Source organism: Puma concolor, chromosome E4 (genome assembly GCF_028749965.1).
Source record: "Puma concolor isolate L17-30 chromosome E4, mPumCon1.1.hap2, whole genome shotgun sequence".
NCBI classification, from domain to species: domain Eukaryota; kingdom Metazoa; phylum Chordata; class Mammalia; order Carnivora; family Felidae; genus Puma; species Puma concolor.
The window spans coordinates 30,686,244-30,809,070 of NC_141683.1; the positions used below are offsets into that span (position 1 = coordinate 30,686,244).

Genomic DNA, 122,827 nt, shown 5'->3' on the forward strand with positions numbered 1-122,827 from the left:
ACCACTATTAACATTTTCGTGAAAATTCTTTCACCTTTTTCCTGGAAACATACCACAAATGATCATGTTTTTTTTGTATGGACTGCTTTTTTTATTGAATATATTGCGATCATATTTTCAAGTTGTTAACTAATCTTCTACGGTATTTCAAGCAATTCAGTAGTATCTGTTGTACCTACTTTAAATTGCATTATTTCACTAATATCCCATTCTTGGTGCCGGGGATTCGCAGATGAGTAAGACACAGATATTGTCCATTAGGAGTCTTTGGTCTAGTAGAGGGAACACATATGTAAAAAAGTATAACACGACTTAACTTAAGAATTACTGGAAAGAATGCCTTGTTTTGTTATCTTGGCAAATCCAGATCTGCAGAATGTCCCTTGACTTGGCTTTGTTTCCTCGTGAGTAGATTCAGATCATGCATTTCTGTTGAAAATTTACGCAGGTGAGTTTGCATCTTCTCAGTGCATTTCTTCAGATGAGGTCAGTGCAAGGCCTGATCACTTGGTTCAGAAGCGTTCCACCAGGTTTCTTTACTGCAAAGGTAGCTGTCCCCTTGACAATTAACAAGTAATCTGTTGGAGGATACATAGAGTTTGTGTGCGTATCCTTTCTTCCAGTGGCCTTTCACCCCCTTGTTTTAGCCAGAATCCATTGTTTCAGTGATGGCTGCAAACTGGTGGTTTTCCAGTAGATCATTATGTCTACATTGACTTGTTAGCAGGCTGTGATTTCATATAGCCAAGTAAAGTTAATTTGGGAATCTTCTGAACCTGCCAAATATTACCTTACTTGGAAAAAAGATCTTTGCTGATACAGGTAAGGATCTTGAGATGAGGAGATTACTCAGGTGGGCCCTAAATTTAGTGACAAGTGTCTTTGGCAGAGGGAGACTTAAGACAGGAGAAGACACAGAGAAGGAGGCAATGTGTCCACCGAGGCAGAGACGGGACCGAAGCAGTCATTAGGCAAGAAATGCCAAGAAATGCTGACAGCTGCCAGAGCTGCAAGAGGCAAAAGTTGGATTCTCCCCGAAGCTTCTGTAGAAAGTACTGCCTGCTGACACCTTGATTTTGGACTTCCGGCCTCCAGAACTACATTTCTGTTGTTTAAGCCACTTGATTTGTGACATTGTGTTATGGCAGCTACAGGAAACTAATACAAAGATAAAAAGGGTTGTCTTTGCCTCTCTGAAATGGTCTAACTTCATTATCCTGTTCATTTCCTGTATATCAAGCACCCAGCCTGAAATGATCTTGTTTATTACTTGGATCTCCTGCTTAGAACATGTGCTTCCTAAGGGCAGGGATTTTGCTTTTTCCCTTCCCTGTTGTATCCTCAGCAGCACTTAGCACAGTCTCTGGCAGACAGTAGATAGTCAAGAAATATTTTGTTGTCTCCCTACTTCCTCATCTACTTGTCTCTTACATTTCCAAAAGTCGGGGTTGTCAAAGTAGTTCAAGGGTCAAATCCAGCTGTCACCTGTTTTTATAGGATTTGTGAATGAAGAATGATGTTTATATTTTTAAATGGTTGAAAAGTATGGGGCACCTGGGTGGCTCAGTCAGTTGAGCGTCCAACTCTTGATTTCAGCTCAGGTCATGATCTTGTCGTGGTCTGTGAGTTCGAGCCCGGCATCAGGCTCTGCGGTGACACAGCAGAGCCTGCTTGGGATTCTGTCTCTCTCTCTCTCTGCCCCTCTCCTGCTTGCTCTCTCTCTCTCTCTCTCAAAATACATAAAAATAAAAACTCTAACTGGGTGAACAATTAAAAGGGGCAAATTGTGACATGCAAATTATACATACTTCAGATTTCTGTGTATGAATATTAAGCTTATTGGAACACGGCCATGTCGATTCCTTTACATCTTATCTACGGCTGCTTTCAAACTATACTACGGAGTTGAGTAGTTGCAATAGAGTTTATGTAGATTGAAAAGCCTAACATATTTACTATCTGGCTCTTCACAGGAAGGGTTTGCCCAACCCTGTCCTAAAGGATGAACAGAAATTGTATGAATACTGATAGTCTCTCTGCCTCTTTACCTTCAATTATTTAAAAAAAATTTTTTTAGTGTTTATTTATTGTTGAGACAGAGAGAGAGAGACAGAACATGAGTTGGGGAGGAGCAGGAAGAGGAGGAGACACAGAATCTGAAGCAGCGTTGAGGCTCTGAGCTGTCAGCACAGAGCCCATCGCGGGGCTCAAACTCATAAACCATGAGATCATGACCCGAGCCGAAGTCAGACGCTTAACCGACTGAGCCACCCAGGCGCCCCTCTTTACCCTCAATTATTAATGTGCATGTTTAACTCTCTTTCACTCAAACCTTTCACTCAAGGCCCCAGTGGTAGTGCTGAATTTGTGTTAATCCATAGGCTCTGTACCTCTCTATCAAGGTGCATATGGTGACTGTCAAACAGGAGGAAACCCCACGCATCTCATGGAGCTTGAACCCAAGCCTCTGACATAATCTGTATGGAAGGCAGTAGGTGTTGAAGTGTAAGCAGGCTCTCATAAATGGATATCTGTTCCTTAGGTCAGTATTTTCTAATCCTTTTCTTGGGACTTGCCTATTACTTTGCTAGGCTCAGAGGCTCTGGTCTCCGCATTTGTATCTCCGTCCTCTCCACCTCATAGTGTAAGTACATCGAAAATATTCGCAGGTGCCCTTTTCCTTTTCTACCATTTCCACTCCTCTGTCCTAGCTATTACAACTACATAGCTAAGGAAGAGGGTCAGAGGAAGGAGAAATAATAGCAGTCAACGTTTATTAAGTGCACAGAACAAGGATTCTTCGTGTTTTTGTATGCATTGTCATTTTTAATCTTTTCGTTAAGATCTTTTCTTTAAAAGGTCGGTACTTTTGTTGTTCTTCCATCTTACAGATGAAAAACTGAGGCTTGGAGAGGCAAAGCAATTTGCCCAAGGTAGCACTGTTGTAAAACAGTGGAGGCTGAAATTTGAACCCAGGCAGTTTGATCCTCAGTCAAGCTCTTCCCTATTATGGTAATAGCACATGCACACTGGCATCTAGCAAGAAAGCAGGGTGGGTAGGAAATGTGGGTGCCTTCCTGTTTTGGTAGTGGCATTTTGTTAACTCCCTCAGGTCAAAAACCGGGTCCCCGGCATCGCAGATGGACCCTTTTGTATCAAAGGGACTCGAGAGCCCTAAGCGACCAGAAATGGGATAAAGGACAAAAAGACTGATGAATGTGTTTTGTGCGGGTGTGGGGATAGCATTCCTTTGCAAAATTCAAACATCTTGATAAACCAGGACGTTTCTTGACTCAAACCATGATTGTCCAGAATATCAGGGGCCATAAATTCAGCAGAACTGACCAGACCAGCAGGGCCTGAGGCGTCTGTGGAATGTTAATCATGTTACTGGGAAAACAGGAGTGGTCAAATAAGTAGGGGGAATGTTGAGTTAAACAAAGTGGAGCAGGATTCTTGATAGCAGATTTCTGTGACTCTCCAAGCAGGGGATATCGTACAAAGCAGCGACTGGACTTAGGTTACAGGCAGATGCCCACCTCATGGGACAGGTGTTCTGGGGAACTTGTTCGGGTAATCGTGCTTTAGGCCTTGCCTTTTCCCCTGTCCAGTTTAGAAAGCAATCCCGACACTTTGAGAGGCTGCAGGAAACTCTGTGTCGTGTGTCCGTTTACTGCTACTTCTCAACTAGGAAAGAGAAAGGAAAACACCATGTTTCCAGCTACTGGAAAAACTTTGAAGGGATGTTGGAATTAATAATACAAAATCAGATTAAATGGTTTTTGAGAGGCTTTCAGTTATTCAACAGCGACGTCTCTCAGTTACAATTAAAGTAAATCCGAACCTTCCTCAAGGGTTAATGTTTTACATATTTCAGTTTGCCCAAACCTTTATATATTTCTTAACCACTGAGCGAGACTTCAGAACATAAAGCACGCTTAGTTTCAAATGATAAATGCAATTCACATTTATGTGACTAAGATGTAGGAATGGTACCTTTGTGCTCTGGTAAGGTCACCATGGAAATATGTGGAGTTTTCTTGTAGTTTTCAGGAAATAAGGTGTCATTGTTAGGATAGTTTCCTGTCATAAAATATTCTCTAATTTGGTTTAAAAATAGCAGCCTTAGATGTTGTTTTTGACTCAGAAATCCATAGGAAATCTAAAATTGAATGTTGTTTGCGTGTATGTGTGTGTGTGTATAAAAGAATTTTCCATAATTTCCACAGACAAGAAATGAGACGTTTCTATTCCTGGTCGTGCACAATTGTAATGACATAAGTATTTACAACATGCACATGTGAGGGTGAATGGACACTGAAAGTAGGGAAACTCTGTGTTGACTTTGGCGATGGGCTACGTGTGCAGAGAACCATTCTTCATTTGCCGCCATTTCCACAATGCCCGGTTCTGAGAGTTGGTCACCCCAGCCAGCTTAAGGCTGTCATCTGTGGCTGTCAAACATTTATTTGTTTACTTGAAGCTTCTTTGGCTCCAACCTTGTTACGAGCTTCCACTTAAAAACAGCTGAAACATTTCTGGTTGGATGGAACAAGGACTTATTTTTATATGCAAAACTAGTTTGTCCCTAGTTCCTTCATGTAAAGTATCAGGAAAAGTCTTTCCAGTGTGATTAAAGAAGTTAAATATTGAGGACTAAAAACCTAATTAGAGAGTTCTTGGGGGAAAAAAGCATAAACACCCAGAGTGCCAGCTGGGGAACCCGTGTCCTCAGGATCTCACAGCCCAGTTGTCTTTTCCTCTCTCTTCCTCCTTCCTTCCTTCCTTATTTATTTTAAAAATTATTTTTAAGTTTATTTATTTTGGGGGGAGAGGGGCAGAGACAGAGGGAGAGAGAGAATCCTAAGCAGGCTCCGGGCTGTCAGCACAGAGCTCAACGTGGGGCTCGATCCCACGAACCAAGATCACGACCAGACTTGAAATCAAAAGTCAGATGCTTAACTGACTGAGCCACCCAAGCGCCCGCCTCTTTTCTTTTTTTTATTTTATTAAAAAAAATTTTTTTTTAACGTTTATTTATTTTTGAGAGACAGAGCACCAGCGGGGAGGGAGTAGAGACAGAGGGAGACACAGAATCCAAAACAGGCTCCAGGCTCGGAGCTGTCAGCTCAGAGGCTGATGTCTCTCTTCTTTTATAAATTGTGGTACGGTATCTATGACAAAATTCATCAATTTAACCATTTTAAAGTGTACAATTCAGTGATATTTAGTATATTCGCAATGCTGCGCAATCACCGCCATTATCTCATCCCAGGGCCTTTTTATGACCCCAGAGGCACCCTGTCTCCCCATTCTCTCCTTCCCACAGCCCCTGCTTCCTGTCTCTACAGACGTGCCTGTTCTGGGCACTTCATAAAAATGGAATCACGCAATACGTGGCTTTTTGTGTCTGGCTTCTTTCACTCAGCATAATGTTTTGTTTGTCCACATCGTAGCAGAGGTCAACACTTCGTTCCTTTTTATGGATGGATAATATTCCATTGTATGAATGTGCCACATCTTAGTTAGTTAGCCGTTCATCCACTGATGGGCATTTAAATTGTTTCTGCCCATTGGCTATCGTGTTGCTGCTCCTGCTATCACAGCATGCTGCTGTGAACATTTATGTACAAGTTACTAATTGAAAACTCGTTTTCAGTTCTTTTAGGTATATACCTATGAGTAAAGTTGCCAGATCGCATGGCAATTCTATGTTTAACTTATTGAGAAACTGTCAAACTGTTTTTTTCTTGTCTTCTAAATGCTTCTCTAAAAAACAAAAATTCACCACAAAATTGATATGCCAAACTCAATTCTTGCACCGTTTAAAGAATGACTATGTTTCTAGACTGAATATTAAAAGCCTGAGAATTTTCTTTGAGGATAAAATTGCTTCAGAATAGTTTGCTAAATGAGCAAGCAAGCACAAGCCACTTCTATTTATTTACTTCCTGCCATAGTTGGCGATTTCCTCAAACATTCGGCCTTTTACAAAATTCAGTATCTCTTAAGAGGATGGTTATAAATAGATTATACTGTCATTGTCCACTTTGGTTTTATACTTTTTTTTCTGGGTCAAATGGAAGCTCTCTAATCTCTTTTGTGATTTGGTTAAATGTAGGGTAATCCAAGGGCAAATCCGAGTTAGCTACTCATTTTTTTTTAAATGTTTACTTTCGCTTAAATTTCATGGTTGCCTAGAGCAGGATAAAAAAGAAATAAAATGATTACAGATAATGCTGATAATTTCTCAACATCAAATTGGCTGGTGACTATCCTTGTCCCAGCATCAAGCGAACCTAATGAAGAATGGGGTGTTAGGCTGCCACGGGCAAAGTGAACTCTAGCCCATTCCAGGCTCCTTGGCCCTCAACTGCTCCCTAGTGGCCCAGGCTTCCCCAAATATTTAACAATCAATATGGCACCGGTATCAACCAGTCTGCACAGAGGACACGGACCATAATGTGATGCAGGAGGTTATGGAATCCCCCTATGGGTCAAATGCAATGCTGTGGTTGCTGGAACTTGAGACGGTCTCTGGATACAGGTGCTGGGGTTTAGAGGCAGTGGGCCTGGAAAGGAGTTAGGGTAGTGACTATTTACCGACTGATATAGAAACGTTTTACTATTTTAATAACCAGTCTGGGTATACTGCTAACTGAAGATTCTGTTATCAGAAACTGTGATTATATTCCTTCTTCCCTACCATCCTTTACCAGAAATCTCTCTTACCCTACTGTCTGCACAAGAAATGGTTACCACTGCAAGAGAAATGGTTACCTAAGCGCTGTTGTGCTTACTTACCTCAGCTACTGATGACGAGGAGACAACCATTCTACCCCAATCAGTCTAGGAAGGTTACTGTCTTGACCAGCAATCCCTTGTACTTCGAGGCATTTCCTGTTGGATCTGTTTTACTTAGTATGGCCAGTCTTTTTTCCTAAACTTTCAGTTGCACTCGGCCTTTGTTTTGTTCAATGATGAACCTTTTTTAGGCATTTTTCAATGCCTAAAAATAATCACACACACCCCCACCCCCACCGAGGGAAAAAACCACACACACACACACACACACACACACACACACACACAGTCTTAGAGTGGCGTTCTAGGCCCCAGTCTCATTTCTAACTTCTTTTTCAATTACAATTTCTTTTACGTAGCCTTCTTGCATCTACAGAAACATGTCTTCTCCCCTCAATGTACCCTTTCCTTCACTGTCTCCAGTGATGCTGTGGAAGGGGTATGTGACCTAAACTGAGCAGTCAGCCTTTTCTCAGGATCGATATAGGTGCCTTAAGGCTGCCTGAGCCTGGAGCTGTCATGGCCATGGAAAGACCTATCTGAGAAAAACTCAACATGGCAGCAGGGCTGAGAGAGCAAGGCGATGGGAGATTGTGGCCTGACAGGCATTGGTTGAGCCTAGGGCTCACTGCTTGGACTTCCTTGGTGCTGGGACAATACATTCCCTTTTTTGCCTAATCTGTCACTTGTGAGAGTGAGACAGCATGTCTTTCAAGGCACAGGTCATACGCCAACTCCTTTATGCTCCTCCTCAGTTCAAATAATCACCTGACTCCCCTGCCTCCTCTCTCCCCTGGCCCTTTATTTGTGCTGTTTGACACTGCCTGGGGGGTGTGCTTCATCCTGCTAGAAAGTTAGGGCCCTCAGGAGCCCCTGGAGGATCAAGACCAGACTACGTGGCCTTAATTAGGGGGAGTGGGTGGTGAGGCACTGAGCACTGGTTGCTCTTTTGTGAGACTCGGCAGGGAGAGAGAGGAAAGGCTGATAGGAAAAAGGGGTAGGGTACTAGGCTCGAAAGGTCTTAAGAAAGCTCAGGGAAGCTCAAGAAGAAAAAAACCCAGGCCTGGCTATGAGCGTTCGTGTTTATAAATGACAGGAGCCAGGGAAGAGGGAGGAAGAGCATATCAGAGCAAGAGGGCCAATTGCACAGGACCCGCAGGAGGGCCAGAATGAAGAATGAGAAGGAAGGTATTTATTCAGAGGCACAAGCAGGAGAGAATCGAATGTATTAAGATACGGTGACATTTTAATACAGAGAGTTGAAGGAACGCATACTTGATGATTTTAATCTCAGCAAGGCAGCAAAGCATCAATTTACTGGACAAATTGCTTACTTAACATTTTTTAATTTTAGATTATTTTTCCTTAAAGCTGCCTTGAGGATTAAAGAGCCGTGTCTTTATTTTTCTTCTAAGGGAGGGTCACCTCTCCCTAACTTCCAAAAGGGCCTCCGTGTCATACTTTCTTTCTACACCCATCTGTGCTTTCTCCAGGGTCCAGCACGCAAAGTGCCAATGGTATCTCGTCCCTTCATTTCTTGAAACAGTGCAAATGCTTCCCGGAAACTCTAGAATGAACTTTCTAGTCCTTAGCTTAGCACCAAAGCCCTAATATTCTGTCATAGCCCAGCCCCTGGGGATGTATGTGACACATAAGCTCTGCCTACCTATTCAGACCATCTTCAAACACTTCTTACCTGCCCTCCCAACCCCCTTGTCCCTGACTCCCACTGCACACTTCCACGAGGCTGAAGGTACTTGGCATTTTCTGCCAAAACTCTTTCAGCCCTCGAGATCTTTCTACATAGCGCTTCAGTGTAATTCAGTTAACATTGATTGAGCACAAAAGAGATGCCTGATGCTGTGGTAAGACTGCAATAAGCTTACTCCAACTGGTTGACCAGGCAAACTCCTCTTCTGAACATCCTCTCAAGCCCCTCTTCTCTGGGGGTTTTTCTGGAACCCTTTAGAGAGGAACTAAGGAGCATTGATTATACAGTACGATCACATCATATGTGAATATGACTTAATTTACTTATGTAATTCAGCTCTGCACTTTTCCTACAACAAGGACTCAAAATATGAGCTAATTACCTCATCTGGGAGTCAACTATAAAATATGTTACATACTCTTGTTTGTTTTCCCTTTTTTTTGAAAGTAAACTCCACCTCCAACTTGAGGCTCAAACTCACGACCCTGAGATCAAGAGTCACATGCTCTCCCAATTGAGCCAGCCAGGTGCCTGCCCCAACATACTGTTTTTTGATACTTTGGACATTACTCTATACACTCATATTGTTGTATAGGGTGATATGTATCAACATTGTATGTTATGGGCAATTCAAGGGATTTTCCAGGGAGTAATTTTGAGTATACTTGATTTTAGGCCTTACACCTTCCTAAGGCTGAGTTATGGTATGAGGTGAAAATTGCATAAATTATACTTGAAAAGGTTTTAAGAAGGCATTGGGTTGGGGAGTGACTTTCAAGTCCAAGAATGATAGCTTTTTCTCCAGTGCTTTAGTTGAACACGAGATGAAGTTCTTGGCTTGTGTTCGGGGCCCAGAGTGTCTTGAAACACTAGACTCTGGCTGGTGTTCACCATCGCAGAGGCATTTATGGAATGAGATGCCCAAGAAAACCACAGAGTAATGTTCACTACAGGCCAGGCCCTCATTTTGTGGAATGGCCTAGGCTATTTATAATGTTTTATTTCTCTCTTAAATATTTTTTAATGTTTTATTTATTTTTGAGAGAGAGAGAGAGAGCACGGGTGAGGGAGGGGCAGAGAGAGACACACACACAGAATAGGAAACAGGCTCCAGACTCTGAGCTGTCAGCACAGACCCTAATGCAGGGTGCAAACCCACGAACCATGAGATCATGTCCTGAGCCGAAGTTAGATGCTTCACGACTGAACCACCCAGGTGGCCCTATTTCTCTCTTAAAAAAAAAACGTACTGAATGAGTATACCTGAATTCACTTAAGTCAAATACTGATATGATGTGACCCCACTGTACTGGTCTGAGTTCATGAGAGAATTCTAGTCCGGGAATGTGTTGGGGGAATTATCAGTGTGGTTGAAGCTATGAGTCTGGAACTGTTGACCAAGGGGAGCTTATGTCAGAAGTAAGAGTGGGGTGCCTGGTTGGCTCAGTTGGTTAAGCATCCAACTCTTTTTTTTTTTTTTTTTTAATTTTTTTTTTTTCAATGTTTATTTATTTTTGGGACAGAGAGAGACAGAGCATGAACGGGGGAGGGGCACAGAGAGAGGGAGACACAGAATCGGAAACAGGCTCCAGGCTCCGAGCCATCAGCCCAGAGCCCGACGCGGGGCTCGAACTCACGGACCGCGAGATCGTGACCTGGCTGAAGTCGGATGCTTAACCAACTGCGCCACCCAGGCGCCCCAGCATCCAACTCTTGATCTCAGCTCAGGTCATGATCCCAGGGTTGTAGGACTGAGCCCTGTGTAGGGCTCTGTAATGACAGCAGGGAGCCTACTGGGGATCCTCCTTCCCTTTCTCTCTGCCCCTCCCCAACTCACACTCTCAATCTCTCTCTCTAAATTAAAAAAAAAAAAAAAAAGAAGAGGAAGAAGAAGTAAGAGTGGACAGCCAAGGGTCTAGCCAAGGTGAATGCTGATACTTATGGGGCAGGAGGAGGGGTGTCCAAAAAGGAATCTAGAAAGGTATGAGCCTGGACAGTGACTTGGAGGCCAAGGAAAAGAGCTTTAAGAAAAAGATAGTGGTGAGAAATGTCTGATGCTATAGAAGGGGGCATTCCCCTATCTTAATTAAGTCAGATAAGGCTACAGGGCGTAAGTCCTTTGGATGTAACAACTTCTCCAAAGTGCTCTTTGCTATTACACAGTTGAGAGGCTCAGTGAGGGTAGACATCAGATGGCAGGGCAGGGAGGTAGGAATGGGACACTCACTTTTTCAGTCACGTTGACTTGAAGGGTTGAGGGCAAGTGTGGAAGGTTACTGGAGAGGAGTGAGGGCTAAGAGAATGCTTTAAAATTAAACAGAATGGACATTCTTGAGCCTGTTTTTATGCTGCAGAGGAGAGGCAGTTGAAAAGGAGATTAGAGATACAAGGGCATGGCAGGGGGATGATTAACAGAACACGGCCCTGGAGGATTTGGGAGGGGATGCTCTGAAGGCCAGATCCAATATTTGACCTTGGACAAGAGAAGGGGGAGGAAAAAAGAAAGCAAGCTCTCTGCCAGCCAGGAATGGGCCTAACTTGTGTCCATGTCCCGTGCACACGGTGCCTGGCACACAGCAAGGTGCGAGGTGGGGGAGGTAGGAGGATGCAGATAACGCTGGGCTGCAGGGTGGTGGGTTGGAAGGGTGGGACTGAGAGTTGAGAATCCTGGTCCTTACCTGGTTCCCAAGAGAAGGAGACGGCAAGACCATCTGTTGAAGGTGTCAGAAAAAGTGGTGGTATTTGAAAAGAAGGTATGGGTTGGGAGGACCCACTGGAGCAGCTGGAAAAGGAGAAGGAAGAAGCCGCCGTGGTGCAGGAGAGGCTCACGGAGGTCAGGGACCATGAAATTAGAGGCCAAATCTGTGGGATCGTGGAGTCTTCTCCAGCAACGTGCAGCTACACACAGGTAGGAGCCAAGAAGGCTGGGCTGATCGCAGTAAGTAATCCAGGTGGCAAGAGGGTAAGGGATTCCTCTCTGTTTCCTTGCACTGGCTTTCCGTTTCTCCACCTAAAAGCTCGGCCCCTGCCCAGTCCTCGGACACAGAAGGGCAGTCAGTAACCGGGTCGAATCACAGCCAACCCCTGAACAAGCCTCAGGGATCCAAGTTCCTGACCCCTGGGCTTCTGGGCGTCTGTAGTGCCTAGCTGAACTTCATCCCTACTCTGCCTGGGCCTTATCTTGGGGGCCCTGAGCCCCTTACAGCTGCACAGGTGGACCTTTGATCTTATTTCTAAGTTTCTGTTCCAGCAACCTCAGCCCTTCTGAGATCCGGGGCCCTGCCTTTTATGTATATGTGTGTGATAACATTTACCTTTTCTCTTCTTTCTTTTTCCAGATGATAAAAGTAATACATGCTCATTGTAGAAAACTTGGAAAATGCAGGAGGAACTAAAAAATCACCCATAACCCTGCCTCCCAGGGGTAACAACTATTAACATAGAGAATTGTTCCAGTCTGTGTATTTTTTGAATAAAATAAGATAATATTCTTTAAGTAACTCTGCCTTTAATATTAAATTGTGAATATTTTTACATGCCATTAACCATCTGTTGAAAGCACAGTTACGGCATCATTGCATTTTATGGCTGTAGAGTGACGTCTTTAATCATATTCTCTTCTCTGCTTTGCTCTAGTTTGTCCCCTCCCCTTGGGTTCACACCACTCCCTGAAGTGTAGTTTGGGCTTTGGGACCCTCCACGCATGGGCTTCCTGGTGTCAGTCTGGATTCCTTCCTTCTCTAGATTGAGGGGGGACTAGATTTGTCTGGAACACCCTTCCTTCTCCTTCCCCTTCCTGTTCAGGCTCACACCAAGATGCTCCTGAACGTGGGATGGCAACCTTCTCCTCTGTTTACTTCCACAGTTTGTCTTGCCCCCTCCCCATTCATCCTGCTGAATGTGATAGACAGCACTGTCTAATGTCCTGGGGCAGGACCTCTGAGTACATAACAGTAGCTTAAATTAGGAGGAGAATAAAGAAACAGCAATCCTACTCCCAAAAGATAATCAATGTTACAAGTTTGGTGTATTTCTTTCCTGTTTTTAATATATGTGTATGGGCTTGCATATATGTGTACACATATGAGCTGATATAGTTAGGAGATGAATATATATTTTACATATATTAATAAATATTATATATAAATAGTAATAAATTAACAAAATCAATAAATCCTATATGTATTCCAGTTATTTTCTCTTTTATTTTCACCTTCCCGTCCTTCTTGAAAAATTACCTTTGAGTTGATATATGTAATAATTCATGTCCATGTAATATCTAGGGTTGCCAGAGAGGAAAGAAGGCTCTCTCCTTCAAACGTCTATATTAATAGAAGTAATAAATACTTCTGGGTATTTATGTAGATTGTATCTGATTGGCCATAATGAGGCTGGTGGTTACATGCTTATTTTTACCTTTAAAAGTTCATCAAACTTAAAAATACATCAAGTGGATTTATGATTTGTGATACATATACATATTTATATTTATATAGGTATATATAAATATATATAAATATATATAGGTATATATAAATAAATAAATAAATATATATATATATATATATATGTATATAGATATACCTGTATATAAATTGGAACTCTTATTCCTTAAAATATTGTGTTTTACTGGAACAAGTCAACATGTACTCTAATAATACAGATTACTTTTAATAATATATGAATTATTTAATTAGTTTAAAATTTTATTATGGTATGTCCTTTTCCATTTTCTTTCTTTTCAGTTAATCTTATTGAACCATAAAATACTGATTGCAGTTTTTTTAAATTTTTTTTTTAAATTTATTTTTGAGTGCTCGCTTCGGCAGCACATATACTAAATTTATTTTTGAGAGAGAGAGAGAGAGAGAGAGAGACATCATGAGCTGGGGAGGGGCAGAGAGAGAGGGAGACACAGGATTCAAAGCAGGCTCCAGGGTCTGAGCTGTCAGCACAGAGCTTGATGTGGGGCTCAAACTCACAAACCATGAGCTCATTACCTGAGCCAAAGTCAGATGTTCAACCGACTGAGCCACCTGGATGCCCCTGATTGCAATCAGTTTTAACTGCAGACAGTTATTAGATGGCCACTATAATTTTGCTGGGATGAGTGGTTGGAAATCAAAGATTATTTTTTCCCAGATTTATTGAGGTACAGTTGACAATTGAAAATTGTATGTATTTAAGGTAAATATTTGGGTTATTTCCTAACAAGTGTTTTTGATTATAAAATATAATGGTTAAGTAAATTTATTTTCTAATAACCTACAACACAAATAATTTGCTATTTATGCTCTGTTGAGGGAAACAGCAAACAGAAATACCAAATATTTAGTCATTATTTGTAATCATGCTGGACATTGTTGTTTTTGTCATCCAACATCCCTTCCCCATTTCTGTGACACAGTGCTCTATTTTTACTTTTGTGGATACATTAGTTATCTATTGCTGCATGACAATATTACCGCAAACTTAGTGTCTCAGAAAACATGTCTCACAGTTTCTGTGGGTTAAGAGTCCAGGCCCAGCTTAGCTGGATTCTGCAAAAGGCTGCAAAGTGTGGGCTGGGGCTGTGTTCTCATCTGAGACTTGACTGGGAAAGTATCTGCTTTCAAATTAGCATGGTTGTTGGCAGAATGTAGTTCCTTGCAGGTTGTTGATTATTGTCTGAGGCCAGCCCCAGTTCCTAGGGGCCAAAATTCTTGCCAGTTGCTGGACCGAGGGTCTGGTTTTCTTGTCAGTTATTATTTGGAAACTAGCCTCAGTTTCTAACAGTTTGTGAGATTGTGATTTATAATAACAAATACATATTTGGTTTTAATCCCTGTTCTTGGCATAGAGTTCCTACAAACATTGAAATTTCCTAAGTGATGAAAGCCATAAAGATGTCTATTGTTGTGAAGTGACTATTATTATTATTATTATTTAGAGAGAACACAAGCAGGGGAGAGGCAAAGGGAGAGGGAGAGAGAGAATCTTAAGCAGACTCTGCACCCAGCATGGAGCCCAATGTGGGTCTCAATCTCATGACCGTGAAATCATGACCTGAGCCGAAATCAAGAGTCAGACACTTAACCAACTGTGCCCCTGAGGTGATTTTTAGACTACACCTAAGGATGGGGCTGATTTCCAGGGGACCCAGATGTGTGATTAGAGTTTTGAAACCTTTAGTCCCAACCTCTGACCTCCTAGGAAAGGAGAGGGGCTGGAGCTTGAATCCATCAATTGCCAATGGCCAATGATTTAATTAGTCATGACTCTTTAATGAAGCTTCCACAAAAACTCAAAAGGATGGGGATCAGAGAGCTTTCAAGTTGGTGAATATGTGGAGATTCAGGAGGGTAGCATGCTGGGAGAGAGGATGGAGGCTCCACCCCTTTTCCCATAGTCTCTTCCATCTGGCCATTCCTAAATTATATCCTTTTATAATAAATATAGTAAGTAAAATATTCTCTGAGTTCTGTGAGCCACTCTAGCAAATTAATTAAATGCAAAGAGAAGGTTATCAAAACCTCCCATCTATAGCTTGTTAGTGACAAGTGACAAGTGACAACCTGGACTTGCAATTGGTATCTAAAGTGGGGGGTAGGGAGCAATTTTGTAGGACAGAGCCCTTAACCTATGGGATCTGACACTATCTCCAGATATGCAGTGTCAGAATTGAGCTGAATTGTAGGACACCCAGCTGATTGAAGAATTGCTTAGTGTGGGGGAAAAAAACCTACACATTGTAATTGGAGTCAGAATCCTATGGTCACTATCAATTCCTTGCCAGACAGGCCCTCATCCTGGCTGCTAGCTCTATCAAGCCATCAAGGGAGAGAAAAGACTTCAGCAAGACAGGTGCTACTATCTTATCAGCCATAGTTATGGATGCCCTGTCACCTTTACCATGTTCTGTTGGTTAGAAGCAAGTCACAAGTTGTGCTTTTCTCAAAGGGAAGGTATTATGCATGACACCAAAAGATGGACCCATGGTGACCACCTTCAGAGTCTATCTGATATAGTGGGAATGGTCAGCTACCCTTCCCATGTTGAAGAGACTCTACTCTGAACTTGGCTAAGCCAGTCTTTCACATGCCATTTCCTGGCCACAGTGATTGGATCAAGGTTGAGCACTCAAACTAGGTCAAGCCAGTTGGGGAATATGTGATGCAGGTGTGTGGTAAATGGAATGTTTAACCATCACTGAAGCTGACTCACCCTTCCACTGAACAGGGAGTGGAGGGTTCCTGGAAAGGAGCCAATTCAGAAACAGTAGAGCAGGGCAATAACTGTGCATTCTGGTTTGCCCAGGACAGCCCCAGTTTAGACTGTATAATTATTACTAGCACTCCACTTTTGCTCTCTATAGTGTCAGGTTTGGAGAATAAATTATGGGATTACCCAGGCTTTGAAGCATCTTTCAGATTCACTTGGAAAGCCTTGGGGAAGCCTATCTCTAAGAAATAACCTGTCATCTCCTGAAACTGAAGCTCAGAGGGACAGCTGACTGGGAGAGATGTGTACCATGCATAATTATTAAGATCCTATGTGTAGAAAAAGCAGGGATTCTGACTTAATATGCACCCAATTTCATAATAAAAGAATGATAGGCATTGACTTGCAGTTTGGCTCTTTTCACATGGGCACTACACCTTGTGTTCTTGGAACAGAAACAGCAGGGATTCAAGTACTGATGAATTCACTGGTTTAGTTGAGAACTCTAGCTCTGCTAGGTGGTGAGAAAAGGGTTGGGGTAATTCGAATGTAGAGAACCTGTTCAGAAACAACAGACAGAAGAAAGCTATGAATGGCAAGCGGAGAGCAAGCATTAGGTGCAAGCGCCTGGACGTGGGATCTGGAGGGAGGTGTGTAAACATCTTGGGTGTCCTTCAGACTCTTCCTTCCTCACCTTTAGAACTTGGACTGAAAATTGCATGAGAAGGGAGGAGAGACGAGGAGTGGTATAGTTTTGGGTCTTGTCAGCACCAGCTCTGGAGACAAATTACCTGGATTTGAATATTGGCTCTGACCATTGATAGTTGTATGTGCTTGGACAAGTTTCTGTGCCTCAGTTTCACCATCCAAAAGTGCTCAGATTGTACTGAGAATTAAATGATCTATGCATGTGATGTGACTAGTGTACTCCCTGAACATTAATGTGCTCTGTCACTAGCTTCCATTAATAACATTTGTTGGGCTCCTGTCTATCATTACCCCATTTCATGCAATGGATGAGACGTGTCCTTCATTTTATAACAGGACACTGAGGCTCAGAGATTATATCATTTGTTTTGTTGGCTAGTGAGAGGTAAAGCACGATTTATGTTCACATAGGCCTGGTGGTAGTTGATGCTGTATTTGATGTATTTCGTCCACTGCACCAGGCTGCTTGGTCTGTACCATTGCTGTATCCCCAGAGCCTAGAACACTGCCTGGCACACAAGTGCCCAGTAAATATGTGCTGGCTGACTGTGTGAATGCCTTATGTCTCCTCACCGTGACGGTCCCTTTGTTTGGCTTGTTGGGCAGTGGAGTATTTGGCTCGCCTTGTACTACACATCACTCATTAGTATGCTGCTTCTTGTCTTTAAGCCTTTGTTTGTATGTTGCCAATCCCCTGGCCAGACAGGGAATTTTCAGAAGGTCAGGGTTGCCTTGTATTCGCTAATGCAGGAACTAAGCTCCAGCGTGTTAGAGCCCGCTAGCACTTCACAGAAAGATTGTTTTGAACATCCAAGGATGGAGCCTCCTGACTTTTTTTTCCTTTTAAAGATTCATGTATCAAATGCATACTTGGCTAGCTGGCCCGTCTTAAATAAGATCAACTGTATGAAACTCTTCTCACATTGGCGGCTCAGCCAAAAATGAATATTTGGCATGCTTGAACCACTGTTGCTACTTTTGTTTTTGGAGGCTGTGTGGTTCAAAGGAAAGAGCACTGGACTTGGGTTTGTGTCACCTAACTTTTTGGGCCTCTGCTTTCTCACGTATAAAACTGGAATGATAATGCATGCCCCCACCTACCGCAGAGCTTGGTAAATTCGGAAGAGACAACATGTCTTAGAGGCATTATTACTGTAGAGAACCGGTAAAAGAAAAAGGACCATCTATAGAGTTTATTAGTGAAAAACAGGAATTGGTACAGAGCCAGAGTTGCCAATTTTAATATGCAGAGTTTCATAGTTTTCTTTTCTTTTTTTTTTAATGTTTATTTATTTTTGAGAGAACGAGAGAGAGAATGCGAGTAGGGAAGGGGTAGAGAGAGGTGGGGACAGAGGATCCAAAGTGGGCTCTGTACTGACAGCAAAGAACCCGATGCGGGGCTTGAACTCACGCACTATGAGATCATGACCTGAGCCAAAGTCGGACACTTAACCGACTGAGCCACCAAGGTGCCCTAATATACAGAGTTTCAAAAGAACACGTACAATAAAATTATAGTTTTGTTAATTCTGGGTGATGAGCGTCTGGATAATTTGGTTTTCTCGGTTTTCCCTATCTGCATTTCCCAGTTTTGCTATTATGAACTTTTTCTATTTTGGGCTTGGATGAGTTGTTTAAAAAAAAAATCATTAAAGATATCCAATAAAAAGGTTGGAACTTGCACTTTGACATTTAGTTGATACTTGAGGATCATAATTGAAAATATCTGATATTGTACAATTGATGTATCTAAATGACAGTGTAGTTAATAGAAGATAACGTGATTATTATCATTGATTTTTTTAAGGGCTATAGTTTTCCTGTCACAGTCCAATAGGTGGTTTGGTCACTCCTACAGCCTGGCTTCTAAAATGGTTCATGATGCAACATCAATCCAGCAGGAAACTGAGGTCCCATGAGCTCTACCCTTTCTCCAGACTCCTAAGTTTGTATCAAGAGAGATGATTATAATAAAATAAATTTGTGAGTTCACTTTAAACACACATAAATATGTTACACAGAACTATGACAGATTAAAAAAAACAATGTGATCTGTGACCTTTTGGTCTTAATATCTTCTGAATTTGGCCTTCTCTATTTGTGCTTATTATTTAGAAGATGTGACTTCAAAATTACTGAAGAATAACACACATTCATTCTTATTTCTGCTTCTTTTAAACCAGTGGTTTACAGTCACCACGCTCAAATGTGATACTGACACTGCCTTTGTGACAGTCCGGTTCCAGGTCTTCAGATTCCGTGGGTCCCAGTCATCCCAGCAGACGAGGTGGAGAGACGAGCCCCAGCTGAGGTTTTATCTGCTTGCACCACAATTGCCATGAATGCTTTTATTTCTATTTAACTCAATGACCTTGAAATGTGTTTGCCCGTATATACTTCTAAAACCAATTTTGCATGATTTTTAGTGGACACCTAACATTTTCCATCATAAGTTTAAATATTAAATTTTGAAAATGTAGGATAAGTCTCTTATATCCCTTGGGTAAGTGTTCTCCACCAGGAGCAATTTTGCACCCCCAGGAGACACTCGGGCAATGGGCACAACTCTGTGTGTGTGTGTGTGTGTGTGTGTGTGTGTGTGTGTGTGTGTGTAGGCTAGGGATACTGCTCAACATCATAACAAAGAATTATCTCGCCCAAAATGTCAACAGTGCTAAGGTTGAGAAACTTTGGTTTAAATGTATCCAAATGAATATGAATATCATACGATGATTTTATACTCACTAGCATCCATTTATTTTTTTCAAATGTTTATTTATTTTTGAGAGAGAGAGAGCACAAACAGGGGAGAGGCAGAGAGAGAGGGAGACGTAGAATCCAAAGCAGGCTCTGAGCTCTGAGCTGTCAGCACAGAGCCCAATGCGGGGCTCAAACTCATGCACAGAGAGAGCATGACCTGGGCCGAAGTCGGACGCTTGACCAGGTGTCCCAAACTAGCATACATTTAAAATATACATAAACCCCTCTATAAAATTGTTTTTTCCTTCTCGAAATTGTATTTCTGTCTCTTTCTCCCAAAGAATTTTATCCTGATGGAATACCTTTATGTTTGAAAGCCTTAAAATTGCCATACAATTTTCTGCTATAAAACTGAGCATATGAGGGTGCCTGGGTAGCTCAGCTGGGTTAAGCATCCAACTCTTCATTTCAGCTAAGGTCATGATCTCCTGCTTTGTGGGTTTGAGCCCCACATCGGGCTCTGTGCTGACAATGTGGAGCCTGCTTGAGATTCTCTCTCTCTTTCTCTCCCTCTCTCTCTCCCCTCCCCCTGCTCACTTTCTCTCTCTCTCTCTCTCTCTCTCAAAATAAATAAAGTTAAAAAGAAAGACTATATATGTGAATTGAATTTTTTTTCAAACATCCTGTGACTATAGGTTTCTAAAGGTTAACATTTTCCTCCGTGAATATTGAGGTAGCATTAGAAATTGATCAGACACCATAAATATGTTATATTTGGTAGCTGAGTTTTAGACACAGAAACCTTTTGGTCGAAATGCATTTTTTCACCGGGTGATTTGGGGAGAAAACTTCAGGGCCCTGACAGTTTTTGGTTGCTTGGGGATTTCTCCCTGAGGGGGAGGGGGACAGAGTGAGAGTCTAAGGTGGGAGAGAGGTGACCTTTAAGTGAGGTTGGAGAGATGCAGTTGTGAATGGTGGTAGAAACTTAGATTTGACATGATCTGTTCTTGGGCGGATCAATTTTAGGAAGGAAAACATATGGACACTGAGGATTTTGAAATAGATTTCCTTCAAATTATCTATGCTCACATACCCTCTAGAAGGTCTTTATACAAACACAGAGGTATTTGTATATCAGTTGGATTTAACTCACTCTGGCTCTCCAAGTGACTTAGCAACTCTTTTAATGATTCAGGCTGTTTTCACATACAGCCAATGCATGTTAAAGAAAGCCAAGCCAGTGTATATTATAAATACTTTATAAGTGAAGCGAGTACAATTTCTCACAGGAGGCATAATTATAGTGGAGGTAGCTGAGAGTGCCAGTTCTAGAATCAGACCCAATGTTTGTTCCTATTCTCCATCATCAGCAGCTGTGTAACCTGGGGGCAAATTGTTACTAGCTGTGGTCCACAGCTTTCTCACCTGTGAAGTGAGGCTAAAATAGATTTCTCATTGGGTTGTTGTGAGATATAAATGAGATCATGCGTGCAAAGGGCTTAGCACAGTGCCCTGGAGATTCGGAGCCCTGGGTAACCACCAGTGTTTGTTATCTTTAGATATTAGAGTGTTTGCCTCAAGGAATGAGCTCTACAAAGGCAATGAGGTCATCATTTCGGTCTTACTTCTTAGGTCAGGGTGCTTTTGCACACAAGTTATTGTACCCAACCATCGTGATTCTGTGGACAGCATCAGATCTCCAAGATCCCAGTGGGCCTTGAGTCCTGGAAGCCCAAGGCTCTGGGGCTGCAGCCAGTCTGCCCACACCCGCAGTGCCCTTGTGTTCTGGTCGGCCTCCCGAAGACAAACACCTACTGGCAGGGTGGCCCTTTGAATGCCTGAAGTTATTTTTAATATTCTCAGAACACTGTCTAGGAGCTGCACGATGTAGATGGACGACATTCAGAGTCCCCTACAGGGTCACTTACCAAAAAAACATACGTAAAGCTGCGACTCCAGGTAACAATACCAAAGTACCTTAATCCTGGTATTGACAACTGTTCTATTGGGTTACACAGTTTTAATCCCAGAGGAGTTGTCTCTTGACATTAAACTGTCCAAACAGTATTTATATCTGCGGCTGACCTGCAAGATCACTTAACCCTGCACAGCCGTTTAAAAGTAGTTAATGACAGAACTGGCATGACGTGCCCCTTATGAATGATCACGTAAGTTCGACCTGGGCTGCCATGGTTTATGGAGGAAGGCAGTTTGTCCATAGCCTGCTTCAACCACAGCAGGTAATTTGAAATGAAATGAGACAGTTTCTACAAGCAGATTGATTTGGGAATCTTGCCTGTTCTTCCCTTTGACCCTTGACAAGTTGACACTACAAAGATTGTGACTTTAAAAAATGATTGGGTGCAAATACATTTAGGTAGATGATTTACCGTGTGCCGCAGCAAGGACAGTGCATTTCGGGTGATGCTGTGAGGAAAGGTAATTGTCAATTTTAACAACTCACGGTTTATGTTTCTGTAGCTTATTAATTATCCTACCAGAAAACCTACTAATAACCCTTAATCAAGTACTTTAGATTCCTGGCGACAGCCTAGGTACCCAATCTCAAGATGAAGAGATACAGTATGCACGATAAACTTATTAAAAGTACTGATTCAGTTTGTTATTTTGGTGGAAAACCACAGCTTGCACGTAAGAGTAAGAAATCGCGTTCTCTTTCGTGGATTTCACTTCTTTCTTCCTTTTTGTAAATACGGTTAATCGTATATAGGAGGAAACACTGTGATTAAAGGGCTGATAGGTTTCATAGCTGATAATGGAAGAGTTATCAGAAACATCGGAAAAGAAAACCCCAGCTAGGCATTAACAAATGCCTTTTTCCCCTAAATCCTTTGTAGTCATATAAGATTTTCACACCAAATATTATGTAATAATTAAACACATATTCTCCTTATTGTTTTGACTCTCTTCTTGTGAAGCGGTTTTTCCTCTCAGATGTGAGGTAGTTAGACACGGAACTGGAAAATCAACTGTCTTTCAAAACAACAGTAAGAGCGACCATTGGAAAGATTACTTCCGAAAATAATTTCACATGAGTTCACAATTATGTGCCGTTTATGCCTAGATTATTGTAAATGAACTTGCAATAGAACTGTGGATTTATTAACGTTTGGATTTGCATTGAAGTATCCACGCTTCTTAGCAATTTGCCATAGAACTTGGGCTTTTCTCTGCAGCTTTTGTGTTTTTCTCTATTGTAACCACTTTGTTTGAAATATAATTTTGAAGATGCTAGTAAAAAGTATAACAAATTCCCTACTGGTCTCTGTTTAAATTATTTACTACCCTTTTGAGCCATATCTTCATTGAACTATGTTAAAAGTATTTTGCTGGAATGTTTCTTTATGTTGTCCATCGGGTTTAATAGACGTGCCATTTAATAAGCTCTCCACCTGTAAGGATAGACTATTTGACCTCTGTGCCCTGCCACTGGTAGACATAGTATAAGATTGCTTTGTGAAATAAAGCTGTCGGTAACATCAACAAAATAAAAAATGATCGTATTCCAATACTCTCTGCTGAGTACTATGACAGCGCTGAAATATGGAATAAAATTGAAAGTAGATTAGTTTTGGGTCTTAAGTCATGTTTTGACAAGAAATAAGAGAGGAGAACATATCTTTGAACTTTTAGTTTTAAAGTTTTTTAATGAAAATATTTATCATTTTGTAAGGTTCCTTCTTTCTTGATCACATCCAGGCCGTATAGCCTTAAAACAATCCGTTCTCTTATTGCGAGGGATATAAATACTGTTCTGTCTTTATATTAAATACCATAAAGGGGACTCGCACGGCGTGAGATGGTTTGACACTTGTCAGTTAGGGAATGTCATGCTAATAAAAAAGCTTATTGAGGAGGTTGGAAAATCAGTCATTAATAAGCTACATATTTTCAAGGTATGTAAAGCATGTAAATACTGCAGACAAGCCGGCTGCTTTTGCTGTATTTTTTGTTCACCTTTTGGAATGGCTCGAATCTGAAGAGGAAGAATAAATATGTCAGAGTGCCGAAAGCCTGGCTGGTGATTGCTTTTGACCTACAGGAATTTGAAAATTGAGGCGACATGCAGATTGTGAAATTATTTCTTTCACCTCTGTGGTTATGCATGAATTACATGAAATCACAACTAATAAATGGTGTGGATCGGCAGCAGAGGGTGTGGGTTGAGTACAGTAACCCTCCCCTCCCGGAATTTGCAAACATCCTGTGTCGCCAGATGGGAGATTGTGAAGCTCTTAAAAGCGCCGTGCCTACTTGCCCTTCGTTCCAAATCCAGAAGAATTGCAAAGAGGGCAGGTTAACTAGAGCTTCCTGCTCATCTCAGAATAAACTTTTCACTTTTCACATTCTTGCCCTTTAAAAACACAGGATGCAAATGCGTGACAAGGGGCTGGGGCTGTCTTGCCTCCTCCTCAGGGCGGGCAGGTGTGCACAGCAGGACCAAGTCAGGGCCAGGCTCACGTCAGCGAACCTTCTAACCACCGCTTCTTTTAAAAAAGGTCTAAGTGAACTCTTTTCCCCCGACAAATGCGAATTACGTGATAGCATAGGGCTACAACGGGTAGACTCTTGTGGGATTCTGTTTTTAGTCATGAGAAAGGTTGTATTCCCAGTCTTACTTTCTACAGTCAGAAATGTCAAAAGTAAATAGAAAAAGTAAAGATTGTATGGGCTAAAAGTTCTGAAGAAGTTTTCACAAGGTTTCAAGCAGTCGCTCCTGAGATATTTTAAAGATGCAACAAAGAAAAACCCTTTTTTTTTAGATGAATATGACATAGAGAGATGTCTGTTAGTAGTTGTGGTATATATACACCAAGTCTTATGGAGGTGCTCTAATATCACCCCTTCATTTGTTCCATTACCTGGTTTTAACCTTGACTTGGCTAAATAATATCTTTAAACAGGACAGTGAATTACTGTGGTCATTACGTTGGTGTCATTTATCATCATCGCTGTGAGCTCAGCTCTGGAGTATGAAGGTTGTTAAGTAATCACTATACAGGTACCAGCAATCCAAACCCAAGTTCTAACGTGTGTTTTATCCATGGTTTTTATGTTAAATGTCAAGATCCAAGAGGGGCCCTGAACATCCTGGGAAGGGTCAGAGAGCGCACCGCGGATTTCCAGAGGGCTGGGGTAGCCCCAGCCTGGAAAACGTGTCCTTGGCTGGGAGAGGTCACCAGAAAGAGAACGAGGCTAGGAAAGAAGGTGACTGTGCGTCAGGTAACAAAAATTAGAAGTGAGATCAATTTAGCATTCTAGAAGATAAGAGAGAAGGGAAGTGTGGATAGAAAATGAACAGTAATTACAGCATACAGTAGGTAAGGGATTTGGAAGTCATTCCATTGTGAAGAACTACCTTTTGGAGCAGAGGTGGGGACAGAGTCTCCACAGGGCCATTTCTCTATTATGAAGAAATATGCATTTGAATGTCAGCCTGGGGTTCAGATATTAATTCTGCCAGAGAACAGCTGTACCTTTAGTACCTTTAGTAAAAGATGTGGACCTTCTTGGGGCACCTGGGTGGCTCATTCGGTTGAGTGTCCGACTCTTGATTTCGGCTCAGGTCATGATCTTACACTGTGAGACTGATCCCCGCCCCCCTCCCCCCCCATGGGGTTCTGTGCTGACAGTGCAGAGCCTGCTTGGGATTCTCTCTCTCCCTCTTTCTCTCTCTCTGTGTCCCGCCCCCACGTCCTCACTCTCTCTTTCAAAATAAATAAAAATAAACTTAAAAAAATATGTGAACCTTCTTAACATCATTTTTAATCTGTCACATGAAGGTAAGACTGAGGTGGCTGGGCTAGTGTGTGAATTAGATGAAATAACCTGCTCGCAAATGTCTAGCATGGCGGCTGGCTGACACCCAGCCACTGCCCAATAAATACCGGTGGCCTCCTTTTCTGTCTTCCTGATTCTGAAATAAGGATGTCCACCTGTTTTTCCCTTAAGATTTCATGAGCCTGATGAGGTCCATTCCATTTCTGTGAGTGGAAATGTTCTAGAAGTTTATTCACCTTCAGTAAACCAAAAATTTTTTTATTGCAATTTCAATTACCCCCATAATTTAGTTTAAAAAGTCTGGACTGGAACCTTAATGTTGTTGACTTTCAGAGACGATCTGCACTGGGGATTTGTAACATTATTAAGCATTTCATGACCTAGAAGGGCAGAAACAGCCAGCAAGTTTAAAGTTCTAGTAAGGAAAGGCAGATGATTCTGATGAAAATAAAAGGAGAAATACATTTTTTAAATGGTGGACAAGGATTTTGTTGGAAAGGAGTTTCCAATCAAAGAATGTAAGTGTTTCCAGTGTGGAGAGGGAGGCATGATTTGAGTTTCACATAATCTTCTTGCTGCGACATGGAAGATGGGTTTGAGATCTTCATGTGGATGTGGGGATCATGGCAGAGCCCCGGGTAAGACGTGACACAGCTCAAACCAGGGTGTGACAGTGGTGTGGGAAGAAGTGAACAGACTCAACAGATACTTAGGAAGCAACATCGGCAAAGCTTGGTATCGGATTAGAAAGGACACAATGAATGACCCCTGGGTCTTGGTTTTTGGAGCTAGATGATGGTGGGGCCATCCCCTGTGATAGGAACATTCACAGAACACCATGGTGGTTTCATTCTGGACAAGTTGAGTTTGGAGTTTTTGTTACCGCCATTTTCAGTGATGCGAAGAATAAAGCCAAAAGGTAAATGTCTTTGGATGAAATTTTACAAGAACTGATGCCATGTCCAACATGACAACTGTTCTCTTATGAAACTGAGTTTTTTATGAATGCGTTCATTTTATTCCTTGTATAGTACCACTTTATGAACAAATGCATTTAAAATCATCTTTTGGAACAAAGCCTATTACTAAAGAGAGGACTACTCTGCTATGAGTATAATTGCTTCTAAAATGTCTACTTGTAGACAGACTTGTACAAGCCATCATTAATTCTTTGTGTAATTAATGTATAAAATACAGAGTTTCTATTAATGGAAAAGAAACTCAAGCATCACACTGATAATACCAATAACATGCATTTGTAATTACATACTGTAGATAACTGTAAAAGCTACATTTTATTACATTAATAAAACGTAAAAACTCCTGAAGCAACCCAGAACTGGGTAGCAGTAACACTATTAGCCTCACTGCTTCATCAGTTAGGAGTCTGTCAAATTGCTGTTAGCTGGTTACTAACACTTGCAGTGCACTGGGGAAACTTTTTCCCCCATAAAATAATGAGCATTTATTCTTCAAGATAAAAAATTGCGTGTTGGTGGAATAATATACTATACGAGAGTAGCAATGCAAAGATAAAAATCAAACTCAATGAGAACAAAAAGCTGAATGGGAGAACTTCTTGTTCCTCTAGGTGGACTGAGAGATCAGGTTCCTCTAGGTGGACTGAGAGATCAGGTTCTGTCACTAGAGATGTGAAAAATTGCTTACCCCCTAAGTGTGCCGCAGAGGCAAGCGGAACTCATAAAGGGAGTGTTGATTTCATGGAGGGAAAGTGTACAGGGTTCCAAACGCTCCTGGGTTAATACCTTGGTCACACTGATGGGTAAAAAAGCCAGTGTGTTGGACTGACTGACCCAATCAATATCTCTTTAGGTGTCTGCCAATCACCCCATTAGGGAGCAAGACCGAGTGGATTAGTTCAAGCAGCTTCTCAGATGCTCGGCCAGTCTCTCTTCCTTAGGTAGGAAATGGGAGGAATGGCTTCATTTGGAGAAGGGCCGGGGAGGCCTCCAGATCTGGAGAGCACTGAGATATGTTCAGAACAACTCAGAGGCAGCTGACTACTCCATGCAACTCGTGCTGCAGAAATATTCGTAGAAACACAGAACACATTTCTAGAAACTAAACAAATAGACAGACTATGCGTACCTGACCACCTATCTGACCCCAAACTCAGCTGGGGGAAGATTTAAGATATCAACTATGGAGGTGTCCGGATGCTTGGGTGGCTCAGTTGGTTGGTTAAGGGTCGGACTCTCGGTTTCAGCCCAGGTCATGATCTCTAGGTGGTGAGATTGAACCCTGTGTCTGCTCTGCCTGCTTGGGTTTCTCTCTCTCACCCTCTCTCTGCCCTTCCCTCATTCATGCTCTCTCTCTCTCTCTCTCTGAAAAGAAATAAAACACACACATACACACACAATGGAGGAGTCAAAAGCATAAGGTTTCTTTTGGATTCCCACCCTCCCCTCCCAGAATTCCCAGAGAGTACTTCCCATTGATTAACTTTTTTTTTAATGTATTTATTTATTTATTTATTTATTTATTTATTTATTATTTATTTATTTTGAAGGAGAGAGAGAGAGAGACAGAGCATGAGCGGGGGAAGAGCAGAGAGAGAGGGAGACACAGAATCTGAAGCAGGCTCCAGACTCTGAGCTGTCAGCACAGAGCCTGACACGGGGCTCGAACTCATGAACTGTGAGATCATGACCTGAGCCGAAGTTGGAGGGTCAACAGACTGACCCATCCAGGTGCCCCACTACTTACCAATTTTGAACTAAAAATAATTTGATGTCAAAATTCTTCCTCTGAATCTCGCATTCGAATCATCCTCTCAGTGTGTTCACTTTCTCCCATTTCACAGAATTTTTGTCATGGCTCAAGAAAATGAGGTTGCTCTACTGAATCTGTAGTCTAGAAAGGGATACATGGATGGGCCTCACGTTGTCCAGATTTGTCTACAGCAGTTTTTTGTGTATGGACTTTTTCCAGAGAAAGGGCCCAGGGATTGTGTAATGTTCTCTAAAGGGTCTGTGAGTTCTTCTCCCCACATTTAAGAAGGATTGACTGACCCTAATGTAAATGCGAACATGAAGGCAACAAAGCAACAGTCCTTCCTTCCTCTCCTTGTGATGTATTTCCTCATAAAGCCAAGAGGTGGCAGCATAAACACCACCCTGTAGCTGTCCCATTTTCCTGACCAAAGAACTTTCAAAGGTAAAACGTGTAATGTGAAAGCCAATCAGTAACCTTGCTTTGGTTTGGATAGAGTGTGGGCATGTGTCCCATCAAACCACCTTAAAATACTCCTGGAGGAGTAGACCAAGATGGAATGAGCAGTCCTGGATTCTAAGGTCACATAACACTGACAGACAACGTTTGGGGGGGTGCCTGGTTGGCTCCGTTGGTTAACCCTGCAACTTCAGCTGAAGTCATGATCTCATGGCTGGTGGTTGGTGCCCCGCATCAGGTTCTCCACTCTCAGTGCAGAGCCTGCTTGGGATCCTCCGTCTCCCTCTCTCTATGCCCCTCCTCCTCTTGTTCTCTCTCTCTCTCTGTCTCTCTGTCTCTCTCTCAAATAAATAAACGTTTGAAAAAAAGACCATAGTAAAAAAGAAAGACAACCTTTGGTACACTTTTGTTAGAGAGTACCATGCCAGAAAGGCACACAGCTTGATTATTGATTGAATCAAAAGCACATACTTTAAATAGAATCTAATCTCCCAAACTGTGATTAGTATTTTATTTTATACGTTGTGTCGTTGTTTATATACTGTATAAACTACCTTAAGAAATTACTTATTCTGAACAGAAAAATACTTTAGTTTCTTTGAACCAACACCAAAAAGGTCTCTTTCAGTTCTACTCCTTGGGGGATTGAACATAACAAAAAAAGGGGAAGTTATTTGACACATGTAGATTCAGAAGATTTTATTTTGATAATTAAGTATCACTTTCATTTTCTGTGTAAGTATGAGAAGCAGGGATCTTTGCTACAAATTCTTAACCAGATGCACACTGGATAGTTTTTCTACTTTAAACATATCTAGTCAACTCAGACATAAGCATTTTAAGCAGCAGATTCTGGGTGTTAATAATTTCTCAGGATAGACCCATGGGTTTAATGGTATATGTTATGCGATCCTCGTAATTTTTAGTGATGAGATTAAGCATGGGCTTTTATCTTAAACAAGTCAAGCATCAGACCTGAAAAAGCAATCATTTGGTGGGCTTAGATGAAATGTGTTTTGCCTATCATTCCTATTCCCTTGAAAAGTCTCCATAAAATTCATAATTATTGGGTAGCAGAGAGCAGATACACCTAGTTTCAGACTGTTCTGTGGGAGAGAGGATGATAGAAAGGGCCTGGTGGCATTTGACAAATATCAACAGACATAATGCAAATTTTGTGGGTGGAATAGAATGTAAGAAATACTTGCCAGTCTGTTTTGGTTCATTTTTCATAGGCCAGTTTAAACTGTGAGGCTCCTTTGAAATAGAAAATAATCTCCTGGGGTAAAACAGGAACAAAGTGTTCAGAGTATAAGTCCAGCTTCTCTTGGATAATAAGAACTTTGCAAGAGTGATTAATTGATCAATTAATTAATCAATTGATTAGTATTTATGGAGCATCTTTTTTTTTTTTTTTTTGCCTAGCTTTCTGCTGAGTGTTGTGAGGACTAGGAGACAAATGTGATGCATATTTTCTTAGTTACATTCCCAATACCTCTTGTGCCTTAATATGTGAATGTGGGGGATTCAGAGTTTACAGGTGGGTAGGGGTACATAAGAGCACTCTGTTAAGTTCTTTAATGTAAACGATTCTCTTTCACTTTCTGAAAGACTATCTGATTGGGAAGGACTAGATGCAACTCATTTCCTTTGTTTGCTCCCCACTTCCTATTAGCCCAGGTGCTTGACGCACCTGGAGTCCCTTTTATAAAATGTTTTCATTGAATACAAACTGGTCCAGATGGGCCACAGTTTGAGCGGCCTTTAGGCTGCTAGTTTGACTGTCTCGTTCTCCAGGGTGATGTTTGCGCTTGTGTTTTTGTCTGATGGCTCTGCCACAAGGGAAAGAAAGTGCACAAAAGGCTTGTCGACCATGCAGATCTTCCGGTAGCATAGAGCCTATGGGGGTGCGTGGTTACCTTTTGGGGGTAAAGGTGGGGCTCAAGCAGTAGAACAGGTTTGGGCTGGATGACCCTTTCTTCTGGATTCATTCCTAAGAACACTGTAGGAATCTATAACTAGGGGACTATTTTTAAATACTCCCAGTGTGTTGGGACTGATGGAGAGGCTGACTCAACAAATATGGAATCTACCACACGTTGGATTATAGTTCCCATGGGATAAAAGGGATATTTCTGGAACCTTCTTATTCTGTGTAGTTTCAGGGTTCTCACACAGCCTCTAATTACCTATGTATTTAAGGCGTTATTACTTTTTGTTTTTTTAACGCTGTGGATTTATGAAATTCACAAATAGCAATTAAGGCCAGGTTCCTCTTAAAAAAAAATTTCTTATGCCGCAGCTTGACTTATCTCAGTTTTATCTGACCTATAATTATCCCATATATCAGATGGTCTTAATCACTAATTCCCAATGTGTGATCCTCGAAATGAAAATTCCGCAGCATATTAATAAGTCTTGTTTGGAAAAGGGTTCCACATGCAAATGAATTTGAGACATGCTGGTCTAAACCAAGGTCAGCAGGTTTCTCGACCATGAGACTTTATGTGATTTGTCAGCCTTGGAGGCTGGGAATGTGCAGCCCTTCGCAAATGCTCTGGTCAACAACTTCCTTTCCAGAGAGGGTCTTGCAGGACCCATGTTCTAAGAACTGCACTTTGGGAAGTACTTGTTTGTAGATTTGTTCGTGTTTGAAAAGACTTTATCAGAGGAAAAGTGGACAAGTTTTATGAAGGAAAAGTAGACATAGGGGAGGCAGAAGATCGCAAAGGGGTTTTTTTTGAAAATTAAAAAAAAATTAATATCCTAAGACCAAAAAGGCAACAGGCAGGTCTTTGGTAGTCTTATAATGTTATAAGAAAATACATTTTGCAATAATTAAAACAAAATCTTTTTTAATGTTTATTTACTTTTGAGAGACAGAGCACGAGCAGGGGAGGGACAGAGAGAGAGAGAGAGAGACAGAATCCAAAGCAGGCTCCGGGCTCGGAGCTGTCAGCACAGAGCCCTAAGTGGGGTTCAAACTCACAGAACCATGAGATCATGACCTGAGCCGAAGTCGGAGGCTTAACCAACTGAGCCACCCAGGGGCCCCTACAATAATTTTTAAAAAGTGCATTGCAGATTACAAATTGGTGAAAATATAAAGACGCATCTAAAATACTGCCGTTCTCAGGCACAATTTAGTGTAAGAATCTCATTAAGATTCATGTTCTGAAAATGTTTCATTTCTAAAATAAGCTTGGTAAGCTTGGTACAGCTTGGGCCTTTTATGTATAATTTAACAACGGAAACCATAACAACAATAATGTATGGATAGGAAGAGTTTACCCTCTTGAATGAACAAATTAGGTCATCGTCAAGCAGTTTGATTTAATGGGAATCCCCGCGAGGTACTCACATAGTGAGAAACGGCTCTTCTCCTGTTAGAAAAGAATGCTGAAAAGAACGTTCTCCCGTTTCACACAAGAATGGGACTGTGCCACAAGAATTGGTTACGTGTTAATTCCCCCGTAGTGCTGTTGGCATGCATCATCCAAACCAGTTGCCAGCATCTAGCCCTTGCTCCCAGCCAGGCTGGATCTACCTCTCCATTCTGCAGCCTGTTTTGGAAGGAAAGACAGACACCTCTCGCCTGCTCCCGGCTCTGCTGGTCCAGCTGGATGAGTCTGGGAGACCTCCAGCACGTCTTTGATTTTGGACTTTTTAATAGGCATCCATAATAAGATCATTGATCAAAAAGCATAAACCCTAAGTGTGCCTAAATGTAAGAATTCTTATTGATGAGGGTAATAATACAAAGGAAACTGAAGTTCTAATTTCGATTCCCCATGAATGATGGACGTCTGGTCTTAAAATATGCCTCCTGCAGAAGGCTAGACTCTTGGTGCTGGGAGCGACCTTGCAGACCCACCTCAAACATGTTTCTCTTTCTCAGCAAGCTTGGGTCTGAAGCAAGGAGTGGGGGCTTTGTTGGTGATGGGTTTCTAGAGCACCAGAGGGAAATCCTGACTTGACCTTCCTTTGGAGAGACCGTAACCTTTCTAACAGGCACCATCATCAGGATAGTAATTCTTTAATGTTCCCTTTATTTTTGAGAGAGAGAGAGAGAGAGGGAGAGAGAGAGAGAGAGCACGAGCGGAGGAAGGGACAGAGAGAGAGGGAGACACAGAATCCGAAGCAGGCTCCAGGCTCTGAGCCCAAGGCGGGCTCGAACTCCCGAAACCGTGAGATCATGCCCTGAGCCGAGGTTGGAGGCTTCACCGACTTAGCCACCCAGGCGCCCCTGGATAGTAATTCTTTAAATGTGTAAATACAAGTCGCGCTAAAGCGAGCAGTGCCGGCCGGACGGTGTACCTAATGGATTTCTGCAGCATGACAGCGATTCTTCCGGGCAACAGCGTGTCCGATCGGCATCTGCTCGTTTTCGGTTTTCCTTTTGCAAGAGCTCGCCCCCCAGGGGGAGCCAACCCTCCCAGCGGGGCCGGCGGGGCGCGGCGGCTCCGGTCTCACTCCGGGGCGGGCGCCGCGAGGACCCTGCAGCCGGGAGAGCGCGTGGCTGCGCGGGCCCCGGAACTGCGCCGCGTAGGGGTTTCATCTAATATTAATTGTTTTAAACTCTAGTGGTTTCAGCGGTTTTATTGGCAGGAAGATGCAGGCGGTAGCGCACTGGGGGCTAAGGCTTCGGATTGCGCTCACAGGGGAAACAATGGGCTGGAATTTGAGAAAACAAACCCAAGATGTTAATTAGCCGCTGAGGCACTCGGGGCACTTTGCAAATGTTAACATAGCCTACTTGTAAACTCCCGAGGGCTGGGACTTCGTTGTTTGGTACGTTTTTTGTTTTTTTTTTTTTTAATTTATAATGCATCGTGGTGTCATTTTGAGTATTAAATAATTTCTCGAGGAAGTGTTTGGGGAAAAGGGCGATCAATAGAAAGGAAATTCTTTTTCCCCTCATCTCACTGTGTACTTTTCTTCTGCATTTTGCAGTCTTCCGTGGACCTCCAAGAAAGCCATCTATTTTAAAGAGGAACAAGGTTGATCCACTGTAAGTGATAAGAAAAATGGCAGAGACCAACCGAGGGAAGGGTTACCTCTGATAGCTGTCATTGGCTGAATGTTTATTGTGTTGTAGACTCCGCGTTCTTTATTTTCAGTTTAATCCTTTCCACCCCCTGGTGAGGTAGGTGGGCCGAGGACGTGGTTTTCCCTGTTTGCTGACTGCAGAGGGGCGTTCGGACTCCTCTCTGGCTGGGGCCTGGCTCTGCTCCTGACACAGCCTCGGGGGAGCCTGTGGCCATCGGTGCCCTGAAGCATGGATGCCTTTGAAACCCTGGGCTTGTGCGACTCTGACCAGATTATTTCTCCCGGCTCAGTTTTCAGTTTATACCTGGCTCCTGGGTTTGCTGGAAGACTTAAAGCAGCTCACCCAGAGCCAGGCAAGAGTGGGGGCTCCGGGAGTCTAAGGCATGCATAAAGCATGAGCTTCTTTCTCTCTCAGTGGGTGGTGATTTATGCCCCACGACCTGCTGTAAAAGCTGTGCAGTAAACAGGTAGTTGAATTTCGTCGCTGAGTTTGGATCGGGAAAAGGTTCAAATCCTAGTTCTGCCCTGCTGGCTGTGGGACACTGGGCCAGTTAATTAACTGCAGTGCCCCCTCAGTTTCCTCTTGGGTAAAATGGAGGTAATAGGGTGGTTATGAGAACAGGGGGTGCTTGGGAAGCACTTTACATGGAGGTGTATACTTAGCACCTGGTAAGGGCAAAATAATTGTCTAGTATGATTATTTTTTCCTGCAGACCCCAAAATGGAGCACTTGCTCTTCCCGATTCATATGCTAATGGTTCCTGAAGAGAACCCTTGGATTTCTGTCTTACTATTCTGGCTGTTCACACCTTGATTTCTTTTCCCACAGTATTTGCTTTTACTTAAGCATTGACACTATTTCACATTTTTTTCTTACTGGGTCCCAGATATTGTTCTGTAGTGTCCTTTTGTCTCTTTTTTTGACCGAGGGAGACACGGCCACTGACTCCCATTGCATTCACTGACCATTATAGTAGGCTGGGTACTCTGGGGGTGTGTGGGGTGGGGTGGGATGCAAGGATCTAGACACCATAAAGAAGCTGTGCTTGTCCTTAAGGAGCTCCGAAAGAAAGATGGAAAGACAAGGAATAAGTATGAGAAATCCAAGGCAGAATGAGGGGAGTGCTGGTGAGGAGCTGGCCATGTGGGCTGGTCTAGGAGGTGTCAGGAATGTGGTAGGACCTGGGGTGGCTAGAATTCCTGGAAGTATGGATTGGAGACAGAGACAAGGGAACAGCAGCCTGAGCAAAACCGTGGAGGAGTGGGGAGAGCAAAAGGAGGCTTGAGAAGCATATTATCCTTACAGAGATGGTTGAAAGCGTAATGTTGAGGAACTGTAAAGGACGGGGCCAGGTCCCGCGCTGGGTGAAGGGAACCGGGGGTGGGCGGGGTGACCATGGAGAGGGTGAGATTTCCCAGGGTCTGACAGGGCGAAGAACGATTTTATTAATGTTTTGGTCAAGTGTCAGAGGTGAAAGGTGAGGAGACTGTGGCTGCGTGGGCTCTGGGTGGGGACTAAAGTTCCAAAGCTCCCCCCCACACCCCCAGCCTGCTGGGGGGCTGCTGCCCCTGGGCTGTGGCCTGTGGGGTGGTGATAAAGGGATGGAGCAGGGAGAAAGTGAAGAGGGACTTGCATTTGCATTGCTTCTGGGCTTCCTGTGGCCTGGAACCTTCATAGAAACTGTCCTAGACAATGTGTCCATGTTCTAAAGTGAACTCATAAAACCCATTTAATCCACAGTGTTTCACATTGTATCATAGTCCATAAAGCCTATTAATCCACAGTGTGTCATAGCATACCACAGTGCAATTGGTTTGAATTACTAAGACCATGTCTCAGAATTTCATGTCTGTGGGAAAATTCACTGCAAATTCCAAGTACCCGGCCAGGAACCTGATGGTCAGCTGGGAACTGTCTGATATGAAATGGTTACACTGTGTGCCTGGGGAATGTTTACCTGGAGAAACATGTGTTCTGTTGCAAACGACCAGATATCATTTGGGTTGGCAAATGAGAAAAGACATTTCTTTGTAGTAGCTTATGTTTTATGATTCTTAACATTTTTTTAGCATTTTTATTAATTTTTGAGAGACAGAGAGAGAGAGAGCGTGAGTGGAGGAGGGGCAGAGAGAGAGGGAGACACAGAACCTGAAGTGGGCTCCAGGCTCTGCACAGACACCACCCCCCTCCCTCCTGACCTGAGCTGAGTAGGATACTTACCGGACTGAGCCACCCAGGAGCCCCTTATTTATTTATTTTTTTTAAGGTGTAGAGTTTAAAAGACACAACAAATGTTATTCTTCTGTTACATTTGTAGATAATAAATTTTTATCCTTATATCTGAAGAGAGAACATACTTTGTGGACAGCATTTGTTGTCAATGGCAGTTGTTGTTCATCAGCCTTTTAAACTGGTCCTGGTATTGTTTCCCTGTCCTGGGATTCTAGAACCAATGACTAGATGGTTAAGAGAGGGCACTCTTCGACATTTCCCTAGATGATAGCTCAGTCATGGGGTATTTTATTTTATTTTATTTTATTTTTTAACGTTTATTTTTGAGACAAAGAGAGAGACAGAGCATGAACGGGGGAGGGGCAGAGAGAGAGGGAGACACAGAATCGGAAGCAGGCTCCATGCTCTGGGCCATGAGCCCAGAGCCCGACGCGGGGCTCGAACCCACGGACCTCGAGATCGTGACCCGAGCTGAAGTCGGATGCCCAACCGACTGAGCCATCCAGGCGCCCCAGTCATGGGTATTTTAAAAGCAAATCCTTTTAAATAGATAGGACATATTCTTTCTTTTTTTTTTTTTTTAAGTTTATTTATTCATTTTGAGAGAGGGAGAGCACGTGAGTAGTGGAGGGATAGAAAGGGAGAGAGAGAATCCCAAGCAGACTCTGCACTGTCGGTGCAGAGCCTGATGTGGGGCTCGAACCCACAAACCATGAGGTCATGACCTGAGCTGAAGTCAGCCGCTTAACTGACTGAGCCGTCCAGGTGCCCCAGGACATATTATTTCTTACATTACTGTCATCTTTGTGGTTGTCATTATAATCAGCAGTAACATCACACCTGGCATTTATTGAATAATTACTATGTGCCCATAACACTTTTTGAGGAGCTCTATCTTAGAGCATTTTTTACAGCAAAACCTAGTTTCTGTCTAACGATGCCTGGGAGAATTGCATTAGCCATTATCCAAGATTTTTTTTTTTGTCAGTCAACAAACATGAAGCACCCTTCATGTGCCAAATACTGTGCTAGACCCTGGGGAATCAGTTCTGATTAAAATGAATCCCTGTTGTCATAGAACTTAAAATGGGAAAGCGAATAATTAGTAAGTCATTCCAGGTATACAGACTGCTTGCTATGCAGGGCTAATGCAGGGTACAGAAGCATATAGTCGGGGATCTGTTCTTAGGGGAGGGTGGCCAAGGAGAACTTTTACACACAAGATGGACAAGCAAATAAGCCTTGTGGAGGCTGTGTTAGCCAGGTGAAAAGAAAGCGAATGGGCTCACAGAGGGAGTAGAGTGTATGGAGGTTGAGAGGTGGGTGAGAGCCTGGTGTTTGAGGAACTGAGAGGGGTCAGATAACAGTTGGAGGTGAGAAGCTGACTGAGAACCTGCTGAAGAAGAGGCTGGAGAGATGACAGGAGTTAGATCATTCTAAGGCTTGGGCTCCCCTAAGGAGTTGGATCTTTATGTCAAGGACACGAGGAAGTCATTAAAGACTTTGGAGCTGAGAATAATCAGATTTGTATTGTATGATCAGATTTGTATTGTAAAAACTGTCGCTTTGGCAGTGGGGAATGGATTGGAGGATTCAAGAATAAAGGGGACAAGGTAGATGTGTCCAAGGTGAGGTAGAGGAGGGTCTGGACTAGGGTGGTGAAATCGGGATCAGAAGGAACTGAGATTCATCATATCCCGTGTTACACCGATTCTGAAATGTATACGTGTCATATTTTCCTCTCTGAAATTGTGATAAGGCTTAGATTTAGCAATCGTTTTTTGTTTCTTTTTCTTGGAGGTGCACAAGACAGTGGTGCATCCAGTAATCAGTGGCCTCTTTTATTAGGTGAAATATGGCGTGCAGGAGGTAAAACCTACAGTGCTTGGTGGTGTCATGGAGCTCAGGGGACCGGGGCACTGAGCAGTCAGTTGAATGGCGGGGTTGCAGTTCCAGCATGGAAAAAACTTTATGGGGACAGTTTTATTCTTCAGATTTTTTATTTTCAATTTGGCGAAGTCCAAACTAGAAAAGCCATTGACTGCTATATACCAGCAGTTGAGTTGCTCATTTTAAAGATTGTGAAGTAGGATATCTAGGTTTTAATTGTTGATATTAAATTGTTTTTGTTGGGGCATCGGGGTGGCTCGGTCGGTTAAGCCTCCGACTCTGGGTTTTGGTTCAGGTCATGATCTCACTGTTCATGGGATCAAGCCCCACATGGGGCTCTGTGCTGACGGCACAGAGCCTGCTTGAGATTCTCTTCCACACACACACTCTCTCTCTCTCTCAAAATAAATAAATAAACTTAAAAAATGGTTTTCATTAATTTTATTAAATGGTGTTTTATTAATTGCCGATATTACACTGGTTTCATGTGTAGATGCACCATTTCCCAACTTGATCTCTCTTGATCTCCCTTTAAGGCAGTATATTTACATTTCTTGCTGGTATTTAGCATTCTTGTCTATCAGTTTTACTATCTGTCCCTAGAAGAATGAATAACTTTAATTTGTACATGACAGACCACATGGTGATACCAAATATTTGTCATGTTGGTGCCTTTATGGCTCAGTTGTTCTGGAATGTCCTTTCACTGCCTCTTAGCAAAGCAACCACATTCAATATAATATACATGAGATATAAGGAGTCATTGCAGGTAAATATTGAGAAGATTTAGTTGTTTTCCAGTTTATCCAGCTTGGAGGACCTTTTTAGCTGAACAGTAACAGGCCTATAGGTAACAGTTGCTAGTAACCTGACTAGGGGGTTTAGAAATTTTGGAGGTCCCAGGGGTGCCTGGATGGCTCAGTCAGTTAAGCGTCCAAGTTTGGCTCAGGTCATGATCTCATGGTTCATGGGTTTGAGCTGAACCCTGTGTATGGGGCTCTGTGCTGACAGCTCAGAGCCTGGAGCCTGCTTCAGATTCTGTGTCTCCCTCTCTCTCTGCCCCTCCCCCATTTGCTCTCTCTCTCTCTCTCTCTCTCTCTCTCTCTCTCTTTCTCTCTATCTCTCAAAAATAAGTAAACATTAAAAAAAAAGAAAAGAAAGGAAGAAAATTCTGGAGGTCCTGTCCTAGACTTGCCTATGGGAAAATTTAAAACATTGATGGCTAACGTGTTCTCTTCTCTATCATGCACACGAAACTGATGATGGTTTAGAAGCATTATACTGTACCTCTGACCAAACAATTTTAATTTAATGATTAGATAAATTTCTAATACTGCTGTTTTGAAGATGATCTTACATATTTACTTTCTAAATGCATGTGACATTTGAACAGTTTCCAAGTGCTTTCCTTTGCTATGGGATTGGCCTCACAGCTGACCTGGGAGGTTAATTTATAACTATGGTAGGCATCTGCGAAAGTAGATTCTTCTGATCTGTGGCTCCTATTTTGGGAGGATCATTAGATAAGTCCCTTACATTGTCATTTACTTTTGGGGAATGGAACTTTGGAATTGCAGCTGCATGTTCCCTGGTCTTATCCTGCTCAGGGGGCAAAGCGATCCATGGAAGAGGATGGAGTAAGGGGTGCTGTACTTGGGGGGAATGCTCTAGCTGAGTGAACAGGGCTCATTTGTCTCACTTGGCTGGAAATACAGTGACTGGAGTCTGACTTAGCTAATTCAAGTGCATAGTTGAAGCTCCCTGGCTACTGGAGGAGAGAAACCAGGAATGTTAAAAAGTAAAACAGTATGAGCTTCTGATGGTGGTGAAAGCATGGAATATGTCTCCTCTGATATGGCTCTTTTGCCCCTGGCTATCAATAATACTTTAGCAAATCCTGTCTTTGTTTACGTGCACACCGGTGTATGTTCTTTATTTTTAATGTTTATTTACTTATTTTGAGAGAGAGCGAGCATGAGTGGGGGCAGAGAGAGAGAGAGATTGAGAGACAGAGAGAGAGATCGAGAGACGGAGAGAGAGAGAATCCCAAGCAGACTGTGCTGTCAGAGAGGAGTCCGACTTGGGGCTCGAGCTCATGAACTGTGAGACCATGACCGGATCCAAAATCGAGAGCCGGATGCTTAACCAACTGAGCCACCAGACACCCCCACCAGTATATATTCTTAAGGGGAACAGCCAGGATTAATTTATTTAGTATGCAAAGAGTGATTTTATTAGATGATAATGTTTATCTCATGAAACAAAACAAAGGTCAATCAGGTCCGTTCCTAGATTCACTGGGAAGGATTACAACATTGCATCGCACCTCACTCTTTTTATCTGTAGCTTTAACACATAATATTATCGCACTAGGAATTCTTGTGTGCTGTGACAGGCACAGTGCCTAGGGAATAAGCCTTCCCGTGATCTGCTTTGGCACCTACTTTTAGGATCTAGAAGTGTGGGACCTATTGGCCTATGGTACATTATCAAACTTTCTGATTGTGAACATTAATAATAAACATCTTAGATTTTTATTGGATAATTAAAAAATAAATAAGTACTTGAATATTGAATCTTTATCTTGGCTGTTTCTTGAGAATACTTATCTTATTGTTGGTGATTCATGTTTATTATTAACTGAGTAATAAAAAATTAAAAGCATTTATAATAATGAATACATTATTTTTAATGAATGTATAAAAGGGAATGATGTTTTCAGTAGACAGTGAATTATGGCTTGGTGTGGTGTGCAGGTGAGGGAAAATGGTCCCAGGATGAATGAAGTTAGGATGCCGGGGTGTATTCTATCTCTGTTGGGGGTTTCTTGGTGCCATTATCAAAATGGTCCTCTTCTAGCCTCTGGTCTGTCAATCACAAAACAGATTTTGAACAACTTTGGTGGATAAATAAAGCATTTACTAGCTCAGGCATGTATAAGAAACTTCATGAAAATGGTACTAAGATTCCTCGTTTAAAGCCAAGAAAAGGGTGGGGCGCCTGGGAGGCTCAGTCGGCTAAGTGTCTGACTTTGGCTCAGCTCATGATCTCATGGTTCGTGAGTTCAAGCCCCACGTTTGGCTCTGTGCTGACAGCCCAGAGCCTGGAGCCTGCTTCAGATTCTGTGTCTCCCTCTCTCTCTGCCCCTCCCCCGATCATGCTCTGTCTCTCTCTGTCTCAAAAATAAATACAAATATTTTTAAAAGTTTTTAAAGCCAAGAAAAGGGCAAGCAAGCTGGAAGTCTGCTACAAATATGGTGCCTCTGAGTGATGTAGACAAGGAGGTTCTAGGTACACACAGCTCTTCATGCCTAGGTTGGTGGACAGGCTCAGACTTTGTGCTAATTAGGAATAGAAGCCCTTTCTATTGGCCTGACTCCCATCACGTGACACAAGAGCTCACAGAGAGCTCTGGCTGCGTTTCAGCTGCCACTCTCCTCCTGCCCAATGTACTTTGCATTTTTAGACACAGTCAAGTTGCTGAACTATTTTATAACCAAGGCTCACTATCCGCAGTGAGACCTGGGCAGGGAGTGTTAAAGGTGTGCAAACCTATCATTTTTCCTGGTAAACACACATGGCTGCTATTATAGACCTTAAATGAGAAAGCTTAGAATAATAAGGTGAAATCATGTAAAAGCTTGGACTAATTGCAATTCTTTTTCTAAACAATTAGGTGGTTATCCAAATGTCTACTCAATGCTTGAAATCACTTTTTTTTTTTTTTTTTTTTTTTTTTTTAGTATAGCTGACACACAATATTACATTAGTTTCAGGTGTACAACTCAGAGATTTGACAAGTTTATACATATGTTCACCACAAGTTTTGCTACCACCTGTCCTGATGCATTGCTATTATAATATCATTGACATTCCTTATGCTCTGCTTTTATTCCCCTGACTTAGTCATTCCATAACTGGAAGCTTCTATCTCCCTCTCCCCTTCTGTTTGGCCTCACGGAAAGCACCTTCTTGACATTAGTGGTTTATAAAGTTGTTTTAAAGCAGACATCCAGCATGGTTTCACGTATACACTTTGCCGTTAATTAAAACCCACATTTCTTAACCTGATATTCAGGTACCTTTTTCCTTTGGTCTTAACTTACCTTCCTAACCTTTTCCTCAGCTACTCCTTTATGCGATGTGTGCCACACTCCCACCAAAAGGCACTTGTTGAAGTTCTCTACATCCTGTGGTTTATGTTCAAACAGTGCGAAGTGTTTCCTCTCCGTACCTTCCTTTCCAAATGGCCCAGTGCAAGCACTACTTTCTTTCCAAAACCTCTTATGCCTTCAACCCTCTGTAATTTCTCCCCACTGAATTCAGGTAGTATTTGGCCTGTATAATATACTCTTAAAGTTATCTATATTATTTCTCTTTTTTAATGCTCAATGAGGACAATAATTTTTTCTTACTCACCTTTCTATTTCCCACAATGCTGTTTCTTTAAATTTAGGAGACAAACAATGTGTGTTGTTTAGATGAATGAGTTCATTGGATTTATCCACGTAGGAAGTAGACTTGCAATACATCTCTAGTTTCCTTCTCTCTTGGAAAAGTAATATGTTTCCAATTCCATGATTACATTAGAAATTTATAGTTTTAAGTGTATAATGGTATATATGATCATATATTTCCTTTGTTAAAATAATGTTACATTAAATAATGTATTTAATGTAAAATAAGGGATTGAGAAATGACATGGTATAAAAATACTAGTATTTCTCATTTTAAGTTGACTATTCAATACCTGACTAACCATTCTCTGCTTCAAATTTTCTTAGCTAGGAAATCAGGAACTTGAAAAAGCTTAAAGCTCTGTTTGTCTTATGGATAAAAGATTTGCTATGGAATTTTACTTTTGTATAAAAGTATATAAAAAAGATATGCCCCTTCCCTCCCTAAGCTCCCATAAGTTGTGGCTATATGATTACTCTTTTGCAATGGAATGTAAGCAGAAATCTGTTACAAAAGACACTCTCCTCCCTTTCTTGGTCTCTTCCTTCATTCTTTACTTGAAACAGCCCTTGCTGTCATTGTGGAGCATGAGGATATAGGCCACACCACAGGCATACAGAGTGGGGATTTTGAAGAAGCCTGGGTCATGAGGACTCCATGGAGTCGAGTTGCCTTACCAGCCATGACTACCCATGAAATAGAATTTAACTTGCCTCAAATCACTATTTTGTGATCACTTTTCATTTATTTATCTTTTACTTTCAGTAGGCTCTGAGCTCCTTGAAGGGAGGTACTATACTTTACCCATGTTTCAATTCCTAGCACCTAGCACCTAGCACCGAGTGGAGACACATGCATTTCAGGGATTTCATTGGAATTTTTAAATAACTTGTTTTAAAAATATTTCACTTTATTGCTATGCTATAAAATTTCAGATGGGAGGGGGTTTGTCAAATGGCAAGAAATCTATACTGTGAAAAAAGTTTTTTCATTAAAATTTTTTTTCAATGTTTCTTTACTTTTGAGAGACACAGAGAGACAGAGCACGAGTAGGGGGAGGGCAGAGGGAGAGGGAGGCACAGAATCCAAAGTTGTTTGCACAGAGCCCGACATGGGGCTTGAACCCACAAACTGTGAGATCATGACCTGAGCTGAGGTCTGACACGTAATCAACTGAGCCAGCCAGGCGCCCCTGTTGTAAAAATTTTATAATGAAATTATTCATCACTATCGAGATTGCCTCTCTTTTTTTTTTTCGGTCTTTCCCTGATACTGTGCCTGTGAGTCTCTCACGCTGCCCGTCTGTAGGCTCTCATGTTAATTTTCCTTTTTCCATTCTACTCTACTCTGAGGATTTCTAAGTTCTAGCCATTGAATGTAAGTTTTGATACGTGGTGGGATTTCACAAAAGGAGACGTGCTTACTATGATACTTGGCCAATTCCTTGCCATTCCTTGTCCTAACAGAAATGGTTATGTGGATGCTATACCTATAAACTAGGTTCTACTTATTTGTAAGAATATCATTTCTAACTCTTTTTTTCTACTTTGATGGTCTGTAATTTGTCTGGGCATGCTTTTTCTCTTCCAGTTAGGATCATTTCTGTCTCTTAGCCTATATAAATAAATTGCGTCTGTTATCATTTGTTCAAATGCTAGATTTTATTCTAGGGGCACCTGTCTCTGCTTCTTTACCATCGTGTGCTTCTCATATGGATTGGCTTCTTATATTCTCTCTTTCTCTCTTTTAAATAGACTCTTTTAAATAGCCCCATGTGGGGCTTGAACTCACAACCCTGAGATCAAGAGTTGCATGCTTTACTGACTGAGTCAGCCAGGTGCTCCTTCTTATATTCTCTTAAATCCAAACATACTCAGTTTAAATAGGGGCAAGCATCTGACTAATTACATCTTCTAATGTAGGTGTGCTGCTCAGCATTTTAATGTTAAAATATATTTTATTTTGTTATAAACCCTTCATGATACAATTGGAACATTATATTTTTTTCTGAAATGATGTGCCTAGGTTGGTCGTTTTATCTGTGAGTTACATTTATAACGGTACGGAGGCCTAAAAATGTTTGTTATCTTAAGAGATTAGGTTTGAAATGGTTGAGGATCACTGGGGAAATAATGAACAGATATCTTTTGATAAGCGTATAGCTAGCTTATCCATAGATAAAAAGAAGGAAAATTATAGCTATCACTTTTCTAGCACTGGCTCTGAACCAGGCACTGTTTTGAGCATTTTATGTGTATTAACTCATTTATATATTGTAACAACCCTATGAAGTGGGTACTATTATCATCCACATTATACAGAGGAGAAAATTGAGGCACAGAGAAATTTAACTTGCCCAGGATCACAGCTGGTAAGTGGCAGAGATAAGATGTATTGAGGGATTATTTTTTTTTTTTAATTTTTTTTTTTTCAACGTTTATTTTTTGGGACAGAGAGAGACAGAGCATGAACGGGGGAGGGGCAGAGAGAGAGGGAGACACAGAATCGGAAACAGGCTCCAGGCTCTGAGCCATCAGCCCAGAGCCTGACACGGGGCTCGAACTCACGGACCGCGAGATCGTGACCTGGCTGAAGTCGGACACTTAACCGACTGCACCACCCAGGCGCCCCGAGGGATTATTATTGATCACAGTATGATCAAGCAACTTGCCCAAAGTTACACAGTTTGGCAGATCCTGGATTCAGACCCAGGCTCTTGGCCCCAGAGTTTATGCTCCCAATTATCACACTGACCTGTTCTCTGGCCAAGCTCTGCTTTACAGTTATTGTCGTCAAGGTACACTAACCCTGCAATAATAATAACAACAACAAATAATTTTAAAAAATGCTCTGGATAGATAACCAAAGAGGTATCTTTTAGAGATATCATATGATGTCATAAGAAATCTTTAACTTCTTTTTTAAACTATTGCTGCCATTGACCTATTTTTGGAGTTTCTAGACTGAGCACTTACAATAACATAAAAACTGTAGGGTCAGCTTAAAGGATCTTGCAGTAAGTTTTGAAATTTTGCAGCAAAGTTCAGAGAGAGAGAGAGAGTAAAGAAGGGATGAGACAAGAGTTCCCATGAGTAACTTGAAGCCGGGGGACCTGCACCACGGTCCCTTTGTCGCTGTACTTCTGTTGGGCTGGCAGTGACACGCAGGTGGCTGGGAGCAATAGTAGAGACGGTGAGAAGCAAGGAGGAAGGGTAAGTTGCCATTTATGCCAATTCCTCCCCTTCGTTGTCATCAGTGGTACCTAATATTAAGAGGCCCATGACATTGACCTCACTCTCAGACATACGTCCCTGACATGGCAAAAAGGATGCTTTGACATTTTTCCTTCTAATTTTGAACTTAGGAAACTTCATCTTCCCACATTTTCCTTCTCCATCTTTGAAGCCATCTGGAAAGGGACCCTCTACCTCTCGTTCTCATGTGAGCTTGTGCACCTGGGCTCGGTCAAGTGCCCTGTGACTCTGGGCGTTCTCATGCCCCCAGTCTGGCACCCTTCCCACCCTCCACCGCAGCCCTTCCTCACTGGCGCTCCTCTCCTCGAGTCCACAGTGCTGCTCCGCCCTCCCCACATGGCCTCACCTGGGGCTGAGCTGGTAAAAGAGCGTCAGGTGAGAAGTTCCTCAGTTTCCCTTCCTTCCACCTGCAAGTGTGTCCGTGTTCATCTGCTCATCCATCTCTGCTTCCCCTCCTGTTGCTGAGAAAGCAGTGGCCCTGGACCCTCCCGAGACACATCACTCCTTTCTGCAGTACGTCTGTTGGCCTTGCTGTCGTAACAAACAGCCTGCAATCCCAGTGCCTACAGTTACAACCTTCGTTTCTCTTTCAAGGTCCTGGGCTTGGCTGGGCTTGGCTGGGCTTGGCTCCAGGCGGCAGGTCTGGTTGGGTCTGTGCCACTGTTTTCTTAGAGGTCCCAGGCTGATGAGGCACCACCTGTCTGGCCCGCTGAGGGCAGAAGTGCAAGAGGGGAGCAGGTCCACCAGGCCTCTTAAGGCCTCTGTTTGGAGCTGGCACATATTGTCTCCACATTCCACCAGTCAGAGCAAATCATGCCCCAGAGTCACTGGGGCAGGAAAATAAAGTCCACCTGTGGGAGTTTTGCTGAACAATAACACGATCTACCAGCTGCCTTCTCTAAAATCTTAACATGCCCTCCCCCCTCATTATATTTATCCTTGTTCATTCATTGTGTTTCTTCTCATTCTGCTTGCCTCCCTTTCTATCTGTTTCTTCATTGGCTTTCCCAACCTACAAGCAAATAAATCCTTCCTTGTCCCCTAGGAAAGGTTCCTTTCTTTTAATTATGACTTGCCTCCTCCAGCCATTCTTCACTTCCTCCCCTCCACCTCCTCATAGAGTATTTCCTGTCACCTCAGTGTCTCCTACTTGTCCTTAGCAATGTCCTTGTCCCCAGTGCCCATGCTGAGCCCGCGGTAGTCTTCCATCCCCAGGAACCCACGCCTGCCTTGTTAACGTCCACGGACCACCTAATTCCCACTCGAGTGCCCCTTCCTGTTCCACTTTTGTTGCAGCATTTTATATGGCTCATTCCTCTTCCTTGGAATTTTCTCCTTTGGAATTCCCCCAAACTGCTGATTCTCTTCCTTCTTCTGACACCTCCTTCTCTGTCTTCTTCACGGACTTTTCATTCTTTCATTCATTCGTTTGGCCGATAGTTATACTGTGCCTCGTACGTGCGGCACAGAGGTAATGGACACATCCCTGACCTCATACTCAATAGGATCACGCGTCGTTACAGAACTGCAGTGTGTTGTGGCCACAATTGTGCTTAGGGACCTATGGAGAATGTAACTCAGGTTGAGGGTTAGCAAACTGTCCAGGAAGAGGTGTCCTGTGAGCTGGATTTTCAGAGATCCAGGCTGAGAGAACAGGAACAGCATTGCAGGAGGAGCAGACGGTGCTTGCGATGGTCCAGAAGCTGCTCTCCCCTCAGATGGCTTCCCCAGCATTTCAGCCCCCGCTCTTACTCTGCACACCTTTTTCTCCTGGGCGGTCTCAGCCCAGAACACTCTTCTGGGTGGGTTTCTGAGTGCCTACAGGATATCTAGCTGAATGGCCAGAAGTACTTCAAGTTCAATCCTAAATTCATTTTCCTTTCTTTTTCATTTTCTTTTCTTTCTTTCTTTCTTTCTTTTTAGTAATCTCTGCACCTGACATGGGGCTCGAACTCATGACTCCGAGATCAAGAACGGGATGCTCGACCGACTGGACCAGCCAGACGCCCTCCTAAAGTCACTTTCTAAACTTCAGCTTTGTTCTTCCTCACTCTGTGGCTTCCTCATCACATCACAGGCAAAGGTAGAAACCTTAGAGTCCTCTTGGATGCCTCCCTCTTTCCTCCCTGCTGTCTGCTCACCACCAGCCCACTTTGCCAAGTACATCCTGCCGACTCTACTTCAACTGACGTCTAGCTGGCATACACTATTCTCTTAGTTTAAGGTGTACAGTGTAGTGATTTAACACCTACATAAATTGCACAGTGATCAGCATGATAAATCCAGTGACCATTTTTTCCCACACAAAGTCACTACGGTATTATTGGGTATATTCCCTACGCAGTACTTTACATCTGCCAATTCTACTTTTTTTTTTTTTTAGTTTATTTATTTTGGGGCAGGAGGGGCGCAGAGAGAGAGAGAGAGAGAGAGAGAGATTGAGAGACAGAATCCCAAGCAGGCTCTGTGTTGTCAGTGAGGAGCCCGATGTGGGCCTTGACCTCACGAACCGTGAGATCATGACCTGAGCTGAAATCAAGAGTTTGACACTCAACCAACTGAGCCACCCAGGTGCACCTGCCAATTCTACTTCTAAACTGTTTCTCAAATCCTTCCCCTTGCTCAAGTCTTATTACAAGTCTTATTGTACAAGGGGTGCCTGGGGGCTCAGTCGGTTAAGCATCTGACTTCAGCTCGGGTCCTGATCTCTCGGTCCATGAGTTCGAGCCCCACATCAGGCTCTGTGCTGACAGCTCAGAGCCTGGAGCCTGCCTCCTCTCTTTCCGCCCCTCCCCTGCTCGCACTCTGTCTCTTTCTCTCTCCAAAGTAAATAAACATTGGGAAAAAAAAGGAATTATCACGAAGTCTATATTGCTGGTACTAGATATTGGCATCCAATTTGATCTCATTCACTCTTCTAATCCTTTCCTGTTTTTCTCAAACACACATCAGCTTACAAACTGCTATGGCACACACAAGGGTTCATAGACACTCTGTTCCTAATAGTCAAAACGTAGAAACATCCTGATGTCCACTAACAGGTGAATGGATAAATAAATTGTGGTATATCCATACAATGGAATATTATTCAGCCTTAAAGAGGATCGAAGTGTTGATATGAGCTACAACATGAACCTTGAAAACATACTAAGTGAAAGGAGCCAGACACCAGGAGCCAGGCCGTATATTGTATGAGTCTGTGACATGAAATGTCCAGACTTCGGAAATCCATAGAAACAGAATGTGGATTGATGGTTGCCAAGGGCTGGGGGTAGGGAGGAAAAGAGAGTGACTGCTCAATAAGTAGGGCATTTTATTTGGGGATGATAGAAACGACTTGGAACTAGATAGAGGTAATGGTCACACAACATTGTGAAGGTACTAACTGCCACTGAACTGTTCACTTCATGAATTTCACCTCAATTGAGAAAAACCACCTTATGAAGACTCTTAAAGAAGAAAGATCACACTTCGGAGCTTGGCTCGCATACTCTCTATGCTTGTCTACAGTCTCTTGTTTCAGGCTTTCTGCTCCCTTCTCTCCCTACATCCCATCCAGGTGCCCTTTCTTCTTCCCCTTCTCTACTGCCGCCTAGCGGCCTTTATAGAAAGTCCAGGCAGCATTTCAAAGTCATTTTCTCTGAGTCCTCTCCCCTCACCCTTTATTTTGTAGGAAATCTGAAGGAGTGTTGGACATAGGGAAATAGAGGGAACCCAGGATTTTTGGACTAAAAAGGACGGGATTCACTTTCCTGTTCTACTACACACTTGTGACTGAGAGTGAGTTGATTAGCCTCTTTGAGCCTCATTTTTTTCATCCATAACACCTATAATATAATAACACCTATAACTGTAAGAGTATTGTGAACAGTAAATGGGACAATACACACTAAGCTGTTAGAACAGCACCGGCCACCTAGTAAGCTCATAATAGATGTTGGCTATTAGGATGACGTCTATGGGTTTCCGCTCATCCTTTGAGGCCCAGATTGAACGCCGTCTCTTCTGTGAGGCCTGCCTTGACTTCCCCAGGCCCAATCAATCCCGTATTTAGTTTTGTTGTACAGCTTGGACACATCTCCACACATTGTGCAGTTTGTCATACTTGTGTTTTTCTATGGGGACCTGCGAGCTCTTTAAGACAGTTCTCCAACATGTATCAAATGATTGGAATTTCTTTTTCTTTTTCTTTTTTTGTTTATTTATTTTGAGAGAGAACAAGCTGGGGAGGGCCAGAGAGAGAGCAGCACAAAGTGGGCTATGTGGTGACAGCAGCAAGCCTGATGGAGGGCTCCAACTTACAAACCATGAGATCATGACCTGAGCCAAAGTCAAACGCTTAACTGACTGAGCCACCCAGGTTCCCCAAATGATTTGAATTTCTTGTCCCCTCTCTCCTTTAGGACTCCTCCCCAGGAACTGAAGCTGGTTTGGAGCCCCCATAGTGGTGTGCAAGGGAGCCAATCATTTCACCTGCTGCTCAATGCAGCTGATACATGCATCTTGCTAAAGGTGATGACCCAGCAACCTGAGCTGATGAGGTGGTGGGTCTCAGTCCACTCTAAACAAGTTAAGTGGTCTCAGAGCCTCTGTTTTGATTTCGGATCCCGTGATAGAGAGTTACACAAGCAGTCAACATTCTTTGCTTCCCTTTCTGTAATCATTTCATCCTCTCGTTTTGTGCTCCATTGCCCGGGGTGCGTGCCAGTAGAGTTGACCGACTGGATTATGACAATTTCTAGATTTTTTACACACACTGACCGCAGTATGTTTCCAATTTGGTCCCATGTATTTAGGAAGAGAAAGTTCGGTGTCAGACAAGAAACCCCATGTCAGTCTCAGGATTCAGGGCGTAAATCTGCTCATTCTGGAGCATTCACTTTACATTCCTCCATGCCCTGCAATATCCTGACAGTTTGACCCAGTTTCACACCACTCCCTGATACCTTCTCTTTGGTTAGTTAGGCCTGCCTCTTGCCTGATCCAGGAAAAGTCTGAGTTCAGCCCCAGCCATATCATTCCTACTACCCCTAGTACCTTCCCATAAAAGCTCTGTACATGTGTTAGACTTTCAGGGTTTCTTGGAAGATTACTTTTAAAACCATTAATTTTTGTTGGGAAAATGTCAATTTTCAATGTTCTTAGAATCCTTGGATCAAACTGCAGATGGAAAATGTTATGATCCTTTACGTGCCTGCTCCCACTGTCCTCCATTCACTATGAGTCTAAAAAGTGAGAAAGGGGGCACCTGGGTGGCTCAGTCGGTTAAGCAGCCAACTTCAGCTCAGGTCACGATCTCGCAGTTTGTGAGTTCGAGCCCTGCATTGGGCTCTGTGCTGACAGCTCTGAGCCTGGAGCCTGCCTCAGATTCCGGGTCTCCCCCTCTCTCTGCCCTTGCCCCACTTGTGCTCTGTCTCTCTCTCAAAAAATAAACATTAAAAAAAATTTTTTTAAAGCAAACTTCAGAGAGATGAATTTTGAATCTATTTTCATTAAAGTAGATCTCTCTCTCTCTCTCTCTTTCTCTCTCAGACACACACACACACACAAACAGATATATGTGTGTCCAGGAGTTTAAGGGTTTGAATGACCCTGGAGAAATGTGTGGGGATAGACCATGCCCATGCTGTTAGCAGTGATCACCTGCTGGGGGTGCAGGGAGATAAGAAAAAAAAAAAAAAAAGAAAGACTATCAAAGCCTAGAAAAAAAAAAGTCCCATGATAGAAATGTTAAATAAAAAATTAGAACACAAAGAATCTATCTCTGAGATCACTTCAAATGTGTAAACAGTGAAAATGCAAATGGACAAAGCCTAGACTATAACATGATAAAAGAAAATCTGGGTAAAAGGGTGATGAGCAAAACGGAAAATATATGGACACAAAACAGCAATATCCCAACATCCAAGCAAACAAAATAAACATTAAGCGCCTTAGGCTATCTGCCTGTGGGTTGGAGGACAAGAGGATAGAGGTGAGTAGGGAGATCAAAAGAGAATTTACAAAAATTAAAGAGAGGGAACAGGTGTGGACCAGGGAAAATGATGTGCCATAAACTGAGGCATAAGATGAATTCAACACTCTGCACCTAAGGTTAAAAACTCAAATAAGAACTTTCCCCTAGAGTAGCTGACGAAAAGAACAATTTTAATAGAACCTACAAGACTAGGTTCTAGTCTTGGACCTTAGGGCCAACTTTTCCACGGAGCATAATTCAAAGGTGGCTTCAGTAAGCCAAATCCCCAGAGTAACTGAAGTTCAGGAGGAGTCTGAGAAAAACCTACTAAGTGTCATTACTATTCCGGGCACGGGAAATCCCAGTCCTGTGCTCCAAGGACTCAGTCTGGTGTTACCTGTATTGACCACTGGGGGACGGAACAGTCAGCCCCTCCGTGCACTGGTTCTTGTAAACCTTCTAGGAGATCACTCTGGGGAGAATATTAGCTATTAATTAGTTCCCTTAAATAGTGGCTTTGAACTTTTGGAATTCAAATTAATTGATGGTCTAAAAGAATGCCATGTAATTTTTACGGCATTGAGTCTTTTTTCCTAGGATTAATCTAACTTTGTTCTTTCCCCCTTGCTTTCCCAGGCTTGCATCGTTTTAGCAGCCGACTGCACTTATCTTTTGAGCTTTGAACCATGCCCCAGTGGGTAAGTAATTTCATTTAGGTAAACAGTTTCCAGAAATAGATTCAGACCGCGAGCAAACAGCTTGTTTGTGATAACAGGCGCTGCCTGCAGTCCGATGTCTGAGGCTAATGATCTCACGTCTGCTTGTGCTGGTAGCTGGCTTCCCCTCTTTGTCAACTGTCCCCCAGATGTGTTGCCTTCTCTCAAGGTACAAATCAGGCCGTGGAAATAGGTTTTGCTAGGCCCGACTGGGCACCGGGAGGAGTTCCACACAACTGCAGAGTGGTTGGTCCCAACATGAAGTACCTTACTTGCCTGGCATATGAGCTCTTCCGGTTGCTAAAAGACCAGTTAACACAGTTGCCAACCCTGTGCCGGAACGCGTCCTTTGCAATGGCACTCATTATAGTTAATGAGCTGTTAGCATTTCCATTATGGGATTTTTTTTAGGGTTTATAACCTGGGAATAACAATAATTTGCCTCAGCCCAAAACTCCAGTAACAGGCTATAGCCCAACCATTGCGTTTGCTCTTACTAAAGTTGCTGGGGTGGGACAAGGCAGTTCTGCCCCATGTTTGTAGCATATAGAGAGGAACACGCTTAGGAACTGTAAGTGTTTTCCTTTTCCTTTCCTTTTTAAAAAAAAAAAATCAAATTAGGGGCGCCTGGCCGGCTCAGTCAGGAGAGCATGCGACTCTCGATCTCAGGGTTGTGAGTTCCAGCCCTATGTAGGGCATAGAGATGACTTAAATAAACTTTAAAAAAATGAAATTGGGTAGTAGCTCAATTTGGTATCAATAAAATGTTAGGGCGCCGGGGTGGCTCAGTTGGTTAAGCATCTGAAATCAGCTCAGCTCAGGTCCTCATCTCACAGCTGGTGAGTTCAAGCCCCTCACTGGGCTCTCTGCTGTCAGTGCAGAGCCTGCTTCAGAGCCTCTGTCCCCCTCTCTGCCCCTCCCCAACACTCTCTCTGTCTCAAATAAAAATAAAACATTAAAAAAAAAAAAAAAGTAAAATGTTGCCAGAGAGGATAAGATCACCAAGAACCACAGATGGGGTGGGGACAGCTGCAATGGTGAGAAGTCTGGGAATATTGGGATTGGCCGTTCTGACAAGTCAGATGTAGAGGAGACAACTAGGAAGGCCTAGGACTCATATTAACTCTGCCGTCCATTAGCCTAGCTACTGGGGGGCAAAGAGAACTCTAGACCTTCTTAACCACAGAACTCACAAAGGCCAGCTAGCTGGGCAGCTCCACAAGTTTCCAGTGGGGTCCATGAAGGACTGGAGTTCACCCAAATACATAAGAGGTCTGGGCTCTGAGAAAGGCTATCAGCATCCTACAGGCCCCAGGCAATGTTCTGTTGTCTTCCTGATTCGAAGGACTCAGCCTGAGAGGTCTCCAAATGTAGGCCAGTGCTTTCTGCTTTAAACTTTTTTTTTTAATTTTAATTTTTTTTTTATTTGAGAAAGAGAGCATGAGCAGGGGAGAGGGGCAGAGGAAGAGAGAGAGAGAATATTAAACAGTCTCCATACTTAGAGTGGAGCCCAATGAGAGGCTCGATCCCACACTTTCTGCTTTAAAAGAATGTTACAGGGGGACTCCTGGGTGGCTCAGTCGGTTAAGCATTCAGCTCAGATCATGAATTCAGGGTTTGTAAGATCGAGCCCTGCACTGGGCTCTGCACTGACAGTGTAGAGCCTGCTTGGGATTCTCTCTCTCTCTCTCTCTCTCTCTCTCTCTCTGCCGCTTCCCTGCTCATGCAAGTGCACCCCCCCCCACCCACCCCCCCCACACACACTCTATGTCTTAAATAAATAGATAGATAGATAGATAGATTACAGGAGCTCCTGGCCGGCTTAGTCAGTACAGCATGTGACTCTTGATCTTGGATTGTGAATTCAACCCCACATTGGGCGTAGAGTTTGCTTCAAAGAAAACAAATAAATAAATAAAGGGGTATCTAAAAATAAATAAATAAATAAATAAATAAATAAATAAAGGTTACAAAGCATCAGGAGAACCTTTTTGCCTAGGGCTATGAAGAATCCCTAAACTGAGTGGAAGAAGTGGTTTAAGAAGGCAGGGAGGGAGGGAACCAGACTGGGTAAGAGGATGGCAGCATCAGGGATGTGAGGAACTCTATGGAGTTCTTCTCTGAGGTTCTATAGCGGGTGAGTGGCCCGGTGTCCCATGGCGCACAGAACAACACGGGGGTGCCAACAGCACTCGCGGGGTGAGGGATCTCGGTGCCAGCCTGGGTAGGAGGGCCTGACAACGAAGTGGTGACTTCATGTGTATGCTGTGTAGACATTAAGTTACCTGCTGTGCGAGCTTCTGAGACTGTGTTCAGAAACGGAAAGGTGGTGGTGTGAAGACCTGGCAAATCCAGTGACACCTCACACCTTCTGCTGGCTCTGGGGTAAGAGCTGCTGGAGCCAAAAAGAAATTGGGAATGTCTGAGGACCCAAATTCCAGCCACAAGTGTGGAAGGACTGGTAGGTTAGATTGTTCTTTTGCCTATTCACCTGTCTTTCTGAGGAAGAGCCGGTCTGCCTCCAGGAAGACTGGCTCCTGGACCCCTGGGCTGACGATGGCATAGAAGTTGTGCTTAGCCGGCGAGTCTCAACCTGAGCAAGGGTTTACATTTTAAATCTGAACGCTGACCAATTTAGTACGGAAGAAGCATTCTAATATAGAAAGAAGAGGTACACAGTCACTTTTCAGGAGAAAAGGCTGCTATTCAGAGCCACTGTAGAGGAAATGCTTATGTTCTCAGATGTCTATTGTTATCTATGGTCTTGGTCAGTTCAGGGGGCTGTAACAAAATACCACAGACCTGTTAACAGCAAACACTTATTTCTCACAGCTCTGGAGGCTGACAAGTCCCAGATCAAGGTATTGGCAGATTCAGTGTTTGGGGAGACTCTTCTTGGTTTGCAGATGGCTGCCTTCTTATGGGCTCCTCACATGGGGAAGAGAAGGGGGATTCTGGCCTCTTCAAATAAGGCCATTAATTCCATCATGGGTGCCCCATCCTCATGACTTCAGCTTCCCCAAGGCCTCACTCCAAATACCATTACACTGGGGATTAAGGGCTTCGACATATGGCTTTCGGGAGAACACAAACATTCAGTCCATAACATGTATGTATTAATTAAATTTTTAAATAGGTTCGACTTCCCAGTTAAAAAATACATGATTTCCTATAGGAAATTTAGGAAAATACAGGTAACAATAAGAAGGAAGCAAAAAGAGCTCATTCTCTCCCCTTTCCTCTCCTTTAGCTGTAACTACTGTTAATCACTTGTTATATTCTTTTCCATATTAGGTGTCTTTTTAAATGACATTTTTTTAAATTTCTTTTTTTTCCATTTATTTATTTTTGAGAAACAGAGTGAGACAAAGTGTGAGCGGGGAAGGGGCAGAGAGAGAAGGAGACACAGAATCTGAAGCAGGCTCCAGGCTCTGAGCAAGTGGTCAGCACAGAGCCTGATGTGGGGCTCGAACCCACGAACTGTGAGATCGTGACCTGAGCCGAAGTCGGACGCTCAACCGACTGAGCCACCCAGGCGCCCCTTAAATGACATTTGATACCATTTTTTTATGGCAGTTACTTTAGATAATTAGGAAAGTACAAAGAAAATTATCCTCACTCATAAAGCCAGTGCCACTTTTAACATAGTTTTTCATTTTTTGTTGTGGAAAACTTCAAACGTATACAACCTGTTAGCATTTTGGTGTATTTCATTTCTGTCTTGTCTCTCATATGTGGGTATGTGTGTGTGTGTGTGTGTGTGTGTATGTGCACATATCTACGCATATACAGACACATATAGACACACATACATATCGGCAAAACTGGGATATTACATATTGAAGAGTTTTGTTTATTGCTTTTGCTGCTTGATATGACCTTAAGACATATTCCTCTCTCAAAATATTCTTTGAAACATTTGAAGAAAGAAGCAGAACAGCTTCCTAGGTTGCCATCAGCTATTATGTCTCTGGCACATAAGAGACACTCAATACATATTGTTGAGTGAATGAATTATTTGTTCAAGAGAAGTAGACCTAATATGAGGGGTGAGGAATTATAAACCTTATATCTCATGGGACTTGAACTTTTAGGCAATGGGGTTTATAATTTTAAACCTAAAAAGGGGAACAGAGGAAAAAATCCCACTTTTTGGTTGGAATGTAAGTTTCTGGTGGTCAGATGCGTTCTCTTTCTAGTGTGAGAACTTTCCTCAGGGTCTGTCACTCCTATTTGTTTGTCCAAAAGGCTGCCTTTGGTCCACTGCTAAAGCAGATCATTTTGGACTCTTGGAATCCTTGGAGAATCCATTCCAGGAATGCAGGAAGGATTGCTTAGTTATCTTGGGAAGGGTGTTCTGGAGGGAGGAGTATAAAATGTTGGCATAAGGAAATTTTCTTTTGAGCAGATGTGGCCCAATAAGTGTGTTGATGGGTGGAGTGGAGCTGTCACTTTGTTGTTTCATTTTCTCATCAACATGTATTGAGCACTTACTGTGTTCTAGGGCCAAGGGCTATCAGATGGAAAAACCAAATTTCTTCCTCAAGGGTAAAAAATAAAATAAAGGTGATAGAAGTAAAAACCAGTAATTGCAAAAACACTACAAGTATGTAAATGTGCATCGGGGCAGAGAGGAGAGAATGGTAAACGCTGCCTGCATCAGGCAAGCAGAGGCGACCTTGAGCTGTTGCAGGGGTTGTGCGGAGGAAGTGTATGTATCGTAGTAGCTGAGGAAATACCAAGGAAACAACCTAGAGCTTGGTTGGTGTTGGAGATCATGAATCAATCAGAGGGGGTCAGTATCAGTCTATATCCTGAAGATTCATTTTATATCCAGGCAACCATGTCAGAAATCTGGGCATCATGCTGGATTCCCACTCCTTATCTGTGTCTGCATCCAATGAGGTATCATATCGAGTCCTGTTACTCCGGCCTTTGGAGTCCTGTTGAAGGAGATTCAGCCTCTTCCCTCCACTGCCTTTGTCCTAGTCCAGACCCTTTCTCCTTTAGAACTGGAATACTGCAGTAGACTCTAAATTGGCTGTCCTGCCTCCTCTTATCCCTTTCATTAGTTACCTATTGCTGTGTAACAAATTGCCCCCAAATTTAGCAACTTAAGACAGTAGACATTTATGATCTCACATATTTGCAGAGGGTCAGGCATCTGGCAGTGACTTTGCTAAGTGGAATGCTTTTAGCTGAGCGAGTCTAGCTCAAGGTCTCTGGAGACTGCAGTCAAGCGGTTGGTGGGAACAGTTACCTGAAGGCTTACTGGGCTCAAAGAATCCATTTCCAAGCTTACATGGTAGACAGCAAGAGGCTTTAGTTCCTCACCTTGTGGCCTTTCCACAGAACGATTTGTAAAACAGCAGCTGACTTTCCCTACAATGAGTAATAAAGTTGGAAGCTGTAGTCTGTTATAACCTAATCTCAGAGATGAAGGACCATCACTTCTGCCATATTCTATTGGTCACACAGACTATCCTGGTAGAATATGGGGATGGGGTAGGAGCTCATTGGAAACCATCTTGAGGTCTTTAAAAATTAAGTATTATATTTTATTGTGGTAAAGTATACATAACATGAAATTTACCACTTTGACCATTTTTAAATGTACAGAGGTATTAAGTGCATTTACATTGTTGTGCACCTGTCACCATCATCCATCTCCAGAACTTTTTTCATCTACCTAAACTGAAACTCTATACCCATTAAATAAGAATTCCCTATTCCCTCTCCCCCCAGCCCCTGACAACAGCCCCTTCTACTCTCTGTCTCTGTGAACTGGACTACTCTAGATAATCCATACAGGTGGAATCACATAGTATTTGTCCTTTTGTGACTGGCTTCTTTCACTTAGCATGTCTTCAAGGTTAATCCATGTAGCATGTGTCAGAATACAATTCCTTTTTAGGGTTGAATAATACTCCATTGTATGTATATGCCCCATTTTGTTTATCCACCCACCTGTTGATGGATACTTGGGTTGTTTCTTGGGCTATTGTGAATAATGCTGCTATGAATATAGGTGAACAAATATCTGTTCAAGACCCTGCTTTCACTTCTTTTGGGTATATACCCAGAAGTAGAATTGCTGGATCCTGTGGTAATTCTCTTTCATTTTTTTGAGGAAACACCAGACTCTTTTCCACAGTGGCTGTACCATTTTACGTTCCCACCGGCAGTGCACAAGGATTCTGTTTTTCAACATGCTTGCTAAAACTTACAGTTTTCTGTTTTTGTTTTTGTTTTAATAACAGCCATCCTAATGGGTGTGAGGTGGTATGTTATTTTAGTTTTGATTTACATTTCCCAAATGACCAGTGATTTTTCATGGGCTTAGTGGTCATTTGTATGTCAGCTTTGGGGAAATGACTATTCAAGGCCTTTGCCCAATTTTAAATCAGATTGTTTTTTTTGTCATTGTTGAATTGTAGGCAATCCTTGTGTATTCTGGATCTCAATCCATTATCAGAAATATGATTTCCGAATATTTTCTTCTGTGTGCAAATATTTTCTTCTATTTCTCCTATTTTCTTTTCACTGTTGATAGTGTCCTTTGACGCACAAAAGTTTTAAATTTTGATGTAGCCTAATTTATCTGTTTTTTTCCCTTAGCTGTCTTTTTTGTCCAAGGAATCATTGCCAAATCCAATGTCAGGAAACTTTCCCCCTATTGGAGGTTTTTAAATTTATCTTTTTCGTCATTTGCCCTTGCCCTCAGGATCAAGTTTAGACTCATCATGGCACCTAGGGCTCTTCATGCCTGACTCTTGATGAAAATGTACCCTCTCATTTATTCATTCAGAAACTCAGCACGTATTTATTGAATATGGCCATGTTTTAGACACTGGAAACAAAAGAGATGAAAATCTTTGTTCTTGTAGGTCTTACAATCTAGCAAGAGAACAAAGAAAGCAAAATATGTAAATTAATTATACTTTTATGTAAAGCTATGTAATAGAATAGATATTAACATTCTTGGCCATCAGTAGGTGGTAACTGCCATGTGGGAGAAAACAAGATCAAAGTGAGAATGATCAGTGGGCTGGTTTGCAATTTTGAAAAGGTAGTTAGGGTAGGCCTCTGAGTGGGAGACATTTAAAGAAAAACTTGAAGTGGTGAGGGCGTGAGTCACACAGGTGTTTGAGGAAGAGCCTCTGCAAAGGCCCTGAGGTGGAAAAGTGCCCAGTGCATAGTCTGGCGGAGAGGCTGGTGCAGCTGGAGTGGAATGAGTGGGTGATGGATGGAGAAGCGGGATGTGAAATCAGAGCGGTTGTGGGGAGGGGAGTATCACACCCCGTGGGACCTCAAAGGCCACTTGAAGACAGAGTGAGGTGTGGGGCACAGCAGTGTCACGATCTGACTTGACATTTATAAAGGCTCACTCTGGGCCCGTGTTAGGAATTCTGTGTAGGGGAGCAGGGGTGGGAGCAGAGCAATCTGCGAGGTGATTAGTGCAAGAAGCGAGGACAGAGACCGCAGTGGTTGGGTCAGAAGGCTAACCAAGGAGGTGTGAGAAGGAGAAGGCGGCCTTGGTGCTAAAACCATAACGCTAAAGTCCTATTTCTTCTTAAAGTTGTGGTACTAGCTGGTGGCTTAGTGTGGCACATGGCACACATGTTGTCGAGTGTCACAGCCTTAGGAAGAAAATCCATTTCTTTCTCTCTCTCTCTCTTTTTTTAATGTTTATTTATTTTTGAGAGAGAGAGAGAGAGAAAGAGAGAGAGAGAGAGAGAGACAGTGTGAGCAGGCAAGGGGTAGAGAGAGAGGGAGACAGAATCTGAAGCAGGCCCCAGGCTCCGAGCTATCAGCACAGAGCCCGAAGTGAGGCTGGAACTCACGAACCGTGAGATCACGACCTGAGCCGAAGTCGGAGGCTTAACCTACTGAGCCACCCAGGCACCCCAAGAAAATCCATTTCTTTGTCACTAATTGATTAATAAGGTATCTCTTACACCCCAGGGTTAAATGATTTGTTAACTAAAATCTCTGCAGCCACAGGTCCCCTCTAGGAAAAGTGTTAGTTACCTGAGGATGTTAAACTGCACTGTTTTGACCCCTCTTGTCCCTCCAAAACAAGAGGGAAATACAAGTGCAGTTACTTGTGTATGCGGCTGTGGTACCAGCTCTTGGAAGATGGGATGGGGGAGGCTGGGAGTGTCGATCGTAACTCATTGGCTTTGTAATTAAACTCTCTTGTTATTAAAGCAGAACTTCTTAAAGTCTCCTGCCTGTGTGGGACTGAGAATTATTTATCACAGGAATTCAGTCTGCTTTGCTATAAAAATGTTGCATGGATGGAACTAGAGTATATTATGCTAAGTGAAATAAGTCAGTCAGAGAAAGACAGATATCCTATGATTTCACTCATATGTGGAATTTAAGAAACTTAACAGATGAACATAGGGGAAGGGAAGGAAAAATAAAATACAAACAGGGAGGCAAACCATAAGAGATTCTTAAATACAGAGAACAAACTGAGGGTTGCAGGAGGGGAGGTAGGTCAGGGGGTGGACTAAATGGGTAATGGGCATTAAGGAATGCACTTTTCGGGATGAGCACTGGGTGTTGTATGTGAGAGATGAATTGCTGATCCTACTCCTGAAGCCAAGACTACTCTGTATGTTAACTAACTTGAATTAAAAAAAAAAAAATTAGTAAAGCTGAGAGTCTCAGACCAAAAAAAAAATGAAATACGAAAATGTTGCTATATTATTGTGTTCATGAGATCCAGAAACTGATTTTGAAATCTCTATAGGCATGGATATGCAGACATCATATCACCTTTCTTCCTAATATCAAATTTATTGAGATTTTTCTGCACTTGTGTGTGTGACTAACATCTTGACCTTTCTTTATTTAATCTTACTTTTTTGAGGCACCAACTAGGTGTCTCAGACTCATGAGAGTAGTTAGTATGGGGGACAGAAAGAGTGTACAAGCATAGCGTATCTCTTTGCTATGTTCTGTGCACATCTTTCTAGGTCCCTAGCACCCTGATGAAGGCAGCAGCCATCAGTTAAATAAAACAATCATTTCTCTTGATGGCAGCAGCCCTCATTGTGGGTGCACCTGCCATGTTACTCAAAACTGAGGGATTTTGCTGATGGAGCTGTCTGTAGATGAGTTATCCAGTGACTTTTCCTTCTATGTGGGGTTGATGATCAAGTAACACATGGGAAACTGAGACAAACACACACTAAAATATATTAACAATGATCTATTTTAAATAAAAATGCATTAGGGGCCCCTGGCTGGCTTAGTCGGAAGAGCACACGACTCTTGATCTTAGGGTCATGGGCTCGAGCCCCACGTTGAGTGGAGGGATTGCTTATATAAATAAATAAATAAACTTAGAAAAATAAATAGAAACATGTTCATGTGTCATTGTTACTTATACCTTTCTCACAAATTTTCTATCATCACCTTCACTGGAGCTTTTAATATGGTTGGATTCAAGTCTGCTCTCTTTGTTCTGTAATTGTCCCAACTGTTCTTTGTTCTTTTCTTCTCCTTTCTTGCCTTCTTTTGGCTAAGTTGAGTATTGTTTAGTATGCCATTTTATCTCCTCTATTGACTTTTAGCTATACCTAATTGTGTGTGTGTGTGTGTGTGTGTTTGTGTGTGTTCGTTTTAGTGGTCGCTTTAGAAATTATAATATGCAACTTTAACTTATCATGGTCTACCTTTGAATAATATTATGCTACTTTTTACCATCACTTCAGTTAATTTTTCATATGATCATGAGGGAAAAAAATCAATGCAATACCTATTATATTTATGTGAAGATTAGCTGTATTCAGATTTGCATTTGAAAATCAATGTGGGTGCAAAGCTCTCCTCTGCCTAATCACAGAATTGATTATGCAGTTCACAGATGTGTGTCGTTGTTGGTCGCTGGCTTACCTGGCCATTTCATTTCTTCAGAGACAAATAGCTCTTTGTTTTTCTCTTTTGAAATAACCAATGGAAATTAGGAAAACAAAAGGAAACATTTAGCAGAAACCTTTCTTTAAAGAGAAGATGAAGCAGGGCTTCTGGAATCCAGGTCATGGGGTAATGACCTTCTTTTTACATTGAAATTATCATTACTTTTTTTGCTCTCAGACTCTGGAACCATTTTATTGGGGTTGAGCTGACTAACTCATAGTTTCAGAATGTGAGTGGACTTGAGAGACTCAGCTTAGGAGACAAAACTCCGTGGCATTTATCTTCATATCTTTCACAGATGAAACCCTTCCTGCCTCCCTGCATGACATGTGTGCCCCATTCCATTTGGCACTTCTGTGTCACAGAAGTTAGTGTCTTATGGACCCGGGGAATGAGTCAGCTCCTGGCACAGCGACATATGTATGGTAACTGCTTACTATGTATTAATAATCAAAGATGGACCTTAATGAGTCCACAATTTCAGCTAGATTGATTGAGATACTCTCTGTGCAGACTAGCCATCTCTGGAAATTAGTTTTCTTGACTACCAAAGGAACATTTTTTTTTAATGTCTTATTTATTTTTGAGAGAGGGAGAAAGAGAGAGAGTGCATGTATGGGAGCGGGGGAGGGGCAGAGAGAGGGAGACAGGATCTGAAGTGGGCTCTCAGCGTAGAGCCCACTTCAGGTCTTGAACTCACGAACTGTGAGATCGTGGCCTGAGCCGAAACCAAGAGTTGGATGCTTAACCAGCTGAGGCACCCAAGTGCCCCCCCAAAGGAACAATTTTAAAAAACATTGGATGCCTTTACAAATAGTATGGTAAAATATTGCCCTTGCTTATAAAATGATTGAACTTCCAATGTTGAATCCTGTAGAATTCCATCTGTTATTATTTTACAATGAACAGGAGCTCATGTTACATGTCAGCATGTGCATTTAATTTTCAAAATTGCATGTCATACCTTATAGTAGGTTATGCATGAGTGGTTATTTTAGCCTGATTAGCAATATTAATAAATAGAAAGAGGTGTGATTGTGATGGCTAAGAAAGGAAAGGAAGGTGTGCTTTATCACTCAGAATTACTTTCCAAAGTACTTTTACTTGTTTAATATACGCATTCAGATAACCCTCATCTGAAAATTCCTTTGCTTTTAACTGGCTACCTGAATAGCTGCTTTCCAGGTTCTTATCAGGAAATATAATCGCAGACTCACTGCCATTAATACCTTTCGAAAGCTCTGCAGAGAGAAACAATATTTATGGAGGACTGTCTGAAGTATTTGCTGTCCATCCATTTTTTAGATAAGTCATCACCAACCTGTTGTCTTACAGACCCCTGGGGGAACATGGAGTTATTGCAAGGTTGCCTGCAAATCCTCTATTGAAGGTATTATGATTGCTGTCATCGTTATCTATAAGGACACAACAGTGACATTGAATAGTTTGTTTGAAAGAATAGAGCCTCTTCCAACATCCAGGTCTTTACTTAGAAGAAAATCATGTGATAAATGAAATCAGTAATGGGATACGGAGCTAGAGTTTCTAGGCTTTGAACTTAACTACTTGTGTTTCACACGCGACTTTAGCTTCCTGGGATCCAGGACATTAGCATCGCAAAGGACCTAACCCAATCCTTGGTTTAGGTCAGTCACGCACTTCTGCGTGGCTAGTCCTAGGCAGCAGGTGACACGGGGAGGGGGTGGCATGTCCACAGCTGCTGGTGCATTTCCTGGGATGCTCTAAGCTGTTCTTTGTGGCTGACAACCTTACAGGCGGCGGAGGCATCCTCTTTCAATACCGGGTTTTTCACTTTGAGTAAAGAAAATGAGTTTTCAAAACGTCTCCCTTTGAAACGGGACAGTGAGAGGAGCGGCATCCCAGGATGGCCGGTGACCGGGGGCGGCCAGGTGAGCCCTTGCTACCTGGGCTGTCACCCACAGAGCTGACCTGCAGTGGTTTCCACGGCCCCTTGCTTGTGGTCCCATATTACATAGTGGATGCCCCGGTGCGTGTGCGCTAAGGGAGGGAAGCGTCAGGAGCACTGAATTCGAAGAAAGGAAGATAACAGGAAGCACAAAAATGATAGCAATGCTGCTGAGTTACCTCTAAATGCTCTTCATTGAACCCGTAGATTGCGTTAATCTGATCTGAATTCATTAGAATTCACATCAAGATGCCTCTAGCTTTCAAAAGCCAGTGGCAAAAGAGGGAAGACGATGATATCCAGTTCAGCTCTTCATTTATGAGGAATGACGACTACCCCGTGTGGGCAATACTTGCAAATAGTAACGTGAAAACCACTGTTTTCATCTGGTCATTCAGAAAGAAAACAGATGATAAAAAATAACTATTTTTAGTGCAAAATATAAGAATTCCAAACACCCCGCCTTGGAGGCAGTTTTTAACCTATATTAGGTGTGGTCACATTTTTTAGCTATATTTAATGTACATTTTGTCCCCAAACTAAACATAAATTGATAGTTTAAAACTTGTCATCCAATCATGTTTTTTGTTATAAGTTCCTTAAAGTAAGTTAAACATGTTACTCATTAATGGGAAAATGTCAAATTTTATAGTTTTGTAATGCATATCTTTACATATAATGGTTAAATACGCTTTAATAATTCCTAACTAAAATAAAATATTTTTTTCTTACTTAAAAATTCTCCTTAATGGTATTTCTCACTAAAATGACACAATTAAAAAATTCCAGAGGGGATGTGTAAAACAGGGAAAGGGATTTGACAGTTAAGAGGTTTGGGAAATACTAATGGACATTAAATTTTAAGAAAACAAGAACAAAAGGAAAAGCAGGTAATAGAACAGTATGTATTATTTTATTTTCATTTGTTTTTTTTTTTAATGTGTTTTTATTTTTGAGAGAGAGGCAGAGAGAGAGAGAGACAGAGAGGGAGACAGAGGGAGACAGAGAATCCCAAGCAGGCTCCCTGTTGTCAGCGCAGAGCCCGATGTGGGGCTCAAACCCACAAACCGTGAGATCATGACCTGAACCAAAATCAAGAGTCAGACACTTAACCGACTGAGCCACCCAGGCACCCCAATATGTATTATTTTATAAAAGGCAAACAAACAAAAGAAATCATCCTTAATATGCAATCTTTCTGTACACATACGTTTAAATATACAAAGTATTAAAAAAAGGTGTGAAAGAATACACACCAGACTGTTAATAGTGCCAATTTTTGAGGAAGAAAACAGCTTCAGGCCAGGTGCGGAGAGATGAAGGAGATATGTGTTTATGTGCTGTGTATTACTTTTGTAATAATCATGATAATAGTAATAGTAATAATGGAAAACAAAAAGCTAAGGGGTTGCGGTGGCCAACAGAATGTGTCTGTTAGATCTCCTATTGCAGAGAGTGTTAACGGATCCATGATCCCAGCTGCTACCCCCTGAATCCATCACTGTGAATTCTGTCTGGGCTGCACTTCCCACAGGCTGCTCCCAGCCAATGATTATGTTGGGGGCATTGGGGGTTGGGAAGGAGATACTAAGGCAGGGCTGTTCCTCTGACAGACAAAACTCTTAAAACTGCAGTTTATGATCTGCCTTCCTTCCCTCCATCCTTCCCACCCTTCCAACATCCTCCCCTCCCTCCCTCCTTTCTGTCTCCCTCCCCAACCCCCACCCAGTGCTCAGCATCTCTGTTTGACAGCAAACTTTTCCAAGTCTTTTCCTTTTCCGACTCCCTCCCCATCTTCCCTTACTGGTATCCCGGCTCCCAAACCTCTTGCACCTCTAACCCCATCTTTAGGTTTACCTTTTAGAGGACCCAGGCTCACATAAAGCTTCAAAAGAGAAAGTTAATTGTAGACAATGCCTAGCACTGTGCTGTCGGAGCACTAAACATCGCTGGGGTTCTGGTGGCAGCCGCCGTGAGGGATGGGCCTAAGCTCTCTCACGGCAGTGTGGAGATTTATGGTATTTCTAATTATATCTAATATTTAGTCCCTTGGGGGTGATTTATTTATCAATCAAGATTCTTAATATAAATAGAAAATATTAAATGTATAAATGCAATTTAAAATTTTCTTTAAAAAAATTTTTTTTAACTTTTATTTTTTGAGAGAGAGAGTGAGCATGAGCGAGGGGAGGGGAGGGAGAGGGGAACTGAGAATCTGAAGCAGGCTCTGCGCTGACAGCAAAGAGCCCGACTTGGGGCTCAAACCCGCGAACCATGAGATCATGACCTGAGTCAAAGTCGGACGCTTAACTGACTGAGCCACCCAGGTGCCCCCCAATTTTTGTAATGTTTATTTATTCTCGAGAGAGAGTGTGTGCATGCATGAGCAGGGGAGGGGCAGAGAGAGACAGAGAGAGAGAGAGGGAGACCGGGAATCCAAAGCAGGCTCTGTGCTGACAGGAGAGGGCCTGACGTGGGGGTCCAACTCACCAACTACAAGATCATGACCTGAGCTGAATCGGATGCTTAACCGACTGAACCGCCCAGGCACACCCAATTTAAAATTTTCAAAGAAGTTTAACACCCAAAGTTTGTGAAGGGAAAGAAATATTAATCATCACCCTTAAAGGTAATTGTAAATATTCGTAATTTTATAAGTACAATACTAAGATATGGGGCGGTTCTTAAAACTTCAGGAAAAAAGAGCCTTTTGAATTTGAAAACTTAACCCACATTCTGTGCCGATTAGGAAACAAAAAGTCAACTCAGTGGAATGGTATTTAGTTGAATTCACATTTAGGAAAGATTAAACCAGGGTGTTCACCTGGATGGTGTGCAGTAATGTGTTGGTAAGTATTTAATAACATGTTCTCTTGGTGGGGGTCAGGGGGCAAGGTATGCAAACATATATTTACATCGATTTATTATAAATTTTACTGGTATAGGGGCGCCTGGGTGGCGCAGTCGGTTAAGCGTCCGACTTCAGCCAGGTCACGATCTCACGGTCCGTGAGTTCGAGCCCCGCGTCAGGCTCTGGGCTGATGGCTCGGAGCCTGGAGCCTGTTTCCGATTCTGTGTCTCCCTCTCTCTCTGCCCCTCCCCCGTTCATGCTCTGTCTCTCTCTGGCCCAAAAATAAATAAACGTTGAAAAAAAAAAAAATTTTACTGGTACAAAGGATGTGTAGCTCACAACTTACCACTAATAATATCAGTCCTCTTTTTTTGTAAATTCCAGGCAACCAGTTGATTTTCACAGAGTGCTAATCAATTAATTTTTGCAAAATTCCTGTATCGGTAGCCGGCCTATGGTTTAACAATTGGAATTATATCCCAATCCATTTACTCTTTTCCCAAAAAACTTGTCATTAAATCTGTGTGAGCTACCATAAAATATTTCTCATCATTGTGCAGATTATACTCATTAAGCTGAAACGTCTCTGTTTTTGCACTACTTTTGAGTTGAATCTGCGTTACTAACATTTTCCTCACTTTCTTAAGTCTGGACGTTCAACACAGCAATCAATAAAGCCCTGAACAGTTTCCATAGTGTGACTGCTCCCGCAGTTTCAAGCTGCTACTTTGATGTCACTGAACGCAAGGCAGGAAGACAGGAGCAGAAGCCCGCCATTACATGAGGCTGCCAAGGGGTAGATACCATAGGCCCGGAATAACCTTCAGACCAGAGACAACAGAAGATAACAGCAAAGTGTAGTAAGATAATTAAGGGCTGATGCATTTTGAATTATTATTACCTTTGCTTTATATATAATCAATTGAACGGTAAGTCTCTGTAATTTTATTTGAGTAAATAGCCAGATCTAACAGCCGGCTTACGAAATGCTTGAAAATCTATCAGCTGGTCTTCGTGAGCTGGAGCAAGCCTGCTCCAACACACCGCTGAAGGTAGGGGACAGTAGGGCTTAAGTTTCAAACAAATACCAGGAGCCAAAGGCTCGCTTTGGTGAATGAGGAGTGTCCCAGAGGTCTCTTGATGAGAGAAGGGGGAGGCAGGGAGGGAGGTGTAGCCAAATGACAGGACTGAAGGAAGCAGGGTTTATCCGGTTGTCACTTCCTCCTTTTCAATATTGCTCACGTTGGCTCCTTTTGATCCTCATTGCCACCAGCCTGACCTAGATCTCAATACACAAGTCTGGATTCCTGCCCTGCTTCCCAGTTAGTCTTCCTGCCTGCACATTCTCCCCCGACTGTCTACCCTACAGTTAGCTTCCAGAATCGTCTTCCCAAACACGTCTTTGCATGTTTTACTACCCATTGAGCACCTCCCCCAAGTATAAATTCTAAACTAAGAATGTTTCAAAATTTTTCAAAATCCCGCCCTCGCCTTTCCACTTTACCCCTACACTTCTGCTATTCATTCCCCCAGTAGGAAGAACTGGCCTCTGACCTATCTATCTGACCTTGTTGAATATGCCAGTCACATTTAGGTTTCTGAGGCTTTGTGGACACCACTGTTGTGTTCAAAATGTCTCATTCCACACAACTGTATTTGCAGCCTGTTCTTTTTTTTTAATTTTTAAAATTTTTTTTATTTATTTTTGAGACAGAGAAAGACAGAGCATGAGCAGGGGAGGGGCAGAGAGAGAGGGAGACACAGAATCTGAAGCAGGCTCCAGGCTCTGAGCTGTCAGCACAGAGCCGGGTGCGGGGCTCGAACTCACAGACTGTGAGATCATGACCTGAGCTGAAGTTGGACGCTCAACCGACTGAGCCACCCAGGCGCCCTCCTCTTTTTTTTTTAATGAAGTACCTCAAATCCTAAATACTTCAAAAACTGTTGTGTCATGAACCTTCCTCCTCTGAACACTTACAGCACTTAAAGTTTGTACCACTTGTTACATATATGTTGTTTTGCAGTCTTACGTATTTCTCACACTCCCATTTAGGTAAATCCATGCCATGGTGTCCTAACTAGACCACAGACTTCTTGGGGGCAGAATTGATAGATACTTGGCAGATACTTCTTGTTGATGTCAAGAAATTGATGTATTCCAGGATAGAGTATTCCCCGATGGAATTCTTTGGTTTGACCCAAGTCGTTTCTGATACTTTTTTTTTTTTAACTCTTTATTGCTTAATCCTTTGCTTGTTGGAAATACAGTTGGAAATGTGAAGCTTATTTGCACATGGCTTTTTTTTAACTAGTCTACTTGAGCATCAGAGGGATTTAAACAATGGATATTTATTTTCTCACAGTTCTGGAGGCTGGAGGCCCAACAGGGACCTGGTGAGGTCTCTCTTCCTAGCTTGTGATAGCTGTCCTCTCACTGTGTCCTCTGTGTGAGCAGAGAGAGAGAGATCTCTGGTGTCACCTCCTCTTCTTTTAAGGACACCAGACTTACCAGATTAAAGCCCCACACTTATGACCTCAGCCTTAATTATCTCTTTTTTTTTTTAAATGTTTATTGATTTTGTGAGAGAGACAGAGAGAGAGTCGGGGAGGGACAGAGAGAGAGGCAAACAGAGAACACCAAGCAGGCTCTGCACTGTTAGCACAGAGCCCGACACTGGGCTCCAACACACGAACCCGTGAGATCATGACTTGAGCTGAAGTCAAGAGTCAGATGCTCAACTGACTGAGCCACCCAGGCGCCCCAACCTTCATAACCTCCTTAAAGCCTCATCTCCAAATAGAGTCACGTTGGGGGTAAGGGCTTCAACGTATGAATTTTAGGGTGACACAATTCAGTCCATCACACCTTTTAAATTGAGTTTGTATTTTTCAAAATGGCGTTTTATTTCTCTTTGTACAGTGATACTCCCTTTACACCCTACCCCCATGATTAAGTGAACATATTATTCAAATCAAGAGCTGAAAAGTCCTGAATGTTGAAGCTGATGCACCATGACGGTAGGAGCACGGAGGCAATGGCACAGTGGTGTAGAGCACAGACTCTAAGCCAGACTGTTATGGTTTCAACCTGACTCGGCCGTTCAGTAGCTGTATAATTTGGGTCACGTTCCTCAACCTCTCTTTGCCTCAGTTTCCTTATGTGCAACATGAGAATGACAGTAATGGTTCTACTTTATAGGAGAGTGATGATTGTGGTAGTGGAGGTTAAATGAGTTAATGTGTGAAAAACACCTGGCATATTAACTATTATGTTTATCTTGGAAATCTCATTTTAAATGCCTGTAGCAGTATATTGTGTCTCCATAGCACCCCCGTGAGGCAGGTAGTAGTATGGGAACATTGTTTAATGCTTACGTCAAGTAGAGAAGACCATATTGTCCCCCAAAAAGAGTTAGCCATAAGTCAATAGAAGCACTGGCAAAAAGGATTCTGGCAAAAGTCACACATGTATCACTTACCACTTATGTTCAATTCCCCTGAATTCAACAAATATTTACTGAGAACTTCACATGCAAAATTATGGTCAGTGCTGAGATAAAGGTGTATATAGATACCACTCTGAGCACAAAAGAGGGCTCCAAGGCTTAGCTTGAAGGGGATGGTGACAACCGGGAGGACTTCTTGGAAGTGATGATGTCTGAGCCAAATTTCGAAGAGTGAGTAAAGGCTGAAGGCAAAGTGCCAGTTACCAATGATATACTGAGTGATTTTATTTTTAAAAAAGATTCAACAGTATTTCTTCGGCAGTGAAAATTCTCTGGTATTAGAGTCAGCAGTTATTGAGAAGTGGAAAACTATTCCAGCAAAAATAGTGGAAATCGTGACTTCTTAGGATATCTCAGGGAATGGGTCAGGTGAGTGGGCCTTGCCTCCGTGTGTTAATGGGAACTCGAGGCACACAGAACAACAACCACAAAAGTGTGAGGACTGTTATGACAGTGGAAGTCTAGGGTCCTCTGGGAGCACACAGCAGGGGGAAGTCATGGAGGCCTTCCTTGAGGAAGCAGCATTTAAACCTAAGTGATACTTAGGGATTATTCAGAGAAGAGAAGGGGAAGAATTTCTCAGGAAGAGGAACAACATGTTCCATATTTATATGTGCAAAGGCCTAGTGATGAGACTGTGACAGTTTCTTTAAAAAAACAAGTCTCTAGTGGCTGAGAGTGGCTGAGATGAGGCTGCATAGGTAGGCTGGGGCCAGCTGAGAAGGTTGTAGGAAACCATCTCAACTGAGATTAGATTTTAACCCGAGGGCAACTGGAAGCCTTTGAAAAGTTTTTAGTGGGGTGGGGACATGCTCAGATTTACATATTCAAATAATCACCACTGTGGCTGTGGGCAGAATTGATAGGATAGTTTCTGTGCAGTCGGGTGAAACTTAAAAAGAAAAAATAACCCAATGCACTAACCTTTGTCATTTGACTTGAGACACCACAAAACCATAATAAGGAAAATTTCAAAACATGATGATGAAAAAAACTACCCGTAGTTCTCTTGCTTTGACTATACTTGACTTCTTCTCTGTCCCTTCTTTTTTGCACTCTTTTTCCCCTTGCTTATTCATTTCTCACACGGTCCCAGTGTGGTGTGAGACTTCCTTGGCATTCGTTAATCATGGCTAAATAAATCCCAGCTGTTACTCAACCTCCAGGTTGAGGCGTTGCCAGAATGCTAAGGAGTTGCCAGAATGAGAAGCATCTCAACTGTAAATCAATTTTCAGTGGTGGCTCTTACTTGTGACTTTGAATTGGGGGGTCGTGTTTGATACCATGGTTGGCTTTCTCTGTTCACAGTAGTTTCCTCATTGCAAGTCTCCTCAAGCTGGGTGGCACTGGCTTCTCACTTTACCTTAGACCCAACTGCTCTAAAGCACGACCATCTGTCATGGTTTAAATTATCGGTTAGCATCTATTCCCCTCCTCTCCTACCACTTGCAGGGCATGCTTCTTGATCTCATTGCTACTGGAGATGGCCATGTGATTTGCTTCGGCCAAAAGGTTGATAGATGTGTCATGAAATGGAGCCTTCCATGCGTCTGCACACTGGACTTGTGTTCAGAGCTCCACTCTGAGAAGTACATATGCCAGGTGACCATGGATCTGGGGAGGACCAGAGACATGTGGAACAGGTATGTGACCAACCAACAGCCCAGTGCAGGTGATCTGTGCCTACAGAAGAGTCACTTGGCTGTGGCCCACCTACACCCCTCAAACTCAGTTGTCATAGGGCACTGGGGTTGTTCTATAGCATTATGGTGACAAGAGCTGACTACATTAACTGTGTCTGATGGTCTTCTCCCAGGGCTCCTTGGAGAGAATTTTGTATATGCCACAGACTCTGCGTAAGAAGACTAAATTTCAAGTTAGTCTGGCCACTTTTCACAATGTAGTACTATGCATTTATATATCACATATCATTAAACCTTCATTAGGGCCGGACAGCATGGAAGTAAGAGTAAGAACACAGCTCCTGAGCTTTTAAACTTTAAAGCCTGATGGACTTAGGTAACCATATAAATAAATGGCATAATTACAAGTGGAGGTAAAATCCCTTGAACACAGTTCTGTGGGCGCATAAACAAGAAAACCTGAGCTAAAGTGAGGAGTCTGAAGGTCTGCTATGAAATCATGGAACTGAGATCTAAAGAATAAGTGATAATAGTAATACTTCTGGAAATACCAATAATAAATATTTCAATAGACCTCACTTGTTACTGGATCGGGCTGTGAGGGCTTTAAAAATACGGACTTGTTTATGGGATATCTTGGTAGCTTAATTGGTTGGGCGTCTGACTTCAGGTCACGTCATGATCTCACTGTTCGTGGGATCCAGCCCCTCATCGGGCTCTGCACTGACAGTGCGGAGTCTGCTTGGGATTCTCTGTCTCCCTCTTTCTCTGACCCTCCTCTACTCATGCACGCATTCTCTCTCTCTCTCTCTCTCTCTCTCTCTCTCTCTCTCTCTCTCAAAAATAAATAAAAATAGGGACTTGTTTAGGGAGCGTCTGGGTGGCTCAGTTGGTTGAGCGTCTGACTCTCAATCTCACCTCAAGTCTTGATCTCAGGGCTGTGAGTTCAAGCCATTGAGCCTACTTAAAATATATATAATTTGTTTAGTCCTCACAGTTCCTCTCGTTAGCAATTATCCCAGCGAAAAGTGGGGGTGGTGGCTGAGGCCACATCCTCAGTCTGAGGGAACAGCATGAGGAAGGGCCTTGGAATGGGTGCAGGCACAGCACGTCTGGGCAACTGAAAAGTGTCCATGGGCAGAGAGCCCCTGGGATGAGAGGAAATGGTGAGGTGAAGGGGCAGCTGTGGAGTACAGCTATGGACCTTACTAAGGATTTTGATCTTACCATTGAGAACAATAAGTCACTGAAGGGTTTTAAGTAGGACGTGGAACAGGTGATATGATCAGGTTAGCCTTAGTATAGAGAGTTCAGGCTGTTGAAAGGAGAATGGACTGACAGGGCCCAAGGTGGAGGGTGGTGAAAAGAAAGCAGTAAGGGGGATCTTGCAATAAACCAGGTGTGAAATAATGGTAACTTAGGCTAGAGTGATGAGCATGGAAATGGAGAGAAGGGGGCATAGTTGAGTGATATTCGGAGACAAAATCTGCAGTTTAATGATTTAATGGAGACCTGTGTATTATTTCTTAGCTTCTCTGTTGAATATCAACGTGTCACACATATCTCTGCAATCCCCACGTGGGCTTCCCAGTGGAGCCACCGAGCTTGGAGGAAGGAGTGGTTTTCTGGTTCAGCAACTGCTCTTCGGAAGATGTGAGGGGCCCGCCGCCGATTAGTGAAGCATGGCACCAGAGGCATTGAACGAAATAAATGCCTGGGTGGACCACGTTCTGGGTTTGCACCAGTGGTCACCCCCTGGAAATACGAACTTGACAAATATGAGTGCATAACAATTTACGGTTCAGGTATCGAAAGCTTTAACTGTCCTTGAAATATCATCATTTAAAATTTCCATGAAGGAATCGGTGACTCACGTGGAGAATACTGAGTAGACTTGAAGCATGTCTTCGGTGCTGGGGCTTCCCACGGTGATTAAAGATGGATTTCCTATTGCTTTTCCAAGGTTTGGGAGGGCACTGGGCCCTTCTGGGAACTGAACTTCTGTTCACTTAATGTTTCCTAGTCTCAGAAGCTGATTCTCACCCAAGTGCATGTTCAACCTAGGATGGATGCAAATTTAAGAGAGCTTGACTATATTCTGTTCACCTCCTCCACTTAAAGACAATCTGATTTGGGTTTTAAATGCCTTTTGGGATATATTAGAATATTTTAGGTGATAAACAGGTTAGGAAGAGTTCGCTTCTGGTAGGTTTTTCCTGAGCATTTCAAATATTGAATTTTCAAGTAGAATTATTTGATTGTAATTCGGGGATACCAATACTATTTAATATAGTACCTTTAAAAAAGATTTCTGGGGCGCCTGGGTGGCGCAGTCGGTTAAGCGTCCGACTTCAGCCAGGTCACGATCTCGCGGTCCGTGAGTTCGAGCCCTGTGTCAGGCTCTGGGCTGATGGCTCAGAGCCTGGAGCCTGTTTCCGATTCTGTGTCTCCCTCTCTCTCTGCCCCTCCCCCGTTCATGCTCTGTCTCTCTCTGGCCCAAAAATAAATAAACGTTGAAAAAAAAAATTTTTTTTTAAGATTTCTAAGATAAAAAAAAAGGGAATGTGCTTAATGTATAAGGCATTTTGTGTCAAAAATATAGTTTTACTCTTAAAATAGGTTATTAAAATGTGAGGTACAACCTTCCAGGTATAAAGGAAATAAGTCATCGGTAATGTACAGTATGGTGACAATAATAATGCTGTGTTGCCAAAAAGACATTTATTATGTAAATATATGGGCATCATACATGTACTAATTTCCTATGGCTAGTATAACAAAGTACTACAAAGTTGGTGTTTTAAAAACAATGCATATTTATTCTCTTACAGTGCTGGAGATCACTGTAAGTCTAAATCAGTTTTACTGGTCCCAAACCAAGGTGCTAACAGAGCTCTGCTTTCTCCAAGACTCCAAGGCAGAGTCCATTTCCCTGCCTTTTCCAACTTCTAGAACTGCGTTCCTTGGCTCGTGTCCCCTCCTCCATCTTCAAAACCAGCAGGATAGCAGCCATTCTCTCTGACTTTGCTTCCTTCTTCTCTAGTCACATGGCTTTCTTCTCTTCTGTGTCAAATCTCCCCTTACCTCCCTCTTATAAGAATACTTGTTGGTAACACATTTTGAGCCCACACAGGCAATCCAAGACTGTCTCCCCATCTCAACATCTTTAATTTAGTCACATCTGCAAAGTCCATTTTGCCAGTATACAGTCACATTCACAAGCTCCAAGGATGGGGACCTGGGTGTCTATTTCGGGTGACTATCCAGTATCCAGTACTCTAAAGGCAGTACTGTCTAATTCCACTGAGTAGTACATTTGTGTACTGGGACACACTCAGTAACTACCCTCTCTTTTTTTGTGATAAAATAGGTCTAAAATAAGATTTACCATTACAAAAAAGAGATTTACCATTTTTACCATGTTTAGGTGTGAGTTCAGTGGCATTACGTACATTCACATTGTTATGCAGTCATCACTGCCATCCATCTCCAGAACGTTTCATCATCGCAAACTGAAGCTCTGTACCCATTAAACATTAACTTCTATTCTCTCTTCCCCCCAGCCCCTGACAACCACCATTCTACTTTCTGTCTCTTTAATTTGACTCTTCTAGGAATCTCATATGAGTGAAATCATACGATTTTTTAAATACTTTTATTTTTATTTTTTTATTTGAGAGAGAGAGAGAGTGTGCATGAGCTGGGGGAGGCACAGGGAGAGGACGAGAGAGAATCTTAAGTAGGCTCCATGATCAGTGCAGAGCCCAATGTGGGACTCAGTCTCATGACCCTGGCCTCATGACCTGAGCCGAAATTGACTGTTAGATACTCTACAGACTGAGCCACCATGGTGCCCCTAAATGCTGTTATAGATGCATTTTTAAGTGACTTTTTTTAAACTTGCTGATCTTAATACAAATATTTCAGATTGTTTATTTTGTGGCATACACATGGCTCTCAGGGCAGCATCTAATGTGAAAGTTAGCTACAATTAAAAACAGGCACTAACCTTCTTGGGATAATTGCTGGAAACTTTCAGAGACCTTGACTTCTATCATTCCAATAAAGAAAAGGAATATTAAAATTTCCTTAAAAAAAAAAGGATTGGGGCACCTGGGTGGCTCAATCGCTAAGGTGTCTGGCTTTGGCTCAGGTCATGATCTCACAGTTCCCCACATTGATCTCTCAGAGCCCCACACCCGGCTCTGTGCTGTCAGTGCGGAGCCTGCTTTGGATCCTCTGTACCCCCTTTCTCTCTGCCCCTTCCCCACTCATTCTCCCTCTCTCTCTCTCTCTCTCTCAAATAAACATTTAAAAAAAAAGGATTGATGTGAATGGCAAACATTATTTGTGAAGTATTTCCAGGTTCTTCATACTCTTCTTTTGATTTCTCTGTTAAAAAAATTGGATGGGGATGGAATTGGCCTACAGTACAGGTTAGGAACCGTAGCTCTAGAATAACCCCCTAATAAACACAGTATTCTTCACACAGTAGAAGAATGGAATACAGGTATAAACATACATGTTCACAAAAACCCTGACAACTCTCCTTCTGGTGAGAGTAGTATGGAAAACTATTTGCCTAAACTATTTAAAAAAAAATTTTTTTTTAACATTTATTTATTTTTGAGACAGAGAGAGACAGAACATGAATGGGGGAGGGGCAGAGAGAGAGGGAGACACAGAATCGGAAGCAAGCTCCGAGCCATCAGCCCAGAGCCCGACGTGGGGATCGTGACCTGAGCTGAAGTCGGACGCTCAGCCGACTGAGCCACCCAGGCGCCCCAGCCTAAACTATTTTAAACAGTAAAGTAGACTTGGGGCACCTGGCTGACTCAGTCGGTAAAGCGTGTGACTCTCAACCTGGGCGTTGTGAGTTCAAGCCCCACATTGGGTGTAGAGATTACTTAAAGATCAGATTGTAAAAAAGTAAGATAGACTGAACATGGTCCTCCCCCTGCCTCCCAATACCCACCCTCCCCCTTTTTAAAAAACTCCTTTTAAAAAAATTATTAGTGGTAAGTTATTTGAGATGGAACATCACATTATAGGTTATTTTAAAATAAAAAGTGCATATCTATGTATTAATTGACCAGTTGCTTATTCATTCATTAATTTGTTCATCGCATAGGTATTGAGAACCAAGATTGTGCTAGTTCTGGGGAGGCAGCAGTAAACAAGACAGGCAAGGTTCCTGCCCTCGCGGAGTTTCCATCCTTTACAGGTGGGAGAGATAAATAAACAAGTAGGCAATAATTGAAGGTGTCATTCAGATTGCTTAAGAGGTGGGAAGGAATCAGCATAATACAACAGAGAGGAACCCATGCAGGGGAGAGGGGGGAGGGGCTCCATTTTTTTAGGCACAGCAGGCCTGAAGTAACCAAAGGAATCAGTCATGCTTGCAGGAGAGGGAGCTCCAGCAGTCATGAAGTGGGAGGATGTCAGTGAGTTCAAGGGACAAGGTCAGTCTAGCTGGAGCAGTGAGAGAAGAGGAGAGTTAAGACAAGATCGGCTGCGGTCAGGTCCACGCATTCATCTGTCCGTCTGTCTATACCTATCCACCCGTCCATTTATTTATATACTTTCCCCATCAAAAATCATTTAGGACAGCTTACACAAATACACATCACAGTATGAAACAAATAAACGAAAGAGGGCACAACTAGGAAAATAAAATAAAGCTGGGAGATTAGCATGCAAAATGCGTGTGTCATGACACCCACACACTTGTGAGAAGTAGTTTGCAAATCTAGCTCGGAGCTTCCTAGCAGTCAGAGAGAGAAAAGTGATCACTTAAGTGATTCGTGGTGTGCATGGGATAAAAGCAAACTATTTCCTTAGAAGAAAAATACTTTAGGGGCGCCTGGGTGGCTCAGTTGGTTAAGCGTCCGGCATCAGCTCAGGTCATGATTTCACAGTCCGTGAGTTCAAGCCCCGCGTCGGGCTCTGTGCTGACAGCACAGAGCCTGGAGCCTGCTTCGGATTCTGTGTCTCCCTCTCTCTCTGCCCCTCCCCTGCTCATGCTCTGCCTCTCTCTGTCTCAAAAATAAAATAAAAACATTAAAAAAAAAAAAAAAAGAAGAAAAATACTTTAATCTGTCTTGAGAGCAGAGAAAAACCTCATGGTGTCTGTGATGATTTTGTGCTGTGTCATCTTGGCTAAGCTGGACCTTGGATTCCCAGAGTCCCCTTCCCTATGTGGCTCTGGGGAGAACTGGCTGAAAGAAAGTGGTGCATGTTACAAGGTGAAAATGAACCAACAGCTTTTATGCTCAGTAGGTTGGCAGAGCTGGACGCAGTGAGGGGCAGCGGGAGCTGCCAGCAGGTTCCAGCTCATCCTGTCCTCCCCTCCACATCTAGCTCTTATGTCCTCTGGCCGGCTGTGAAGACAAGAGCAGGCCCAGGCCCACCACAGGTGCAGCGGCAGTGGTCTTCTGGGATTCTCCACCGATTCCCCTTTTACACCTGACTCTAGCCCCTAGAAGTGTCTGGCTTTCTAGAGTGCCCCGTGAGCCCCGACTGTTCACCGATGCCAGTGCATCAGGAAGGCTGGTTAGTGACACTTCCTCAATCTTTCACTGCTCACCCCAGCTGTGTAATGCTTATGTCCTATAAGAAATCCCTCCATCAATAACACTCATTGTGGTTCTGCTTCCTGCTCAAACCCTGCCTGAGGCAGATACTGCTCAGGGGATGTTGTGTGGCCCATTTGGAAGTACTCCCCGTAAATATCCCCACAGTAAACATGATCGCTGGGAGTTTCTTTCAGAGAGTGGAGGACATGAGCAAACCTGGATTGGATGTTAGGCTCGAAGAGCCCTAAGGTGAAGGAGAGGATTGATGTCACTGGCCTGCCAGTCTATCCCATAGTCCCCTGGAACTGCCATGTTCAGTTCAGAACCCGCTAGCCACATGGGGTCATTCAGTGCTTAAAAAATAGCTGTTGTGGGGAGTCTGGTGGCTCAGTTGGTTAAGCCTCCGACTTTGGCTCAAGTCACCATCTCCCGGTTTGTGAGTTCAAGTCTCCCTTTGGGCTCTGTGCTGACAGCTCAGAGCCTGGAGCCCTCTCTGCTCCTCTCCCCCCCCCCCCCCTCTCTCTCTCACACACACACACACACACAAATAAATAAACATTAAAAAGAAAATAAAAAATTTAAAGTAGCTGTTGTGACTAGAATACTGAATTTTTAAGTTTTAATTAATTAAAATTAAAGTTAAAATTAAAATCTGGTAACTTGAATGTGTTATTGGAAAACTTGCAAGTATGGTTCAGAACAACTTGAGTATGTGAATCTACATTTTCAACTCTAAATTTTATGAAACCTGAATACATATTCATTATTTCTGCTGAACGTTTATAGTTCAAAATCAAACTAGGCTGTGAGTGTAAAACACACAATAGATTTTTCAAGGCCTAGCACAAAAAAAATCGTAAAATACTTCTTGAAAAAAATTTTAATAGAAATCCCATGCTGGAGTACTATTTTGGATTAAATAAAATACATTGGTAAAATTTCATCTGTTTCTTCTTAACCTTTTTTTAAATGTGGCTATAAGAAAACTTAAAATGATGTATGCGGATTATATATTTCTGTTGGACAGTGCTGCTCTAGAACTCAAGGCACCCCCATGACTGAGATGACTTATCTGTTATTTGTACATCGATTTGTTAGGGAAAGGGACTGAATTACTCCCTGAATGTGGCTGGAATTCATCTGACATTTTAAATTTTTTTTTTTTCAATGTTTATTTATTTTTGGGACAGGGAGAGACAGAGCATGAACGGGGGAGGGGCAGAGAGAGAGGGAGACACAGAATCGGAAACAGGCTCCAGGCTCTGAGCCATCAGCCCAGAGCCCGACGCGGGGCTCGAACTCACGGACCGCGAGATCGTGACCTGGCTGAAGTCGGACGCCCAACCGACTGCGCCACCCAGGCGCCCCTCATCTGACATTTTAAAGAGGCCCGGTAACTCTGATTCTCCTGGGCCATCCAGTTTAAATCAGACATTGTCTTTACACTGTGAGGAATTTAAAAAAAAATTTTTTTTAACATTTATTCATTTTGAGAGAACGACAGAGTGCGAGCAGGGTTAGGGTCAGAGAGAGAGGGAGACACGGAATCCGAAGCAGGCTCCAGGATCTGAGCTTTCAGCACAGAGCCTGACGCAAGGCTTGAACTCATGAACTACAAGATCATTCAACCTGAGCCGAAGTCAGACACGTAACTGACTCAGCCACCGAGGGTCCCCTACGCTATGAGGAATTTTTTTGCTGAATCCATGACACGAATGAGAGACAAAAATATAAGCTAAGAAATATATTTCACAATGGAGGCAAAGATGGTTATCAGTCGGTCTCACTGTTTCCTAGGAGAAATTTTGTTGGGAGAATTTAGATCTCCATCTTCATTGCTATTTAGGACAGTTTGTGTTTCGGGCAGTTTTGTAGTGGGGCCTGAGATTGATCAGGCCTCTAGGGAGTCTCAAAATTCTGGGTGTAAAAAGCCTTTCTTTGTTGAAAAGACAAAGAGGCTCAGGACATTTTTATAAATGCTGACATTAAGTAACCACAAATTATATGCAAGTAGAATTCCTCCGGGCATGCAATATTGACTAGAGTTAAAACAGCTTTGGTAATATCACTACCTTAATTGGTACTTGCGAGGGTCAAACTGAGGTACTTATGAATAAGAACACAGCTGGGGTGAACTTCTAAAACTTTCTGCAGTAATCAACAAAAATTCTTGTTTTGTCCCATCTGGCACAGAGCCCTACATGGGGTGGGAACTGGAGGGATAAGGGGTGAGGGGTGACTGGCCAGGGGTAGGCTCTACTCTCTGCTTGAGTTTTTAATACTGTCACTGGCAAATCAGTCATGAATGGGAAAAGCTCTGTTCTTATGGTCTAAGTGGAAGCACAATAAATATAAGCCAGAGGGAAAATTTAGAGGAAAGGAAATTATCACACTTAGGAGTAGGCTAGGTGTTCCCTGACATCACTAATCATCCATTTGGCCTCCTTATTCTTTTCATGAAAAGAAACTGTGAATAAGAGCGAACTAGGACTTGACCATCAGACTGAGGGAAGAGCCACTTATGATGAATGGTAGCTCTCTGCGGAAAGTGCTTTATGTTACAATTTTAAACTTACTTCGCTGAGGATTTCTAGCACACAACATACGTTTTATCCGTGTGCTTCAGCCTTTTTTGCTCCTCAATTCACCTGGCCCTTTGGGGGTAACAGAGGTCACTCTGGGAAATAGATTATTGACTCGTACTAAAATATTACTACCAGAAATGCGCAGACTGGGTCGGTTCCAGTGAGATAAAATTGGTGTGAATCCTCGTCACTAGGAAGAGTTTTCACAAACACAAAATTTAAACCATGTTAATGGGTTCCCCCATCGCTAACAAACAAATGCATTCAGCAAAGCAATTGTTTTCTTCGATCCACCATACTTCTTTGCAAGCTATGACCTTTCTTTCTTCTGGATAATAGGTAAGTCTACCAACAAAGGCACTGTGTATCCTTCAGGAGTCAGAGGCCTGGAAAGGCTGGCCGGGGCATTGGCTTTTAGCTGTAGACAATGCAAAGTTTTGGCAGAGGAAGAAGAACTGGGAACTGATTCTGTGGCCCCATGTCCTGACGCTTAGCTCCTTCCGCGTGGGGTAGTTTTCAACTGTGCACATACCTTTGTAGCCTCACTCAGGAACAGTGGGTCTGCGAACATCTCCTGGTCTCCAAAATGAAGTGTGTGCAACTCTGGGCATACAAGAGGAAAATGTGGGTTTCCTTTCTATTTTTATCTCATCCCTTTTTATCTATTTTTTTTTCATATGTCTTATACCATACCTAACATAGTAGTAAAGATTTACAAGCCCTTCTCCATGCTTATGATGTCCTAAAAGCTCTGAAATCCAGAAGTTATTTTGTAATTCATTTGGTGACTCAGCCTGAACCGACCTGAATTGATATGTGGCTATTTATAGCTTTTATTTAGCACAATGAGTGTGAGTCATCTGAAAAATCAGGCATTCTCTGCTGAAGTCTTGATGTGCTCTCTTGTGGGGTGTGCCCTAGACCCTCCATCGGGAGCATTGCATAACGTATGGTGTGTGTACTTTGTTACCTTGCCAAGATCGCAACAGTTCAGAGTCACAGTTGGTTCTGAGGATTTTGGGTGAGGATTTGGGACCCATAGTTGTGCATAATCTATAGGTGAATAAATATACTTAAGTTGAGGGTTTAGGCTCAAAAGTTTTTTCTACTTGTGATCAAAGGATCTTAGGGTCCACCGCACCAGGCCATAGTCACTCTGACATTGACCTCGTCAGGATGTGGGCCTCCTAACTCCTGGGGCAAGTCAGGACAGGTTCCACATGTGGAGATTTTTTACTGAACTCTCTTGATTGCCACCTTAGGTTAAAGACAGGTAGGGAGAAGGACAGATGTGAGGTGCAAACCAAAGACAAAAAGAGTGAAAGGTTCTATGTACCTTTGTGAGAAAAGTGTCATGGCCTGGAACCTGATTAGACATTTCTTAGGTTGGGCAACTCATGGTGCAATTCTAGAAATTAATATTTATTTTTTAGCCATGTAAAATGTTTTTTTTTTGATAATAAAAATTTTTTAAATCATGTTTTAGGGTGCCTGGCTGGCTCCGTCGGTAGAGTATGTGACTGTTGATCTCAGGGTCCTGAGTTCGAGCCAAGTTGAGGATAGAGCTTACTTAAAGAAATTTTTTTAAAATTCTTTTTCCTTAAATTTTCTTAATGTTTATTTATTTTTGAGAGAGAGAGAGAGGGAGGGAGAGAGGGGAAGGGCCAGAGAGAGGGAGACACAGAATCTGAAGCAGGCTCCAGGCTCCGAGCTGTCAGCACAGAACCTGATGCGGGGCTCGAACTCAAGAACCGTGAGATCATGACCTGAGCCGAAGTCGGAGGCTTAATGGACTGAGCCACCCAGGCACCCCTAAAGAAATTTTTTTTTTTTTTATGGGGCACCTGGGTGGCTCAGTCGGTTAAGTGTTGGCTCTTGGTTTCAGCTCAGGTCCCGATCTCATGGTTAGTGAGTTTGAGCTCCGCGTGGCTTAGGATTCCCTCTCTTTCTTTCTGTCTCTCCCCTGCTTGCATTCTCTCTCTCTCTCTCTCTCTCTCCCTCTCTCTCACAAAATAAATAAACTTAAAACAAATTTTTTAATAAATAAAAATGTTTTAAATAATGGTTTTTGACAATTAATGGAGTTATTCATATATTGGATATGAGAAAGATGGAGACAGAAATGTAGGTCTGAAAATTATGAATTAAGGAAAGACTTCCAGTTTTTTAACTGACGTGATGTAATGATAAGATCACAATAACGAGAAGAATCAAATGATTGGAAACAGTGTGAGCAAGTGGTGCAGCATCTCCCAAACATTCTAGATTAGCTTCCCTCAGCTTTTTCATGAGTCATCACAATATTTCTTTTAGACTCAGCACCCCCAAAATTAACTTGGCACAATTCAGAAGAGTTTTGCCAGGAAACTTTTGCCTTTGCCATTATACCAAAGGTGCAAAGGTATAGCGTCGTCTCTGCTACGAGTCTTGGACGCCTGTCTGGGTATTTACTCCATCGTAGCAGAACGGCAAGTGCAGCGTTTGCTCCTCGAGTTTTTCGGTCGCCTCTAGGGACACCAAGTGTCACTCTGACTCCAGTAAGTAATGCCAGTGGCACAGGTAGATGGATCTGACGGGCGCGAGGACTAACAACGTCTCGGCCGCCTTTCTCCAATGAAGGCTATACATCAGTGCTCAGAATCTGCCGGAGCCGAAGAGGGTGACAGGGGAATAACATCCCTTTCTCTTCCATCGACAGGGGTAATAACTCCTCACTCCCTAGGGACAGATTGTAAAAGCCAATAGCCAGGAGCTGTGAAGCAGGGAGGGTGGAAGAATTGAAAATTAAAGAGGGAGTGGAAATTTTGCGTAAGGCTTTAGCGAGATGGAATAAACCATCAAACGTCAGTCTTTTAATTGCCTCGCTGTTGACACGGGGGGTTGTGAATGTTTGTTTGGGTTGCTTAATTATTTTAAGGTGATGATTAAACTCATGTCCGTTACATAAATGTGGGTTTATGCTTTATGTATATATTTTACTAGTGAGGGTTATAATATGCTGATACTTTTTAATATCTGGGTATTTTGAAGTCATTGTGGAAAGCCCGTGATAATATATTTTTAAAAGTCTATTGACGATATATTTTAAAATATCTCTATGAAGAAGGATGCCCAGTGCATTAGTGCTCAAAATGTTTAATCTGATGTCTTTATTTCCACCTGCATACCTGGGTATTTATTGCAGCGGAACATGAGGGTATTCAGTTTATGGGTATCACATACAATATTTTTCAACAGTTAAGAATTTCTGTTTTCGAGTAGCCTTCAAAATGACTTCAATGCCGTGTGGGCATAGTCTTCTAAAGGCAACCAGTGATAAACAGATAGCTCGTAAGGTCTGTAGTTTTGACGAGAGCTTCACATTCACAGCCCCACACAAATAAATGAGTTTTGGGGGGCCCAAATGTTGCTCTGAATGAAATGTAGCACAAGAAAAGATGTAACTTTTTAGAAAATTATGCCACCTGGAAACAGATGCCTTTGAATGCCCCCTGCTTTAGAGGAAACTCCCTTATTTAGTTTTTAAACTAGGACTGGTGTTTAGTTAAATCTCCTGCGGACTCAGTTCACTGAAGGTGACAGAAGTACTCACTCGAGCTCAATGAGAACTAGACGCGACAGTAAATTTTTCAGGCAGCGACAGGAGATCTTGTTATAGGAGTCAGAACGGGGGTCAGGGCAGAGCCTGTTGATGATTGAGGAAAAGAGAAGTAAATTCATTCTGCTTCAGGCACTTTGTCAAGTGCCAGTAGCTTACCATTGAGAACTAGTCACCCGTTCTAGTCTTATGGCCCTAGAGGTCACTCATTTGATATAAATCATAGCACCGCATAGGCGCACCAACCTATTGCCACTGGGGATGGAATAAAACAGAGGAACGCTGCTTTCGGAATGAAAATGACTGTGAATATCCCACCACATGTTGCTGTTTAATGCAATATGTGGTTAGATATTGATCTGCCGGATCAAGTCATTAAAATGTGCAGTTTTTGTTTATTGGAATGAAGCAATTAAATGGTTCAGTTATGCCAGACCTTACCTTTTCTGATGAAAACTATTGATTTCTTGCCACAGCTTTATAAGCGACAATGTTTTTGATTACTCTTGACAAACCTCCTTGGAGTGTTAATTAAAATTGTACCAGATGAGCAGGTGTGGGAGATCATTAGATCGCCCGGATCACACATCTACACTTCATATTCTGCAGCCTTGCATAATGAATAGGGCACAAGAGGGGAAAAACAATATCTTCATCAGCAGAATTAGCATCTTCACTTTTTAAAAAACTAGGTGACATTCCATGTTATCGTACAGATGCTTTGGAATTATTGGCTCCCTCCTACCACTACATTTGATCAAAATTTGCTTTTTATGTTTTGCTTTAATTTTTTCAGTATCTAATGAGTTGCTGTTTTTGTTTCCGAGGTAGCAAATACTTACACACATATTTATACAGAAAATCGAGGAATCAAATAAGGCTTTTCCACTGCTTATGCAGATGAAGTCATGAATATTAATATGATTCTATTTAACACTTTAAAAATCCCCTCAGTAAGATATCTTCAGCATGATTTTAAGAAATATTTTACTATTTGTTTTGGGGACCTGTATGAAATATGATTATTTAGGATAGGCTCTCTTGAAGACTACATTTTATTAATTTATAATCGTGATTTCTCTTGAAGCTATTATAAGATTGTTACATTTTAAAAATTAAAAATACTCAGTGATGATTTATAAAACAGAGGCAAATGATATGCATGTGTTTTAGAAACGAATGATCTTCACATTAAAGCTATTTGTTACGAAGCTTGATTTAATTATTATTTCATCAATTCTAGGCATTGACGTGGAGTTTTTCATTTTTGTTATAATGCACAGAATTTAAGTCATTGAAATTAGACTTAAAATACTCTGTGATCTGGTGTCTATATATAGCAAGGCAGCTTGTATGTCTCAGATTCATAGGCCCTGAAAAGAACTTTAAGAGGTCATCTAATCCAATCCCCTGCTGCCAAAGTAGCTGTTTAAAAATGCACTATTTTTCATTAGTCTGGAATTTTAAAAAGGATTAATGAATTTGTAAATGTATTATTTAAAATGTTCTGATCATGTATATCTAACTGGAGCTAACTGTTAGAATTTGAAATGATGTGGGTTTTTTTTTTTCCTTTTCAATCTCAACTTCTATTAGTAGAATGTTTCAGGGTTTACAAAGTGCTTTGCTGTTTATATTTTTTTCATTTGATCAACAATGAAGTCTTATATCTCAGGAAAATGTTTTATATTTTTTTCCCATAAACCTTTGGCTCAGTTGGCTCAACTAATATAATAATATTTATATGCTCTAATTATTGGAAGCTAGGTTGGTATTTTACAGCCTCTGTTATGGATAGATTCTGGGAAGAATAAATAAACCCTAAGAATTCTGGGAAGAATAATAAACCCTAAGCTATTCCTTGTATTTTATAGATGGAGGGAAATATGAAGTTCAGATAAGAGCTTCAATATAGTTTGTTAATACTAAAAATTAATCCGCTATTTCTAACAAGTCCCACAAATAGTAACTGTATTCTACCAAGCATTTAAGCAAAATATTGTAAATAATAAGCATAGAATAACTTTGAAGACTCTTGGAATTCTAATATTAGAACATATATCTGTTTATCTGCATGATAAACCACCCCCAAACTTAGTGGTCTGAAACAAAGAAATTATTTATTTTGTCCACAGATTTTCAACTTGGGTGGAGTTGGTTCAGCATTTGGGGCAACTGGCCAGAGAGTTAGAGGATCTGCTTTCAAGATGGCTTGCTCAGATGGTTTGTGAGTTGGTACTAGCTGTCATCTAGGAACTCAACTGGGACTCCATGGGCTTCTCCACGTGGGCTTCCCCATAGCCTGTTTAGATTACCTTCCAGCATGGTAGCTGGGTTCCAGGAGCAAGTGTCCTGACAGAATAAGGCAGAAGTACATTGCATTTAACAATTCTGGCCTTAGAAATCACATAGCATCACTTCTGCCGTGCTCTTGGTCATGACCAGTCATGAAGGTCTGATTAGGTTCCAGCAGTTTGCTTTGGTTCCCTTGAAGGGAGCATCAGGGTCTGAGTGTCAAAAGGGCTTGTGGAATGAGAGATACAGTCGGTCATCTTTGGATGATACAATTTGCCACAGAAATCACTGGCTCAGTCTCTTTGTATAACATATATTGTTTTGAATGTGATTTAATTTGAGAGATAGAAGTGAATGGAAAATCAAATAAGATTCTGATAATTCATCTGTAGTTATTCTTTTGAAAAAAATGTTTTTAATTTATTTTATTTTAGAGAGAGGAAGTGCACACAAGTGGGGAAGGGGCAGAGAGAGGGAGAGAGAGACTTTTAAGCAGGCTACATGCTCGGCACAGAGCCTGACACGGAGCTCAATCCCATCACCCTGGAATCATGACGTGAGCTGAAATCAAGGGTCTGATGCTCAACTAACTAAGCCACCCAGGAGCCCCTGTAGTCATTCTTTAAATATGCTTAAAGTTGCGTTTTATTTCAGAAGGATATAAAGAAAGATCGTTTTTACTGAGATAATGAGCACGAAAGCACTTTGAAATCTATAAACCTGTAACATAAGACACAATGGGAAATAAAAACCATGGATTAAAAAATAATAATAACAAATAATAATTATTTAGTCAATATCTGACTCACCATTCTTTGAAAATCAGTTAAGTTCTGATGAAAAGGGGCCTCCTTGTTTCAGAAAATTCTGCCTATTTGGTCGGTTGTTGCTGCTGTTGGATATTGTTTCAGTAGAAACAGTGTCATTTGTTGTGGTAATCATGTTCGATGTTTGCTGAAAGCTGAGGTTGTTGTGTTGTGGAATTATGTATATGGGAACCTTTAAGTCTTTCCTGCATTCAGTGACTACTTGAAGATTTTTTCTCAGAGTTACTTTCACTATACACAATTATGCAAGTATACACTTCATTTAATGGAAGTAAGACACTTCTCTGGGATCTTTTCTTTTGAACTATGGAATAGGGTTCCTTTGTTTAATTGGTAATCATGAAAAGAATTAGGAGCTGGAGGCAATTTTTAGAAGCTATTGGAAGGTTTATCTTGCTCTTGGTGCATAATTAATCCATAAGTGGAACTTAGAATGTTTGGTATAAATTGTTCAATAGAACATAGCGATGTCTGTCCAAAAAAGAACATATTTAGCCATTTATTAATGTATTTTTAATAACACTGTTGTGGGTTCTTATTTGCAAATATAACAACCTCACGTAATCAACTTTTCAGAATATTTTTAAAATTTTTCCAGTGTTTATTTATTTTTGAGAGACAGACAGAGTATAAGTGGGGGAGGGGCAGAGAGAGAGAGAGAGAGAGAGAGAGAGAGAGACAGAATCCGAAGCAGGCTCCTGTGAGTTGGTACCAGCTCTTCAGCAAAGAGCCTGACTCAGGGCTCGAACTCAGGAACCCAAGATCAAGACCTGAGCTGAAGTCAGACGCTTAACCGACTGAGCCACCCAGGTGCCCCAGAATAGGTATTTTAATGATAATTTTCCAACCACCATGTGTTGAAACGCATTACATTGTGGTAAGTAACTTTGCATGCATTTTGTCCTTTAATTGTCCTGTAATGATGTATTGTATCCCCATTTTACAGATTAGTCTATCTTGTGCCCAGCACCTCTTCTTTTCCTGCAGGCTTTTCCCTACCTATATCACACCACCCAAGATAAAGAAGGAAAGTGCAACCTCTGTGGCACTTGCTAGAACCACGTGTTATCTAGATCGTGTGTCCAGGGTTATATAAATCATATACATTTCACTTATGCATAAAGTTTCTGCCCCTCATTTCTACTGTTCCTCGAGATTTGGCAGTACTCCAACATGAGAGGGCATCGTTACGTTTCCAACACGAACAATCAGAGATCAAGTCATTACAGATACATTATCTAGTTTCTATGTCATCTGCAGTGAAGTGAAATTCCACTCATTAAACCAGTTTCAAACGGACGCAGTAAAAACAACAACAAAGACGAAACAGAATTTTTATCACTAGCACCCCCAGCTCCATTGCCCCGGCACCCTCTGGTTTCACCCAGGCGGCGGTGACAGCCGTGGGAGCTCTGGGCTCCAGAAGTGCAAATTTAGCATCTCACAGATGTTCCAATAAAGCCAAACTGGCTGGTAAGTGAGCCACGGCAGATTTCTAAGCCCTTTCTTTGCTCTGCAGGGCACCAACTGTGCTTGTGTAAATTTTATATGTAGTCATGTTGACTTGTTTAGCTCTCTCTTTTCATAGTGGTGTTTCTCACTCCAGACTATTTCACCTTCCTGCAACATCAGGATGGGCGGGAGGAGGCCGCTTCGTCTGAGAAGGTAATACACGGACCGCACAGTTGCATATCACACAGTGGTTTGTGCAGGTGGAGGAGAATATGCTTTTAAGCGGTAATCTCCCCTTTTCAGAACACCAGCCGCTCTGTGTTTATTGGGGAGCTTTTCTTTGGTGGTGTTTTAATGGCTTGTTTGTCAGACATATTGCATATTAAACAAGCAAAGCCTGCATTCTCTTAGGATCGCGGTGCTCTTTATTCTCTCCTCCATATTGAAAATCATTCCTGTCAGCCTGTGGTCTCCAAGCTGCCTGGAAGAACTTTGGCATAGTTTTCCTAACCTTTCAAACAGTAAAAGCAAAACTCTCCTTTGATAAAAAAAGCCGGAGGACTTTGGCATGGAGCCATTAAGGATGCAGGCGACCCGGCTGCGATCTGACAGAATATTCCACAAAACACTCAAAAGTTCTCTTTCAGGTCCCCAGAGTGGGCCGAGGCACTTTGCTTGTACTTAACATATATCAACTGTCACCCGGCGGCAGTCAGTGTTGAACCGAACACAATGGAACATCCAGATGGTCTAAACAAAGCGAACAAATGTTCACCGCTATTAAAAGCTGTTTACATCAACTTCCAGGATTTCATGGAGTGAAGTTTATATTGTGTCACTGCAGAGGTGCTCGGCTCTGTCCTCAGCGAAGACCAGCCTTTTATAAACGCCTGTTGCTTGTGCCGTCTGCATCTAGTGGAAAGTGAAGCCGGAGAGTATGATAGGAAATTGAATATTGTCAAATTAGTCATGCAATTTCAGACATTTTCAGTGACTTGCCCCCACTTCTGTTTTATTAATCTGTTGCAGCCTCGGCCCCAGACCCAATAAACACAAAGCAGACCCTCTTCTCTGGTGGGTGTGTGTCATGGGTGGACGGACGGGTGCCTGCTATCTGCCTCTGCAGACAGGGCCTCTGAGCCTTGTTGGCTCCTCAGTGGGGATGTTTACGCAGTGAATGGTTTTGTTTTCTTCCTCTGAGATGCTGTGATATCAGGTCCTGTCTTATTGGGGATTAATATACATGAGTGATAAACCTACGTTTTTCTGTCTTCTTCCTGTGACCTCTTTATGGCATCCCCTTTACAAATTCCAGACACACTGCGCACGTTGTTAACGATTTGTTGTGTTGCCGTTAATAACAGTACTAATGTGAAGCACATCCAGTTTATTTCTTGTGAAAGAAGAATCTAGAAAAAGTGTCCCCGCATTTAGGTTTGGTAATCACTACCAATTTCTGTCATAGCATGCCTAAAAAAATGAGCAAATGCTAAAAAAAACAGTTTATTAATTTGCCTTAAAACTCAAAGCATAGCAACAACAGAAAAGACCTTCACGAGGGGAAGCTCCATGATTAATTTACATCATTAGTTTTATAGAAGTAGATCATTTTTACCACAATTTTATATCATGTTTGGGTTCAACTTTATACATTTAGAAAATAATTAAACATCATTTGTTGTGTCATCTCTAAATTACCATGCGTTAAGTGTTCTGATGTATTTTCAAAGATGGGTGAGCTCATAAATGATTAAACTCAAGTGTTTAAGAAAATATGACTTGTTGGCCTATTTCCTTCAGAAATGAAGAGCAAGATGGGTCTCCAACGATGTCATATGCCATGACACAGAACAGAATTTTACTGATGGCCTGTAACATCCTCAAAGAAGGGTTGATATGGGGCCATTATAAACACAAGAAAGATGGGTTCATCCCTGTTGTACGGCAACACTTTCATCTTCACAATTGTCCTAGTAAATCGGATCATTTCAATAAATTCGATAAGGAACAGGTTTTGATCTCTTATATTTTTACAGGGTTGTAGACCTCCTTTACACTACCCCGTGAAACTCAAAGTTTTTGTTCCCATGTCTAAGTGGAAACAAAATACTGCCCATAAAAAAGTTAATGTGGGGCGCCTGGGTGGCTCAGTCAGTTGAGCGTCGGACATCGGCTCAGGTCATGATCTTGCAGTCTGTGAGTTCGAGCCCCCTGTCGGGCTCTGTGCTGACAGCTCAGAGCCTGGAGCCTGCTTTGGATTCTGTGTCTCCCTCTCTCTCTGCCCCTCCCCCGCTCATGCTCTGTCTCTCTCTCTCTCTCTCTCTCTCTCTCTCTCTTTCTCTGTCAAAAATAAATAAACATAAAAAAAAACTTTTTAAAAAAGTTAATGTGGAGCAGTATATTTCACATACACGATGACGCAAATACACAAGACACATGAAGGCCCTCCCTAGAGAGCTTGAAGAGTTTGAAACTTCTCAGGGATAACAGTTTCGTTAAATGCTATGTCAAGAAGGCAGCATGAAAACAATGAAAAACGTCATCTGGGCCTCTATAATTTGGATTATGAAGATAATTTTCTTGGCTCTGGGTATGTAATGGTATTTCTCGTAGACGTCTGGGAGGGACTGGATAGGATTTTGAAAAATATGGATCCTACAGACGTGAAAATTAAATAACAAAACAGGCGCTTCAGCTTCGTCAAGGGTCAAGCGCTATGCCCACGTTCAACAGGCCATTCCAGGCCTGCCTGTCCGCGCAAAGGCAAGTGGCTTCGTTTCCTGTTTATGCCTGTGCAGAGTTCCACATCCGGGAGCTCGCCTCCAGCGGCAGGTTTTTCCGCACACCCCAGGAGATCTTTTCCTTAAAATGGCTCATTATTTATCATTTAAGTAAGCCATTGGAATTCTGTTAATTCCTGTTTTACTTAGCACATGCCAAATGCTATCATTATCCAGGAGAAGGTAATGTTAACTTATAACTGTTACCAGAGTACTAATTAAGTGACCTTTGCAAAACAAACCTGGTCAGGGAGTCTATGGAACAGAGAAGAGGGATGCCAAGTTTATTACCTTCCAGGCCTTTGGGTATAAAGCCTGAGGTTAACAACACCTAGAACCTGCCTAGTTATTTGAAGAAGTTCTAGCACTTCATCTTTACTAAATTGGTAAAAATTTGGAGATCTCTTTAGCTGCAGCCAAATACTGAATTAGCTGAAGCTTAGCTCATATCATCCTCCTTGTTTTTGCTTCCTTCTACCTCCTACATATCCAGATTCTTTACCATCCCGCCCCCACCCCCTTCTCTTATCAGCACTTCTAGTGTTTGGATAAACTAGTTCACACTCTGGTATAAACAACAGTTTGCTTAATCGTAGTCCTTTCCTAAGGCTATTTGTATTTTAAAATAAGATAAAATTCTAAGCTAAAGAATACTATGGAATTTTAGGTTTCAGGTAACTTGGTGAGAGAGATCTTTCTGGAGGCACCCAGAAACTTCCCAGTGCCCCTATAATCATATCAATTAAAACATTGTTTCTCCAAAGCCAGATCTATATTGTATTCGCTTGTATTTATTAGATAGTGTGGTATACTTTTTTAAAAAATTCAAATTTACATACAAAGTTTAGACTTACGTACTAAGAAGTCTATTTTTTTCCTCCATAAATCTGGTGACCTTATTTCCTAATTCTGTCGCAACAAAAAGGACATCTTATTTTCATTTTCTTCTTATTCCTACTAAAATATACTATCCTTTCCAACATTTTTGAATGTCATAAAACCTTTTTTATGAATGTTGTATTGTTTTAAATTTTATTGACTTTTGAAAAAGTCCTTGTTATTAAACAAAAACCTTAAATGCCATCGAGTTTCCAATTTTCCCCTGTTCATTTATGCCTATCAGCAAGCCATAGGTATCCTGAACATCTTTTATTTGGGGAATAAAAGTGATAGCTCTCACTGAAAAGCTGACAAAAATGAACATTCTGGTTGAAGATTGTCACTTATTATCGCTTATTGTTGCTTATTTTGATTTTGTAACATTTGCAATATTTATTTGTAGCTTCTGCCTTAATTATTACACTAAGAGGAATAATTTTGCGTTATAGTAATGGATGGAGAAATCTTTCAACACATTGCACTCTGATTTATAAAAGAGCACAAGATTAAAGTTGGGAAGATTGGATTAATCTGACACTAGGTTTCCCTATAACATACCTGATATATGATGTGATAACAGTAAACATGTAATAAAAAGTCAAGGGAGTATATCCAGATGTAATTTCAAAAAAAAAAAAAATACCAAAGACTTCGTGACTTTGTAAAGAATTAAAAATACAACACTTACTTATTTGATTTGGATGAAAACATCCAAATCTAAATACAAGATTCTATAGGATTGGGAAGCTTTTAGTTGTAATATTATCGTACTTTATCGTTGATTTTACTGGGCCTTGGGAACATAGTAATCAAAATCTTAAGATCTGGAAGGGGTCTTCTAGTTCTGACATTGTATGATTTGGTTACTTTCTCAAATTTCTTTCATCTTATCTTTACAAATACATCGTCTTTTTTCATGTGTCCTTATTGTACCAAGGTTTCCTCACTATCTGCAGCTTGGAACTTTTTATATTTAGAATACTGAACAATACTGCCTACCTATGCTCCTCTTTTTTTTTTTTTTTTTTTTTGTCTTAACAAAAATTTTCATGAATTATTTTAGTTCTGTGTTATATGGCTAATTGATTAAAAGGCAGTAAAAATTCAGTCTCTAAGCAAGTACTTCACAATCAGCCATATTTATAAACATAGCTTCATAAAAATAGGGCATGATATTCTGTTGGCCATAGAATGACTAAACACTTAAATCCTTGGAGAATCATGTTCATGTTGTGTGACGCATCAGCACACATGTTTGATCTATCACTGGAAGAACATCCCATTTAAGACTTTTCCCCATGGTAATCAAGGTTAAAGTCAGAGAAAAATTATATTCCCTTCAGTGGGTACATCAAGATGAGCTGAATAGTTTTAGAAGACTAGCCTACTGGATCAATTCTTTTCTATGATAATATCATTTTAACTAAATTTGACTTTCCTGATTCACTGCCAAGATGTTTGTTGACTCTTTTCTTGAGAAAATCTTGACTTCTAATAACTTTTGCATGGAGCCAGGAGTCTACTATTTCTTTTATCATACATTCCCTTTTTTCAAATGCTTGTGATGAAGATTGTTATAAGATTTAGTTGGTTCAGTACTCACAGTTTCAACAGACTTTTAGTAAATTACTAATGCGTTAGAAGCCGTAACATAATTTTAGTATTCAGAGGTCAATTCTTAAGGATGGTCAATTCTCCTATTCTTGCTGATAACATTGGGCACTCTTTGTCCTTGAACAGCTACAAATATAATAAATTCATTCAGTCTACAAATGTTCATTAGACCTACAAAGTGCTATTCACTAAGGACGTGGTGGAGTAAGTCACACTGTAGGAAACTTAGTGTTTAATAGGGGAGGCAACAAACATTCACATTATAGTGTGAAAAGCAAGATGAGCAAGGAAGGGCTGGTTTTTAATATCTGGAAAAGTCGGGGAGAAAGTGAAACTTGGCTGAGTCGTAGGGTATGAATAGGAGTTAGTCATCTGAATGTGCACAATATGGAATGAAAGCTGTGGAGGCAACAGCTTATAAAATGCTATAAAGATAAGAGGACAATTTAAGGAACTAACCACAGTGCATATGGGAGAGGAGGGAGAAAGGGGTTCAGTCAGCATGGCAGGGGTTGGACTGCGAAGGCTGTTGAGGCAAAATGCCTAGTTTCTAAAGGGTTTTAGGTGGTCATGTGACAAGATTAGAAAGGGGCAGTTTGACAGTTAAGGACTACACTATGTGGGTTTTAATCCTTTCCTCATCCCTTTGAATGCCTCAGTTTTCCTGTCCGGGAGTAACTCTGACTCAAAAGGTTGTCATAAGGATTAAATGAATTAATACATGTAAAGTGCTTTAATAGTTCCTAGCACACATGCTCAATAAATGTTCAGTATTTGTTATTGTGATAACTCTGGATTGGATGGTAACAATCTAGGGCAGGGAAATTAACCACTCTTTGGTGTTAGTCCAGGGAATAAAGGACAAAAGTATGAATTAAGACAGTGACAACAGGGAGGGAAGAGGTATACATTATGGAGATCTGGAAGGTACAAGCAACAGGATATGGTGACCCACTGGCCAAAGTAGGAATAGGGCAAAAATCTACTGGAAGAGAAGGGTGGGGACAAGGATGGCCTCAGGATTCTGGATAGGTTGTTTGGATTGACAGTGGTGTTAGTCAACTGAGATAGAGAATATAGGAGGAGGAGCCGGTGTTTGCGAGAAGACTGTGAGTTCAATTTATCTTTGAAATGTTGGTGGTATAGCATGAAGTATCTAGAAATATGAGTCTAAACTTAGGAAGAAGTTTCTTGTTAAAGATATCAGTTTAAGCTTATCAGCTTATAGGTAGTAATTGAAGCCACATGCATCAATTGAAATACTTTGGGCTGCAAGTAACTCAGAAATCCAACTCAAAGTGACTCAAAAATCAAAGGAGATTTATTAACTTGGAAAAATGGAAAAGCCCAGAGGAAGGGTGGTGATCAGGCTCATATGGTGACAGGCTCCAGTCTTATTTCTCTGGCATACTCCAAACTCTGCCTGCTTCCTCATAGTCTTCTCCCCTGACTCATGGCCCATGGCTCCATCAGCTCCAGGCCTCATTCATGGGCACATCCAACGATGTCCAAAAAAAAAAAGACAGAACATACTGGAAGTGTCTCTCTTAAAAGGAGAAGGCACAGAAGCCTTCCCCAGAACTCTGCAGTCCATTCACTTGAAGAGTTTGGGCCCACGCATGGAGCTTGGGGTGGAGCTGTCGCTCTAGAAGCACAGGAGGGAGGGATGGGTACTTGAATGAGAACTGGCATTCTGTTAGAAAACGAACATGACAGGGGCACCTGGGTGGCTCAGTCGATTAAGTGTCCGACTTCAGCTCAGGTCACGATCTCACAGTCTGTGAGTTTGAGCCCCGCGTCGGGCTCTGTGCTGACAGCTCAGAGCCTGGAGCCTGCTTTGGATTCTGTGTCTCCCTCTCTCTCTGCCCTTCTCCCGCTCATGCTCTGTCTCTCCGTTGCTCTGTCTCTCTGTCTCTCTCAAAAATAAACATTATAAAAAAAAAAAGAAAGAAAACGAACTTGACAGTCAACAAGGCTCACTATGCTATAGAAATAGATGAGCTTCCTCAAAGAGACTAAGAAGGGCTAGGACAAAATCCTGGGGAATAGCTAGACTTCAGGAGTGTTTAGAGAAAGAAGAATCTTGGATTATTTTGAAATGCATCTTAACTTCCGTTTGGCTCTGGTTAAACTGAGCAGAATTGTCTTACATGTGACAGAGTAGGTGGAAAAAATTAATCTAGGAAGTAGATCATTGAGAAAAAAGGAATATCACTGTGTACAGAGAATCATGATAACTGGCAGGAAGTCTTTTTAGGTCATGTGCTGATAATAATTAGCATTTACCAAAAAAAAAAAAAGTGATAATTAGCATTTACTGAGCTCTTACTCTATGCTGGATTCCATGTCAAGTTCTCATGTAGTCTTTCCAGTGACCTCTGGGAGTCACGTACTCTGATGAGTATCACCATTTACAGGTAAGGAGGCTAAGCTCACTGAGATTAAGTATGTAGCAAGGCTTCATACTCAGTAAGTGGCAGAGGGGGACTTGAACCTAAGTCTGTATGCCATTAATACATGTTCCTAAGCACCACTCCTGAGGTAGGAACGGGCCCGTTACTTAGTATCTCTTGCATCTTATTAACTCTGAATTCTTCAGAGATTTTGCCTTCAGCCAACTTTAGATCATTTAGTTTGATGACTACCTGTTGGTGGACTTTAGGCATTCTTTTCAGTGCAGCTGTTTCCTCCTCAGAAAGGTTGTGGCCACTCTTAAAATCAAAGGGGAGAGAGAAGCCATTGGCAAAAGAAGGATGGTGTGTGAGTTTCAGAGTCTCTTGTCATTTGTTATATTTTCAAATATAACAGAAACCAAACTCAAGTCACCAGATACCAGAATTCTTGAGGGAGACATTTTTGTAAGAGGTCTGTGAATCCATGTTTGACCAGCATTTATTTGGAAAATAAACAAAACCCGTGGCCTTGCATATACAGAGAGCTCAAAAAATGGCAGCCGAATAAGGCCATGACTGAAGAGAAGGTTAGAGTCCTGTCATATAGAGTAGCTGGGCTTTATTCTGAAGGTGACTCATGGTGACCCAGAAGGACTTTAGTGGAGAGGACCATGTGGTCAGAGTTTTTTTTAAGGGGAGTGGGAGTAGATCATGTCATGAATTCCTATGGCCAAGATGGAAGGCTGAGAGAACAGTTAGGAAGCTATTTGTGATGGTCCAGAAGAGAGATTTTATGGGCTCCTGTGCTGGCTGTAAAGATGGAGCTGGGAGTTGAGGGGTGCAGATAGGGGGAGAAGTGATGAATTAAGAGGTAAGAGGATTCGAGGCTGAATCTCGGGTTTTTGGACTGAGTGACTGGGTCACTAGTGGTACACATCACCGAGATAGCTGTAGAGCAAGAGGATGGTAAGGTCAAGTTTGGGCAAACTGAGTTTGAGGACCCATAGGGCAGCCAGATGGAGGTGTCTTGTAGGTGACTGGATATACAGGCCCAGGGCTCAGGGGAGAGGGCAGGAAAAAAGCACTGTGCATGGTGATTTCTATACAGTGAGTCAGAGTGGGATGAGGAGATCTTTGCCACCAGTTCTGACTCAGTTCCTGAACTGGACTTGAGTTTTTCATTTAAACATTTCTGGAACCAGGGCGTCTGGGTGGCTCCGTGGGTTAAGGGTCCAACTCTGGATTTCGGGTCAGGTCACGATCTCACAGTTTGTGAGGTCGAGCCCTGCATTGAGCTTTGCACTGCGAGTGCTTTGGATTCTCTCTCTCCCTCTCTGTCTCTGCCCCTCCCACGCTCATGCTGTCTCTGTCTCTCACAAAATAAATAAATAAACTTTACCAAAAAAAAAAAAAAAAAAAAAAAAAAATCTGGAATCTAATGTGGTGCCGTTTGCAGAGTAAGCAGAGGACAGATTGCATTGCCGGTTGGCAACGTGAGGAAAGACAAACTGGCATTTCTTCAAAACCGTGTATCATGATAACATGGTTATCATGCCCCGTGTAGGAGGTGGTGGCTGAGGACGTTAGGGACATGAGTACCTGAACTCCTAAGCAGGGCATGTCACTGCACCTGGATAGCTTCTATCTCTTCTTGTCTCTTATCTCTCAAGCTGTTCAGCTGCTTAGTCCTGTTGCCTCCCGGGCTCTCTGTGGTCCAGGGACTGATGCATCATTCTGTGGCAAAGCCAATGAGAACAACAACAAAAAAAGATAAATGATTAAAAACTCACTCTTTTGTGTTCCTTCCAGGCTTCTTTTCAAATGGTTGCAATTCTTAAAATGCCATATTTTGGAAAAATATAAGAATCTCCTATTTATTGCACCTTAGCTTATAAAATGAGAACTTGTAGCTCAAATCTCTCTCATCAGATTTGGGGATAAAGAGACTTCTCCACTCACCACTGACAGCTGTGTGAGGAACAGCCCCATGATATGATGGAGCTCCATTGATTTTTCATAAAAGTTTAATAAGATGATACAGGTCAAAAGCTTTGCAAAGTTTGCTATAAATTTTAGTGAGGAACTGAGCAAGATGTAATTGGATAAGAAAATAGGAATGAAACTTGTATCGTGCAGCAGGGGTAATGGGAGAATAATGAGAATGAGGTCCCTCTTTACTGTCACTGAGGAGTGAGTATATTCTGTTACCAGTCAGTTATTTAAATGTCATTTAAGTTGATCAGGTACATTTGTAGGAATGCAGGTAAGATAGGACAATCAGTACGCTTTGCATAGGCCTCCATTTCCAGGTAGTGTTTTGGGTTAGGTTGTTTAATACCAAAATAAAGGAGAGTGTAGATTATCTTTTTTTGAAAACCAGCTGCTCAGTTTCCCGCAATTTATGTGTTATTGATTTACTTTAAATTTTCTAAATGAATGCAAATTTATTTCATTTTTATGTGAGACAGTATCTTTTTCTTAAAAGATGACTCTGCTTTTCACTTTCATAATATATTTTAATTTAAGATTTTCAAGGTCTATTTTCTTTCAGTAGCATTGGAAATGATACCAAGTCTAACACTGCTTTATTATTATTATTATTATTATTATTAAGTGATGATCTCTTTAAAGACCTTTGGAGAGTATCTGTCATTGATTTAAATTTTCTTGCTCAACAGTGCACACTCCATGTAATCAATCTGTTTATAATCAATTGAACATCATGGAATATCACACACAGACTAATGATGTTCTTTACAACTGTGTTTCTGAAGAGGTACAGAAACAATAGACTTTAACGTTACAGTTAATTCCATGTGACTTCATTTGCCTTATTAATATCTCAATTGCCAGATGAATTTTCTCTTTCCCTTGTTGATGAAATTTAGGATATCGTTAAATGGATGGCTTTAGAATCTTTTCTCTGATATGCACAAAGCAGCTAGTTCCCATTCTGGTTTAAGAGACCCAAACCTAAATGAGACCGAGAGGGAAAAATGATGTAGGGAAAAATATTTTCAAAAAGCAGCCTTATAATTTAGGATACCAGTAAATTACTAGGAAGTTGTGCAACCGCTATTTAATGGACATGAACTAATTATAGCCCAAGAGTGGTGAGTTTCATCCTGCGGATATACAGTATAATTCCTTTTAGAGAAGCAATGACATGTTGTTAATACCGTGCCATATTAGCTTATACACCCAAAATTTCAAAGAGATTTCTTAAAAGGGGGCATTGCAAAGAACCAGCATGTAGCAATCTGAGCCTTGGACTTTGAACTATTCTTTGATAGCTCTTTTGTAAATGAATCCACATAACAAAAAAATCCTGAGCCGCAATTCCCTATTCTGTGACATTTGTATCTCTGTAACAACCACTTTTGTTTATTAGTGACAGTAAAAATGACAATAGCCAACAATTCTTGAACCTTCACTTGTTGCCAAGTGCTTTCTCCTTAGTTCATTTAGCCCTGCCAATAATTCTGAGATAACACGTGGAAAAAACGGTAGCTCAGAGAGGTTAAGGAACTTGCCCAAGGTCACACAGTTAATAAGTGGAGGAACCTGGTTTCAAACCTAGGTTGGCCTGTGCAGCATCACTCATCTTAGTCTGGGATGGCTAATTGTGCCATTATTAGTTTGGGGGCTCAGAGTGATGGTGATTTTCCCAGTACCTGGTAGCTCTCAAGGGTGTTGTATGCTTTTGGAAGGATAGAGGCAGCCTGCCTGTTAAGCTCTAAAGGAAATGTGTTTTGTACTTTTGATCAAAGCTTGTCCTTAGAGCAGGAGTTTTATACCAAAGAGTCTGCTGAGTGCCGCTCCTGGGGCTTAGAACCTGCAGATGGTCCTAGGGTTCCTCAAGTCTCCCGAGTGGGAGACATATTTATTCAGATGTTGGGTTTCTGCCTCATTAGATCCAGGAAATGCTTGGGGGGGGGGGCAGTGTCTGAACTTGCTTGTTGATTCTAGACGTGGTGGTAAGACTAAAATCCCTTCGGGTCTTCTAAGAACTCAGCTTCTTGTCTGTAGCCCTTTGTCTCCAAGACCTTCTTGCCTATTCTAGACACTGGTCCTCTTTAGAAGTTGGAATTTATTTCTGAATGCCAACTGGGGCAGACTGTCAGGTGTTTATGTGCTCAGGTACAGGCATGAGATCCTTTCTATAAGGAGCGCTGCCCTGAACTGTCACCTGCACCTGTGCTCAGTATCACTTAGAATTAATTTCCTCCTTTCAGAATGTGACACCCTCGTGTCCTCCACGGTGATTCAGGTGTGTAAGGAATACAAAGTGAAAGATGTTAACACCAGTAAGTAGTATATAAACCTACTGTTTTTTCTAGCTGGTTTTGAAGCATTTTCTGAATATGTACATGGTGATTTTTGACTAAAAGATAGAACTTTTAGATCTTTTAAACATTTGTTCATTCACCAATTCATTCATTTAAGCATCTACCATGTGTCATGAAGTTTTAGGCTCTGAGGTTAAGACAGATAAGGTCTCCGCTCTCACTGGGCTTATATTCTGATCCTGGTGGGGTGGCAAAATAAATATAGAAATAAAATATCAGGCTAATAATATGAGCCATGCAGAGAAATGTAACAGGTGAAATGATATTAAATGCTAGGTAGTTCATTTAGCCCGGATGACTCGGGAAGGCCACTCTGAAGGGACGACCTTCAGGCCGAGATATGAATGGCAAGTAGCATCTAACCACATGATCTAGGGAGGGAATTTTAGGCAGGAAAGAGCCAACCCTGTTCAAGGAATGGGGAGAGGGCAGTGGACTGGAATGTGGTGGACAAGAGGAAGCAAGTTTGTTTGTTTGTTTGTTTTAACTTATTTATTTGAGAGAGACAGACACAGTATGAGCAGGAGAGGGGCAGAGAGAGAGGAAGACAGAGAGAATCCCAAGCCAGCTCTGAGCTGCCATCACAGGGCCCGACATGGGGCTCAAACTCATGAAACTGTGAGATCATGACCTTAGACAAAACCAAGAGCCCGATGCTGAACCGACTGAGCCACCCAGGTGCACCAGCAAATTTTTTTTTTTTAATGCTTATTTTATTTTGAGGGAGAGAGAGAGTGTGTGAGAGACGGAGAGCCAGAGAGAGAAGAGGGAGAGAGAATCCCAAGCAGGCTTCCCGCTGTCATCACAGAGCCCAACACGGGGCTCTATCCCACAGACTGTGAGATCATGACCTGAGCTGAAATCAAGCGTCTGACACTTAACCTACTAAGCCACCCAGGTGCCCTGAGAGGAAGCAGGTTTTAATCGACATTTAGTTTTCTGTGCAGGACTATAGCCTCACCACTCTTCCTTGTTAGACACTTAACGTCACTTTCACTTACTCCTTCCACAAGGATGTAGTGAGTACGTCTGCTGTGTGCCAAGCACTGTTAGTACTAGGTGTCTAATGATGAAGAAGATGGAGTCCCTGTCCCCTGGGAACCTCGGTCTTGGGAGGGGGCTTGAGAAGGAAGCGGACATTTACAACGCAGTGTGATCGGTGATGGGATCAGGAGAAGTGCAGTGGGCTGTGGAGACAGACAGGAAAAGCATCTATCCTAATAAAGGGCTAGGCCATCAGAGGAGCTTCATGGGGTAAATGAAGCCTAGTGTGGGACTCCGGGCACAAGGAGTGACTGGCCAGGCAAAGGGTGGAAAGAGGGTGTTGTAGGTGGAGGGATTCACTAAGTAAGGGTTCGGAGTCGCAGGAGAACGGGGCTTGTTTGGGGATTGCACAGTACAGTCTGGATAGAGCAAATAACGAGGGCGGGGAGTGAGTTTTGCAAGACCTGCCAATTGTACCCGATAAAGCAATGCATGGATACATCTTTAAAAATTGAGGTATAACTGACATATAACGTATTAGCTTCAACGGCTTGACATTTGTATATATCACAAAATGATCAATGCCGAAAGTCTAGTTACCATACATGAATGCACAAATACATTTTTTAATTTCAGAAACACGATAATATAATGAGATGAAAGATCAAAGAACATAAAGAGGAAAGAAACAAAGTATTTGTGGTTTTCAGGGAAGAACTTTATAAAAAAAATTTTTAATGTTTATTTTTGAGAGAGAGAGAGAGAAAGAGAGAGAGAGAGCATGTGAACAGGGGAGGGGCAGAGAGAGAGGGAGACACAGAATCCAAAGCAGACTCCAGGCTCTGAGCTGTCAACGCAGAGCCCAACACAGGGCTTGAACCCACAAATTGTGAGATCATGACCTGAGCCAAAGTCAGACACTCAACCGACTGAGCCACCCAGGCACCCCCAGAGCAAGACTTTTATTCTGAGGGCACTCTTGTATCCAAAAAACAATTTTTAGAAGTTCAAATTCTGTTTACAGTAGAACTCAAGATTCAGAAAGGAGGGTCTGCTTTAGTCTCTTGCTTGATCCTGGCATTTACTTTTGCAGACACCCCAGGTAAAGCATGTGTCATTTGTTTTCAGTAACTGATACAAGCACTTTTATAAACAAGTTATCTTGGTAACAAAGGATATAACAGCAGCAGGAAGGAAGGTCAAGAAGAGACTAGCATTACTGGGGGAAACATATAATGCCTGACCACTTTTTTTTTTTTCCTGGGGAGAAGTGTTTTGCCTCAGAAAATTGTCACGTGGCTATTACTTTGTTCTAGCATATGCACTGAAGCTGGGATTTCGGAAGTACAGAGTTCCATTGTTTGTATCTGTCCAACACACGATCATTGGAAAGTGAGAAAGGAAAGGAATCTGTTCCTTGTATGTGAAGCAGAAATGCTACATCCTGACCCTGACGGGAAGCTTAGTTTCTGTGTTGTTCTTGTCAAGCATTTGAATGCATTTGAAAACTCCAGAGCAAGAAGGCATGCGTTCAGGGTGCTTAATAGAATTGGATTCAGGGAAACCACTTCATTGTGTGGTCCTCCTAGACTGGTAGACCATAACCTTCTAGTAATCTATGAAATATTGTCGTTGAGTAACAGGCAGAATCTTTTCCAAGGTGACATCTCATAAGGACGTGTTTTAAGCTTTTGAAAGATGAATGCTTTGAATCGAATGTGCCTTTCCTTATATCACGAAAATTTGGTAGATTCTCAAGAGCTCTCTGGAAGGTTTGGGGAAAAGTTTGAAGAATTAAGGAAGAGTATTCTTTGGATGAGCGTGAGCAAGTTGTGTATGTATGTGTTAATACATACACAATTATTAATGAGCAACTTTTGCTTACCTGAGACAATTATTAATTTGTGTATGTATGAAAAGACAAGACTTCTCAGGAGGCTGTATAATAATATCTCTTTCTTTTTTTTTAATTTTTTGAGTGTTTATTTATTTTTGAGAGAAAGAGAGACAGAGTGTGAGTGGGTGAAGGGCAAAGAGGGAGACACAGAATCTGAAGCAGGCTCCAGGTTCTGAATTGTCAGCACAGAGCCCTATGTGAGGCTCAAGCTCACGGATTGTGAGAGAGAGAGAGAAAGAAAGAGAGAGAGACAGAAAAAGCACAAGCGGGGGGAAGGTCAGTGGGAGAGAGAGAGAGACACAATCCGAAGCAGGCTCCAGGCTCCAAGCTGTCAGCACAGAGCCCGACGCGGGGCTCGAACTCATGAACTGTGAGATTATAACATGAGCTAAGTCGGACGCTTAACCAACTGAGCCACCCAGGCACCCCGATATCTGTTTCTCAATAAGAATTCTGATAAGGTCATCGATTTCTATATATTTTTTTGAAGAATCCAGACAAAAATTACCAAGTATTTTGTGGCTGTTATTTGTGTGTGTGTTTCAAACTATTCTTTATGGCAGAGAAACTGCATCTCTCTCTCTCTATGTATATATATCTTCATATCTCTGACTATATGTAAAAATAATACTGTGCCAATTCAACTTAAAATGATTATTGCGTAATGGTGAAAGGAGGAGAGACACTAAAGTTTTATTTTGTACCCTGATTAAAGGACTTGCAACAGGGCTTCCTTCCTCTTTGCAAATAACTGACATAGATTGTCCCTAAAGTCAGGGAACAGGCAAATACTCATAATGGCATGAAAATATCTTTAATCTTTACAAAGGATCGCATAATACCATTTCCACCTTTCTGGAACTTTGTATCAGTAAGCTGCTTTGTGGAAGGTGCTTTGCAAGAGAAGCCCGTAGCATGTGGCAAGGCTGATCCTCTGTCCCAAAAGCTCTGCTCTCACACCCTCCCCACCACTCCCAACCCCCCCTCCCCTCCCCCCCCAACCCCGGCCCTGCCCTGCCCAGAGCAGATTCACACATCCTCAAAGGGCACTCTTTCTGAAGTTGAAGTTATTTCCTATCTTCGAAAGGGCAAGCGACAATACAAAGTAGCAAATGACAAAAGCTCAAAAGGATAGTCAGTATCGGGAGAAATCACCACAGGCTGGGGGAAGTCAGGAAGGCTTCCTGGAGGAGGTGGGCCGTGGACTTAGCTTTTAAAGGAGCAGCAGGACTTGGGCCAAATGCACAAGATGAAGGGGGACCATTCTGGGCAGAAGAAGACTTCTACCCCTACCTGAATGCCACAGAATGCAATAACGAAACTCTCCCAAAGTGCCCTGGGAGGTGCAGGCACCACTCAGCACTTCATGTGCCTGATTTGTAAAACCGGGGATCAGACTCTAACCTCGGAGGCCTCCAGTGGCTCTGTGGTTAATTGTGGTTTATAAGCATCCAGGCTCCCTTTCTCTAGAACAAACTACAAAAACATTTGTTCTAATATTTGTTCAGCACAATCTTATCACAAATCTCACATTTCTGAGTGGCGGATCTCGGTCCTTCTTCCCTTTTCCGGTGTGAATCTTCTTGTCTCTCCTCCGGGCTTTTTCTTTCTCTATCTGCTGATTGAGACTAAACTGATCATTTAGCACATGGCAGGAAGCGGCGGGTGCTGAATCATCATTTCTTGCCTAATCTATTCTCACGCAGCTGGCTCCCTCGCAGTCCTTCAGCCTAGATGAAGAGAGAAAGAGGGAGAGAGAATTCAATTCCCAAGTCAGGCACTTGAAATGAGAAAAGGCCTTCCTGCTCTAAGAGGTGTTCAGAGGGGTCCAGCATGACAGATTTCAGCCAATGCTGTGAAAAAAGCAAGAGCCACCCCTGTGCAGAAATGGGCACCGTGGCAGATGCTTGACTGGATGCTTCTAGATTTCACAACATGCCAAACACTGAGAGTATAGGAGTATATTCGAGAAATTTCAGAAATACGTGGCCACATCTGCCCAGAGCTGTGTTACCCTTCCCTGAATGACATTGATTCTGGAATTTCTTACAAACTGAATTTTAAAAGTTGAATTCAAAGGGCTGTGGTTATTGGAACATCAGGGTCTACTTAGGAAAGTCTGCTTTGGGGTCAGCTCTTTGGTTCCAATGTCTTGTTCTCCCACTGTGTGTGTGTGTGTGTGTGTGTGTGTGTGTGTGTTCACATACTAAGTTCGTGTTTACTTTTCAGACCAATCCCAAGTGAGCGGAACTCTTGTTAATAACTGAGATCTGCCATGGGGCTCTGGATTAAAAGATTTTGTTGCCATTGTTGGGATTGTTGTGATTGTTGCAATTGGCATACTTATACGACTGTGGTTTCTTTGCCAATCTCATTGTACTAAAAACAGTGAAGACTGGTGAGGCTGCCAGGTGGAAGATTTGAGATTTAGATTTCAATCCCTCTGACATGTTGTAGCTCTACACCTTATACACACACACACACACACACACACACACACACACACCCCGAGAAGGAGAAGGCAGAGACGCGGGCAGATCAGACATCGTGTTAAATAAAGGGGACTTGCCCGTAAGTTTCCTGAAGGACAACAAAGTGCCCAGGGCCGCCCAGATCCAGTCTAGGATTCTTTCGAAAATTGGGTAGAAAATGCTTGAACGACCATTGGAAAAACAACCACCCTACAAGTGTGCAATTGTAACATTAAACTGGAGCTTCTTGGAAAACTTACAGAATCATACGTTCAGCAATGATATTATTTTTCGTGAGATTTGGATAAGGCGTTTTAAAATTAACTTAGAAGCAAGGCATATAGTAAGTAGGGGAAGAAGGGTGACCCAGGAAACATCTCGAGGTTTATCAGGAGAACCTGCATCCCTGTGTTTCCTTTGAACACTTATTTTATTGTGGAAACTTAAAAAATCGTATTTACTGAGAATAAGTTTAAAAAATACAAAACTTATCTTGATCTTTCTAGCTGTTGCTATGGTTTTGAGTAATACATCATTAAAGCCATGGCACTCCAATGATGTATTAAAGTAATATATCATAACAATGCCACGGCTTTGATGATATATTAATGTAATACATCGTTAAGGCGCCATTGGCCCCATGATGTATTACTCAAAACACTACCAATTGGTTAGATCAACACACAGGGACCTGTGTGTTAGGGACAGGAGAATGGCAAATGATTTTGGACCAAAACACAATTGAACTTCTCAGAGATGTCTCACCTACAAAAGCAGTTCTGTAAGATTGGATAGGCTTCAAAGGCTCACTCAAGAGTGGTGGGGTTGAATTGCAAGTGAAGGGCAACAAAGACATCTGCTCTGACTACATAAGAAACCTGTGCCTGGGGCCAAGTTTTCACGTGGGGCAAGAGGAACATGCCTATGTTTCGCCTAGCAACAACCCGTGTGCTTTAGTTGCATAATCTCATTTCATCCCCACCGAAATGCTATAAGATATTATTAACTTGATTTTAGAGATCAGGAAACTGAGGTTAGAGAAGTAAAGTGAGGTCACATAGCTGGTGGGTGGTTGAGCCAGGATATCTGCTTAACTCTAGGGCTGAGTTGGGTGGGTTCTTTCTCATTTTGTGCCCTCAGTTTAAGGCAGTTATTTTTTTTTTCTATTTCTAAAGGTAAATTGGAGAATGAGCTCTCTTCCCTTCTTCCCCTTTCACCATCCTCACCTCCTCACCTCCCTCCCACCCCCCACCAGTCTATACAATTTCAAGAGAAGGCATTTGGAAAGCAGATCTGGAAAGCTTGGGCAATGCTAGATATGCATTTGGCAGCTATCTTTATTCTCAAGGTCCTGCCAAATGTCTGATCCATGGTTGAGGGAGGAATGGCCCCTGGGAGGGCGGTGCCAGTGACCGAAAGCTTGACCGTGCCCCTTCGTTCTTCTCAACAGCTTCCTCCCAGCTTCCAGGCTTCCACTCTTGCTCCTACTACAGATCCGTCCTTTACACAGTAGCCAGAGCGATCATTTAAAAACGCAATCCTATCATGTCACCATTTTCCTTAGCTCTCTTCAGAGTCTTTCCACTACTCCTAGAATAAAATCTGACCTCATGACGCTGGTCCCCAAAGCCCTGACTCTTGTGGGGCTGCACTGATTTCTCTCCTTGAATGGGGTTGGTGCTACCTTAGAGTTTGGCATGAATTGACGACCTTAACTAGCTTCTGGTTGCTGCTTCTTCCTTGTCAGATGCCACTTTAGATGCTACCTTCTCAGACACCCTGTCCCAGATCGCTTGGTCACCCTTTACCACATTTCCCGGCTGTTCATGTCTTATCAAATCCCAATGTTTGATTGTTTACTTATCTGTTTATTGTCTCCCTCCTAGAGACCCCCAGTGGAGAAAGTCTGGACCTTGTCTCTTGTGTTCCTGGCTGTATCCCCAGAGCTTCGGACAGAGCTTGGCACACAAGTAGTGTTCAATAACAATGACTAAAACCAAAGACTGTATGATTATTGATTGACTGACCAATAGTGAAGGCAACTATTGGGTGAGAAAGTTCAAAGATGAGTTTGCTTGCAGTGGGCAATTTTGTGAGTAGTAAGGAGTCCAGGGTGGGGATGGCTCAGGGTCTTCTAGATTTTTTCTTTTCTTTGAGACAATAAGGAACTGTTTAAATAATAAGAGCATATATGCTCTTCTTGTGTTCTCACCACCTCTGCCCATCATTCTCAGCACATATTTTATCTTTTAAGGAAAATAATGCAATTGAATTTTGGCCTGCCTGATTCTAAATCCCCTGTATTCAGGTGGGTGATTGCTCAGGTAGAGGTGATGTAAGGAAAAACCGACAGCAGAGAGCAAGGGCCACTGTGCCAGTGAGGGAAAGAGCAGTGGGTTCAAGAGAAGGTATGTAGAGACTCCAGGGAAGCATGCCTTTGAACTATTGTAGCACTTTTTCAATAACCTGAATACGAAATCAAGACACAATTGCCAACAGTTCTTCCTTGCAGTCCGCCACAGACAGCATTTCATCATTACCCTTGGTTGCAAAGTTTTTCCAGCAATTATTGGTAATATACGACCAGAGTCCACGGGGTTGCCAACAAGGCCAAGTCTGGCCTTCCATAAATGTCATGGCGCAATAGGAACAGCTAGGTAAGGTAAGCCAGTGGTATTTTTCTTTCGGGTTTTCCAATTCCTTCCTCGTGCACCTGCCTTTGAATGTATTCAGACCAAAAAGTCTAACACTGAACCACAACGCCTGCAGCTTCTGTGGTCCCCAGGAGCCCTGCAAGTCTTGACAGCCAGACACAGTCAGGGGCGTTGCTATAAGCCGTAGTTGCTACGGGTCACAGCAGCCTGTCACTCTGCGGGTGAAGTGATGGGAGGAGTGTTCAGAACTCACAGATGCCTCTTTGCCATTCTCTTTGATCTATGCACACTGCCTGCAAGATGCCTCGTCGTCACTGTCACTTTCTGTTTCAGGCCTTGTTGATGGGTCTGAGTCTGCGGTAGGTGGGGGCAAAGGAGAGCGGGGTCTCCTTAGGGTGGGCCCCAGGCAGAGCCCCCAAATTTCCCAAGACTTATGAGTGCTTGGAGGATTGGGGCTGGCAGAGGAAGTGCAGAGTGAGAGAGGGAATAGCTAGTGCAGGGCGCCCCGAGCCACGCTGATCCTGGTCTCCATGAACTAATGTGGTGGGCAGCATGTCACCCAGCTCCTGGCCACAAAGCCAGGCGTGTGATCTGACACCTGTAAGGAGACAAATGTGGACATCTTCCACATTGTGCACCTGCCTTTGAATGGTTAGAAAAGTCTAACCAAAAGTTAGACTGTTTGGTCTGATATTTCCTCCTCCAGCTGCGTTTCCGGCATGGCTATGTTTGCCAATGGGTTAGAAATTCACATTGAGTGATGGATATACTGAATATGCTGTTTCAGATGTGATGGGAGTGATGTGCACCTAGTTACAGAATTTCCATGTCTTGTACAGCAGACTCCTTTCTCGTAAGAGACGGGTTCGTGAGTGGTGACCACCAAAATGTATACTTGGAACCACATTTGCCACATGTCTAAAAAAAAAGATGTTAGGGGCACTTGGGTAGCTCAGTTCGTCAAGCATCTAACTTCGGCTCAGGTCATGATCTCGCGGTTCATGAGTTTGAACCCCAAATCGGGCTCTGTGCTGACAGCTCAGAGCCTGGAGCTCTGTGTCTCCCTCTCTCTTTGCCCCTCTCTTGCTCGTGCTCTGTCTCTGTCTCTCTCTCAAGAATAAATAAAACATTTAAAAAAATAAGTAAATAATTAAAAAAAGATGTTGAACAGCTCTTAGAACTAAGGGGGAAAAAAAAGAAACCTTGGGACGACAAGCCATTTTTACCTATTTAAGTTTCTGAAAATTACTGCTGACGCCATTTAAGAATTTCTTAACAATTTTTTAAAATGAAGAACATGAGAAACGAAAGGAAAAAAATAAATGGGACTGATCACTTAGAAGATTTCTTTCATCCTTAGAATGGTTGCCCTATTCTGGTAAATATAAGAAAATCAAGTGTTAGAATAACAGATTTTAGTAAGACTAAATTGATAGAGCTCAAATCAGCGCAAGGAAGAATGGAATTTCTCAGCACATGGAAAGTCTAAGATGACAGAAAAGTAATTGAAAAGGCTTCTGAATGGTTGGCCCAGGTGTTCGATGCCCACGGGAACTTGTCTCTCATCATGTAAGTTCTGATTTCCTCTGTTTTTGTTTCATTTTCAGGCAAATCTCTACCCAGGTGGTGGCAGCAATGGCCACGGCAGTTATAGACATTTGTTCCAGTATCTCTGCACTCAGACAGGGAAGGGGCACCTCTCCAGGAAATCTACCAGAAGTTCTGGGAGCTGCTGTCATTGTCCATCCTTGGCCCACTGAAGCAATCATGACAGTTCTGTGTGCTTTCGCCAGGCCAAGGTCAATGCCCACACTTGGAACTGGAGAAGAAGATTCGGTTCCCCAACGTGAAACCTGTGAACTGAGGGGTGGAGGAGAGTGGTACCCCCTCTACACCCTGCCAAATTAAGTCCTGTTACTGAAAGAAGGGGGGAAAGGATACTGGGCAGGCAAAAACAATTGTGCACCAGAGTCCTCGTGTCCATAAAGTCCTGTAATCTCTACACCTGCAGTCAAGGTCCAGATGGGACACTGGGCACCATTACCCAGCCATCAGGCTACACATACTGTCCTGTGACATTCCTTCCCCATAGTTTCTCAAGGCTGTTTCTTATTTTAGGTAGGTTTTTTTTTTTTTTTAATGTTTATTTGTTTTGAGAGAGAGAAAAACGGAATACATGCACACAAGTGGGGATGGGACAGAGGGAGAGGGAGAGAGAGAATTACAAGCAGCCTCTATGCTGTCAGCACAGAGCCTCATGTGGGCCTTGATCTCCCAAACCGTGAGATCATGATCTGAGCCAGAATCAAGAGTCGGTGGCTTAACCGACTGAGCCACCCTGGCAACCAGGTTTGTTTGTTTTTTAATTATAAATGTAAATTATCATGGTAAAAAAAATTTTAATAATAATATTATAAAATGGAAGGAAATACCTGTCCCTCACCCACTAACCACCTATCACTAGTCCCTAAGGTGATCAAAATTGTATAGCATCCTAGAAAATTTCTCTATTATACAGATACCTAATTTTCCTTTTCTTTATCTTTATTTTGTTGTTTATTTATTTATTTTAGGAGGCGAAGGAGGGGCAGAAATAGAGGGAGAGAGAGAATCCCAAGCAGGCTCTGCACTGTCAGGGCAGAGCTCTAAGCAGAGCTCAAACCCATGAACCGTGACATCATGACCTGAGCCAAAATGAAGAGTCACTTAACATACTGAGCCACCCAGGCACCCCTTCTTTTCTTTATTTTTAAAGAATTGATATATTACGCATATTGTCCCCCAACTTACTTTTTTACTTAATAATATTCTTAGCATCTTTCCATTTCAGTACAGACATTTTTTTAGCAGCTGCATAATAGCCCATAAAATGGATGCACTATGATTTATTTAACCATTTTCCTGCTAATGGACATTTATGTTACATTCATGGCTGTATTTCGGCTTTGTCATGAACATTCCTGAGCACATAGTTTAGTATACTTTTGCGAGTACATCTGTAAGCTAAATTCTTAGAAGTGAAATTGTTTGCTCAACGAGTATATGCACGTAACTTTGGATGGATACTGACGAAGTGACCTCTGGGAAGGCTGTACCAATTTACATTCATATCAACAGCACCGAGAATGCCAGTTTCTCGGACACTTGGTCACCAATGGTTATTGAGACATTACATCTTGGCTCATCTGACAAATGAAAATGGTATGCCATTGTTTTTATTTGCATCTTAAAATTAAAATTGACACTGAGCATCTTTTAATATTTAGCCATTTCTATTTAATTTCTGTGAATTTAAAATCTGTTCTTTCTACACACATGAAAATATGAGTGGTTAGATTACTTCATGCCGTATTTTCCCATTTTGCGCAGCTAACATTGGTCCTGTAATATGATACAAGTAGATTTATTATTCATTGAATCCCAGAATGTTAGAGCTGACAAAACTCTTGAGATCACTCCATGATACGTTCTCATTTACAGATGGAGAAACTGACTTCTAGGGAAGCAAAATTAATGGTCCAAGATTGGAGGGCGGGTCAGCACCAGAACACATGCTGTCTGAGGTATTACTTAGGGTTTGTATTCTGCTGTGTACTATATCAAGAGGTCGATCATAGAGATTTAAACCACTCATTGTAATCTATTAATATCCTGAAGAGTTTCTTATGACTGTAACCACCAACCCAATGAGCCAGCATCTCCATCCAATTTTTCACTTAATGGTGTATTTTGCCACCGTTCAGCAATCCGGAGACTGGCTCTCTGTGCATTGTGCTAAACCTGTTTAAGCGCAGCAGTAAAACTTTCTGCATGTCAGTGGCCAGCTCACGGAATGGGAGCTCCTTATGCTCAGTCAAAACCAACTCAAGATAAATCGAGTGAGAAAAATCAATAGTCTCACTGCCATTTCTTACAGTTTTCATGAATTGTTTAACATAATGAAATAGTCACAGGAACAAAACATTCTAACACTCCCTGATGTGTTCTTCTCATTGTAGAGCTATCCCAAATTCTTCATAAAATTATACCCACTTAATTTCCATCTTGGATTTAGAAATTCATTTTTTTTTGTATCCCTCATGAGACTTTTAAATAATGACCAAAAGCTGAGTTTATCATTAGGAGAATTTTAAGAAGAAATTTGTTCTGTCACAGACTTTAACCCAAGGAACCCTAAGGACATGGGTCCCAGCCTTCACTGTTCCCACTATACCACCGTAGGGTTTTTCCCAGGCTGAAGAAATAAAAATTTTGATTATCCTTATAATTTAGATACATCTTGGTCTTCTCTTCTTAAACTAAATTTAAAAAAATGTAAAGAACCTATAATCTATCAGCTATGAAGTTATTGCTATAATTTTCAAATTGATGGAAAAGACATGATCTTGAAGAAAAGAATGGAACAAGACAAAAACAACAGGCAATTTGATACTTAAGCTACATATTACCAAGTCATCCTTATCAGGAAGCAAAAAAAGTGAGGTTTTAATATAGAAAAAAGAAATAAAATATGTGTGCACTTTAAATAGTGTAATTAATAGAAAATGCTTCAGTATGTGGTCTCACTTTTTTTTTCCAGTCAAATGTGTGCAGCTTAACCACAGTTTGGCTGGGAATCTGTGGTGAGGGGCCTACGTGCACTATTTCTGTTTTTGAGAGAGTTGTTTTATTTTTTATCCCTTTTTCATTTCCAGGTTATGTTCAGTTAATTATTGAAATGCTGAACATTCTGTTCTAATACTTGAGATTGCTTGACTTGTGTGGGGCAAAGGGAAGCATAATGGATACAAGGGAAATTCTCCCAGTCCTGTTTTATTGACCTTCTCTCCAAGTACATTCATAAGAAATTGTGCTAAATAAATTGAAGTGTGCCTTTGGTTTCAGCTAAATGCATTTTGGAGCTAGCTTTTTAAATACTAATAAAAAGAGTCTGGCTTTCAGAAGTTAACTTTCTATGAAAATAATGGCAAATACGGGATATTTTTGAACACATATGCGAGAGAGCTGATTTCTCATGAAAAAGCTAAGGCTGATGCTGGATGAAGCAAGGGGGTCAGGCACCACTATCCAGGGGTTCTTCTTATGGATAGAACAACAAAGATTCAAGAATTGACCGGGGAGCTGTGGCAATGAAGAGTGGTTCCAACTACTAAAATATTTAAGAAAAAGTTGAAGAAATACTCCTTTTAGTTGCCCCCCCCCCAAACAAACATGGGATGCTGACAACTGAAACCTATCACTGATTGAAGACAATGGGGATACTCAAAATAGTGGTAGCTTTGAACACTAAACCATGAATAGGGGGAAAGCCAGAAGGGAATTATTTACTGTCAGGTAAGTCAAGGCAAGTGAGGGGTCAGGTAGGACTGCCAGGGGAAACTCACTAAGGGAAATGTGTGTTCTTCTTGCTGTTGTAAGCTTTCTTTTCTTGTTTAAAGACAGAGGTACAGGGGAAGAGTACTATTATTTAGGGGGAATTGTATACAAGTTTGTTCTTAAATTTTTTTTTTTTAATTTTTTTTTTTCAACGTTTATTTATTTTTGGGACAGAGAGAGACAGAGCATGAACGGGGGAGGGGCAGAGAGAGAGGGAGACACAGAATCGGAAACAGGCTCCAGGCTCTGAGCCATCAGCCCAGAGCCCGACGCGGGGCTCAAACTCACAGACCGCGAGATCGTGACCTGGCTGAAGTCGGACGCTTAACCGACTGCGCCACCCAGGCGCCCTTAAATTTTTTTTTTGATCAATAATTATCCACTTAAAAAGTATACTGTTGTCAAATTAAAAAACAGTGTGCTAACAGTGTGTTGCACATGGTGATGGTGAAATCAACCAGGCTGAGACCGACTGGGTTGCATCACAGTGGCCCCAACTGGCAAGGTGTGGACTGGTGGGGACAGTTAAGGATGGATCAAAAGTGACAGTCAAGGGATGCTTGGTGGCTTAGTCGGTTAAGCATCTGACTCTTGATTTTTGGCTCAGGTCATGATTCCATGGTTTGTGAGGTGAATCCCTGCACTATCAGTGCAGAGCCTGCTTGGGGTTCTGTCTCTCTCTCTACCCCTCCCCTGCTTGTGTTTGCTCTCATTCTTTCTAAAAATAAATAAACTTAAAAAAAGAAATGACAGCCAAAAGTGATTTTTGCATTGAGAAAGCATTTGACAAAATACAGCATCCTTTCTTGGTAAAAACACTTAAGAAAGTAGGGATAGAAGGATCATACCTCGAGTTCATAAAAGCCATATATGAACCACCCAACGCTCATATCATCCTCAATGGGGAAAAACAGAGCTTTCCCCCTAAGGTCAGGAACAAGACAGGGATGTCCACTCTCACCACTGTTATTCAACATAGTATTGGAAGTCTTACCCTCAGCAATCAGACAACACAAAGAAATAAAAGACATCCAAATTGTCCAGGAGGAGGTCAAACTTTCACTCTTCACAGATGACACGATACTCTATATGTAAAACCCAAAAGTTTCCACCAAAAAACTGCTAAAACTGATCCATGAATTCAGCAAAGTTGCAGCATGTAAAATCAGTGCACAGAAATCGGTTGTATTCCTATACACCAACAATGAAGTGACAGAAAGAGAAATCGAGGAATTGATCCCATTTACAATTGCACCAAAACCCATGAAATACCTAGGAATAAATCTAACCAAAGAGGTGAAAAATCTATACACTGAAAACCATAGAAAGCTTATGAAAGAAACTGAAGAAGACACAAAAAAATGGAAAGATTCCATGCTCCTGGATGGGAAGAACAAATATTGTTAAAATGTCAATACTACCCAAAGCAATCTACATATTCATTTCAATCCCTATCAAAATAACACCAACATTCTTCACAGAGCTAGAAAAAACGATCCTAAAATTTGTATGGAACCAGAAAAGACCCCAAATAGTCAAAGAAATCTTGAAAAAGAAATCCAAAGCAGGAGGCATCACAATCCCAGACTTCAAGCTGGATTACAAAGCTGTAATCATCAAGACAGTATGGTACTGGCACAAAAACAAACACTCAGATCAATGGAACAGAATAGAGAACCCAGAAATGGACCCACAAATGTATGACCAACTAATCTTTGACAAAGCAGGAAAGAATATCCACTTCGGCAAGTGGCGCTGGGAAAACTGGACAGAGACATGCAGAAGAATGAACCTGGACCACTTTCTCACACCATACACAAAAATAAACTCAAAATGGATAAAGACCTCAATGTAAGACAGAAAGTCATCAAAATCCTCAAGGAGAAAGCAGGCAAAAACCTCTTTGACCTTGCCCACAGCAACTTCTTACTCAACACATCTCTGGAGGCAAGGGAAACAAAAGCAAAAATGAACCATTGGGACCTCATCAAAATAAAAACTTTCTGCACAGTGAAGGAAATACTAAGAAAAATTAAAAGGCAAACGATGGAATGGGAGAAGATGTTTGCAAATGGCATATCAGATAAAGGGTTAGTATCCAAAATCTATAAAGAACTTATCAAATTCCACATCCAAAACCAAATAATCCAGTGAAGAAATAGGCAAAAGACATGAATAGACACTTCTCCAAAGACGATATCCAGATGGCCAATCAACACATGAAAAAATGCTTAACATCACTCATCATCAAGGAAATACAAATCAAAAAGACATTGAGATACCACCTCACGTCTGTCAGAATGGCTAACATTAACAACTCAGGCAACAACAGATGTTGACGAGGATGTGGAGAAAGAGGATCTCTTTTACTGCTGGTGAGAATGCAAACTGGTGCAGCCACTGTGGAAAACAGTATGGAGCTTCCTCAAAAAATTAAAAATGGAGCTAACCCCACAACCCAGCAATTGCACTACTAGGTATTTATCCAAGGGATACAGGTGTGCTGTTTTGAAGGGACACATGCACCCTAATGCTTATAACAGCACTATAAACAATAGCCAAAGTATGGAAAGAGCCCAGATTTCCATCGATGGATGAATGGATAAAGAAGATGTGGTATATATATACAATGGAGTATTACTCGGCCATCAAAAAGAATGAAATCTTGCCATTTGCAACTACATGGATGGAACTGGAGGGTATTATGCTAAGTGAAATTAGTCATAGAAAGACAAATATCATAAGACTTCACTCATATGAGAACTTTAAGAGACAAAACAGATGAACATAAGGGAAAGGAAGCAAAAATAATATAAAAACAAGGAGGGGGACAAAACACAAGAGACTCTTAAATATGGAGAACAGAGGGTTACTGGAGGGGTTGTGGGAGGGGGGATGGGCTAAGTGGGTAAGGGGCATTAAGGAGTCTACTCTTGAAATCATTGTTGTACTATATGCTAACTAACTTGGATGTAAATTAAAAAAATAAATAACATCTTTTAAAAAAGTGATTTTGCATTTTTTTTTTCTGATTTCAAAGCTTATGCTCTTTCTTAACCATATGACTCTGTGTGGAGGAGTGGGTGGGAGTGGGTGTATGTGTGTATGTGCAAATATACTTAGGAAGTTGAAGCAAGGGAAGTTTATATGCATCTTTTTTTTTTTAACATTTTATCTATTTTTGAGAGACAGAGTGCAAGCAGGGGAGGGGCAGAGAGAGAGGGGGAGACACAGAATTCGAAGCAGGCTCCAGGCTCCGAGCTGTCAGCACAGAACCCAATCCAGGGCTCAAACCCACCGTGAGATCATGACCTGAGCCAAAGCTGGACACTTAACCGACTGAACCACCCAGGTGCCCCATGTACACACCTTTAATCATGAAGGAAAGTTTAGTAAAGAGGTTAGGTGTGAGAAGAGGCTTGAAGTATAGACAGGCTTTTTTTTTTTTTAATTAAAAAAATATTTTTTAGTGTTTACTTATTTTTGAGAGTGAGCAAACGGGAAGGGGCAGAAAGAGGGAGACACAGAATCCAAAGCAGACTCCAGGCTCTGAGCTGTCAGCACAGAACCCACTGCAGGGTCAAACTCACAATCCGCAACAGCCGAAGTCAGATGCTTAACCGACTAAGCCACCCTGGCGCCCCCCTTCCTGTTTTTTTTTTTTCTTTTTTTTTTTTTAATTTTTTTTTCAACGTTTTTTATTTATTTTTGGGACAGAGAGAGACATAGCATGAATGGGGGAGGGGCAGAGAGAGAGGGAGACACAGAATCGGAAACAGGCTCCAGGCTCCGAGCCATCAGCCCAGAGCCTGACGCGGGGCTCGAACTCAGGGACCGCGAGATCGTGACCTGGCTGAAGTCGGATGCTTAACCGACTGCGCCACCCAGGTGCCCCTTTTTTTTCAATTTAAATTTTAATTATTGTTTTAAAACAATTATTTTTCTTATAAAAGTAGTACATGTTCTTTGCAGAAAAAAAAATGGACATAATTTAATAATAAAAAGAAAAAAAACCCAACCAGAACTGTGTCACTAAGAGAAATCTCCTTTTAACAACCTGGTGTATATCTTTTAAAACCTAATTTCCTTTTTCTAGATAGGTTGATGGGTAAATAAATGGAGAGAGAGAGAGAAAGAGAAAGACAGAGAGAGAGAGAGAGACACGAATGAGCATGATTATATCAATGTACTGATGTATTCTTATTTGTTTGTTTGCTCAGCCAACATTACATTATGGAAGTAGTTCACAGATTTTATGGGTGGACAGGGCAGAGATATTTTCAGCAAAGTAATAGTTTAACAGGATCATGGATTCAGAAAAGATTGTGAGGTATAACAACTACTTGTTGTGCACTTTGGGTTCACGTTTAAGGTGAGGGAGACTTTGGAGCTAGATTTGCAGGACCTGAGAGTATCAGACTGGAGAGTATGGACTTTATTTGGTAGAAAAGGTGAAACCATTTAACCATTTTTGAACATTCCGACACTCTGCTTTAGAAAGGTTAATTTGGGGATCATATACTGGACGGGCAGGAATATGAGATGCGAAGATTAAAGCTTGTTAGAGGACTCTGTTCCAGGAGAGAAGAACTGAGAACTAAAACCTGGAGGTGACAGTAAGAAGACAAAAGAAGAGCCACAGAAAAGGAAGAATTAATGGGGTAGCGGAGTAACCTACCTGTGTGTGTGGTGGGGACGGAAAAAAGCAAAGATGGATGAGGGCTGCCAGTGGTGAGCCGTCAATAGTCATGGGGTCATGGGAGAAAGAGCTCACCCCAGGAGCAAGATGACTACGTGTCAGCTTTGGGAGGTCAGTGAGACATCCAAAGTAGAAGTGTCTATCAGGCAATCACACACATGAATGTGGGGTAAAACGGCACATGTCTTTCAGTTACCCATTAAAAGCTCCTCAAAACCAAGGGTGGGCAATGCATTAAAACTTTAGTTGGATTCTTCCATTTTTGTTGAGCTTCTAAAAAGCCATCTCTTGAACGGTGTCGCCACCATCCGTATAATCTGCTTAATGTAGTGACCATTGGTCCTATTTAACTTAGCTCTGCAATCACACATGATTTTGGACTATAATTTCTAGATCATAATTTCATTCTGAGTTTCCTTTTTTGGAATAAGTTGATTAATTTTGTTCTTTTTGTAAATAGTGAAGTGACTGAATCCCAATTGTATACGTAAATGAGAAGGAACTGACATCTTTTGAACAAAAAAGGAGTATGGGGAATCACTTTGTCTGGTTTGAGAGCCAGATGGTCCACTTTTGGCACTGATCATGTCCACTTCTCACTCTTCCTATTATAACATACCTCAGCTAACTGTTTATGAAAATGACAAGAATCTTATTCCAAGTTACTGAAAAGATTTCATGCTATGAACCCAATGCTCAATGAACCATTGTAAGATTTGAGACTATATTGGTGTCAATCAGGAAGATTGCATTAACTCTTTGAAGGCCTTCAAATTTGAATTAGCAGATGACAAGCTGTAAAATGCATTCTTGGTATCTCTGAAACATGATTCTTCTTAAAGGTCTTGTTTTCAGGGCCATTGGCTGTGTGTACTCCACTGAAAGACTGAGCCCCTAAATCTAGAGGCCAGACTTAGACCTTCTGATAATTCTTAAGACCCAACTTTATACCCCAAAAGTTTCTTGATTCTGTCCATCTTCACATTGCTACTGCTCTGAGATTCAATTCAATCCTCTTGACGCTGCTTGACCTAGACTATTGCAATAGCTCAACTGGCCTGTCTGCCTCTAGTCTCATCTCCAATCCATCCTTCTTGCTGTCAGCATGGTCTTTCTAAAACACAGCTCTGAATATGACACTTCCCTACTCAGAAATCTTTCAACATTTTTTACAATAGCTAATATATGGAAGCAACCTAAGTGTCCAGTGATAGACGAATGGATAAGGAAGATGTAATGTATCTACATAAAGGAATATGACACAGCCAAAAAAAGTCAATGAAATTTTGCCCTTCGTGACAACTGGATGGACCTAGAGTGTATTATGCTAAGTGAGATAAGTCAGACAGAGAAAGGCAAGTACCATATGACTTATTATTGTAATAATTTTGTATGATGACAGATGATAACTACACATATTATGATGAACATTCTGTAAAGTATATAATTGTTGAATCACTGTTATATACCTGAAACTAATAGAATATTGTATGGCAACTATATTTCAATTAAAAACAAACAAAAAACCCCAAAACTTGTCAACACTTGCATTGTTTATAGAGGAGAATGCAAAGTCCTTAGTATACCAGAACAAAACCTGATACACCCCGTCTTTAGTTACCTTTGCACAACCTCATCTGTAATCACTCTCTTTAACATTGCCCACACTTGTCATACCTCCATGCCTTTGCATACATGAATTCTGTATTGGTGTCTTCTGCTTGGTGAACTCCTATTCATTCCTCAAAGTCCAGTTTGTATGTCAGTTCTTTGAATCTCTGTTTCTTCTTTCTCTCTTTATCTCTCCATGTTGGCTGAATAAATTCCTCTCTCATTTCTATTCACTTCATTCTAATGTACATCATGTTGTGGTATACGGTTAGTTATTACATGTTTTCTTCTCTGGCTAGGATATGAACTCCCCCAAGGGTAGCAACTGTGTTATATTTACCGCTCCACCTTTTCAGGAAACATAAAATAAGGACTGTTTAAGAAAAAGTGTTCTGGGGCGCCTGGGTGGCTCAGTTGGTTAAGCGTCCAACTTTGGCTCAGCTCACGATCTCACAGTTTGTGGGTCCAAGCCCTGCGTCAGACTCTGTGCTGACAGCTCAGAGCCTGGAGTCTGCTTCAGATTCTGTGTCTCCCTGTCTCTCTGCCCCTCCCCCACTCATACTATTTCTCTTTCATGAATACATAAATACAAATATTTTTAAAAATTAAAAAAAAATTTTTTAAAGTGTTCTGAGTCCATCTCAATCTCCAGTTTGGAGTTTGTTATTTATAAGGCAAATTGAACGGAAAAGAGAGGAGTTCTGTTTAACAGCAAGCACACATATTTATAACTCTCGCCCTTCTGTAATAAAAGTGATATTTTATAGAATATTTAGAAAATGGGATGAAGGGAGTCCTGGGTGGCTCAGTCAGTTAAGCATCTGACTCTTGATTTCAGCTCAGTTTCATCTCATGGTTCATGAGTTTGAGCCCCTCGTCAGGCTCCACACTAACAGTACAAAGCCTACTTGGAATTCTCTCTCTCTCCCTCTCTCTCTGTCCCTTCCCTGCTTGCACGCACTTTTCTCTCACTCAAAAAAAAAAAAACAAAAAAAAAAAACTTTATTTTTTTTAATTTTTACTTTTTTTAAATTTTTTAATGTTTATTTCTTTATTTTTGAGAGAGAGAGAGAGAGAGAGAGCAGGGCAGGGGCCGAGAGAGAGGGAGACACAGAATCCGAAGCAGGCTCCAGGCTCTGAGCTGTCAGCACAGAGCCTGATGTGGGTGGGGCTCGAACTCATGAACTGAGATCATGACCAGAGCAGAAGTCAGAGGCTCAACCAACTGAGCCACCCAGGCGCCCCTAAGGAATCAACTTGAAATACATGAAACATTTTTGTATTTTTGCTGAAACACGTGCAGAGTTCAAGGTGAGATCTGTGGCCGTCCTGGAGGTATGTCACATGGCTGTCCAGTCAGCTGACAGCCTCCAGCTGCTGCACCTTTGGGACCCAACACAACGTTCACACCAAAGCCACTGTCTCCATGGACTGTTCATCCTCATGGACCCGGCTCAGGCTTCCTCAGAGCAGACGTCGGACTGCAGTTTGAGGGTACTCTCACCCGGTTTTTCCTTCCTTCTGGTCTTCCACAGGGTCGCACCCTTGTTTGTTGCTCAAAAGGCTTTTCCAGCTTATGCCTGCTTCCCTTCCCTTTATTCCTCATGGAAGTCCCCCCTGGTAAATCTCCTGTACTCCTGAATCCATCTTGGCATCTGCCTCCCAGAGGACATAAACCGGCAGACCTACAGGATGAAAGAGGTTACCTAAGCTAAGAAGGAAGACAGAGAAATTCGGGTAGAGTGGGCAGCATGGTGAGTTCAAGGGACTGGGGCAGAGTGAGTGGAGGGGAAGCATGGTGTGGCGTGACCTGGAGGCGGTGGGGGCGGGGGAGGGGGGGGTCAGGGCTTTTCCTTGTAACAAAACCCATTAAAGGGGTTTAATCAGAGACGATGAGCAGATTTGCATTTTGAAAAGATTATTCTGGCTCCTTTGTAGCAAAAGCAACAGTTTGGAACAGTCTAAATGAGAGTTAATGGTAGGCCAAACTAAGGTGGTGGCGGGGGGGCAGGGCGATGAAGAGGTACAGCACATTTGAGAAATATTTATGGAAGACTTGGTCATGAGTCGGAAATACAGAGATGAGGGAGAAGGGGCATATGTGCTTTTTCAGTTTGGGCTGGCATGACTAGTTGGGCGGGAGAGCCATACATTGAACTTGGGAACTCGTGAAGGGAACTGAGTGTAGAGGGAGGAGTGTGTCCACTGGATGTGGACACACTGAGTGTGAGATGCTCGGGCGCTAACGCTCAAGA

General features: G+C 42.0%; 1 protein-coding gene and 1 long non-coding RNA gene across 20 annotated transcripts in view; both read left to right on the forward strand.

Annotated features, from left to right (window-relative positions):
* Nucleotides 1-32,409: 32,409 nt before the first annotated feature.
* On the forward strand, nucleotides 32,410-114,395 carry LOC147572552 (uncharacterized). Of its 19 annotated transcripts, XR_015246127.1 has the most exons (8): nucleotides 32,415-32,912; nucleotides 33,071-33,128; nucleotides 49,405-49,570; nucleotides 51,594-51,655; nucleotides 71,343-71,533; nucleotides 110,494-112,087; nucleotides 112,367-112,449; nucleotides 113,581-114,395. XR_015246127.1 is itself a non-coding variant. In XM_086694047.1 (7 exons), exons 5-7 carry the CDS (start codon nucleotides 51,644-51,646, stop codon nucleotides 110,792-110,794), a joined length of 504 nt encoding a protein of 167 aa, XP_086550173.1. In that variant the 5' UTR covers nucleotides 32,411-32,912; nucleotides 33,071-33,128; nucleotides 46,925-47,084; nucleotides 49,405-49,570; nucleotides 51,594-51,643; the 3' UTR covers nucleotides 110,795-113,157. The 19 variants fall into 19 exon arrangements, 7 of the variants coding, with proteins under 7 accessions (XP_086550175.1, XP_086550173.1, XP_086550177.1 ...); XM_086694047.1 differs by lacking the exon at nucleotides 113,581-114,395 and adding an exon at nucleotides 46,925-47,084 and having other exon boundaries at nucleotides 32,411-32,912; nucleotides 110,494-113,157; XR_015246126.1 differs by lacking the exon at nucleotides 113,581-114,395 and having other exon boundaries at nucleotides 112,367-113,157.
* An 8,043-nt stretch (nucleotides 114,396-122,438) lies between these two features.
* LOC147572553 (uncharacterized) overlaps nucleotides 122,439-122,827 on the forward strand; it is a 3,631-nt gene continuing 3,242 nt past the window's right edge. The window contains exon 1 of the long non-coding RNA XR_015245836.1: nucleotides 122,439-122,827. This exon is cut by the window's right edge and continues 336 nt beyond it. This is a non-coding gene — a long non-coding RNA (uncharacterized LOC147572553).

Coding starts and splice junctions, on each gene's coding strand:
- LOC147572552 (XM_086694049.1), top strand. Junction 71,534..110,493: donor ACCAGAGACATGTGGAACAG/GTATGTGACCAA, acceptor TTTCATTTTCAG/GCAAATCTCTACCCAGGTGG.